The sequence below is a fragment of the Quercus robur genome, chromosome 7, assembly GCF_932294415.1.
Source record: "Quercus robur chromosome 7, dhQueRobu3.1, whole genome shotgun sequence".
Taxonomy (NCBI): domain Eukaryota; kingdom Viridiplantae; phylum Streptophyta; class Magnoliopsida; order Fagales; family Fagaceae; genus Quercus; species Quercus robur.
In genome coordinates, this window is record NC_065540.1 from 34,526,353 (window position 1) to 34,644,182 (window position 117,830).

General features: G+C 34.6%; 12 protein-coding genes across 28 annotated transcripts; 8 read left to right on the top strand and 4 right to left on the bottom strand.

Annotated features, from left to right (window-relative positions):
• Positions 1–6,045: 6,045 nt before the first annotated feature.
• Positions 6,046–7,482, bottom strand: LOC126691285 (serine/threonine-protein phosphatase 7 long form homolog). The gene is made up of 4 exons (XM_050386340.1): positions 6,959–7,482; positions 6,779–6,866; positions 6,305–6,688; positions 6,046–6,150 (listed from the first exon to the last, which is right to left on the bottom strand). The coding sequence occupies exons 1-4, from the start codon at positions 7,480–7,482 to the stop codon at positions 6,046–6,048; spliced, it is 1,101 nt and encodes a 366-aa protein (XP_050242297.1).
• A 12,443-nt stretch (positions 7,483–19,925) lies between these two features.
• Positions 19,926–23,775, top strand: LOC126693189 (protein ALP1-like). 7 transcript variants are annotated; one of them, XM_050389090.1, is made up of 5 exons: positions 19,926–20,000; positions 20,089–20,137; positions 20,801–22,822; positions 22,914–23,145; positions 23,229–23,775. In XM_050389090.1, exons 3-5 carry the CDS (start codon positions 22,115–22,117, stop codon positions 23,687–23,689), a joined length of 1,401 nt encoding a protein of 466 aa, XP_050245047.1. In that variant the 5' UTR covers positions 19,926–20,000; positions 20,089–20,137; positions 20,801–22,114; the 3' UTR covers positions 23,690–23,775. The 7 variants fall into 7 exon arrangements, with proteins under 7 accessions (XP_050245047.1, XP_050245049.1, XP_050245045.1 ...); XM_050389092.1 differs by having other exon boundaries at positions 22,104–22,822; XM_050389088.1 differs by lacking the exon at positions 19,926–20,000 and having other exon boundaries at positions 20,037–21,152; positions 21,243–22,822.
• Positions 20,805–21,497, top strand: LOC126691286 (L10-interacting MYB domain-containing protein-like). Its single transcript, XM_050386341.1, has 2 exons — positions 20,805–21,152; positions 21,243–21,497. Exons 1-2 carry the CDS (start codon positions 20,805–20,807, stop codon positions 21,495–21,497), a joined length of 603 nt encoding a protein of 200 aa, XP_050242298.1.
• A 5,002-nt stretch (positions 23,776–28,777) lies between the features above and the next one.
• Positions 28,778–42,163, top strand: LOC126693191 (protein ZINC INDUCED FACILITATOR 1-like). Of its 9 annotated transcripts, none has more exons than XR_007645233.1 (18): positions 28,778–29,269; positions 30,365–30,405; positions 32,301–32,361; positions 32,464–32,566; positions 32,670–32,772; positions 33,595–33,648; positions 33,723–33,785; positions 34,127–34,176; positions 34,292–34,367; positions 35,617–35,829; positions 35,962–36,049; positions 37,395–37,480; positions 37,557–37,680; positions 38,323–38,367; positions 38,468–38,556; positions 39,996–40,039; positions 40,274–40,389; positions 41,622–42,163. XR_007645233.1 is itself a non-coding variant. In XM_050389095.1 (18 exons), exons 1-18 carry the CDS (start codon positions 29,116–29,118, stop codon positions 41,623–41,625), a joined length of 1,455 nt encoding a protein of 484 aa, XP_050245052.1. In that variant the 5' UTR covers positions 28,781–29,115; the 3' UTR covers positions 41,626–42,163. The 9 variants fall into 9 exon arrangements, 5 of the variants coding, with proteins under 5 accessions (XP_050245052.1, XP_050245054.1, XP_050245053.1 ...); XM_050389095.1 differs by lacking the exon at positions 40,274–40,389 and adding an exon at positions 40,707–40,779 and having other exon boundaries at positions 28,781–29,269; positions 37,573–37,680; XR_007645231.1 differs by having other exon boundaries at positions 28,784–29,269; positions 37,573–37,680.
• A 5,539-nt stretch (positions 42,164–47,702) lies between these two features.
• Positions 47,703–50,551, top strand: LOC126693192 (uncharacterized). The gene is made up of 3 exons (XM_050389099.1): positions 47,703–48,223; positions 49,247–49,371; positions 50,137–50,551. The coding sequence occupies exons 1-3, from the start codon at positions 47,836–47,838 to the stop codon at positions 50,341–50,343; spliced, it is 720 nt and encodes a 239-aa protein (XP_050245056.1). The 5' UTR covers positions 47,703–47,835; the 3' UTR covers positions 50,344–50,551.
• A 3,808-nt stretch (positions 50,552–54,359) lies between these two features.
• On the bottom strand, positions 54,360–62,628 carry LOC126693195 (monothiol glutaredoxin-S15, mitochondrial). 2 transcript variants are annotated; one of them, XM_050389102.1, is made up of 7 exons: positions 58,799–58,976; positions 58,245–58,354; positions 57,078–57,212; positions 56,852–56,951; positions 55,953–56,019; positions 54,789–54,867; positions 54,360–54,701 (listed from the first exon to the last, which is right to left on the bottom strand). In XM_050389102.1, the coding sequence occupies exons 2-7, from the start codon at positions 58,314–58,316 to the stop codon at positions 54,642–54,644; spliced, it is 513 nt and encodes a 170-aa protein (XP_050245059.1). In that variant the 5' UTR covers positions 58,317–58,354; positions 58,799–58,976; the 3' UTR covers positions 54,360–54,641. The 2 variants fall into 2 exon arrangements, with proteins under 2 accessions (XP_050245059.1, XP_050245058.1); XM_050389101.1 differs by lacking the exons at positions 58,245–58,354; positions 58,799–58,976 and adding an exon at positions 62,499–62,628.
• A 693-nt stretch (positions 62,629–63,321) lies between these two features.
• LOC126693194 (metacaspase-9) lies at positions 63,322–64,965 on the top strand. Its single transcript, XM_050389100.1, has 2 exons — positions 63,322–63,913; positions 64,181–64,965. The coding sequence occupies exons 1-2, from the start codon at positions 63,559–63,561 to the stop codon at positions 64,774–64,776; spliced, it is 951 nt and encodes a 316-aa protein (XP_050245057.1). The 5' UTR covers positions 63,322–63,558; the 3' UTR covers positions 64,777–64,965.
• Positions 64,966–65,410: 445 nt separating this feature from the next.
• Positions 65,411–66,001, bottom strand: LOC126691287 (uncharacterized). Its single transcript, XM_050386342.1, has one exon. The coding sequence runs from the start codon at positions 65,999–66,001 to the stop codon at positions 65,411–65,413; it is 591 nt and encodes a 196-aa protein (XP_050242299.1).
• A 4,995-nt stretch (positions 66,002–70,996) lies between these two features.
• On the top strand, positions 70,997–76,359 carry LOC126693196 (uncharacterized). Its single transcript, XM_050389103.1, has 3 exons — positions 70,997–71,263; positions 71,890–72,417; positions 75,925–76,359. The coding sequence occupies exons 1-3, from the start codon at positions 71,116–71,118 to the stop codon at positions 76,263–76,265; spliced, it is 1,017 nt and encodes a 338-aa protein (XP_050245060.1). The 5' UTR covers positions 70,997–71,115; the 3' UTR covers positions 76,266–76,359.
• An 11,988-nt stretch (positions 76,360–88,347) lies between these two features.
• Positions 88,348–90,427, top strand: LOC126693202 (calmodulin-7-like). Its single transcript, XM_050389110.1, has 2 exons — positions 88,348–88,587; positions 89,732–90,427. The coding sequence occupies exons 1-2, from the start codon at positions 88,512–88,514 to the stop codon at positions 90,103–90,105; spliced, it is 450 nt and encodes a 149-aa protein (XP_050245067.1). The 5' UTR covers positions 88,348–88,511; the 3' UTR covers positions 90,106–90,427.
• A 4,640-nt stretch (positions 90,428–95,067) lies between these two features.
• On the bottom strand, positions 95,068–101,956 carry LOC126693199 (ubiquitin-conjugating enzyme E2 22). Of its 2 annotated transcripts, none has more exons than XM_050389107.1 (7): positions 101,786–101,956; positions 99,067–99,192; positions 98,401–98,545; positions 98,240–98,317; positions 96,604–96,720; positions 96,336–96,435; positions 95,068–95,616 (listed from the first exon to the last, which is right to left on the bottom strand). In XM_050389107.1, the coding sequence occupies exons 2-7, from the start codon at positions 99,067–99,069 to the stop codon at positions 95,244–95,246; spliced, it is 816 nt and encodes a 271-aa protein (XP_050245064.1). In that variant the 5' UTR covers positions 99,070–99,192; positions 101,786–101,956; the 3' UTR covers positions 95,068–95,243. The 2 variants fall into 2 exon arrangements, with proteins under 2 accessions (XP_050245064.1, XP_050245065.1); XM_050389108.1 differs by lacking the exon at positions 101,786–101,956 and adding an exon at positions 101,092–101,361.
• Positions 101,957–105,870: 3,914 nt separating this feature from the next.
• LOC126691288 (uncharacterized) lies at positions 105,871–106,923 on the top strand. Its single transcript, XM_050386343.1, has one exon. The coding sequence runs from the start codon at positions 105,871–105,873 to the stop codon at positions 106,921–106,923; it is 1,053 nt and encodes a 350-aa protein (XP_050242300.1).
• Positions 106,924–117,830: the final 10,907 nt, after the last annotated feature.

Below are 117,830 nucleotides of genomic sequence, written 5' to 3' on the forward strand. Positions count from 1 at the left end.
CAACCAATCACCTCAACTCCTCATCTCATTTGATTTTTATTCTCTGCAGAAAATATATTTTGCCACACCTAAATCTTTAACGTGATTCTTTTTTGTCTACTCCTCATCTCATCTCACCTCATCTCCATTCTTTTTTGTCTGCTCCTCGTCTCATCTCCAACATGATTCTTTTTTGTCTGCTCCTCATCTCATCTGACTTTTATTCTCTGCAGAAAATAAATTTTGCCATGCCTAAATCTTTCTTTTTTGTCTTTTTATTGTTCAATTGGTAATAAAAGAGAAGGGAAGTACATAGATCCTTATAGAAGGAAAAAATGACTGATGTGCACGCTGTAAACAAAAAAAAACAAAGAAAGTATACAGATTTTTGATGTGCACAATATATATTGATGTGCACACTATAAGGTGTTATTGAAACCCTAAACTATAATGCACAATATATATATAGACACACACAGACACAAAATAAATAAACGTACACCCCAATCTAACTTGCAGTGCTAGAAAACATCATAGCATATGGAATTAGTACCATGTTCTTTCAAATAATACAAACTAACAATATGGTCCAACTCCTAAAAACATAATTAAAAAAAAAAAAAAAAAACAACAGTCCAACCAATCCATTGAAGTAGATTGAATACTTATGTTGGGTCATTCAGTTTAGCCACTAGTGGAGCCAGCCACAGTTCGAGTGGGGCATGTTCTTCTATTATGGCCTTCTTGCCTACAGAGACTGCACAATGGCCTTGGTTGATGCTCTGCCCCTTCGTCCATTTCATTTCGAAGCCGAGTTGTTCTTGGTCGACCTTTTTCACGGCGCAACTTGACATTAGGATACAAGACAGGGAAATTAGGCTCATTCCAATGTACACTGTCCGGAACTATGCGAAATCTAGGTGCATAACAAGCAACTTGTTCTTCCAAATGGTAGCAACGGTCGATATATCGCATTGCAGAGATGCCTTGATATTTACACACGGCAATGACATGTGAGCACGGAATCTTATAAACCTGCCATTTTTGACAACTACAAGTGTTCTGCCTCAAATTTACCTCATGACGATGATTACCCCTATATGCAGAGTTAGGGTTTATTGGTGTTCTGACTTCAAACAGACCATCTTTATGACTGAACACAGTAACTGAATGCTTTGGTGCCTTTTTTTCCCATTTATTGAATTTATTCTTTGCATAGGCTGTAATGCGTTAACCGGCAGTAACCTCTGCACATGTCTTAGTATACCGATCGGCAAAGTAGGCGACACAACGATAGTATGTAAGTTCAACTAATGCAGTTATGGGCAGATTTCTAGCACTCTTTAGAATTCCATTGAAGCTTTCAGACAAGTTTGTGGTCATTGCCCCATAACGATGTCCACCATCGTATGCTAACGTCCACTTTTCCACCGGCATTTCCCTTAAATACTTCTCACCATCTGCACTTAATTGAGTAATTCTATCCCTGGTGATTTGATACTTTCGTAACTGATTCTCCATGCTTGCACACATTACCATAGCCTTCAAGTTTTTATTCCCAATTTGTTGATTGAAATTGCTAGCCACATGGCGAAGGCAAAAACGATGATACCAACGTGTTGATTGACATATAGTCCGTATCGCTGCCATTATACCAGGATGACGATCAGATATGACACATAACCCTTCTCGATTAGTGACATTAATCTGAATACAACGCAAAAACCAATACCAGCTATCATCAGTTTCCTTCTCCACAATGGCAAAGGCAAGTGGAAAAAGTCTGTTGTCACCATCCCAAGTTGATGCAATCAATAACGTACCTTTATACTTACCATATAGGAAAGTTCCATCTATACTAATCACTGGCCTACAATGTTGAAAACCTTCAATTGATGGACCAAAAGCCCAGAACACTCTCTCGAATATCGCACAGCCTGGCATAGTAACAGGTATTGTTCTCCAAATAACCCTGTTGTCCGGGTTTGAATCAGTCAAAGCTTTCAACCATTTTGGCAATAATTGGTAAGATTTGTCCCAATCACCAAACGCTCTACCAATTGCTTTCTCTTTTGCCTCCCACACCTTGAAATAAGAAGGCCTGTATTGGTACTTATTGTAAAGAGTCTGTTGAAGTGAAGCAATCTTTATGGTTGGATCATTTTTGACAACATCCCTCAACTCTTTCTCAATAACATGGGTGTCTAATTGCTCGTGATCTTGTGTGAGCGTAGACTCTGTACATGTGTGTGGACCATTGTACTTCCTAACCTCAAACAACCCATATGTAGCCCAGAAGCATGCTCGAAGACGCCAAGAACAATTTTTGCACCTTACAGACCAACATTCTGGATCTGACTCTCTTACACAAAATGTTTGGTTCCTCTTGATGTGATAGCGTTTAACAGCAGCTTGTAGTTCATCCTTATCGGCAAAAAGCAAGCCCACATAAAACTCTTGGGTAGGGTCCCAAATACTCTGAGTGGGCTTTTCAAATGGTGGGGTTGGATCAATTATATTATCCCACGTGTTCTGTGAAAAGCTTAGTGATGAAAGTTGATGGACTCCCATAGTTGGACTGCTTTCATGATTACCTTCATTTGGAGGCTCCTGTTCATCTCCAATATCATCAAGGACCTCATCGTCATCAAGTTGGTCATCACTATCCATAGTCCGCATCCTTTCTGATAATGTTTGGACCGCATTTTCAGTAGTAGCAGCTATGTGATGTGTATCATTAGGATCATTAGCAGCTCTCTGAGAGGCGGTTTGGTCATACTGAGCTTCAAACTCAAAACAAGTAGTCTCTTGTGTGACATGCTCAGTTGGATTATCATAGTCAGCATCACTGTTGGAAATTGGCCGAGAAGGAACATGTTGGTCCTCAGTTGCAACATGGGTATATGGAGAATGATAGTTAGCACCGCCAATGTTGATTGGAGAATGAGCCGCATCTTGAGAATAATGACCAATATGAGTGGCATATGGATCATGGAAGTGCCCGCCATGTGAATAACTAAACGATGCACTTGGTCCTTCGTTGGCATATCGAATGGGGAAAACATCTCGGTGGCTTCTTATAGGCTCTACACCCACGTATAACTCTGCACCTACAAATCCATATTGGCGGTCTAACATATCGAATATTGCATTGACACCATTATCATCTGCTACCAAAACTTGCTAGTAAGTCACAGGATGTGGATGACATTGAAATGGAAATCTATACCAAATAGTCAATTTTGAATCTTCTCTGTTTATATGAAGCGTGGATGCTACTCTATCACATAGATCTTCAAATGTAACACCCCGGCTTAATGGAAGCATAGAAGGAGGTGGCCCTTCGTAATAAACCCCATTTTCTCCATGTTTAATTATTCCACCGGAATGGATGAGAAAAATGAACAACTTTTCTGCCATCTACAGTAAAGCATAATAATAGTATTAATAAATTAACACAACACAACCATTACAATGCAATACAAGAAGGTAATCCATTAAAAATATTCACTGATAATAATAGTATTAAACATACGTGTATATTATAGGCTAACAAACTAAGTATTTCTTTAAGGAAATACACGTCAATTTTGAAATTTAGGCAAGAATTTATGGATAAATAATTTAAAACATATCATACAAATCAGTTCATGTTGCAAAACACATAATACAGAAACAATATTTGCATGAACAAATAATTTAACAAAAAAAAGATTTTCATGCTTAGCTATGCCCCTAAAACATATCAACATGAATATTATAAAAAGAAAAGTAACTACTTAAGAAATATAACTCACCTTCTAAGAGATAACGAACGGATAGATATTTGCAAGTGTTGTTACTTATAGTTGTTTGTAGAATATATGGCACGCATGATTTGAAAATGGTTGGTAAAATTATGAGGGGAACAAGAGTGGAGAAGAAGGTTGATGGAATTTATAGGGGAAAAAGAGTAGAAAATAAGAACGGTGGAAATTTTAGTGACATTAGTACTGTTTAAATAGGATGCAAGTTTCATATCAGTTAAATTCAGTGACATTATAGGGTACTTTTACCATAAAAGAACATGACAAACAAAACTCATTCGGTCAAAAAAGTACTGAAAGAATCTCTGCAATGTCACAAATACTGAAAGAATCTCTGCAATGCCACTGCAATGCCATTGTACTTGAATCTATTCTTATAGGGTACTTTTTTTTATATGTGTACTTTTTTATCAATCTCTCTCCACTATTTCGGCAACAAAAAAATACTAAAAGAATCTCTGCAATGCCACAAATACTGAAAAGAATCTTTGCAATGTCATTGTACTTGAATCTATCCTTATAGGGTACTTTTTTTCATATGCGTACTTTTTTTTTTTTTTTTTTTTTTTATATATATCTCTCTCCTCTATTTCGGCAATGTCATTGCCACAAACCAGATGAGATAAGGAGTTGAAGTGATTGGTTGATTAACTTTTTGTTTTATTTTTTTTACTTTCTTTGCTTTTTTTGTTCACAGCGTGCACGTAAGAATCTATGTACTTTCTTTACTTTTTTTTTTTTTTGTTAACAGCGTGTACATCAATCAATTTTTTTTTTCTATATTGTAAAAATCTATGTACTTTCTTTGCTTTTTTGGGTTTACAGTGTACACATCAATCATTTTTTTCTTCGGTATTGTAAGAATCTATATACTTTATTGTTGTTTACAGTATGCACATCAATCATTTTTTTATTCTATATTGTAAGAATCTATATACTTTCTTTGCTTTTTTGTTTTTTGGTTTATAGTGTGCATATCAATCATTTTTTCTTTTCTATTGTAAGAATCTGTATACTTTCTTTGTTTTTTTTTTTTTTTTTGTTTACAACGTGCACATCAGTCAATTTTTTTCTTCTATAAGAATCTATGTACTTTTTTTGTTTTTGTTTACAGCGTGCACTTTAGAATAAGAATCAATGTACGAGAGGCTGTGGAGAATAAGAATCTATGTACTTTTTTTTGTCTTTGACACTTTTACGAGAGTTTGGAAGAGAGGCTGTGGAGAATGAAAATAAAAATGTACACCACAGTAGCCATCATGCAAAGGAAAAAAGTTTTACCAAAGGAAAAATGTACACATTTCTTGTTTTCACAAAGGTCTTACGGTTAGTAGTATAATGTGCTATGTATACTATTTAGGCATAATATTTTTTGCTACAATGATGCATAAATAATGATAATACTTTAATATATTTTTAATAAACAGTCATTTTACATTGATTAGTGATTGCGACGATGAGGTACATTCAATTTTTGTTGCGTTCCACAACATGGAGGATGCCTATTTTCTCGTTCTGGGTACCTTCATGCTTGCACAGGACTTCTCCCCATGCGCCTCGGCTGTGTTCTAATATCAACCTCCGTTTGATAATTACCACAATCATCATCTTCATTATCTGAAGACACCTCCATCTCTTGGATATCTTCTGCATCTTCCCCACTATCCTCATTTGAGGCATCTTCCTCAGAGTCTGTTACAGAGGCCTCTTTTTCAGAGTTTGGAGCATATACCCATGTATTTTGTGGTGTGCAAAAATCACCAACATGAGGGGGTGGTTGGGAAGGTTGTGGTGTGCAGAAATCATAGTTGTACTGGCTATCTTGGCCATAATTGTATTGCCCAGCATAAGATGGAGGTGGCGATGGGTGATAGGAGGGAGGTGTTGAATTAGGTTGGGGATAATGGTCATAGCTAAACAAACCCTCAAATCCTTGTCTTATGGAAGTGGATGACCCAATTTGTTGATATAAATTCATGCAATACTCGTTGACATTAATTGGATTATACTCACTGAAGGTGGTTGGCTCATTACCAGCAAATGTTGATGGCCCAGCTTGGGTAGAGCTGTACATATTGTGTTGTGCGGAGGTGGATGGTCCGGCATCATCATTTCAGCATTGTCCACGTTGTGCAGAGGTAGATGAGTGGGTTTCAGTATAGGTTTGCGGCTGTCTTCCTTGGCGCCTTTGTCGTCGCCCGAAGTTTGTCACCCTTTCAGTAGGGACGGAGGAAATATTTGCTTCCATTGATAACTTCAGTCAAGTAAGGCCCTCTACTATTGGTGGAAGGACTTGCTGTGCTGTGAGATCATTCCTCTGTTGATTTGCAACAGCTAAATTTAACATTTTATTGACCTCAGTTTGCTGCCGCAGAAAAAGGAAAATAACATTTATTAGTGCAGTAATATTGAAAAAGTGAAAATAATAATTTCTTATCAATATTAGTGTAGTATTTGGATGTGTAAATAACTTGTTATCAATATTAGTGCAGTATTATCGAAAAAGCTAAAATAATAACCTGGTATATATGGGCAGCCGCCTCTGGTGTTGTGAATAGATGACCATTTTGCTGGTACCATGTTGCGTAGTCCACACTTGAATCAAAATGGTCATCTCCAACTAGAAGTTCAGCTCGCATATTCCAACGCTCGTAGTATTGGTCATGTTGCCTTCTCCAATTGACAGTGGACTTTCCAGTCAACTTTACACAATGCACAGATTTATCCAAATTGTCTGTAGGCCACCTTGGACATCTTTGTAACAACCCAAACTGTTGCATGACTCTTTCTGGGTGGTAATACTCTACAATTTGGAAGCACAGCAATGGCGCTGTTGTAGTCCATATATTTCTTTCTACAAGACACCATGGATGCATATAGTTATCGTATGGTGTCCAAACAACCTGCAATTCCAATTACAATAACTATGTTATAATCAATCAAGACAATAATATAACTAGTAAATTAACCATTGATGCATTGTGATATATTACCTGTTTATTATTATGTGTATCGTGATTAGAACGGTATGAACGCAAAACATGCGTTGGTGTATGAGTGAATGTTCTTTTGGTATCCCACCTATACACAATTAATGATTGTCATACAATATTTAGAGTTTGGAAGTATCAAGGATTACAAAATTGTATAGAAATAAAAAGTAAATATTATACCTGCAACCGTATGGGTCGTCGCCATTTAAATTTGTTGGATTTATTGGAATTGGGGTCAGATATGGAAGATGCTCCCACGCCCATAATTGTAATATGAAAACAGGACCTGCAATCTCCATGCTTTTTTTAATAGCAGCAGTACACAGCTCTTTATAAAGGTAAGCTAGTGTAGCACTACCCCAGCTATATTCCCCAGCTACACCAAAGTCGTCTAACAGCTTGAGAAAGCAGCAATGCAATCTACTTTGGCTCTTATTTCCAAATAGTAAAGCCAAAACCTGAAACATGTATGCCCTAGCATGCTGTTGGGTTGTTATAGCATTGGCACCCTCTGGTAGGTTTGAGAATGTATCCCTTACCCATGTTATTTTAAGGCCACCAAATTTCAATGCTGTTTCAGGTGGTGTCACCCCAAGTAAATTACGGCATTCTGTACTCCAAGTCAAATTTATTGGCCCGCACACTGCATTGCCATCAATAGGCAATCCTGTAAGGATTACTATATCCTGTAGAGTTATAGTCATTTCACAATTAGGTAGGTGAAATGTATGGGTACTACATTGCCATCGCTCTACCATAGAAGTGATAAGACTCCAATCAATATCTATATGTGGTAGGCGGGTAACACGGTATAATCTACATTGATGCAAATATGGGGCGATACGCTCGCCTAACTGCGGGAGGGGTGCAAACGATTGAGGTCGCACTCGTAAGGTGGAAACCTGAATTTTTTTTTTTTTTTTAAATATACAATGTTATATTGCTAATGTATAAATTATTTTCATGTAAATTGAATAATTGTATATATTATTAGGACATTAATAAATTTGGATCTTGCAACGTACATTGCCTTCCATTGCATCATTAGAGATGTGGTATTGTTGCTCCATTTCAAATATATCTACAACAAAATTGAAAGAAACTCAAATAAAGGATTTATGATGCAAAATTTTTAATAATAATAATATTAATAGTTTTAGCAAAAATAATCATACACACAATAATTAGTATTAACTATAATTGAGATGCTCCCAACAATTGTGATGCCAACTAAAAGAGTGAGAATTATAGAGTGATACTTGCAAAAAAAAAAAAAAACACACAATCAGATAGCCATAAAAAATAATTCATTAATCTAAAATTTGAATAACAAGAGCAACAACAACAACAACAACACCAACAATTATCATAATCATAGGCATACAAATAATATTAATTACAATTACAACAATACATAATATTTTACAATGTATTAGTTTCTAATATTTACAAAGCACATGTTTATATAATAATAATAAATTTGTTAATTTCTAGAGCTATAAGTTAATAAGCAAAGCAAAAAAACTTACATTAACAAAAAACTTACAATCTTTAGTTGTGGCACACTGAAACAAAGTAAAAGAATAACTTTGCAGCCTGAGGAATTGTGATGAGATGCAATTCTACTTCGCACTTCCCTTCTCTTTTATTACCAATTGAACAATAAAAAGACAAAAAAGAAAGATTTAGGCGTGGTAAAATTTATTTCTTGCAGAGAATATAAGTCAGATGAGACGAGGAGCAGACAAAAAAGAATGGAGATGAGGTGAGATGAGATGAGGAGTAGACAAAAAAGAATCACGTTAAAGATTCAGGTGTGGCAAAATATATTTTCTGCAGAGAATAAAAATCAAATGAGATGAGGAGTTGAGGTGATTGGTTGATTGAATCTTTGTCTTTTTTGGTTTACTTTCTTTGCTTTTTTTTGTTTACAACGTACATGTACATGTAAGAATCTATGTACTTTCTTTGTTTTTTTTTTTTAAAGCGTGCACATCAATCATTTTTTTTCCGTAGTGTAAGAATATATGTACTTTCTTTGCTTTTTTGGTTTACTGTGTACACATCAATAATTTTTTTCTTCTATATTGTAAGAATCTAGGTACTTTCTTTACTTTTTTTGGTTTATAGTGTGCACATCAATCATTTTTTCTTTTCTATGGTAAGAATCCGTACTTTCTTTGTTTTTTTTGTTTACAGCGTGCACATCAGTCATTTTTTCGTTCTATAAGAATCTATGTACTTTTTTTTTGTTTTTGTTCACAGCGTGCACTTTAGAAAAAGATTCAATGTACCAGTGTACTTGAATCTATCCTTATCTATTTCTAAAAGAACGTGACAAACCAAACTGGTTCAATCAAAAATATATTGAAAGAATAATATGCGTACTTTTTTTATATCTCTATCCTCTATTTCGGCAATACTATTGCCACAATTCTTTTTTTCTCACATTTTCGGCAATTAGATTGTCACAATTTTTTTTTTCCTATTTCGACAATACCATTGCCACAATTAATTTGTCACAAATTTTTTTCCCCCTATTTCGACAATACCATTACCACAATTTTTCTTCTTTTTTTTTTTTTCCCACAATTTCAGTAATGGCACTGCCGAAATTGGGAAATTATTTTTTCCCACATTTTCGGCAATCCAATTGCCGTTTTCTCTCCTTTTTATTTTTATTTTTAATCCTTTTGTACTTTTTTTTTCTCACATTTACAGCAACGCTATTGCCGTAATCCTTTTCTCCTTTCTTTCCCACAATTTCAGCAATGGCACTGCCGAAATTGAGGAAAAATTAAATAATTTTCCCCTATTTCGGCAATAGCGTTGCCGTAAATGTAAATAAAAAAAAAAAAAAAAAAAAGAGAAAACAGCAATGGGATTACCGAAATTGTGGGAAAAAAAAAATTTTTTTTCCTCCAAAATTTCGGCAATGGCATTATCGAAATTGTGGGGAAAATTTTTTTTTTTTTTCCTCCACAATTTCGGCAATGGCATTACCGAAATTGTGGGGGAAAAATAATATTTTTTTTCCTAAAAAAAATTTTTCCACCACAATTTTGGCAATGTCATTACCGAAATTGTGGGGGAAAAATTTTTTTTTTCCCACATTTTCGGCAATCCCATTGCTGTTTTATCTTTTATTTATTTATTTACATTTACGGCAACGCTATTGCCGAAATAGGGGGAAATTATTTAATTTTTCCTCAATTTCGGCAATCCCATTGCTGTTTTCTCTTTTTATTTATTTATTTACATTTACGGCAACACTATTGCCGAAATAGGGGAAATTATTTTTCCAAATTTTTCCCCAATTTCTTTTTATTTATTTATTTATTTATTTACATTTATTTACATTTACGGCAACGCTATTGCCGAAATAGATATTTCCTCCTATTACGGCAATGGGATTGCTGTAATCCTTTTCTCTCTTTTTTTTTTCTTTTTTTTTATTTTTTATTTTTTATTTACATTTACGGCAATGGTATTGCCGAAACAGGGGAAATTTTTTTTTTCCTATTTCGGCAATCCCGTTGCCGTAATCCTTTTCTCATTTTTTTCTTTTTTTTTTTCACATTTTCGGCAATGCTATTGCCGTAATCCAAATAGGGAAAAAAAATTTCCCCAATTCATTCTCTTTTTTTTCCCACATTTTCGTCAATGGAATTGCCGAAATTTGTTTTCCTATTTCGGAAATCCCATTGCCATAATCCTTCTCTCTTTTTTTTTTCTCACATTTTCGGCAATCCCATTGTTACAATTGCTAAAAAAAATTTTATTCCCTTATTTCGTCAATGGTATTTCCAATTTTTTTTCTTTCTATTTCGACAATGCAATTACCTCAAGTAGTTTGTCACTTTTATTTTTCTCCCTATTTCGACAATGGTATTACCACAAATTTTTTTTCCTATTTTGGCAATGTCATTGCCACAATTAGTTGTCACAAATTTTTTTAACTAATAATAACTAATTATATGTGATTTATTGTGAAAATATTGTGGACTAATTATATGTGATTTATTGTGAAAATATTATGGACATGAAACCTGTTTTTTACTTTTATAGAGATTTCGAAACCACTTTTTTTTTTCCATTTTCGACAATACCATTATCACAATTGCTAAAAAAAAATTTATTCCCCTATTTCGGCAATAACATTGCCATTATTGCTTTTTTTTTAAAATTTTAAGAGCATTCAATTGCCGAAATTCAACATTTTCTACCTCTGCTTTTTGGTTATTCTCTCTTCTCTTTCCTGCTTTTTGGTTATTCTCTCTCCTCTCTCCTACTTTTTTGTTATTCTCTCTCCTCTCTCCTGCTTTTTGGTTATTCTCTCTCCTCTCTCCTACTTTTTTGTTATTCTCTCTCCTCTCTCCTGCTTTCTGGTTGAATTTCGGTATCCTTATTCTCTCTCTTGCTTTTTTTTGCTGAATTTCGGCAACGCCATTGCCGAAATTCAGTCTCTCTCCTCAGTTTCCCAATTAACTTCGAACAGTAGCTATAACGCAAATTAACTTTAAATTTTGCAATTTTAACCCAAAAGACTCTATAATTAGTTCACAATATTTTCACAATAAATCACATATAATTAGTTATTATTAGTTAAAAAAATTTGTGACAACTAATTGTGGCAATAACATTGCCGAAATAGGAAAAAAAAATTTGTGGCAATACCATTGCCAAAAAAGGGAGAAAAATAGAAGTGACAAACTACTTGAGGCAATTGCATTGCCGAAAATAGGGAGAAAAAAAAATTGGAAATACCATTGCTGAAATAGGGGAATAAAAAAATTTTTAGCAATTGTGACAATAGGATTGTCGAAAATGTGAGAAAAAAAAAGAGAGAAGGATTATGGCAATGGGATTTCCGAAATAGGAAAACAAATTTCGGCAATTCCATTGACGAAAATGTGGAGAAAAGAAGAAGAAAGATTTGTGGGAATCAAAATTTTTCCCCTATTTCGGCAAAATGTAAAAAAAAAAAAGAAAAAAAAAAGATTACGGCAATGGTATTGCCGAAATAGGGGGGGAAATTTTTTTTACATTTACGGCAATGGTATTGCCGAAATAGGGGGGAAACAATTTCCCCCCTATTTCGGCAATCCCGTTGCCGTAATCCTTTTCTCCTTTTTTTTTTTTTTTTTTTTTTTTTTTTTTTTTTCACATTTTGCCAAAATAGGGAAAAATTTTGATTCCCACAAATCTTTTTTTTTTTCCACATTTTCGTCAATGGAATTGCCGAAATTTGTTTTCCTATTTCGGAAATCCCATTGCCATAATCCTTCTCTCTTTTTTTTTCTCACATTTTCGGCAATTCTATTGTCACAATTGCTAAAAAAATTTTTATTCCCCTATTTCGGCAATGGTATTTCCAATTTTTTTTCTCCCTATTTCGGCAATGCAATTGCCTCAAGTAGTTTGTCACTTTTATTTTTCTCCCTATTTCGGCAATGGTATTGCCACAAATTTTTTTTTCCTATTTCGGCAATGCCATTGCCACAATTAGTTGTCACAAATTTTTTTAACTAATAATAACTAATTATATGTGATTTATTATGAAAATATTGTGGACTAATTATATGTGATTTATTGTGAAAATATTGTGAACATGAAACCTATTTTTTACTCTTCTAGAGATTTCGAAACCACGTTTTTTTTTTCCATTTTCGGCAATGCCATTATCACAATTGCTAAAAAAAAAAAAAAATTTATTCTCCTCATCTCATCTGATTTTTTTATTTTAAGAGCACTCCACACTCAGACACACAGCACAGCATTCGGTAGGAAAACTGGGCAGTGGAATTTCGGCAATGGGATTGATGAAATTCAAGATTTTCTCTCTCCTCCTTTCCTTATTCTCTCCTATTTTTGGCTGAATTTCGGCAATCCCATTACCGAAATTCAGTCTCTCTCCCCAATTTGCCAATTAACTTCCAACAGTTCCTATAACGCAAATAAACTTTAAATTTTGCAATATTAACCCAAAAGACTCTTTTTTTTTGGTAGAGCATTTTTTTTTAAAGCAATATAAACAGACAAGAAGTTGCAGGACAAGCTGGCCTGTTAAATTACACTTTTAAAAAAAAAAAAAAAATAGAAAAAAGAAAGATGGCCTCTCCACCGCTCACAATTTGCTACATGAGCAAATTTTTGCACAAATTATGCAACAAGCTGTGTTACTAGCATGACTCATAAAAGACATCTAATACGAAGATGAGGGAGAACGAAAATGAATAAAACCATGAAGGGTTTTATAATAATTTCACACCAAATCTTAGTAAGTTTAATAAGTTTTTATCAGTTCTAATTTAACTCACTATTGAAATTACTTCTTTACTCACCCGTGACAATTAATAGCAATTTATCACTTAAAATTTGTGGTAAAAATATTAACATATCTTATTACTCATTTAGTTGGTTAGACTAATGCTTTCCTAACTAATAAAATCAATTAGGCAATTTTGAATATATACCACTGTATCTCTGTAAATTTCTTTAAAAAATTTTCTCTCAATTCTCATATGTGTTAAAAATACTTAGTATTCTTTAAAAACTAATAAAACCAATTATTTGAGGAGTACGGGAAGGAAGAGTACTTCTGCTGAGTTGTTAGGCTTTGAATCTTGGGTAGACCAAATAAACGGTTTTAGTAGTTGGGAAGTAATATAAAATAAGTTGTCCCCTCGTTTAAAAAAAAAAGGAATGTCTTCCTATTTCTTTGTTAGCAATCACGTCAATTGGTGTATAATAGAAAAAAAAAGTTATATATATATATATATATATTTGTCCAAAAACTAGGGTGTATAAATATGTATATTTACAATTTTACTATAGTAATAGTGTATTTAGCTACCCGAGAGAGAGAGAGAGAGAGAGAGAGAGAGAGAGAGAGAGAGAGAGAGAGAGAGAGAGAGAGAGAGAGAGAGAGAGAGCTCCGGCCACCCATCTCATCGTCTCTCTCTCTCTCTCTCTCTCTCTCCAAATTTGTCACACCCTCTCTCCCAATCGATCCAAAGAGATCAGACTATAGAGCTCCGGCCACCCATCTCATCGTCTCTCTCTCTCTCTCTCTCTCTCCAAATTTGTCACACCCTCTCTCCCAATCGATCCAACCTCTTTCCTTCTTTTATGAACTGATCAACACCAATCGGTGGTTGGCGATGGTGGTTGTGTCCAATTTGGGTTTTGGTTGGGGCTGATGGTGGCTAGGTTTTGGCTAGGTGGTTGGTTGGGTTTAGATTGGCATGGATGAGTGGTTGGCATAAGGCTTTTTGTTTTTTTTTTTTTTTTTTTTTTTTTTTTTGTTTTTGTTTTTTTTTTTTTTATGGTGGTCATTGGGTTTTGTGGGGTGGTTGCCGAATTATATAAATAATTCCAGCCAAAATTTTACATGCAAGCCAAACACTTGAAAATATTTTCACATTTCACCTGAAAATATTTTACACACTAAAAACATTTTATATCGAGCTAAACCCAGCCTTAGTCCATTTTTTTTTTCTTCTTAATCTTCATTTTCCTTTCCTCATTTCTTCATCTTACCATTCATTCCAAACCACCACCCCACCCCAACCACAAAACCACTGCCTAACCCAGCAAAAAAAAAAAAAAAAAAAAAACCCAAACAAATGGGTCATGTAGTCGATCAACCATAAGATCAATATACCAACAATTCAAAGGAACCTCTAACTCCTTAATCTTGCTTGGTGGGTTGTTAGTCTATGGGTATGAATTTTTATGTGGGTTGATGATAAGTGCGGTCGATTTTATTTGGTGATTTTGGGTGGTGATGATAATTGGTTGCTTGATGATGGGTGGGCTGATGGTGGCTAGTTGCTTGATGATGGGTGTGGGTTGATCTATACACTTAAAGTCATCACAAGACATATCAAATTTACTTTCCGCTATACTCTAGTTTCTTTGATGATTTCTTTGTGCCTCCATGATTTGCATGTAATTTGACCTAATTAATCAACTTGGGTAGTTGAATTAATTAATTGAGGTCAATCTATAACCCAACAAATACACACACACACATATCTCGATTAGGATAAGTTTTAATTCTTAAAATGAGTAATGCTATATGCACAAACTATTTTACAATGTTTTTACAAATCGTTGATGTGGCAAATTCTTAGTAGGTTTTTTTTTTTTTTTTTTTTTTTACAAGACAGAAATTTTACTTTAGTCTAATCTAAGTGTATATGTGTGTGAAACTCAATCTTGAGATTTGAACCCCAGCATAAGAACTATGTATTTGTGGTGTGACCATCACACTAAGGGTGTGTGATGGTTTAATAGTTCTCATATGGGTTCACTACTAACATCACATTTTTACTTACCAATAATCATTCACCACATTAGCAGTTTGTAAAAAAATTATAAAATAGTTTGTGGTTTTAGCATTTTCCATTAACTTATATAAATCCTTATACTATAAATATGCCATACTCACTTCTCATAAACTTGCACCATTACCTTTCTTCTTTTCTCTTCCTCTTTTATGTACTCTTTCTTAGTCTCTCTCTAAACTCATCATTACCAACACAACTTCTTTACTAATTCACTTTCCTTTCCCATCTTTTCATTGAAAATTTATTATGGCGACGTCCTCTTGAACCCCACTTGGCTCTAAAAACCTTCCTATCATCAACCTTTCAGCCCGTAAATCAAAAGTGACAAAGGGCATTGTTGGTGCATGTGATAAATTTGGATTCTTTAAGGTTATTAACCATGGTATCCCAATGACATTATTGAAAAAGTTAAACAAGTAGGTTTTAGTTATTTTGCTAAACCAATGTTTGCAAAACAACAAGCTGGCTCGGCTAATCCTCTTGGTTATGGCCACAAAAACATAGGTTCCTGTGGAGATATGGGAGAGCTTGAGTATCTTTTACTTGGGCTGTGTTTGGTTCGTGTAAAAGCATTTCCGGAAAATATTCCATTTTCCGGAAAGGAAAATGTTTTCATGTGTTTGGTTGCATTTCAAAAAATTTTTTGGAAAATATTTTTCTGGTGTTTGGAAAAGAAGAAGGAAAAGACAAACCCAGGAAAAAAATCATCAACGATTGCGATCAGAGATCGCGATCTCGCCGGCGCGATCTCGCCTTCGCGAGATCGCGCCGTCAATTGCGATCTCGATCCAGCACAATCTCGCGAAGGTGAGATCGCGATCAACGGCGTGATCTCGCGATGGCGCGATCTTGTGAAGGCGAGATCGAGATCGACGCTTCGCGAGATCGCACCGTCGATCGCGATCTCGATCTCGCGAGATCGCGATCGACGGCGTGATCTTGATCTTCGCAAGATCGCAATCGACGGCGCGATCTTGCGAAGCGTCGATCGCGATCTCGGATCGCAGTCGTCGGACTGGAGCTCGCGAGATCGGCGTGGACTGGAGCTCGGAGTTCGCCGGCGATCGTCGGACTGACTGGAGCTCGGTCTTCTCCTCTCGCGCGCGCGCTCTTTCTCTCTCTCTCTGGAAATACTTTGAAGTGAAAATGGAAGTGGAAAATGATTTCCGTGGTAAAAGGCTTTTTTTTTCGGTCAACGGATTTCAATTTCCGAAAAATAGAATTTTCCGGACCAACCAAACAGCCTCATTTTCGGAAAAGCATTTCCATAAGTGATTTTCACCCAAAACAAACACACCCTTAGTATTCACCCTTCATGCATTGCTGAGAAATCCATTACCATTTCTGATGACCATTCACAATTCAGGTGTTTAATATGTTTTTGTTTAGTGTGATGTGCATGGCAAGTTTGCAACGGCTGCATGTTGTAGAATAATTTTGTTGGCTATTATATTTGTTTTGTTGTATCTTCAATTTCTATTTTGTAAAAATTCATCTTCTATTTTTTGTTACATGCTAAATTAATAGTCAAAAAATTAATTAAAATATAGGTGAATAGAGAAATTTGGTTAAAATAATTTTATTTGCTATGGAGCAACCATGGTCACAAACTAAAATAATAGACATGGATGAATTTTTATAAATGAATGAAACAGTCCCATTAATAATAAGTATACAAAAAGGAGAGAAAATGGTCCTGAATGTGATTTTCCTCTTTCGTGTTGTTGCTAATGCATGTCCCAATTGGTGAGGGGGACAACCTCTCATTTACATAAAATTTAAGGTTTGGGTTAATTTGGTAAATAAAGTGACATGTAAGGTATTTGAATATTAACAACCGAGTAGTTTCCTTTCAATTAAAAATATTACATCTCAAATCAAGATATATATATATATATATATATTACGTCTACAAGTTAAAATTGTTGTAATAGTAACTTAAAAGTGTTAAATTATTGCATTAACAATAATAAGTTACAATAACTTATAATTTTCAGTTGTAATAGAAACTTTAATACATTAGCAATAATTATTACAATAACTTAAAATGAAAAAATCGTTGCAATAACTTGATAACAATTATTTTTGCAATTTATTACAACGAAAATTTTGAACTAATAACTTATTACAACAAAGTTTTTATTGCAATAATTTGATATAATTTTTTTTATAATCTATTGCAATGACAAATACGAAATTGTAGTAAAGATATTATTTGAATAATCTAATATCAATTATTTATAATCTATTGGCCTATTGCAATGATGAAATAAAGTAGTTATCTATTACAACAAAAATATCATTACAATAATTTGATCCAAATTATTTTTGTCAATTATTTACAATTTATTGCAATAAGATTCATGAAGTAATAACCTATTCGCTACAAGATATTCAAAGCATAATTTGTTTATTGCAACAATATATATATATATATATATATATAAAACCTATTCACTACAAGATATTCAAAGCATAAATATATATATATATATAAAACCTATTCACTACAAGATATTCAAAGCATAAATTGTTTATTGCAACAATATACATATCATTGCATCGAATTGGATTTGGAGAGCATTCTGACCCTTAGCTCTTCACTCTTCTTGCATCAAATGATGTGGATGGCCTCCAAATTTCTGTTCAAAAAGATGTGTGGATCTCTGTCCTAACTGACCCCAATGCCTTTTTAGTTAATGTGGGTGAAATGTTACAAGTTGGTACTCATATAAATTTTTTAATATTCTATTCTTCTAACCAAGAAAATTTTGCATCGATATTTGTTCCTGTAATTTCATTTGTGAAGGCTTTGACAAATGGAAGATTTTTGAGTGTCTGATACAGGGCATTAACAAATTCATCCGAGCCTAGAATATCAGTGATTTATTTTGGAGCTCCCTCATTGCTAGCATCAATTTCTGCACCTCCAGAAATGCTCAGGCCCATTGGGCACTCTCTACAAGACCTTTACTTAGGCCGAATTGAAGGATAGCCTTTACTTTCGTCACCTCATAGAAGGACGTCTTGATGATTTCAAGAATGAGTGAGTATTTGAGAGAAGATGGTCTTGGGATCATCACATATCATTTCAATTAACTATAATAAAAGTTGGACTTTGTTAACAAGTGTCGGGCAGCACTTGTTAATGAATTAATTGTGGTTCATTTATGATCTATCACAAATCTCACTACATAGAAAATTGGTAAAGTTTTACTTTTTACCTGTGATTTATTACAAAATAATTTGACTTTTTCCATCTAAATTGACACACATTTAATATATAGTCAGTTTTTTCCACATCCCTAAAAAAACATGAATAGTTTATTTTAAATTTTATCACATTAACGGGTGCTGTACAACACCTGTTAACAGCACCCATAAAAGTTTTATTTGAATTTTAGAGATACTATCCTAGTCTTTATATTTTGGGAAATGCTAACGGATGCCCTTGAGGCAATGATTAATAATCCATTTAAATAAAGTTTTTATGGGAAAAGAAAAAAAAAATATTTTGATTGCTTTTTCCATTTCCTATAAAAGTTGTGTCAAAACTTTCCTAAAATGGATTGTTAAACATTGCCCTAAGGGCTTATATTTTTATTTGAATAATTGAATATTCAAATATCTTGTTGTAATAGGTTATTACTTCACGAATCTTATTACAATAGATTGCAAATAATTGATAAAAATAATTCGGATTAAATTATTGTAATAATATATTCGTTGTAATAGATAACTACTTCATTTTGTCATTGCAATAGGCCAATAGATTATACATAATTGATATCAAATTATTGTAATGATATATTCATTGCAGTTTCGTGTTTGTCATTGCAACAGATTGTAAAAAAAATTTATATGAAATTGTTGTAATGATAACTTTATTGCAATAAGTTATTAGTTCGGAATTTTCGTTGCACTAGATTGCAAAAATAATTGATATCAATTTATTGTAACGATTTCTTCATTTTAAGTTATTGCAACAATTTTTCCCAATGAATTAAAGCTTCTGTTGCGATTGAAAATTATAAATTGATGCAACTTATTATTGTTGCAATAATTTAACACTTTTAAGTTACTATTACAACAATTTTAACTTGTATATGTAATATTTTGTCTAATAACACTATACATATTTTGTTGTATTAACACTTGATGTCATGACTTATTTGGTGTAATGCAGGGGCCACTTCGGAATGAAAAAAACACATTAAAAAAAAAAAACTTATTTTTAACTAAAAGTAAACCACTCAGTTGTTAGTATTCAAATAGCCTTACATGTTACTTTATTTACCTAATTAAGTGCCCATTTGTTTGCACTTTTCAAGTGCAAAAAGGGCTTTTTCAAACCCACTTTTTCATCCTGCCCATTTGGTAAGAGTCTGTCCTTTTGCTTTTTCTAAAACGTGACTTTTTGCTATGTGAAGAAACGGGCTTTTAATGCACACAGCTCTGCCGAGCTTTTGCAAAAGCCAAAGCACGTTTAGAAATGTTACCGTTAAGAAGCTGCCATCAATTACCAAATTGCCCAAGCATTTTATTGAAAACCCAAATTTGCCCTTTAATATATCAAGGTCTGTAGCTCACCTCCAATTCCTCTCATCTCATCTTCAGAACAAGCCCCTCCTCTGTGCAAAATCCTCTCCGTGTTGCAAGTAAGAGCTTTGTGCTGCTACACAAGCCGTTCTTCAACAAATTCTTCGTCTTCTTCTTCGTCTTCTTCTTCTTTCTTCTCCGTCTTCTTCTTCTTCTTCTCGTCTGTATATATATATATATATTTTTTTTTTTTTAAATTCTATTTATGTCTATATATCTGATCTGAGAAAATCACCAGGTACCACTGATCTGCTACCAAAAACCACCAGGTTCTTCTTCGTCTTCTTCTCGTCTATATATATATATATTTTTTAATTTTATTTATGTCTAATATATCTGATCTGAGAAAACCACCAGGTACCACTGATCTGCTAGCAAAAACTGATCTGCTACCAAAAACCACCAGGTACCACAAGAGATTCTGAAATATTATTTTCAGATCTGTGCATGCTTTATTTGTTCTTGCTAATGATTTATTTGTTCTGTTTTGGACCGAAAATATGTGGGTAGATGCTTTGTATTTTTTTTTTTCTTTTATGGATATGGGGTTGTGTTTGCTTTTATAAAGCTGAGCGTTGGTGATGTTGATTTTGATTTGCATAAAGGTGTGTATGGGTGAAATTTCTGTGCTCATTGTGGAATGTGGACTCAATGACTCTGTGCTCATTGTGGAATGTGAAATTTCTGTGCTTATTGTGAAATTTTGATTTGCGTTGGTGTATATTATTTATTACCATATAAGTTTTACTAGTTGATGAAAAGCAAAGTAGTTGAAGTTTCCAAGTTTATTTTGAATTAGTTTCCAAGACCACAATGAGTGCAAAACATACATTTTGGTCTTTTTGAATTTCGTAGCTGAAATTTCTGTGCTTCTTTTTATAATTTTGTCTTCTAGGGGATTGAGTTCTACAGGGATACTTTTCTAGATTTGTTCTTTTCAAAGCTGGTCTTTGGGAATCTGTTTCTAAAGGTTGCTGGGTATAGGAGCTTATTTCTAAAAAGATTCTCAGCAATAATTTTCAGTTGGTGTGTCAAAGTTGATCCATTTATTGTGTCTTATGGTTGCTAGATAGATGGGTAAAAACACCACTTCCAACTCCGAGGCAACAAAAGCTAGAGCATTATGGGAAGATCCTAGATGGACAACTACTTTTTGCAACCTTTGTGTGGAACAGATTGAAGCTGGGAGAAGATCAAAAGGTGCTTCCTTTAGCACCAAAGGTTGGAGCATTTTGGTGACCAAATTTTGTGATGAGACTGGTCTAGACTATGATAAGGACCAATTAAAAAGTAGGTGGGATGTATTAAAAACAGATTGGAAAGTGTGGGAAAAATTGAAGAGTCTTGACACAGGTTTAGGTTGGGATGCAAAGAAGGGAACGATTGATGCTAGTGATGATTGGTGGGACTTGAAGTTGAAGGTGAGTTAAGTATTTTATTAATATGTAGTTAGTTGGAGATAGTTTTTTATATTATTGTAATATGAGTGAAATGACAATTACATTTTGTAGGAAGTACCCAAAGCTAAAAAATTTCGACATAAAGGTCTACAAAATCTAGAACAACTTGATAGAATGTTTAGAGATGTTGCAGCAACTGGAGTAGCTGCATGGACCCCTTCTTCAAATACACTCCCTCCAACAATGCCACAAGAGGGTGCTGGTGATTTATCTGGTAGCTTTGAATTTAAGGATAATCAATGTGACATGAGTTTAGACATTAATAGTTTACAGCAAGGACATACCAGTCAATCACGTAGTTCATGACAAAAGCGAACTAGTGAATCAATACCCTTACAGAAAAAAAAGAAGAAGATAGGAGGAGCTGCAATGTTGGACGATTGTATTAGTCAATTAATAAATATATGTCAGAATAGGTCTGCAGGTACTTCTCGAGAGTCACCAAGTTCAATTGATAATGTCATGGAGATTGTGAGAGCACTTCTTGGGGTAAACAGTATGTTTGTGGTTTAAACTTCCTATGTCTTAATGAAAAAGTCACGTAGGGAGATGTTTCTAAATTTCAAGGAGCCAAAGTTACAGCTACAATGGCTACAAGGAATGATTTGGAACCAAAAGAAGTGACCAACCTTATGTGGTACTCTGTATTAGTTTAGGACTAATATTAACTTTATGTTGTATTAGCTTAGGACTAAGATTAGTTTTATGTTGTATTAGCTATGTTGTATTAACCTTAAACTAAGTTATGTGATATTTAGTATTAGCTTTGGACTAATATATGTGTAATGTAAACACATTTGACATTTTCATTAAAGTGTTATTGTTGCCTTTTTGTTACTTTGTTGATTATTATGTTGATTTGTATTAAAGTAGTATTAGCAATGGTTAATTATTTGTTACTTTGTTGTATAGGCTAAACTAATATGGATGATTATAATGTTACTCATGAGAGTGGCTATATGGAACTGTTAATAGATGGGGATTACAGAAATTATTGTGCTGATCATGATGGTGGTTACTTGAATGATGGCAATTATAACAATGCTAACAATAATAATGATGGTAATAACAATGATGATGATGATGATGATGAGAGTAGTGACAGTGATGATGACAGTGATAGTGATTCTGATGATGATGATAGTAATAACGATTCTGATGAGGAGTTTTACCAGCTTGTGGCAGTTACATGTGAAGCAGTTGTGACATATTTCAATAAGTACATTAATAAGACTCCTTATTATGATTCTGAACAAACAGGGTGGGATTGGGTGAGACGTTGTATGGAAGGTAATGAGAAATTGTGTTACAACATGTTTAGAATGAAAAAGGAGGTTTTTCATAATTTGTGTCAAGTTTTACAACATGATTATGGACTTCAACATTCAAGGAATATAAGGTTAGAAGAGTCAGTGGCAATCTGTTTACTGATACTTGGTCATGGAACATGTAACCGAATGGTTCAAGAAATATTTCAACATTCGGGTGAAACCATAAGTAGACATTTTGAGAAGATGATCACTCTGTTGGGTGCTCGCTTTGCAGCTGCATATGTAAAGCCTTCGGATCCAACTTTTAGTGAAGTTCCATCCCAATTACAAGACCATCCAATTTATTGGCCACATTTCCAAGTATGTGTACTATTGCAATTTTGAATAAGTGCTATTGTCTATAAGATAATACAATGCATGTGGAACTGAAAACTATTAAAATTTTTATTAGGATTGCATCGGTGCGATTGATGGCACACATGTGATGGCGATTGTACCTACTGATAAGTCCATTCCATACTTTGGAAGAAAGGGATATCCAACCCAAAATGTGATGGTTGCATGTGACTTTGATATGTTATTCACATTTGTTTTGCCTGGATGGGAAGGTTCAGCACATGACACCTCCATTTTTCTTGATACTATTCGTACACAGAGTAACAATTTTCCAAACCCACCACCAGGTTTGTAATTGGTTTATCAATTGGTCATTATAATGACATATTGTGTGTGTGTTAATATAATTGAGTTTTTTTTTTTTTTCTAGGGAAATATTATGTAGTTGATTCTGGATATCCAATGATGAAAGGCTATTTGGCACCATACAAGGGGATATCTTACCATCTTCAGGAATTTCGAAGGAGAGGTGGAAGCCCTAGAACTAGACATGAAAAATTTAATCATGCTCACTCATCTCTTCGATGTGTGATTGAGCGCACTTTTGGTGTATGGAAGAATAAATGGAGAATTATCAGAAACATGCCATCTTTTCCATTCCATATCCAAATCTTTATTGTATCTGCTACTATGGCTCTTCATAATTTTGTTAGACTAAATGATAGGGATGATAGGGGCTTCATACACGTCAATCGAGATTCAATTTCTAGAAGAGAACATAATAATGAAGCAAGTAGCAATTATGAGCAGAACTCAAGATCTTTAACAGACCCTGAGATGGTAGTTCTTCGTGATTCTATTGCAAATTCCATTTGGGGGGATAATAATTAGTAGTTGTCTTTTTTTTTTTTTTTTTTAATATCATGTAATACAATATAAACTTGGGTTATTGGTATGTATTTTATCATCTTTTTACATTTTTATGTAGTACAATTTTAAACTTGGATTATTGGTGTGTATTTTATCATCTTTTTGCATTTTCATTTTGTGCTTCATGATGATGAAAATTATTTAGATTTATATAATTTTGATAAGAAGTCATTAATGGTAATAACAAATAATTATGACACTAAAAAGAACTAAACACAAACATTATTAAAATAAGTATGAAATAGTTGATTTAAATATATGAAGTAATTGATTTAAGTATGAAATAAACTCTCTTATATATATAGGGCTGTCCACCAGAAACCGAAAATCGACCCACCCGTTCAAACCGTCCAGGCCGACCCGAAAACCGGCCTATCCGACACCGATGACGGTCGGCAGTGGGTCTTCGCCACGAAGAACCGATTCAGGCGGGTCGGATGGCAGGTTTTCTTCTCCAAAACCTGATGAACCCGATTCAACCGCCGAATCCCGTGAAAGAAGACTGGCGAAGATTTGGTAGTTTTTGGTTAGATCCGTCGATGAGATGGAAGTTTTCGCTCAAATCTGGGCTTGAGGTGTGTTTTTTGCTTCGATCCCGTGGTTGTCACACAAATCCGAAGAAAAATCAACAGATTCGGCGAAGATCCAGTGAAGATCGGCGAAGATCCGGCGATGAGATGGAAGTTTTCATTCAAATCTGGGCTTGAGGTGGTCTTTCTTGCTTCGATCCCGTGGTTGTCGCACAGATCCGACGAAAAATCAACAGATTCGGCGAAGATCCAGAGAAGATTCGGCGAGATCCGGCGAAGATTTGGCGATTTCGGGTGAAGATCTGGAGGTTAAAACTCACTCCGACTTTGACCGACTTGACCGTTGTCCACCGGAGCCCGATCTGACTCAACCCGAGGTTGCCGGCGGTCGGCGGCGGGTCGTTCAACGTCCCACCCGATGTGAGCGGGTCGGTTCCGAGTTGGGCACAAACTCGACCCGAACCGACCTGTGGACACCTCTATATATATACATTGTCCTTTTTGGTAATTTACCTCTAAAACTGTCACTTTTATAAAGTTCTAGCCAAACACTCAGCTTTTTTAAAAAGCATTTTTTAACAATTTTTACCAAACACTCAGTTTTTTCAAAAAACACTTTTTTAAATTGCACTTTTAGAAAATCCCACTTTTTCAAAAAGTCAAGTTTTTAAAAGTGCAACCAAACTCACCCTAGCCTAACCTTAACTTTTATGTAAATAAGAGTGTCCCACCTCGCTAGTTGGGACATGCATTAGCAGCAGCATGAAAGAGGAAAATCACATTTTGGATCATTCTTTCTCTTTTTTGTACAATTATTATTAATAGGATTGTTTCATTCATTTATAAAAATTTACCAATGCCTATTATTTTAGTTTGTGACCATGGTCGGTCCATGGCAAATAAAATGATTTTAACCAAATTTCTCTATTCACATATATTTTAATTAATCTTTTGACTATTAATTTAATGTGTAACGAAAAATAAAAGAGGAATTTTTACAAAATAGAAATTGAAGAGCCAATAAAACTATTCTACGACATGCAACCGTTGCAATCTTGCCATGCATATTAAACACCAGAGTCCTGAAGGGTCATTAGAAATGGTATTGTATTTCTCAGCAATGTATGAAAGGTGAGTACTAAGTAAAAGATTCTCAAGCTCTCCCATATCTCCATTGGAACCTATGTTTTTGTGGCCATAGCCAAGAGGATTAGCCAGGTCAGCTTGTTGTATTGCAAACATTGGTTTAGCAAAAAAACTAAAACCATCTTTTTTAACTTTTTCAATAATGTCATTTGGAATACCATGGTTAATAACCTTAAAGAACCCAAATTTATCACATGCATCAACAATGCCCTTTGACACTTTTAATCTACAAGCCGAAAGGTTGATGATAGGAAAGTTTTTTGAGCCAAGTTGTGTTCAAGAGGACGTTGCCATATTAAATTTTCAATGAAGTATAGAAAAGGAAAAGATGGGAAAGGAAAGTAAAATAGTAAAGAAGTTGTGTTGGTAATGACGAGTTTAGAAAGAGACTGAGAGAGAGAGTATATAAAAGAAGAAAGGTAATGGTGCAAGTTTATGAGAGGTGAGAGTGGCATATTTATAGTAGAGGGAGACTAAGGGTCCGTTTGGTTGGCTGGATTTTAGGGAGGATGGATAATAGAAGAAAAAAAATAGTCCTTATTATTATGGCCTTGAAGTTTTGCATGAATTGAATATAATACTTTTGATGTGATAGACAGATTGTTGTACAATTCATATAGCTCATGTCATTATTTATGCTCGATTGACATTGGGTTTTGCACTCCCCCACTCAATGTGGTTGGATCAAGTTCCAAGTTGAGTTTAAATTCGACTCAAGCTGTGGATACCTTTAACCTAAGAGCTCTTTATGGTCTGTTTGGTTGAGCAAGAAAGGTAGATGATAGAAAATGGAAGTCTACCATTGTTTGGTGTGGTGGAAATGTGTGAGAATGGAAAAGGGGCTAAGTGGTGTTTTCTACTCAACCCACCAAAAACCATTATCCCAATTTGAGAAGGAAAATGTGAAGAGAAAATGGTTTTTTTAAATGAAATTTACTATTTTGTCATTCTTAATTACAATCTTTTCTATCATCTCCTAAATCCTAATGTAATAAAAGTATAATAGTAAATTTGTTCAAATAAATTGTTTTATTATTTCACTTCTATATCTTCTTCACTAAATACACATAATGATTAACTAAAACATTTGATATCATTCATATATTTTCTGTTCTCCCACTTTCATCCTCTCAACTAAATGAATCTTTAATTTATTATTTAGAGATTTCCCAATTACTTTTAAGTTGGCAATTGGGATCGATAAATCATTGTTTCACACTCTGATTATGAAATGTTTCACATGATATTCACATTTTCACATTAAGGCTGTGTTTGGATGGGTGGAATATAGGGAGGATGGAAAATATAAGAGGGAAAATGGGGTGGAAAACTTAGTTTTCCACTGTTTGGGAATGAGAAGAAAATAGGGAGAGTGGAAAACTAGGGAGAAAATTTTCTCCCTGGGCCCACAAATTTTTTCCTCCCAAATTGGGAGGAAAAGCAAGGGGGGAAAACTGCCTTAGTGCAGTTTTACGGTAATGCCCTCCCTTCTTCCTTTTTTTTTTCTTTTCACGTGACCTGGAAACGTTCTTCTAATTCCTTCTTCTTCTTTTTTTTTTTTTTTTTGACCTGAAACGTTCTTCTTTTTTTTTTTTTGTTGACCTGAAACGTTCTCCTTTTTTTTTTTTTTATTTTTTTTTTTTTTTTTTTTTAACGTTACCTTAAAATTTTTTTTTCAATGTGACCTGAACGTTTTTTTTTTTTTTTTCAAATATGACCTGATCTAATTTTTACATTATAATAATAAAAATAATAATATAAATTTATATATGTGATGTGATAAATTTAATATTATGTAATAAGTATAAATAAATTTATTTCTTACATATTATACAACAAGGGTATAATAGTCAATTTATATAAATTACATTTTTCATCCTTTCCTTTTTCTCTCCAACCAAACAAAAGAGTTTTCCACTCTCCCACTTTTCCACCCCTCCAACCAAACATACAAGAGGGAAAACTAAATATTTTCCATCCTCCCACTTTTCTATCCTCCCACAATTTTCTATCCTCCCACTTTTCCACTTCTCCATCCAAACGGACCCTAAATGTCTACATTATATTGGGAAAGAGTATGAAAATGACATGAAAATAGATTTGGTAAGTTTACGTGTTTGGCGAACAAAGAATCGCCTTCGACCCCAAAATCTTGGTCCAAACAATGCCCAAAACTCGCATGACTTTCTTGATTGGGCCAACCCAACCGATGATTTCCAACAAGTCACGGTAGAATCCTCACCTCAAGTCCATAGTTTAGACAACATGCCATTCACAGTTGATAGATACTCTACGCTTCTCTTATTCATGCCATATTCCTCTTCTAACCAAGAATTCCATTATTGAACTACGGGTCCAATTCATTGCTATATGTGAAACAATGAAATGAAAGCCCATTCAGATAATACTATTAAATTAAATACAGCTACTTAAAAAATGAAATCAACTATATTCTTCTCTATTTAAATGAGAAAGGCTATATTTATAATATTTTCACAATAAATCATAAGTAGCAGGTTGTTATTAGTTGTCATGGGTGGATAAAAAAGTAATTTAAATTGTTGATTTAAATTATAATCAATAATAACTTACTACTATGATTTATTGTGAAATTATTATAAAAATATTGTGAACACAGTGCTTATTTATTTAAATGGAAAAATATTGAGAAGTTGCTAAAATCACCAACATATTGAAATGGGGCTTTTTAGGTTCGGCAGGGGCTGTTCTCGTTCTTCCGGATGAAAATTGGAGAAGCTAAAGAAGAAATGAATCTGAAAAAAAGGTACTGAAATAGAGATGGATGTTGGGAGGACAGGTAGACATCATTGACCCAGTTTGTTATTTTGACCTATAGATGAGATCGATAGGGCATATTGAATGATGACATTTTTAAAAACGCATGGAAACAAACAGTATTAAAATCACAATTACAAAGACCGGGGTGTTTGGTATTATTGTTTAAATAATAATTTTTAATATTTAAATATTAAAATATGTATTTTTAAAAGATGCTATTAATGGGTGCAGTACAATATTCATTATGGTGATAAAATTTAAAATAAACTATTCATATTTTTTAAGAAATATGAAAAAAACTAAATATGTATTAAATATGTATCAGTTTAAATAGAGAAAGTCAAATTAGTTTGTAATAAACCATAATTAAAAAGTAAAATTCTACCAATTTCTGAGTGGAATTTGTGATAGACGAAGTATAGCTCGTTCGTTTACAGATGCTGGACGGTACCTTTTAACAAAGTCCAATATAATCAGGTTTCTTTCATCAAAGACGTGAGTAGTTAAATACTTAAGACACAGCCGCTACTCTTGAACACAACGACCATAGGATATCATTCATTCCCCCGTCCCCATCAATAATAAAGTAGTTTTATGCTTTTGGGATATTTCTTTACAAGCCAACATTTATGTCTTTAAGTCTTAACTCATTGTGGGAATAAATGATGGTGCAGAATCTGCCAGCTACCAGTAAAGACGGTTGCACTGTTGCATGTGGCGCTCGCAAAGCCCATTCTAAAGAATCTTGTTTTCTAGTACTAATACTACTATCTTAGTTAGAATGGATTAGTTAGAATCAATAAATATGGGTGTTGGACTGGTAGAGTGGTAGTTGAGGGGGGTATGTGCATGCGTTCTTGTGAAGCAGAGAGTGAGAGAGTGAGAGAGTTCTGATAAGTTAATACTGTTACTATGGCTGAGATTAACGAAGTGTTGCTGAAGAAGAAGGACAAGGTTGAATACTATGAGAATTGCCCAGGTTGTAAGATTGACAAGCTTAAAGAAAGCTCCCATGGCCTTCCTTACAAGCATTTGTTCTTCCTCTTCATCGTGGTCCTTGCTGCAGGTACCCAAAACTCTGTTTCATTCTTTGTGTTTTGCAAGTTTGTTTTGTCTATTTAAGATTGTTGGTTATGGGAGACAGCAATGGTAGTTATTTGGGTTTTTGGATAATGAAACATTGGACTTAAAAATGTCTTCTTAAGTGGTTCTGTTTAAAAAGAAAAAAAAGGAAGGGGACAAAATATGTCTCTCATTACCTGTATGTGAGCCCAGTTTAGCATAGGCATATGTGGAGCTGAGCTGTTACTCATGCACTAAAGTCAAACTCTATGAGGTTGACCTTACCAGTACCACTTCAAAAAATGCATGACTTAATTCGTTAATTCTTAGGTTTGAAAAATGATATTGAAAACCATATACAGAACAAGCGGTCTTGTTCACTTATTATGCGGCATTCTGGTTAGTTGCAAATAAATCTAATAAAGGCAATCTTTGGTGCAGTTGTTGTTCATGTTGGACCATGCATAAGGGTCTATTGAACATTTAAATTTAATTGGGATGGAAATCAGGAAATGCCAACCTGAGGAAAATGTATTGTTCATAAAGAGTTTTGCTTTGTGTGGGCACCGATTAGCTCTAGCTCAAATAGCACTACCTCCCATTCTAAGAACAAAGTGGAGGGTGAGGTCGTGAGTCAAGACCCACTAGGTGCATGTGTAAATTACTAGTTTAAAAATTATCTACTTTGTGTGGACATGAATCAATACAAGATGTCTGAATGAGGTCAAATTTAAACAGATACATCTTATTTGGATAAGTCCAGTGTTTCAGACTTGTATGATTATGTTCTATTTGCTTTCTGAATGTTTGATGTCTTCATTTACCTCTAAGATAGAATAGGTGTTAATTCATTCTACACTTGTGTGAAGAATCAATGATTTCTGTGGAATACTGCTCTGTATATATTTAGTTGCAGGAACTTTACTGACATTAGACAGTAGTTTCCAGAGTACAATGAATTAGTGATAGTTCCTATCCTATGTTTCGTTCTTATATGTTCCATTTCATTTATGAAAACAATGATAGTTTCTTTATTACCCCTTTTTTTACCCAAAGAATTGCAACAATAACATACCTCTTTTGTGGTTTTAATCTGCAGCTTTGCCAATATCATCTCTGTTCCCTTTCCTATATTTCATGGTAAGTAGGTTACTTTGTGAAACTCCTATCTGGTTTTAGAAGGTGGAGCACAAGACTATAAAAACAAATCACTTCTGTTAGTGTTTATTTTGTCAATTATTAATCTGCACCCCATGAGATCAATAAACTTTTTGGATCTTATTAACAAAAGAGATATGACTTTGCACTAGTTAGCTCAGCACCAATCAAGAATCTCCAAGGAATGTGTGCATGTATAGTGAAAGAACTTATTTTTTGCCATATATATATGTGTGTGTGTGTGTGAGGTGGGCGTAGTCACGTGCATTAAGATGTGTGGCTTCTTTTTTCTTTTTTAAAAATTCATTTTACATATTACAACAGTTTTGAGAGTTGCAACACTCATGGACTCCCATATATATATATTGATATTTAAATAATTGGGGGAGGGAAATTTGGGGAATTTGAACCCTAGATATCTTTGTTAGAAACATCAAGAGATACCAGTTGAGCTACAAGGCTTTTAGAGACACCCAAATAATTAAGTGACCGTTTTTTACTAAATAACTTTCACATCAGAGAGAATTATTCAATACTTTGGGAGCAATTCTCCCTACTTTCACATGAATGGTGGACCCCAATAATTTAATTAGTAGGATTTACTATTATGTGAGAGGAGGGAGCATTGCTCCTAGAGTTTTGCATAATTACTCCCACATTAGAATGATTCTCAAATGATAAAACTGAGCATAATATTTGACCCTTTTTGTATGGCAAGTACTTCACTTTATCTTTTAACTTCACATGGACTGATAATTATATACAATTAATATCTATATCTATATCTATAAGGATACTCTAACTTCAAGCTGGTCTACAGTTCCTACCCTTTGCTGTTAGGCTCTAATGATAGATAGATTTCTACATGAACTTTCCAGCTAAAAGAAAATGCTTCAATTCCTCTATGCTTATAAAATTTCTTTAGAAGTTCATGAAACCAACATTTGCATTTGCATTTGCAGGTTTGTTAACATTCCCACAAAATTTACTCCTGTTTTCTTTAGAGGTTAATGTTAAATTTGAAAATTTTAGACCTAACTGAAAATGATTGCCAGAAGTGTAAACTACATCATTTGTTGAAGTCTTAATAGAATGCAATATATTAATTAAGTCTCAGTTGAATACTGTAAAAAAACAAGATCGACTTGTTTTGAATGTCAAGTAGAAGTAAAACACTGGTGAATAATTTCGTTTTGCATTTGATATGCAAACAGCCCCATGTTAATTCATTTTGGTTCTCCATTTGGGGTAAAATAATTATGAAAATTAGTACATTGGAATTTGGCATATATATATATTCTTTTCTTTTGCATTTATAGTGTTTCCAGCTTGACCATGTTTCTTTAATTTAAGGCAATCTTGCAATATTATCAAATTCAAATTAGTACATCTCTTCCTTGTACTTTCTGCTTGCTATTTATGTGTCATTTATTGAATTATAATTAATATACTCATTTTAAATGTTGTGACTATTGAACGTTGAGGAAGCTTATTGCTATTGTTCTTCTACTACTTTTTTCCTTTTTTGCATCATTGACCTGCAATTGCCACTCTTCATTCTTGAATTGTTTGCGGATCTGTGGTTCCTAATGAAATAGGTAGCAAAGAAACTTCTCAACCCACTGCCAATAAATCAACACCCCCAAGTCAAATTGGTGCACCGGGTCTTAATATTGGTGCAAATTTTTTAACCTGTCAAAAGTTTATCATTAAATGTTTTTACATGCTTAACAACTTGAGCTTTGTTGGTCATATTTCTGTTCCTATAAATCAAACAGCTTAGAGCCACATCCCAATGTGTGTGTGTGTGGGGTTGCGCCCCATTATGTTCCCCTCATTTTTTTTATTTGGTGCCCTTGCATTTTGACTTTTTGCAGATAAGAGACTTCCATATTGCAGAAAGGGAGGAAGATATTGGCTATTATGCTGGTTATGTGGGTGAGCATATTTTCTATGCATAACATCTATGTTATGGTCTATTTACTCTTTAAGAATATTGTGTGAGTCCCTTAGTGCTTATTATACCTCCCATTCTTGAAGGATCTGCCTTTATGTTTGGAAGAGCTTTGACTTCTGTGCTCTGGGGAATGATAGCTGATCGATATGGTAGAAAGCCTGTAATATTGTTTGGCTCAGTTACACTGTTAGTACAGCTCATTATGAGTTTCCCATGATACTATTTTTTGATAAAGTTCTGCAAGTTTTCCTCATTTTGTTACCTCTGCTTTTGGTAATGACCATTTCAGGGTTATTTTCAATACTCTTTTTGGCCTCAGTACAAACTTTTGGATGGCAGTTTCTACAAGGTTTCTTCTTGGAAGTTTGAGCGGTATACTTGGCCCAATGAGGGTATGTCTCTTGTGTTAGGAATAGATATTTGGGTTCTGTAACAAAGAAAAAATAATAATAGTTTGAAATTGTCCATATGTTCACCTTTAGGGTTTGTATTGTGCCATTCCCAGGTCTTCATGAGTTCATGTTTAAGAAGTCATGGAGCATTTTTTTGTTGTGCTTAGACATGGTTAGGGAGGCAGTGATGCACTGATGGCATTAAATGAGGAAATTTACAGACTTGTAAATCCCAGAAACTGTTTAGTATCCAAAAATGAATGTAGATAGACGTCAATGTGTTTGTTTTTCTGTCCATAGGCAACCATAAAATCGGGCCAACTTATGTTGTCATGAGACTCATTACATGACACGGTGGAAAGCAGTTGTGGATAATCACACCTTATGATCGCCCCTAGTTTGATATGGCAGACTCAGTTCTGCCTATGCAACCTCAAGCAGAATCCATTTGCAATTAAACCTCATCGATACATCACCATACCTAGGGCATGGGTTGGTCTTGATTTGACTAAGTTGTAATCATGGACTTCCAAGGTCCTTGCTTTTATCCTGAAGTGCTTTCTGCCTTTGCTTATGATTTTTGTGACCTGATGGGTTTTTTTGCTGCTAGCTCCCATATGTTATCCTTTGGAGGGTTCCTAGCTGTTGTTTTATATTTAAGAAACAAACATTTAGCCATTTGTCCTGCATTGGTTTTGCTACTATGTATTATCACAATCAACGTTCATGTTCTACAGAGGTTATGAGAAATAACTTTTTTTTTATTAGTGTTCATTGTTACTGGGTTACATGTAAATTTATCAAGCTTTTGACCGTAATCAGGCTTATGCTTCAGAAATTTGCCGTAAAGAATATCAAGCTTTGGGATTGTCAATTGTAAGGAAGTTTTTCCCTCTTGTTATGAATTTTTGAAGTATGATGCATAATAGTGAAGGGAGAAATTTTTTCAGATTAGCACATCATGGGGCATTGGATTAGTCATTGGTCCAGCTCTTGGAGGTTATCTTGCCCAGGTACTTTATTATTTATTTATCCAATGATTCATTTTTGCGATAGTTTCCTTATGTGAAGCATATTTAAAAAATAATTAGTGGTGCATTATGAGCTGAAAATTATATTTTTGGCCAACCATGAATCCTCTAAATAATTAGTAAAACATTGCTTCAACGTGATTTGTGGAAATCAAGATTTTAACTCAGATTGAGGCCTCCCTTCCACTCCCCACCTCACCCTCAACCCCCCACCACCACCCCCCCTGCGCGGGCAATTATGGACAAATTTTAGTTGTCTTCTTTGATTTAGTTTTTTGTATTGCAATTTGAACTTATTGATTTGTTGTCTATCAATCTATTAGCCAGCGGAGAAATATCCAAACATATTTTCTGAAGAATCTCTTTTCGGTAGGTAAGCAACAGACTTTCTACTATATTTTGTTAAGCATTACTTTTATGCATATCTCAAACAATAATTTTCATTCAGTGTTTTTGCTTAATTGGTAAAACATAAATGATATTTGTAGGTTTCCATACCTGTTACCATGCCTTCTCATATCAATCTTTGCATTGGGAGTTGCTGTTCTAAGCTGTTGGCTCCCAGTATGTTGCTACATCACAATTTACAGCCCTTTATCATTTTCTTACGTAGCTTCTGTTTTATTTTTTATTTTTTTCAGTCACCTGTGTCTTAATCTTTCTTAATATATGGTTCTTGTATAGTTTGATACATTTTTTCTTTGTGACAAAGTAAAATGAAAGTTAAGTACATATATTTCTCAAGAATATCAAATTATCAATTGAGAATGTGGACAGAATTTCCTATAGCTTCTCAAATCTGTCGGAAGTTGGTAGCACCATTTAAGTTCACAACTCTGAAGCCTGAAGGCTGGATACTCATCAGTTGAGGACAACATTCTTATCAATACTTGCATCTGTATACCAAGTTCTGCCAAAGTCTATCTTGCACTGAATGTGATACAGCCATGGAATAAGAGTCAAGTTGCTGTTGTGATTTCCAGTTTTGGCAGCTTAAGAGATTTTAATCTGTTGGGCCATTGTGCAACGTTGGGTTGAAGCTAGTTGGCCTAGAGCTTTGTGCTTCTAAAGCTTATATAAATATATCTTAAGGTTAAAAAAGTTTTTAAATTGAGTCATGAGTTAATGAGTTATGGGCATTCTTAATTCTTATGAATAGGAACAGATCTGAAATTACATAATATTCCTGCACATAATTTTATTTTTGGGGTTATTTTCTTAATTATGTGTCCTTCATTGTATTCAAAGAGTTCAGACTTTGAGTAAAGGAGTTACGACTTATGAGTGATCTGAGTTCTGAGGCAAGGGTTGCTAGAGTGTTTCACTTTTCCTTCTTCTTCCTCTTCTTTGGTGCAATGTTACTGTTCGTGCAACTCCTGAACAGCAACAAAATTCCCTCTTTATTTCTTCTCTCTTTGCAACCAAATCAAACTCTTTCCCATTCCCTACCAAGGTATAAAAGCCTACATTTTTCCTAATTATTAGCCATCAAATAAACCTTGAACATCCTTAAATTTTAATCTTGTTGCCATCCAAAATTTCTAATAGCAGATTCTTCAATTCCCAGCCTCTTCCAGCCACCAAAATTCAAGCTTTTTATACCTTTATTCAATCTACAAACCCTAAATCCTTTTCTGAACCATAACAAACTTCAAGATCATAACTTTCTCCATGCTAAGGTCCATTATTATTTTAATTATTTATGTTCAAATGTGAAGTATGAATTAGAACGTCCTATATGCTACTCTTAATGTGATCGGTTAATCTTCATAATTTTAGACTTTCAATTATTAAAAATCTCTGCATGGTGCAGGAAACACTACATATACATACTAAAAACAAAGTACTTGAGGACTCATATGATGCACTAGAGGCCACTGCCTATGGGCCCAGTGAGAAAGGAAATATGCAAAATTCTGAGGAGAGGCATCAATTTTCTTTACAGAGCCTTCTGAAAAATTGGCCCTTGATGTCATCTATCATTGTATACTGTGTTTTCCAACTTCATGATATGGCTTATTCAGAGGTAATATATATATGTGTGTGTATATATATATATATATATATATTTTTTTTTTTTTCTTTTACTATAATTCAACTGTGATTCTCTTTTGTACTTACTAGATTCTTTTTAGTATTTATTCATCTTGGTCTTCAGATTTTTTCATTATGGGCTGTTAGTCCCAGGAAATATGGGGGATTGAGCTATTCAACTGCAGATGTTGGTGAAGTTCTCGCTGTTTCAGGTATATGGCCAGATGGTATATTACCGTCAATGTGACATTCCACCAACCCCACCCCCCGGCGAATGCAACAACACTATATTTTAGAAAAAAGGGCTTGGTCTCATTTTTTTTCTTTCTTTCTCCTTAGCAGTTCGATAGTCTGTCCCCTAGCACTCTAAAATCATTGTTTCTTCATATCAACTTGAACTGATTTGATCTCATTGCTACTGCTGCAATTTATTTTATTTTATTCTTGGGGCTTGGTGAAATTACACTTTACCATCCTAAACTATAGTTTAGGGTGGTAAAGTGTAATTTCTCCTTTATTGTTTAAATGATTTAAGTAGGCAAACAAAAGTTAGGAAGAGTGATGCATATACTTTATCAAAGAAAATATCAGAAAAAATAAGAAAAGAATAAAATGGAGATACTATTCAACTTTAAATTGTTGATACAACGAACCTTTAAGGAGGGACTATATGAAGGTCACAGCAATCGTAATATGGGAAGATATATAAATTCAAATCCTAAGAATAATACCCCCAAAATGACACTCAACTTAGTAAAGTACTTCAAGTTTTGGTGAATTCCTATGGTGTTGATTTGGTTAAACCTCAGGTGCATTATTGCTCAGTTCTGTTTTCCAATACTTCTAGTCAATTGATGCCTCACCAAATTGCTATTCAAGAACTCTTTTCATGTCTTCACTGCTCTTTAACCAGTTGTGTAAATATCTCACAATGTAAGGAGCTCCCATGTATTATACTTGTCTTGGCTTCTCAATGTTTTCTTGGACAAACTAATTAGAAAATGTGGTCAAATAAAAGAAATGAACAGGTGGAAAATAACATGGATTATCCTCACTAGAAAAATCAGCTGTAATGGGCAGAAAATTCTTGAATGTTCACAGTTAAAAATCCTCTCCATCTTTCTCTACATTTGAACCCCAAAAGACAAGGTTTGTGCACACAGTTACAGTATATTACTGGCTTTAGGTGCAAAGGCTACAGCTTTGTTCCTGGTTTTCAAGACAAAATTTTCATTAATTGAGCTGCAAAAGAAAAAGCTTCTTCCTTTATTTATATTTTCCAGTCTATTATCATTTTATTTCAATAGAGAATATACTATTAAGCCAATCCAATGGCTCTTAAAAGTGAAAATGCTTTAGTTTTTAGAATCTTTTACAGCATCTCAACTGAAACAAATATATACCGCAAGGACTGCAACAAATCTTTTCATTTTTCATCATGGACTTTATCTAGTAATGTACGCGCTAAAATGCAGTTCATATCAGTCCTCTAAGTTTACAATTTGTGTAATCCTTATTAAATATTTAATGACTGCCTTTTCTTTTGTAAACTACTAGGTTTCGGTCTATTGCTCTTTCAGCTATTTTTATACCCATTGGTGGAGAGGTTTTTTGGGCCCATCAGGACATCTCGCATTGGGGCAGTATGTCTATAACAAATACTCTTATATATCATTGCCTTTTCCCTTTGCATATTATAAATTTTGTTCTTATTGTTAGTTGGTTTCCTATGAAGGCCTTAAGCATACCATTGCTGTCAAGTTACCCTTTTATAGCCACACTTTCTGGTCTCAGCCTCGCTCTATTGATTGGCTGTGCATCTTTATTGAAGAATGTGCTTGCTGTAAGTGCATGCTCAAACTGGAAAATGTACTTTTGTTTTCTATACATGCTTAATAGGAGCTCCATGCCCTATGTTATAATTTTGGAATACTGTAGTAAAAAGGTTAATATTGTAGTAATTGATTACACAAATTATTAAGATTATTATAGTACTTAGATTAGGTACCAAATCCATGTTTAAAGTACTTCGAATATATTGATGTTAGTATTAAAAGTTTAAAACTAGTGAAGTTAAGCCAATATCATAGCCATCTATAAGCAAGTATGAGCTCTTATGTAAACATTCATGTCTAAAATTGTACGTACACAAGTAAATGCTGAAAAATTTAAGATGAACACACACACACACACACATATCACAAAGGAGAAATACATAATATCTATCTTCCATTTCTGTAATGAGCATATTATTTTAATTGAAAATTGCTAACGTTCTAGTTGCTAATGGCCTTTTGGCCAGCTGTCATATCCACCCCTGGTAGTGGGGCAATTTAGGGGGGTCGAATCCCCTCAAAAACCTTTACTTAGCCAAAATAAATTGCTACCATTGTAGTTTCATGTTATATATTTTCTGTGACTCTTAACTTATTGAAAATAAATAAAATTTTGATGCGACTCTTACATGTTGTTCAAACATAATCAGGTATCAATCACTACAGGATTGTTCCTTCTTCAGAACAGAGCTGTGGTAATATTACTTATTTCTGATGTGCACATTTTCTTATTTTTCTGTGTCTTATTCACTTGAATTGGTTGTGGATTAAAAGCTTACCTGACATTAATGACAGTCCCAAGGGGAAAGAGGAGCGGCAAATGGCATATCATTGTCTGCTATGTCTTTATTTAAAGCACTTGGTCCAGCTGGTGGAGGTTCACTGTAAGTTTATCTTAGTGAACCAATTGTCCATTCACTAATTTCGCTATTTAATTGAGGTTCTCATTGGTGCTTTTTTTGAATTTATTTTGTTTCTTCAAGCTGTACCAGATAGGGTTTTTTTTTGGTGGGGGGGTCTAGTGTAGTTGAAGCAAGTCACATTGTGCTACTTAAATCCAAATTTTTACTTAAATGAACAACTAAGAGAAAATGAGTGTCAGAAAGTTGGGCCAAGTCTATGTTGTCTAATAGATATATCCTACAGTTCAAAAAAGCAATTTAGAAACTAAAATTGAGCCATTAATTCGGCACAAATTAGAGTTGGGAATGTTGAGAACAAGTGGGAAAGATAAAATCAATTTTCTGAGTAGGATCTGTTGAACGATGGAAAGATATATAAGAAAATATGTGTGAAAAATAAATATATTTGAACTGCTAATATCTGTAAACCCTTTAAGGACATAGAAAAACACTAAATAAGGTTCTTGCTATTTCCCATTTTCCTCTAAAGAAAATGAAAATTTCAATTTACTCGTTCCCTGAATTTTGAGAAACAGAAAAATATATTTTGACAAAGTTTTTTGTTATTTAGTCAGAACTTTAACTGCTATTGAAAGACTTTTTAAAAGAAACCAGAGCAATAGCAATATCTCTATTGGCTTTCAATAACTTGACCGCATCAAGTTAATTTTGCTAATAATTTTCGTATTTAGCGGGCCAGGTCATCTAAAATGAGATTTGTTTTGGCATTACACATTATGGTCTTCATACTTAGTAGCAGAAGGGTGCAATGGCAAGTGCCACCCTCACCCTCCACCCCCATGGTTCTAGATTTATTGAATCAATAAAATTTTAAGTAAAAGAAAAAAATGTTGGGTAGGAGAGATGTGCTTACTGGCCCTAGGAGGTTCTATGGTGCTGCTAGTCTTTGCTCACCAATGCCTTGGCAGCTTTGACATTGCTGGAACAACTAACAAAGTGTGGCATGACAGACTTGTCTGCCAGGGAAAAACCAACCAATTGTTGCCCACCGTCATCCACAAAGATCATAGATTTTAAGCTACCTTTGGCTTGTGGCTCATTTAGCTAACATGGATTACATAGTCATATATACCAAAACCATTGAGCTCATGAAAGCCCTCTCAGCCAATGACCCGCGTAATTTCACACAAGCAGTTAATGTGATACAGTGATGATGGAATGGATGAGTAAGACATACCAGCTTACTCCTGGTATCCCCATAAACTGAATATCATTTTTTCTATCCCCTCGATTACTGCCCCCATAAGTTTCCAGTCCTAGTGCCATTCCTTGGTATCTTAGAAATGCATTTCCCTCTTTTATTTATGCATGCATTCTATTGCAATGTTAAACATATCTCCAATTAAAAATAATATAAAAGTTTTTCTTTTCAATTGTTAATTAGTTACAACATTTTGCAGATTTTCCTGGGCACAGAAGCGTCAAAATGTGGCCTTTCTTCCAGGTACAGAGCTTTACTTAGTGTAATTCTTATTTTTTGTAACTAAGTTAAGAAGATCGCCATTATATCATATATATGTATGTATGTATGTATGTATGTATGTATGTATGTATGTACAAGTCATAGTTATTACAATAGATGGATTCTTATGTACGTATCCCACTTTGGTTTCAGTTCACTACGGAGTGTAGTTGTCAATCATTTCTTAGTAATCTGTACTTTGAATTTTGTTTGAAGGCATTTGATTGGAGACAGAATTTTCCTCCAAGCTGGTTAGGAAAAACGTTCCTCCACCCACTACTTGATCGTTCAAATGAAGACTTTGTCCTGTGTTCGGATAACTAAAATTTTTGGTCGGTTGCTTTTTGTCTTCAAAATTGTTCTTGTAGTTAAATACTCATATAATCCTACCCTTGGTGAGGAAGGGAGAGTACTTTAAAACTTGTCCATAAAAAATACAGACAATTTTAACTTCCTTGAATCATGTAGGACATTGGCATTCCTGATATGTACTCCAACACCTTCCAGTCCATAAAGTTAGACCTAATGAATGAAATATGAATCTTTTTATAATTTTCCCCTTTGATTCTTTTTTTGTTTGAAATGAACAATCATTCAAGGCTGACTTGAGCAAAGTTCTGGAACATTGATTTTCAATGTTTGCTTTCAGAGGTCAACAGAAGCAGTAAAAGTCCAGTAGAGGCTGTCAAACAGCATAAAGCAGCTAACGAAAACCTAGCATGGTAATATGAATGGACATCAATAAAAGCTCCATTGTTCACAAATACTCTTGTAGGAGTCTCTAATCCTGTCCAGCAGCTACTTTGACTTAACTTTAGCTGCCTTGGTCTATAAAATTGATTCTAAGTGCTTAAAAACAATTTTGATGAAGTCCTAAGTTTCTCTCTCGCCAAATATTGTGTGCAACATAAGTTGTCCTTGTAAACTGCTGATTTAGTTCACCATTTCTAGCTTCAATGTTTCTGTAGTAAGGATGGAGAACATATGATCCCTCCATTCCATGGCATTCCTGCATAAGATGCTAGCGGTATTGCCAGTAGAGCCTCAATTGACTCTCCCCTTTCATTCCTTACAATCTTTCGTAGCTAGCCATGCTATAGAGAAAGCTTTGATGTAGCTTTAGAATTTGAAATTTGATGATGTTGTTTCACTAAAAGCAACCCCCTGCTCCTCTTCCAAAGTGTTAGAAACACTAAACTAGATGTTGAGGGAATCCAATAATCAGAATCCTCTTGCCCTTGCACTGGTTGAATTGAGTTGCTGAACCATGAATTTCTACTAGCTCTTCTGATTTTTGGTGGCCATTAAATTGCTTTTGCTATCATTGCATCCAATGGAATTGCATAATCACAAATATAAACTACAGCAATAAGTGTTTTAAGAGGCCCCTGCTGATTCCAATTACATATCTTCTCGGTTTTAGATTTATTTTTATTTTTTAAATTTCTTTCTTCTTTCTTTTTTGTTATTTCACTCTAGGCAGGAACGTTTCAATAATTATTATTATATTATTATCTAACTTAGGTCTCAATCATCTGAGTCCAATTGTTTTGCTGAGCTGCAGGTGATCACATGGTTTTCTTCGTCCTAAACGTGATTGAGGCGATTGGACTGCTGATGACTTTTAAACCATTTCTAGCTGAACCAGCTGTGGACAAGTGACAACATTTCCTAGCTTAATTCTAGAGGTTGACTAACCCAAGATATTGGAATTTCAGCCTTCAAAGAATAATTTAAGAAATGCTGTAGATCTTTCCTACAGCAGGCCATTGATGTTAATGTTGACCAATCAAGAATTTTGGTGATAAAAGGCCTGCTCTCTCTCTTTTCAAATGACCATTCAATTAAACATAAAATACCACCCCTATTCAAATCTGCCAAAAAAAGAAAAAGAAAAAGAAAGTGATGTATATGTGTGCACTTTATTCTGTCCTGATTGACTGCTAGCATTTGTATTTGTCAGTATTCTCTTTTAGCAAGGTAATGATCAAGGCATCATCACAACCCACGTTGTTGGGCCATGTAGTGCTACTCTTTTAGATATTGGATATTGCCAGTAGAGATGTAAATAAAATAGGCTTATGGCCTAGGTCTGTCTTTGTGATATTTTTTCTAGTGTAACTAAACCCACGTTTGTTTTGTGTTATTGGAACCATAATTGCGTTTATAAAATAACAAAATGAAAGCATGGCATGCAATGGAAATGAATATGATTTTTTTTTTTTTTTTCAGCTCAAAAAAAAAAATATGATTTATTTTTTGTTGTGCATTGGAGAGTTTATAAACAAAAAAAAAAAAAAAGTAATGGAAATAATATATATATATATATATAGAGAGAGAGAGAGAGAGATACACATGGTTTAACTCTAAGAAAGTTACACCACCTAATAACTTTGTATTGGATTAATATTTCAAAAATCTCACTATATATATATATATAGAGAGAGAGAGAGAGAGAGAGAGTTACACCCATGTGTAACTCTAAGCAAAGTTACACCACCTAATAACTTTTTATTGGATTAATATTTCAAAAATCTCATTGTTGGATTACATGTTCTCTATGTTCTTAACACTCACACCAAGTTTCATGCCAATTGGATGTCATTTGTTATTCTATCTAGAAGCACATTTTTTACGCACAATTTTAAATGTAAAAACTTGAAATTTAAACACTTGATCAATGATGTCATTATTGATCTTAGTTCATTTTGAAATTTTGCAAGCATGTAGAGTATGAGAAGAGAATTTAATCCAACAGAGGATTTGTTAAAAATCTCATTTAATAAAGAAATATTAATGCAGTGTAACATTGCTTAAAGTTACAATAGATGTCATTTGAATCTAATACATACATATATATGTGTGTGTGTGTGTGTGTGTGTGTGTAAATTTAAACACAAACTATAAATTTTGGGCTAATTGTTAGTGCACACATGCTTGTGCCAACGTTGTATGTAATAGAGTAGTGTGTAATAAATACTACCCTAAATTTTGTATACAGGCATAATCAAAATTTGTCATAAGTTTTTGGAATTTAAAATATTTAATATTTTTAATGAACGGCAAATACGTTATTTTTTTTTAGAGAGTTTCAACCTACGGCGTCCACTTCTGATGATAGCTCTTTATCATAAAACCAAGACATCAATAAGTTTTTGGTGTAGATAGGGATTGAATCCTAAATCTCTTATTCAACCATCAGAGATTTTACTAGTTGAGCTAATTAGAACCCACATCTTTTTCCCTTCTAATCTTACAAAACAAGTGAAAGTGTCAATCCTCCCCCATGTAGGTTTTCCCACCAAAAGAAGGAACAAGGCGAAGTGTGTTTGTTAATTACAATTTGATTGGTGTTAGAAAAATTTGGACCCTAGTTAATTAATTTTAATCCAAAAGACCAACTTGATTAATTAAGCCATACATGCAATTGATTTAATTCAGTGTATAGCGAGCACAACCATATGGCAAATATTAAATGTAATGGAAAATAAATTTTGACACTATGATATGATTACGAAGGGAAACCCTTACTAGAAAAACCCTCCGAGGGTTTATTGCTCACCACCCAACAAAAGAATTCAATTACATCAATACAACAATAGCACCCATCCTAGTATTGTTACCTATTATAAGACTTACTCACATGATCATATGCAGCTCCAACCTAGTTAGACTCTTTTACCTGTGAATCTCTTATATACACGAATGCCCAATTCATGTCTAACTCTACAACAACAACTTGGTTGAAGTAGATCTTCATAGAAACTTCAATTGGAACACCTCTTGGTCTTTGTGGGGGCCTTTTCGTATTGTTGGGCCTTAACCTCTTCTTCTGTACGGCGGCCCATCAATCTAGAGTAAGAGAGTTGGGATTGGCCTTGCTAGGACTGCGCTTCAAGCCAGCTTGTGCACAAGTCAGGCTTACCTAATATAGATGCGACCTGGTATGAGTGTTGTGGGCTGGACATGAGATGTGGTCACAACAGGAGTGATTGTTACAGATGTTATGGCAGGAATAGACTACAACAGGATAACTATAATAATAAAACGTGCTAAATAAAGCTAACACCATGAACACAATTAACAAAGTTGTAGCAGAGTGACGCAACAAGCAAGAAATAACATTATAGCAGGAGAAAGCAGAGAGAAGAAATAACTCTACGATAGGAAAAAGCAAATAACTAGATAACTTTTAGTCAAATGGTGGGAAATCGTCCCAGTAAGTATGATGATGATAACTCGTCTTCTAGATTGTAGGTTAAGCTGTTTAGCAGAAATGAACCTAAGAAGGGAATCAATTTCCAACACGAGTAACCCCAACAAAGGATTTTGCCATAGAAGTTACTCGTTTTGGAGAAAGGACCTAAATGCTTTGAGCCTCGATTTACAATCTTCAGAGAGTGGGAATGTCAAGAGGGAGAGAAAAGGTGGTCTATTGATGCATGTCTCTATTCCTAGTGTATTACTTTCTCTCCGGTTTTCTTTTTACCACATAGTCTTTTTTTTTTTTTTTTCTTTTCTCTCCTACCCCAGAATAGACCCCTCCTTTCTTCCCATTGCTAAACCACACCCTTTAAATACCTTGACCCATGGGCCACCTCTCATGTATTGGTTGGGTACAAGTAAGTAGTGCCCTGGTCCTTTGTGCGAGTTCCACTCCGTCTGTGTTTGTCTCCTTTTGCTTTTCACACCATTTCTGCTGCTCTTACGTTGCCTGATTCTGCTGCATGTACTGGTTTGTGCTTATCCTTTATGGAGTGAAGGATGCGTGGGCTTTTGGGCTTGTGTTTTCTTCCTTTTATTCCTTCCTGGGCTGGGTATTGTCCAGGCAAGGGCCTTTGCCTCTATAGCTCACTAGGCCTGTGTTTTTGTCTTCCTTCTTCATGGCCGTGGGCCTTTTGGCCATTAATCCTGCCACATTGCTTCATTGTGTTTGCTTCCTCTCTATTTGGGCCTCCTTGGCTGTCTTGCCTTGCTTTTACTCCTTATTACCTTTGTGGGTTTGCTGGCTGGTGTTCTTGTCGTGTCGGCCCATTGACCTATTACCTTTTTCCTTTGGGCTTCCTTGGCTCATTTACTTTTTCTTTACCTCTTATTACTCCCATGGGTTTATTGCTTTATTCCTTGGGCTTCCACTTTATTCCTTGGGCTTCCTCTACCCATTTACTTCTTCTTTACCTCTCATTGTCCTCATGGGCTTACCACTTCATTCCTTGGGCTTTCTCGGCCCACTTACCTCTTTTTTACCTCTTGTTACTTTCATGGGCTTGCTGGCCATCATTCTTGCCATATCAGCCCACTGGGTTTGTTACCTCATTTTTTTTACCATTTTACTCTTCATCTTCCTCTCATTTCCCTCATTATTGGGCTTCTTCTGTTGTTGGGCCTTTTGTCAAAAATAGGCATCAACAGTCTTCAATATGATGTTGTAGACGATGCTTGGTGCAAGATCTTTGGTACACACATTTGCAGCAAGAACTCCTTCTCTTAATATACACAATGACCTAGGTAAGCCTTTTATATGATCTTAGTGGCCAAGGCACAAAATCCAAAGCTTAGGACTGCTTGTGTAAAATAGGACTCCTGATGCTCAACCGATTGACTAGAGTGGAGGGATGAATCGAGCTTTAATGAAGCTTATGTAGTTTCTTGTCTTTAATGCAAATCTTCAATTGCTTAACTAGATACTAAAAACTTGCACCTCAAGTTACAATTGGACATGTTTTGAAATGGTTTGCCAACATTAATTGACTTTTGACCTAAACAATTGGCATGCATTTTTTTTTTTTTTTTTGAAATTCGATAGTTATAATGAGGGAGGGGAATTTGAATCGTATATGTTTACATTGTAAACATTAAGAAATGCCACTTGAACTATAGACTCTTAGAGGACCATTGCACACCTTTGGTGCAATGGTCACTTCACAAGTATAAGTGTTTGTGGGGTGCGGGGGGCAAGAGCTGGGGTTCAAGTCTTCAGGAAAGAGCTTCACACACATATATACTTATATTAGGTTAGAGTAGAATTTCTATCTTGTATTAAAAAAAAAGAAAAAAAAGAGAGGCATGTATTAATTGAGGTGGTCAACTAACATTAGAATTGTGGCAAAATTGTGACATAAGAGTTTTATCCGTTTCTTACATTCTCTACTCTCATCTATTTTGGATCCTTTGACTTGTGGTTTTTTATACCAACTTCATCTTTCATTTTTTCATTTTTCCATCCTTCTAGTTCCAACCAAACACATATGAGAGAAAAAAATCTCTTCTATCCTTCTACTTTTCTACCCCTCCAACCAATCGAACCCTTAAATTTAAGGATTATCAAGTTAATCCCTTAGCTGTTAAAAGGATTGTAGCTCATTTAACTCACCCACCCTTAATTGTCAAATTATTAAAAAAAATGGCTAATTACAACTTACTCACCTGTGATTTGGCTGAAATTTAAATTGTCTACCCATAGTTTGAAATTTGGCGTTTTACCTACCTGAGGTTAGCTCAGTTAGGGTTTCGTTACTCACCTCTATTAAAAATGGGGCTAAATATGTATTTTTGCTATCTTTTATGTCTCTCACCTCTCAAAACATTAAAAAATATAAAAGAATAAGAAAAAACAAGATCAAAAAGTGAAGTTTTTAGTAAAATTTATGAACAAATATTACCACCACCATAGAAGCTATTACATTCATGGATTTCATAATAGTTTAAATGTTTACAACAAATTATGATTTGTATATATATTCTATATTTTTAGTCCACAAGTTCTTCTTTGGTGATTTATATTGGTTTGTTCTTTGTTGAGCAGATAACTGGGGAATAGTTAGGGAGGTCAGGTTAGTATCAGACATGCATCAAAGGAAAGCTGAGATGGCTTGCTATTCTGACTGTTTTATTAGTCTTCTAGGTCTCTCTTTCGTTTTCTCTCAAACTCTAAAATTGTGGACAATTGAATTACTGATTTTTATACATATGATTAGGTGGGTATCAGAGTATGGTTCGTATGGAACTTTGGAAGAGTTATTGGACGTTGTCACATGGTCCCAACTTGGAATCCACGACAAGCCTGTAAAGCAACTTCATGATTCAAACTAAAATTTGAAAGCTAGTTCGCATATACATTGGATGATCGAAACCTGATATGTAATGTTTGTTCATCATTTTTATATAAACCCTGACTTTTTGATCTTGTTTTTTCTTATTTTTTAATATATATATATATATATAATTATATATTTTTTTAATGTTTTGAGAGGAGAGAGACATAAAAGAGAGCAAAAATACATATTTAGTTCTATTTTTAATAGAGGTGGATAACAGAACCCTAATTGAGTTAGCCTTATGTAGGTAAAGTGTCAAATTTCAAACCATGAATAGACAACTTAAATTTCGACTAAACCACATATGGGTAAGTTGTAATTAGCCCAAAAAAAAAAAAATATACCCTCACTTCATAAAGATGACTCAATATGGTAACAAATCAAACCAAATCCAAATTGAATTTCTTGGCTTGATTTAATATTCTTATAAAACTCCAAAAAAAAAAAAATTATATATCCTTAGTACTTACACCATAAGTATAGGTGCTTATGTGTTGTTGGTGGTAAGAAAGAAGAAGAAGAAGAAGAAAGCACAAAGAGTTGTCTCAAAATAAAAGTAGGTGCAAAGGGGGAGTAAAAAGAAAAGACCCAAGCAGACAGAGACAGAGAGTGACAACGATACTGTAGCAAATGAGAATGTAAGAAGAGAGGAGAGGACAGAGTGGAGAGGTGAATGAGGTGATGATGGCAAACCCTAGAAGAAACTCATTAGCAAACACAAACAACAATCAGAGCACGATATTTGTGAACCAAACATCAACACCAACACATGCAAACTCAACCTCATCTCGCATCATTCACTTCCTCAAGAAGCCTCACGCTTTCCCTTTTCTTCTCTCAGTCTTCCTCTTCCTCACATGGCTTTCTCTCAAACTTCAGCACACCAATTCTCGCTTTTCGCCTCCAACTTTAGCTCGTGCCCAGCAGACTTCGAATCACCATGACCATGAGGACGATGCTAAGGCTGGTTTGGTCAGATTCCCATCTGGGTTTCCTTCCCCTCTTGCTAAAGACACCCGTGGTTGGATGCTCGACCCCATCTCTCTTGCCCTAACTCATCACCTTTCGGGTATGCCTGCCTACTGCATTTCCAAACGCAGCCTTGGATTTATCGCTTTTGTTTTTATTATTATTTGAATTTATGGCTTCTCAAGACTCTAATTGGTTTTAAGTGTAGGCTGGATTCGAACCCAGTTGCTTATTCTATGAGAAAAGACTTTACCAGTTGATTATGTACCCAACGCAGCCTTAAACCAATCGCATTTTTTGTTACGTTTTTCTTTGATTGATATTTGAACCTATAGCGTCCGTTTCATGTTGATTGCCTCTACCATTAGGCTATTACTCCAAATTATTTTGGGTGTAGGCGGGATTCGAACCCAGTTCCTTACTCCACAACAGGAGATTTTACGAGTTGATGTTTTTTGTGTTTGCTATTTGATATGTATGTCCTTTTGTTGGTTTTAAGATAAATCTTTGTGATTGTTTGTTAATTGGGACCTGGGTACCAGGAATTTTACTATGTTATGGATATTTCATAAGGCCTATGTCACATTTGTGTGGAACCTACATCCATAGATCCCACGTGAATGTGTTACACGACGTACATTTTTGTTGTGAGTTCTAGTTAGCTTAATTGGTGAAATGTCTTGTTGTCAAATAAGAGACGTTGGTTTGATTCCCACTTACACCAAAAACAATTGTTGTATTGGCTTGATGATAAAGAACATTCATTAAGGTGTGGATACCATAGGTTCAAATCTTATTGTATTTATAGAAAAAATGAGTAACATCTTCACTTGAGTACATGGGTTTCAGAATTGCCACTGAATTTTAAAACAGAAAAAAGAATTTGATTCAAATTCATGGTAACAAGATACTAATTAATTGAAAATGGGGTTCCATATATCAAATCCAATTTTGTTGAGCTATCTTCTTTGGTTGGCATCTTACCTTGAGTAACAATTGTGACTAACTATTGGTGCAGGGGAAAAAAAGAACATAGGATCATCATCATGATTCTTCTCTAGTTTCTTTGTTGATATTTAGTTTGATGTTGTAGAGTTTGACGGAGGAGTATGTTTGTTTACAGGTGGAGCTGTGACTTGTGCTTCACTTCATCTTGGGGAAATTCGACCTGGTGCTTTAAGGGGAAATCACAGACATCATACTTGTAATGAGACACTTGTCATTTGGGGTGCTAAAACAAAATATAGGGTAAGCTGGTGCTTTAAAAGAATTGAAAATATCATAGCAGCTTGATTCTGTGGATGTAGGCCATACTAATTGTTTGGATGTGTTATTTATCATGCCAAGAAATTTAATTCAATACTTAGTGCATTAATGGGGGAAAAAAAAAGAAAATAAAATTGGCAGAAAAAATTTGCAGGAGCAATGAATGGCACATAATGGAAGAGTGAGAAGTTAAGTATTTCTCATTCTATTTTTTAATCAAATATTACTGTTTGGCATATTAAGATGCTATCCTAGATTCTGTTTCTTGTGGATGGAAACTTGTCTAATGAGTTCTGAGTTATGTAATTACCAAAAATCAAAAAGTTCTAGTGGTGAGACAAAACATACTAGTTGACTCCAGTGGAAGTTGTATCTACCCTTTTTAAAAATTGTTGTCTCTTTTACCCGTTGTGTACGTGTATCATTATGCTATTACCAATTGGAATCGCTGTTGTATTATGCCTACTTCTCTAGGAAACATTTTATATTAAAAGTAACAGAGTGACAGATAAGTTATTTAAATCACTGTACTGGAATATGGGATCCATTCTGTGATATTTCACTAGTGATTGGCGAAAGACTGATTTGGTTTTTATGTATCACAGTGAGGGTGTTATACGTTATCTGAATGTAAATATTTCAGGTTTAATAACATAATTTGATGAGTCTGATACGATGTTTTCATATTCCTTCGATTTAAAAAAAAAAAAATTAATTATTTAATTTTCATTTGTGAACTATTTGCAGTTGGAGAACAGCCAAGTAGTTGGTAAAGGTTACGCTGAAGTGATAATTGATGCAGACGAGGTTGCTGTTGCAGCTAGCCCAAGCGGAACTGCCCATGCTTTAGTAAATGTGGATCCAATTCGAAGTTCATACTTTATAGGGTGCCAAGACAGTATTGTAAATTATAGCAACTCATCTACTGATTTTAATGTTTGGAAAGATCTTTAAGCTTTATTTTTTTGCAAGTTTTGCTTGGTTTCCCTTTTCTGTCTGACATGCTTCATTTTTTTTTTAATTGCCCAATAGGTGACTACTGTACTAGGGCATTCCAAGGTTAATATAAGTTTCAAGATAAGAAGTTGTTGTCTCTGTATATATGTTACTAAGTTGCCATTGAGTTTATTATTAGCAATCAGGGTTTGATTTCTTCGAGTTCCATCACCGATCATGATAGACTTAATCTGGATGGCTTTTTTATTTTAGATAAACAGAATTACAGTATTGCAACCATGTAAATTTTAGATTACATATTAATTATTGGCTATTTTTTTTTACTGTTTATTTTTGCTGTCTTGTTCAAAGCAAATAATCAATCAGGTGTTTGTAGGTTGAATTAAATTGAAATAAGAACTTTAATTTGGATTTCTGAAGTCTGACAGAACACCTGATTTGGATTTCTGAATTCTCCTGTTTGATGATGAAAATAAAACTGGTGTCTGGTGATGATAATAAAAACGGGTAGTGGGTTAACTGCCTTTTATTTATCAGTCTTTATTTATATGTATTCCTATTTATTTTTTTCTATAAGAATAGTTGAATGGGGCCTGTAATTTGGCTGCCATCTCATGGAATCTTTTACTAAGTGGCAATACTTATTAAGTTGTAAGCTTTGATATCCTTTAGCCAGAGAAGGCACAGAAAGGCGTCGCTGACTACTCCTTAAACTCATTATGGGATATTTCGAAGACCTATTAAGTTATCTAAACAAGTCATATGACTCTTAAATAAGTCATGTAATTAAAAGTACAAATGGAAAATCATTTGAATTGTCAAATAGTGGATTGGAAGTTTTCTCCCCAAAATTTTGGAGGAAAATTCTGTCCAGATTGCTTTGTAAAACTTTCTGGTTTGTGGGGGAATGGGAGTGAAGTTTGTGGACTATAGAGTTGAGATTAGCGAATTCTAGGTAAGTGATTGAATCTGTTCTAAATTTCTTAGTGATGGATTAGCCTTATACAAAGAGACTATTGACATCCTCTGTTATTGACTGGTGGATTGTTGACATGTATAAATTGGCAGGGAATATACTTGTGCTTGCATTTTTATTTAGCATGTGTGCATTTGCAATGTATATGTTAAATGCATGATTGATTCCTGTATAGTTGAGAATGCTGTACTCTTTTTTATTATATTTTTTACTTTCTCTGATGTGTAAATTTCTGTACATGATTGATTGAGATTGTCTTGTTTATTTTTAGAGTTTTCTTCTCATTTGTAGCTTTTAGGGGGAAGGTTGATGATAATAGATCTTTCAAGTGTCAGGAACATTATTGATAACTATGATAAGAACATAGCTGGAAATAGAGCAGAGCCTCGTTCTTCTGGAATAACTTGCATTGTTTATTTGGATGTATTGGTGCTTATTTGCTACTGGACAGTGGAGATGCTCAGTTAAAAACATGGGTGTCAGATTTTGCAACACAAACAGATAGGTTGAGTATTTTATGAAGTAGATATAGTGTATCACTTCACCTTTTCACAATGTTTACAATTGGGTCTTATGAAAGAAGTTAGAAAGCATGATTTTGTGTGTGTGTTACTTTTTAGTGTTTTATTGGACAACACTTGGTTGGTAATGAGCTGTGTTTTCTGTCATTCTGTGAATTGAGGTATGATGTTCGGAACAGAATCTTAAATTTGTTGCAAGTACCTGTGTTGGGATTATTCTTCAATAGGTTGATTATGAATAAATATGGGGAGAGAGAGAGAGAGAGAGATGACATTGGCATTGCGAAGAGTCCAGATCTCGGACACTATATCCACAAAGCTAAAAGTTTTTTTCATTCATCTTCAGAAAAAACCATCCGGCTTGTCATGGAATTATGCTGCAGCTTGTGAGAAGCTGGAAGATATCCATGAAGCATGCCGTGGAGGAGTTGTCCAGAGTCTTCATTGCAAAACCATCCATGTACCAAATTTTGCTGTTCAATACCAAAGAATTTGTGGCATCAGTTCGTGCTGTCTGTCTAATTTGTTTAAACCAATTTTGCTGATAGAACATTAGCCTCTGAGCAGATAGGCATTAGAATATGATAGTATCAAAGCCCAAACATTGTAGTTTTGCTGTATGTTCAAAAGGAAATTTTGATGGAATCAAAAGTTTGTGCATTTCTCTTTTAAAGTTTCTTTGTAGAGTTCAATAAATTGATAATTGTTTGCTCGGACGAACTTTACTATTGTTACTCTAAAACATGTGCAATATGTTTTGCAGAGCTATAGTGCCCCCCTCCCCCCCCCCCCCCCCCCCCAAAAAAAGAAAATAATAAATAAAAATAAATGACAGAGATCTTGTTCCAGTTTTGGCATTGATGATATGCTTGTTGCCAATGTGATTCTCAGCGGGTTTTATGATGGATTCTGTGGTGGCTTGGGTCTGGTTTACGGTTTGGGAGCATGGGTGGCCAAGACTAATGATAGTTTTTATGAAGGGTAAAATGGTGAGGTACTGATGTGGTTTTGGGTGTTGGCATGAGAGAGTGTTTTTTGTGCTGCGGCTTCGGTGATTTGCAAGAACCTGGCCAACGGAGGGAAGCGACGCCAATGCCATTGTGGATTTTTGTTGTCGTTAGCGATGGTTGCTAGGTGATTTGGCCGAATGTGACTTCAAGTGTGAGATTTAGTTTGATTTTGTTTCATGATCCATTTGTGCTTGGGCAGAGAAGGAATTTACTAGTGCATGAAGATTTTGAGTGGGTATTTGGTTAGTTGAGTTTTGAAAGTGTTAAAAAAATTAAAGCTGCGTTTGGTTGAATGTAAAATATTTTCCGAGTGTAAAATATTTTCAGGTGTAAAATATTTTCGAAAAAGGAAAATATTTTCAAGTGTTTGGCTGTATTATGAAAATTGTTCTAGAAAATGTTTTCATGTGTTTGGTTGCATTCTGAAAATGCTATTTTCTTACTAGTTTCTCATATTTTCTCAGTTACCAAACAAATTTTATAATAGAAAATTTCAATATATAAACTTAAAACAAACAAAACCAAACAAAAATCAGAACAAAACATTTCCACAATTCAAAAACTCGATCAAACGGAGAGGAGGAAGAGAGAGTGATCGACAAGTGAGGGAAAGGGAGAGGTAGATCGAGAAAGAGAGAGATCGGGCATGGGTGGGTCATGGGTGCGATCTTGCCGGTGCTGGGGGTGCGATCTCGGTGGTACTTTAGGCGTTGCGAGATCGGCTGGGTGTGGATTGGGCAAGGTGGGTGTGGGTTTGCCGAAATGGGGATTGGGTTATGTTTCTCTGGGTAACTTGGATGTGGATCAGAGCTCATGGTGGTGTGCGATCTCACCGGTGCTAGGGTGCAACGAGCCAGTCTGGTGTGCGATCTTGATGGCGCTTCAGGTGACGCAAGCTCACTAGTGCCAGTATGCGATCTCTCTTCCTTGTTGTTTCTCTCTCTCTTCTGTTTTCCTGGGGCGGAATTGATTTAAAGGTAAAATACAAACAAAAATGGTTTTACAGGATCAGAGGGCATATTTTACGATCAACGGAAATGATTTTCCGTTTGACCCAATTTTCCTTGCGCACCCAAACACCCTCAAGTGTGTAAAACGTTTTCCTGATTTCCTTTACCACCGAAACAAACGCAGCCTAAACTTCTACTTTGCCCATGTCAATTGTACTGAAGTACTGTGGAGGTTTTTTTTTTGGTTTGATGGGAGAGTACTGTGGTGTTAAACGCGAGTAGTTTTTGGGGGACCTTTTTACCCCAAAATAATAAAATTTAGCTGACATGGTAAATTGTTTTATTTAATTCCTCGTGTTTACTACCACATAAAAGGCCATGAGGAGGTAGAGTAAAGTCGGCCTTGTCACATTAGTCCGCAGAATAGTGGATTGGAGATCAACTGAGATCCAGCAACAGATCTAAGGAATCTGGTTCAAACCAAGAAATTTGAAGTGTTGGTTTATCTATGTTTTATTCATTATCTTCTAAATAATCCAAATCTAATACCTCACCATTTCAAACTCAATCTTCTGCTTATGATTTGCGAACCAAAATTATCCGAGCTAAAGAAATAAGGTTACTATACAACAATTGCAAGGATATATAGCAGTAGCAGATGAAAGCACAGCAAAACGCTACATTTATTGTTTTATAAATAATAACAAGCAATCATGGCTTATCATGTAATCCCGCAGAAAACCACATAGAACCTCATCTTGTCACCTCATAGCAATAACACACTATTGTCAAAGAAGTCCCAGTAACCCTTTTAACTCTCTCTAGATTCATTGAGTTGTTATTCAGACTTCTCCTGACTAGCAGTAACGTCTTTCAGCTTTTCCTTCAGTTCACCAGACTGCACGGGACAGGCCAAATTATTTGAGCAATGCAATGCACATTGTAAAGAAGTAAAAGTAAAATATGTTCTGAAATAAGAAGTAACCTGGTGTAAGTTGAGAATAATATCCGACCCTCCAATGAACTCTCCCTTGATGAATATCTGTGGAAATGTGGGCCAGTGGCTGCATATAAACAGCAAGGTAATTTAGAAAACTAGCACTCAATACAATCAAATTTGAAGATCCAAAGATTATCGAAAACAGCAGTCCCATCCTCAAACTAATGTGATACTACCCATTTTCATTTTTATAAGAAGAATTTTATAGAGAAAGAGACCAATGAGTGAAACCCATACTACTATCCATGATATGATATCAAATAAGGGAAAAATTATTACCAAGCTGAATTTTTTTTGCTTCCACCAATGGCTATGGAACCAACACCTAATTCCCTTGTAGATTTTTTTTTTTTTTACGATGAGTTCCCTTGTAGATATTTGTCTCTTGTTAATAATCAAAGACGTTAAGGGGAAATAAGCTTGATAGGCACCATGAAGAAATCAAGATTGCCATTAGACCGATAGGGCAAATCACTCCTGGTAGCTGAGCATGTTGGGTTTTGCGTATGATGATAGAACAACAGCAATTTATCCAGGAACTATTCCTAGGCTGTGTGTGGCTGTGTGTTTTGTAAAATGTTTTACCAATGTTTTTGTTGGTAGAACATTTTAAAAAATTTTACAGAGGATTTTACAGTCAACAGAAAACATTTTCAGTTTGACCAATGTTTTACAACAAAATATTGTTTCCGCATAACATTTTACACTGTAACAAACAGAGTGAAAAATTAACACAATACAAGTTATATTGGGCTTCATCCAGCTCCAACAGTCTCATATTTATCAACAACAACAAAACAACTTTGCAGAAATACATCAAATGTTAACACAACAGACATAGACAGTACTCAATAGACACATATAAGACATGTAGAATGAATTTTATGAGCATCAGCACACATGTAGAATGAAATTCTAATTGACTACAATGACAAATCTTCACTCAACCAGAATAGATTGTTATGTTAGTCAACACAGCTGGCTAAATTCATCTTGTATTACTAAGAATGTCCAGAAGCCAAGTGAGCACAACTTTGAAAAAACTAAGCAGAATAGTCATCAAGATTCCCAAAAAATATGTAAAACATCAAAATCTAACTTTTTCCCCTCTTTTTTTTAAGTAGAGAAAAACACCAAGTGCTGACTTACCTGAAGGTTTTTACAGCACCTTTAAGCTCAGGATCCTCCAAAATATTTCTAGACGCCAAAGGAACATCTGAAATAGTCACATATATGGTAAGAGTACAATAACCAGATAAATTTATTCATCATCGGAAGTTAACAAGTGCCAAGAAGAACACCCTTTAGATTAGCTAACAAAATAATAGATGCAGCTAATCCCTAATTATAAGGAGACAGTGTATGGACCCAACTCTTTTTCACTCCGTCCCATTGCACATAACTAAATACCAGTAGCTCATCAAAAGATAACTTTTCTTCGCATCCTCCTATTCTTTCATGTGATTTGCACTTGTACAAAAACAATTTTCATGCCATTAACTAAGAGCCCTCTCCAAAAAGACAAGAAAACAGTAAAATCAAAAACACAATCCAGATTACTATGGTTCAAGTTTAGCATTTTTAAAGGAAATAATAAGTCATGTATAACTAAGATATATACATACAAAGTTATGTTGTACAAGCATGTATACATGTGTCTGATGCCAATGAGCTCTAACTAGACTGGCACCTCCTCCCCTTATAAGTACTAGGAGGAGGGTGAGGTCATGGGTTCAAGATCCATTGGGTGTGTATATATTACCAATACAATAAAATAAATAGTATATGTGACTGGTATGTGTTTGTATGTCTGTCTGCACACAACTTTGTGTATACACAGTCATACATATTGATTGCTAAATTAAACCAATCAAGGAATGGAAAGATTTGCTCATTAAAATAAACATCTCCAATTTGTTCGATCATTGTAATTTGAGAGTTTGATTGTTCCTCACCCTCTGTACACCCTCAGTGTACTTGGTTTCTGTATTTTAATAATAAAAAATTTGTTACTTATCAAAAAATAAATAAACATCTCCAAAACTTACTATATTGTTTTAACACTCTAACTGCAAGTGAGCTGAATCCACACTGAGGAAACTCAGGCACGCCTTTCATGTAAATCATAACGGGATTTTCCTTGACATCCTACACCAAAAACAAACACAATCAATAAACATAGATCTTTCAAAATAAAAAATTTCATATTGCTAACAGCAGATGACAAAGAGTTCAGAACACAAATTGTAAATATGATATAAAAGATTCATTTACCTGCTCAACAACATCATTCAAGGAAAGGTCAGAACTCTCAAGCTTGTTAGTGGGTTTAAAATCTTCATGCGTGTCAGGATCATTGGGCGCAGTAGTTGAAAATCTCATCCCATTATGGGAAAAGGATCCAAATACCTACAAAAATTTAAACTGAAACATCAACTTATGTTACCGCTGCAATCATTTTTTTAATAAGTATTACTGCTGCAATCATTAACAACTTAAAGGATAAGAATTAAACCAGAAATGTGGAATCGACTAATATGATAATATACTAGTTAACATCAGATGTGAGTCAATAATTTAGCTAAGCAGCCACATATAATAAATAATAAATTTAATGCTAAGAGCTCGGAGCTCAACTGGCACCTCATGGTGTTTCCAACCAAGACGTCCAAGGTTCAAATCCCCTCTCTCCCATTGTAACTATTGAATTATCATGCAAATTTTTGTTCGGAGTAAACTAAACTCATGACCTTTTGATTGAAGAACTGAAGACTGCAATTTCAAGATAAAGGAACAGTTTTCAACATCATCAAACTTTCAAATACATAATATTCAATTCCCCAAAATCCAGGAGATTGAAGTATTGCCAATTCAGCCTCATAATAGGTAGGTTGAAAACATACATAATGTAACCTTGCATTCACTTTTTATATTAATTCAAATGGCCAAATGAGTAAAACTGAACAAGAGGCAGAAAGTTTATACTTGATTCCATGTATACAAGGGTATGAAAGTACAAAAGACCCAAAGAATTCAAAGCCTATTCTTTTTTTTATTTAAATTTTTTTGGGGGGGGGGGGGGGGGGGTGGGGGGGGTAAGGGTAACCTACAATCCTGCCCCTCGAACTTTACGGTGAGTTTCAGTACACACATATTGCGGGGACTCTCACATCGAAGAAGAAGACAATGCAATGACTTTCAGCAATGAGTCCAAGGACCTACAAAGCCATTTCTTCACACAAGAACCCGCACAAAACAGCTTCAAGGTAGACCCCAGTTATCCTAAGCAAAATCATGGTCCATATTCTAACATCTAAAATTTCATTCCATGTATAAACCCATATAAGGTATTGCATAACAAACAGATTCGATATCATATTCAATCATCCATAATTTTATTCCAAGTATCAAAATTCTTTAACAAATGGACTTGAATCTTACAATTCTACTAGGACGGGTGGCAGGGAGACCCGCAATGCCCTTCAGCAGCATGCTTGATAATGACCTTGCCATTATTTTTGATTCAGAGTCGTGTATATATTTTAATCAATCTGCAAAGAACAATAAGCACCTTCAACATAACCAATACAAGTTAAAGCAGAACACAAACATAACTATCTATCCATGTGTACATATTTACATTCATAAACTTATACATACATAGGGTTTAACACGGTTTCCTTTCTAGGAAAATTTTGAAATAAATTACCTGTAGAAAATAACTAAGTACAGACAGACAGACATACATATGGTTTAGCAAACAGTTCAATTAGAGCATCAGCATTACACCCTAAAATCCTACTTTTATCTATTTTACAATCTCATTTTACAACTCATTAAAATAATATAAAATATATCAACAAATAATATTAAAAATTTGGTCAAACTACCACCACTGTTCACTACCACCGTGGCCCATTGCAAACCCACATTCCAGAGCCGCCGGCCAGCCCTGAACAACCCACCACAAACCCATCAGAAAAATATACACATACCTATACCGGAAAATATTCTCAAATCTCAAACCCACGGCCTCCGACCCCACGCGCCGACCCCCACAAACCCCACTCCCTCCAAGCCGATCTGAGTGAGATGGACCGAGACAGAGAAAAAAAACTGAGTGGGGAGAGAGAGGAAGAGATGAGAAAAGAGAGAGAGCGAGAAAGAGAGAGAGAGAGAGAGAGAGAGGGGAGGCTGAGATAAGTGAGAGAAGAAAATCAGTGAGATGTGGGTCCGGGAGGAGTTAAAAAAATATTAAATAAGTTTGCAACCCGGTTGCAAATGTACCACTTCCAAATTGGATTTGGACAAAAAAAAAAAAAAAAAAGAATTTCGGATTATACAGAGGAAAATAAAAAGGAGATGCAAAATTTTTTAGGTATAACAACCCAGTAAAAACCCCCAATTGTAATGCTTACCATTTTGTTACCTAGCATTTACACTATGTCAAAATGATCCGTAATGTTTCAAAATGTGTTTTTGGTATTGTGTCAAAATAGTCTCTACTGATTGGACAATGCTAATATAGCTAACAGTCAAAGTTTAACATATTTGAAACCATTAGAAACTATTTTAACACATAGTGCAAATACATAAGAAGGTGTCAATTCAGCTACAAAGCCTTTGGCGACTAAAATGATAATTAAACCTTAATAAATAAATATAACTGTTTTTCTAAGACAGGTGCTTAACTATTTGATGATAATACCTTTTGGATTGGATTTTACACTTGGCTGATAGAGTGAGAGGGAGAGAATGGGAGATGAGATTTCTGAAATTTACTTACAACCAAAGTTTAGGGCTTTAGTTTCTCTTCTTTAATCTTATAACTTATAACTAAGATTAAAGTGCACATTATATCCCTAAATTTTGAGATTATTTTTTATTTTGCTCCATTGACTCTCAAAAAAAAAAAAAATTGCCCCCTAATGTTTAATTTATCTGCTCAGCAGCATTAGGGATTCATTTTGCTTGATAATCCCTTTGTTAATGGTTGATTTATGTGTTTGTTAAGTGACACCTATCTAAGCTTGCACACGTGCTAATTGATCTAATTAAATCATCAAACGTGTATTTTATTATTCTATACAATTAAATAAGTTTAAAAATAATAAATAATAAATTTAATGCTAAGAGCCTCGGAACTCAACTGGCACTTAATGATGTTTCCAACCAAGACGTCCAAGGTTCAAATCCCATCTCTCCTATTGCAACTATAAGATTGCAATTTCAAGATAAGGGAATAGTTTTCAACATCATCAAACTTTCAAATAAATAATATCCAATTCCCCAAAATCCAGGAGATTGAAGTATTGCCAATTCAGCCTGATAATAGGTAGGTTGAAAACATACATAATGTAACCTTGAATTCACTTTTTATATTAATTCAAACAGCCAAATGAGTAAAACTCAACAAGAGGCAGAAATTTTATACTTGATTCCATGTATACAAGGGTATGAAAGTACAAAAGACCCAAAGAATTCAAAGCCTATTCTTTTTTTTTTTTTCTTTTTTTTTAAATAGGGGGTGCGGGGGGAGGGGTAACCTACAATACTGCACCTCGAACGTTGGGGTGAGTTTCAATTTTGTTCCTAGACTTAATATTTTTATAATATTAAATCTAAACACTGCAAATTGTTTCAAGCTGTCCATTTGAACCTTCATTTAGGCCTCTTTAAAAATAATAATAATAATAATAATGTTTATAAGTATAGGCCCCTTTCAATTTTGGCTGGCATCACAAAAACATGGCCAGTTATGAGACTTATATTTCACCAAGTTTTTGCTCACGTGGTACATCAGGCCATGTAGGTCACACTTTCCTGGCATAAAATTATCTCAAAATTCTAGTGCAAATGATATTCTCTTATAATCAATTGATAGTATAATTTTTTTTTTTTTTTTTTTGGAATAAGTAAAAAAGTAATGTAATAGATGTCTCCCAAGATTATATAGATAAATTATTTAGCTTGACCAGTAAGCATGGTGTCTTCACAGGAATTTAATTATTGTTAAAGCCAATGTCATTGGCATTCACATCCCTCCCCAAGCTATGGCAGCAGAACATAGAATGATGTGGGTAAGACACAGACCTACTGCAGCATGTTTATTCCATCTATTTCCAGAAGTGACACATATACACACTTTTCCATTTGACATATAACCCTTCAGCTGTTCATCCATCATCCTCATCAGCATCGCCAACCTCCCACACAAGTCACAACCCCCAATTAATAAACCTAATTTCACAACCTAGATTAGGGATGGCCATACCCATTGGGTAATGGATATCTTACCCTACCCGATCCAAATGTTTTGGATAATACCCGGTTCTTTATGGGTAGAACCTAATTGGGTAGGGTATGGATATTACCCGAATAGTTCGGGTAGGGTATGGATATTATCTATACCCGACCCATATATTAAAAAAAAAAAAAAAAAAAAAAAAAAACTATCTCTCAGTTTCACTCACATGCCGTTTATCTCTCTGTTTCTCTCACGCAAGCCTCCATGGGCCAGTGCCTTGAACTCATCACTCGGATCACCAGAACCATCACTACGGTGGTCTTCTCCATTTTCGAACCAAATCTCTCAACCTCGAAATCTCTCTCTAATCCTTGGATCTGAACTTTTTCTCTGTACAAAACCTTGTTCTGTCTTTACTTCTAAAAACCATGACTTGTCAGAGTCAGAGAGACTGAGAGTCGATGGGGGTGTCGCTGTTGAACTAGTCGGACAGGTCGTCGGGTTTGGATTCGGGTCCGGGTCTAGGGGACATACCAGAGAGTTGCGTGGCCTGCGTGTTTCTCTACCTGGCTTCGCCGGAGATTTACAACCTCGCGAGGCTGAACCATGCGTTTTGGCGGCGCCGCGTCGTCGGACTCAGTGTGAGAGGAGAAGTTGCCGGCGAACTATCAAGATCTGCTCGATTTGTTGCCGCTGGGGAGGTACAAGAGCTTGTCGAAGAAGGATATCTTTGTTTTGATCTGTCCTTAAAAAATAAAAAAAATAAAAAATAAAAAATAAAAAAAAATAAAAAAAAAAGTATATACATCTAATTTCAAAGGTATTCATTAATTTTTTCTTTTTTAAGATAAAGTTATTGATTAGTTTTTAAGTTAAAATTTTTTTGGATTTTAAAAAGAAAAAATTAAATGGATATTGGGTAGGGTATGGATATCCATGGATAATAAATCTGGGTAAGAATTGGGTATGGATAATGATGGGTATTGGGATTTAGGTATCCATGGGCAAATATTTCGGGTAGGGTATGGGTATACCCGATCCATACCCTACCCATGGCCATCCCTAACCTAGATATACCCCTAAGGCCCTAATTGTTCTCCTCTTCTCATAGGCATTTCAACAAACACTTCTCAATTCAAGATTTATTTGCAGGACACACATATTGCGGGGACTCTCACATCGAAGAAAAAGACAATGCAATGACTTTCAGCAACGAGTACAAGGACCTACAAAGCCATTTCTTCACACAAGAGCCCGCACAAAACAGCTTCAAGGTAGACCCCAGTTATCCTAAGCAACATCATGGTCCATATTCTAACATCTACAATTTCATTCCATGTATAAACCCATCTAAGGTATTGTATAACAAACAGATTCAATTTCATATTCAATCATCTATAATTTTTTCGAAGTATCAAAATTCTTTAACAAATGGACTTGAATCTTACAATTCTACTAGGACGGGTGGCAGGGAGACCCGCAATGCCCTTCAGCAACATGCTTGATAATGACCTTGCCATTATTTTTGATTCAAAGTTGTATATATTGTAATCAATCTGCATAGAACAATAAGCACCTTCAACATAACCGATACAAGTTAAAGCAAAACACAAACATAACTATCTATCCATGTGTACATATTTACATTCATAAACTTATACATACATAAGGTTTAACACGGTTTCCTTTCTAGGAAAATTTTGAAATAAATTACCTGCAGAGAATAACTAAGTACAGACAAACAGACAAACAGGCATACATATAGTTTAGCAAACAGTTCAATTAAGGCTTATTGCAAAAAAAGATGAAAAACCAAATACAGTAAAATGGCAAACGTTCCTTCGTTTTTTTTTTTTTTTCTTTTTTTTTCTTCCCTATCATGGGATGACATTTTGAGCCGCAAAGATTAGTATTACAACCTAATTAAAGGCCAAATAATTTGTGTAAATTATACATTGAAGTGGTCTTTTTGGTAATCATGTGTTAGGACAGAAAGCTGTAAAGGCAAAAACTACCACACTTCGAAGAGGTGTTGAATTCAATCCCATGGAAGAATGGATATTTGATTAGAGAATTACAGTAATCTTTGGATGGATAAATTATTATAATCACTAACCAATAGAAGGACAAAATGAAAAAAAGGATATTCCATACTGTCCCACCATAGTGCTCTTGCGTGTGAAGTATGAAAGCAATGTATTATGACTGTAAAATATAAATAAATCAATAAACAAAAATGGTAGATGCGTACAACCCTTAAACTATTCCAATTTTATGGAAGTTGAAGCCTTGAAGCATATTTCTTTCTGCTCAAATGTATACTTCCCATCCTTGGAAGCCAATTAATAGGACGTCATAGGTTGCTTGAATCAAAAATCGCATGTGTATCATGACACATGAGGAATTATAAAGCTGAAACTTTGTGAGAGATCAAATGGAAGAACCAAAAACCATTTTGAAATTCAAAGACAAACATCTTATTGGTTTTCACTCAAATTGCCTGCAAAAATGGAGAATGGAAACAAGAGGCTAGCTGTTTTGGTTGGTTGCAATTACCCCAACACCCCACATGAGTTAAATGGATGCATAAACGATGTTTTGGCCATGAGAGACGTGCTTGTTAAATGGTTTGGGTTCGATCACAGCCATATTGAACTCTTGACTGATGCACCTGGTTCATTAGTCATGCCCACTGGTGCTAACATTAAGAAGGCACTTGATCAGATGCTCAAGAAGGCTGAACCTGGAGATGTCCTATTCTTTCAGTATAGTGGACATGGAACAAGGATTCCATCAGCCAAACCTGGGCATCCCTTTAGGCAAGATGAAGCAATTGTGCCTTGTGATTTCAATCTAATCACTGGTATGTACCATCATGATCCCTTGTCTTTCTTTTTGTATATTATCCCCAGTACTAAATTTCCAGGCTTGTTTGCTGATAAAGCTTTTGGCACTTTCAATTAGTACACTTGGACATGATGCAATTAAAGATTTTCTCATAAAACATTACTCAACATTTGTTAACAATGCTTTTGCAATTCTTTCAAACTTCTTATTATCACAAGAAAGTTTTCTCATTGTCAATTTGTCATACTGAACTAAATAAAAATTAATGCCACTAAATATGTAGATGTGGACTTCCGGCAATTAGTGAATTGCCTGCCAAAGGGAGCAAGCTTCACAATTCTCTCAGACTCATGCCACAGTGGAGGCCTAATTGACAAAGAGAAAGAGCAAATTGGACCCTCTTCTGTCACCAGCGATGGCACATTGCAGCAATCATGTAGCCCCAAGACCATTCCCTTTGAATCAATTCTACAACATCTAACATCACAGACAAACATAAACACATCTGATATTGGCACTCATTTGTTAGAATTATTTGGAGCCGATGCAAGCCATAAGTTTCATTTACATCCAAATGAGCTGGACTTGTCTGAGTCATTGAAGACAGACGAAGGAATTCTTCTTAGTGGGTGTCAAGCCAATGAGACTTCTGCAGACATGAACCCAATGATGACTGGAGGAAAGGCGTATGGAGCATTCAGTAATGCTGTCCAGATGGTATTGAAGGATCATTTAGGTTCACTCAGCAACAAAGAAGTTGTGCTGCTAGCTAGGAAGTCTTTAGAGGCAGGAGGCTTTGCTCAACACCCTTGCCTCTACTGCAGTGATGAAAATGCTGATGCTCCTTTCTTATGGCAGCCTCAGGGCTCAGATTTATGAGGCATTGAGTGGTTTGTGCATGCTTGGTTTGATATATGGTTACTAACATATTATTTCTATTGAAATTTAATAAAAAGGCAATAATTGAAGCGGTACCTAATAAGGGGCTTGGGAAAAAGAAATTATTTGTACAATCACTTTCTTTACATTAGAATTAACAGTACTCTTACCAAGAGTCTTGAACCTCAATTGGCACCTCTTGACGCATTCAATAGAGACATCCCCAAGTTTCGAATTCCCCACCCCAACTATGTAATATATATATATATATATATATACCAAAAAACAGTAACAAAAATTAATGTTACTCTTCAAGTTCAAGAACAATTAGAGTAAACAGGAATTTCTAGTAGTAGTCAATCACTTATTCCATCTCAATTCATACCAAAGCACAATTATAAAGCACCAGCCATCTTATATTACAGATTGTCCCTAAAGTATAAACTAAGAAATGTAGAATTTAATTATTTAATATGATCGTATAAAAACCTATCAACATAAAGGCCTTGTCTTGCCACTGGCCTCACTGTCCACTTCTATCATCTACAGAAAAGGGTAGGCCCTGACATGTGGGCACGTAAAATTGTCCTAGTTATTTGACTTCTTTTCATATATAACCAAAATCAGAACAACACTACAGTTCATTAGCATGTCTTGCTAGCACATAAGCTACCCTATTGCCACCCCTTTTAATACGACTAGTAGAAGCCCTCCTTAACCCACAGAGAAGAAATTGAATATCATCAATCACATTTCCAAGCATAGACATGTTTGGAGTTGATGAGGAAACTGCTCTCATGACATTAGCATTATCTCCTTCAACCACTAGCTTCGAAAAGCCCGCATCAACAGCAAATTCCAAGGTTTTCCTACAAGCCATTGTCTCAGCCTCCTCACTACAGGTTACCGTTGGCCCTATGGTAGACAATGCAGCCATCACTTCTCCTTGTTCGTTCTGGATAACAGCACTGAAGCCAGAGCTATTACTCTCCTTAAAGATGGTAGCATCGAAGTTTAGTTTGAAGAGTGATTGAGGAGGTGGACGCCACACATTCCCATTAGACTGCCACGGTGGGACAGATAGGTGCTCTTGTGCCTGCTTAAACTCCTCCAAATACTCCGCAGCATGTTTGGTCAGCCACCCTGGATCCTTGAGCTTCCCTCCATGTAGCAAGCTTCCTTTGATTCCAAATAATCCAAGCTTACAACAAGAACAATTCCACATCCTCTAGGTCCAGTCTATCCATTAGATATTCAAACAGCTGTAACATGTCTTGTTGGCCGAGAGAGCATTTCTGCAATTTAATCTGACTCCCAACCCACACATCCTGAGCTACAAGATAGTCCCATAAAGCATGTATCTTGGCCTCAAGAAATCGAGTACAGATCGGGCAAACATTATCACCCGTAATTTTTCTTTTTAATAAATTAACCCATGTTGGCAGAATTCCGTGGCATACTCTCCAACCGAAAACTTTAATCTTATTTGGAACTCTCATGATGGATATTCATATTTGGAAGATTGTTAAATAATGGATACTCATATTTTGTGATTAGTGTTCTCCTATCTTTTTCGTGGTGTCATAACATAAGTGTCCATTATTTTATTGTCAAACTATTCACAATTTGATTTTTCATTGCCTTTTAAATATAAAATCAAAATAAAATAGGAGTATGTGTAGGGTGCGTGTAGCAATGAAAGAATATCATAAAATGTGAGTTGACTTATAATATTTTCGTATCTTAATATTTGTATTTTTAAATTTTTATCAAACATGACACTCATGATGACACGGAGAGAATGGTAATTTGGGGGAGAGTTCAGGAAATAAACAAAGTGCTCAAGTACTTTCGGGGAAAAATTAAGAAGAAAAACTATGTAAATTATGAATAAATCAAACTCTGATCCTCGTTTGATTTGTTTGTCAAGATAGCCTGGGTTACTCATGTTCTTTTGGCATCTAGAGAGTCACTTGCACTTCAGAGCAATGAAACGGCAAAGTCAATAGTGCATATATATTACTGGCTTCCTCAAGAAAGGGATATATGGTATCAAATATATATGGGCTTTTGTTGGATTTTCTTTCCTCAATTTTAAAACTTTGATTTTTGTTCTTCAAATCTTAAAAGAAATGTAACAAACTAGTCACTAATTTCATCTATTGTCCGTCCATTTCTTGCTTATATTTTCATCCCTTAAAATATTGGATTGGTTCGATTTTAGTCCCTTAAAAGTGACGTAAATTGATTTTGAACCCTTAAAATATTGGGTATTTCAACATCTTATCTTTTTTTTTTTTTTTTTTTTTTTTAAGAAACAAACACAAATACACACAAGGAAAAGGGAAATGGATTTTATTAATCGTGTAAATTATTACAATTTAAATTGAAAAATAAACGAGAGGACTAAATTATTACAATTTAAAATTTTTCTTGGGTTAAAATAGCTTAACCTCGGTTAATTAATTCAATTACCCAAGTTAATTAATTAGGTCAAATTACATGCAAATCGTAAAAGCACTAACAAATCATTAAATGAAAATTAAATTGACACGGTGATTTGTTGACAAATGGAAAAAAACCTTTCATAAGGCAAAAACTCCACTGGGTGAATTTAAGGTCGCCACTCCCAAGAATCCACTAATCAATAATCAAGTAGTTACAAGCATAAGGAATCTTATCACTACCTTGGCCTATCCCAAAATACCAACCTACAGTTGAACCTTCACTTCAATATCCAATTGAACTTGATCTTGTAGTAGTTTTCTTTCATTTGATGCATAAATCTCCAATCTGTGACTAACTCCTTTACATAGATCCCAATACGTGACTAACTCCAGCAATTTGAATAATTGTGTTGGCTGCAAAGTTTTTGACTTCGTCAACAATAAAGATCAGGAAGCATTTGGTTACAAAATCCTATGGCATACAAACGCAGTAACTTCTCACGGAGAAATTTAAACTCTTGCTCCCTGTATCCGTGTGTGACGGCTCTTAAAATAAGCCTTATATATGTTTAGAATTGTGAGAAAAGAAACCCTAAACAAAGAATGCAGCATAGACCAAATTTCAAATATGGAAATTTTGAAATCATAATTCTTGATAAATCAAGCTTGTGTCGAGCTTCCCATGTAGTCTCGATAGCAGCTATCTGTTGAGTTTTAATGAAACAGTTTTTCTTCACTTGTTTCTTGGATCAATTTTCATGTCTTTAATACTAACACTTGATATATTTGAACAACATATTTTTTGATATATTAATCCCAACTTATATCTACCCAATTACAAGTAACGTGCGTTTTGTCAAAGAATTAACCAATTATATAAAAAAATATAACCCTAACAATTTTGAAGGAGCAAAATTAAACATTTTAAAATTGAGATACTAAAATCAAATAAATCTCATATTTGAGAGACAAAAAATGCAATTAACCCTAAATTTATATAATCAATTATAATAAAAACAAATATGTTTTTTAAGTTGTAAAACATTTTGTGGTTAAGTGCTTCAACTCCTCCCACTTATTGTAAAGAAAAATCATTTTTATTTTATATAAAAATCCAAGCAAAGTTTGATTTTTATAACTATAGCCTACAGTGTACGCCACTATTTGTATTTTTAGCAAGTTGCCAAATGCAAATAAAGAGAAATGTCCGTTGTTTCTTGGATCAATTTTCATGTCTTTAATACTAACACTTGATATATTTGAACAACATATTTTTTGATATATTAATCCCAACTTATATCTACCCAATTACAAGTAACGTGCGTTTTGTCAAAGAATTAACCAATTATATAAAAAAATATAACCCTAACAATTTTGAAGGAGCAAAATTAAACCTTTTAAAATTGAGATACTAAAATCAAATAAATCTCATATTTGAGAGACAAAAAATGCAATTAACCCTAAATTTATATAATCAATTATAATAAAAACAAATATGTTTTTTAAGTTGTAAAACATTTTGTGGTTAAGTGCTTCAACTCCTCCCACTTATTGTAAAGAAAAATCATTTTTATTTTATATAAAAATCCAAGCAAAGTTTGATTTTTATAACTATAGCCTACAGTGTACGCCACTATTTGTATTTTTAGCAAGTTGCCAAATGCAAATAAAGAGAAATGTCCGTTGTTTCTTGGATCAATTTTCATGTCTTTAATACTAACACTTGATATATTTGAACAACATATTTTTTGATATATTAATCCCAACTTATATCTACCCAATTACAAGTAACGTGCGTTTTGTCAAAGAATTAACCAATTATATAAAAAAATATAACCCTAACAATTTTGAAGGAGCAAAATTAAACATTTTAAAATTGAGATACTAAAATCAAATAAATCTCATATTTGAGAGACAAAAAATGCAATTAACCCTAAATTTATATAATCAATTATAATAAAAACAAATATGTTTTTTAAGTTGTAAAACATTTTGTGGTTAAGTGCTTCAACTCCTCCCACTTATTGTAAAGAAAAATCATTTTTATTTTATATAAAAATCCAAGCAAAGTTTGATTTTTATAACTATAGCCTACAGTGTACGCCACTATTTGTATTTTTAGCAAGTTGCCAAATGCAAATAAAGAGAAATGTCCGTTGTTTCTTGGATCAATTTTCATGTCTTTAATACTAACACTTGATATATTTGAACAACATATTTTTTGATATATTAATCCCAACTTAGATCTACCCAATTACAAGTAACGTGCGTTTTGTCAAAGAATTAACCAATTATATAAAAAAATATAACCCTAACAATTTTGAAGGAGCAAAATTAAACATTTTAAAATTGAGATACTAAAATCAAATAAATCTCATATTTGAGAGACAAAAAATGCAATTAACCCTAAATTTATATAATCAATTATAATAAAAACAAATATGTTTTTTAAGTTGTAAAACATTTTGTGGTTAAGTGCTTCAACTCCTCCCACTTATTGTAAAGAAAAATCATTTTTATTTTATATAAAAATCCAAGCAAAGTTTGATTTTTATAACTATAGCCTACAGTGTACGCCACTATTTGTATTTTTAGCAAGTTGCCAAATGCAAATAAAGAGAAATGTCCGTTCTTCCGAATCAGTAGTGTCATAGGTTGCAGCCGCTTGGACTAGAGCCATTTAATTTAAGTCACTGGTACCCTTTGTTTTCTTGTGTCCTTTTCCCTTTTCTTGGTGGAACCAGTCACATAGATCTTGTGCCATCAACCCCACCCCCCCAGATTTTATGCATATATAATCTTTCTTTACTAATTGTGTAAATTAGATTTATTATTTAATACAAGACAAAGTTTAGCTACAAAATTGGTTGTAACATAAAACTGTAACCTTAATATCTGTTTAGTAGAGGTGAATTTTGACAAATTTATCACTGAATTATATCTTCTTTCTCTTATATCTTTCATGTTAGCAAAATTTCTAGAAATTTAAATATCAATAGCTATGTTATAAATAAATTGTTTAAATTGTAAGTTTTTGTAGTTTAAAATTATGCATAAAATATAAACTTATAGATCATATAGTAAACAATATCCGATTTATACAAAATTTAACATGTGTATTAAGAGTATAAAGAACATTCAATTCAATGTTAAAATTTTAAAATATATAGTAATGTTTATTTTATTGAGTAAGATTATAGCCTAAGGTTAGAACCAATTTTGTAGCTAAACTTTGTCCTTAATTTATATCATTATGTAGTGCATTTCTAAAATAATGTAAAACTAAAATTATGAATAATTTATGGACTAAATTTTTTTAAAGGGATAGTTACAATAATACCAGTTGATTTAACCTTAGATGCCAGTTTGAAATATTAAAAAAAAAAATACCAATCTAGTTACAATAATTCCAGTTGAGTTACAAAGTTGTTAATACCAAGAGTCAGGGACAGAGAAAACTTGTAATCCATGGTTAAATTGGAGGAGATACTCACCGAGGACAAAAAGTATGATCGGATCGATGGTGTAACATATGCATAAAAGAACTGAAGAAATTAATTGAAAAAGGAAGCATAAAAATGTAGGTGTACTCCAAGAACGAAAGCTTTTTCAAAAGAACTCCACGTGCTTTGCTTTTACGTTCAGAAATCAGACAAACATAACAGTGACTACTACTTTCTTTCTTTCTTTCTTTCCTCTAAGTATCCAATTAAATTTATTATAAAAAAATAAAAATAAAAACCAATTAATAAATTTACTACCGTTATCTATAGCTAATTGCTTTGCTACACCTCATAGTCATAGATAGACTTCTCTAGCTCTCTTCCACATCTCCCCAAAACAATTCTTACTCATAAAAACTGAGAGAGAGAGAGAGAGAGGTTGGGGATCTATGAAGAGACAAGATGCTTTGGTGTCATCATCTTCATACAGGGAAAATGTAGCAGCGGAAACCCTCCATGCTAAGAGCATCGGATGCATGTCCGGCATTATCCAACTTGTCTCCAAATACCAAAATCGTCGCAAATCCCTTACTTTCGGTTTGTTTCTTCGTCTTCTTCTTCTTCTCTGTCAAGCCTAGCTTCTTGTAGCTACCAATTTTAATTACACAAATTCTTTTTGCTGATACTCATTCAAAGAAAGAGAAAAATGTTTATTCAAACTTTGGAAAACGCCCTTCTTGTTTGTAGACAAAAATATGGGAAATGACAAGAGTCAAGGATTGGCTCAGTTTTCTTAAAACGGTTTTTAAATGTTGTTTTTTAGACAATAAAAAAAAATTTTTGAAACATGTTTTCAATATATAGTTCTTTTTATCAGGCTCATTGAGATGATTTTTTTTTTTTTTTTTTTGTTCACTCCCAACAGATGAGATTCCAATCTAAATTGTTCTTGGAACAATGTCACTTAATCACAAATCTCTTAATCATTTTGTAAATTTTTAAGTTGCATATATACTAATATAATATGTGAATTTTTAACCCTCCATCTCATCTCTTCCAACTATTTTTGTTGTGAGTATTTGAGCTCTAAATATATATTAGCAAAAATGAATATTTTAAAGAATCATTATGTATTATTTTTGCTTTTTATTTCCAAATTTGAAAAAAAAAAAAAAAAAATTGTTATCAATCACTCACTGATTAATAAATTTCAAAATGTTCAGGGAAGAAGCAAGAAAAGAATGTGGTTTCTTCTCCAACAAAACAAAAACCCTCAGTCCCAACCCAAGAAGCTTCCCCATCATCAATGCAACCACAAAACCAAAAGCAAAAAGACATCAAACCCACCAATGATCTCAGAAGACTCTCTTGCGACGTGCCCAGAAGCCCCACACTTCCGGCGGAGATACGGCGGTCAAACTCTGTAAACTCGCCTCAAAACTTCCGAACTCCGCCGGCGCTGGTGGCGCGCCTGATGGGTTTGGAAGCTATGCCCCCAACGATGATGATGGTGCCGGAATCAGCTGCAGAGAAGAGAAGGAAGTTGCTCATGGCATTGGAGAAATGCAATGAAGACTTGAACGCGCTTAAGAAGATCATTGATACCGTACAATTTTCGGAGCAGTTGAGCTCGACGGCTGAGATTAAAAGGAGTTGGGAGGAGCAGCCGAGTCCTGTGTCTGTGTTGGATGAGTTCATGACTCGTTCGCCATTGATGAACGCTCAGTGCAACTCCAGGAGACACACTAACGGTTAGTTTTTATTTTTATTTTTATTTTTAATTTGGTTGGTTTAAATTAATTATATTTGTCTTTTCTTTTGTACATATATGCATGCATGCCTTTTCCCGAAATTAATGTTGGTATCAAACAAATTACATATATGTAAAAGCCACTAGTACTTTTTTTTTAGCCAAAAAAAATAAAAGCCACAAGATATATGAAAAAAGAAGATGGCCAATTATCTTCTTTGGTTGCAATTGTATTAATTGTTCTTGTTTTTCTTTTTCCTATTCTCTTTTTTCATCTCAAAATTCTGACCTTATACAATGTTGGTGTTCCTTTAATTTAGAAAGTTGTACTGTCATTTCTGAAAAAAATAATTGAAACCCATAAAAAAAAAGAAAAAAAATAATTGAAAAGCATTAATTTCATCTTGTTAAAGAAATTGCATACTGGACAAGTGAAGTGGGTGACAAATTAAAAAGGTAGATATATATATATATATATATATAAATATATAGTTTGGAATTAATCTAATGATAGATGGATTGAAGGACAAAAATTGATATCTTTAAAAATTTTCAAGGATGAAATTAATTGTTTTTAAAGGAAATATACATTTGAGATATTCACCCCCTAAGTTTTTGTTTAGTTTATTAATAGCTAATATAGATAATCCTTACCAGTGTTTTTAGATACTCTTCATTTTCCATATGAATGCCTGAAAATAGAGAAAACTACATTAAATTTTCATTGATTTGAATACCCTATTTGCTTGAAGAGGAAAAAAGAAAAGGAAAGATAACCTTAATTTCTATTCAAGTTATTAAACAATAACAACAAACTTTAGTTTTAAAATTTTGAAGTCTTTTATGAATTTTTAATAAACTAATTAAAGTCAATCATATGTATTCTTTTTTATCATTTTATTTTATTCGAAATTATATTCTCTATTACTTCACTAATTAACATGTTCTATTTCACTCCTCCTATCAATGTTATTTTTGGTCTTTCTATATATATATATATATATATATTTTTTTTTTCTCAACTTTAGTTAACTTGCTCTATCTCATTAATGCATCAATAGCTATATTTAAACATGTGAAACTACACTAAAAAATAGTAATAATCTTTTGCATAGAAATTATACATAAACTAAATTTATACAAATAATTTTGTATAAGAAAAATAAATCCCACAATTAAACATGAGATGAATACATTTTTTTTTTTTTTTTATAATACATGAGATGAATACAATGTATTGAATTTGTGCACAACCTTTATGCAGCTCCATGTACACATAAATTAATCCTCACGTAAACACTATGTTAAACATGCTGGAGGCATTCCGACACACTGACTAAACAACAAAAAATGTCGTGTCCCCAACCAGTTCAGTGGTGAACACACACTAAAAAAGATATCGCTTATATATGTATTTAAAAATAAGCCATCATCTTCTATTTATTTTAATAATCAGTAGTAGTACTCTTTACTCTCTAGAAGATACAAAAAATTTGAAAATTCCAAGAATTAGATAGTTTGCAATGTACTTTTTGTAATGCAACTTACACCGATACATCTGGCAAACATATCTGTGCATAACTCTTTACCTAAAATCCAAAATTGAATAATATAAACTAATCCCCCACTTAAAATGTTATAATAAAAAAATTATATAAACTAATCTAACTTAGACGTTCATAAGCTCATAGATGATTTCCAAATTAAAATCTTAAATTGTTGAGAACAAATAAATAAGAAATTATAAGGAATGTTGGATCCTTCTGAACCCAAACCCCATTTACATAGGCCATGGCTTTCCGAAGTGTATAAAAAAAGTCGATTCATTCCTTGAATTTGAGCATAACGTTAGAGAAAAGCACACAAAATTAGGAAGCTTCCCAAATATTCTTATACGTACTTTTACATGAACTCAAAGATTTGTTTGCATTTTTACCATATCTTTGGCCCTAGACACACCTATAATTAAGCTTTTGTTTCTTTCCTGAAATTGCAAAATGATTCAGATTTACATTAGAAATTTTAATTTTATATGCGTTCAAGATTATCATATGATAACGTGCAAGGCTTCCAAATTGCTTTGTTAGCAAGCATAAATCTTCTCTAAGTCAAAGTTATCCTTCTTCTTCATGCTCTGAAAATCTTCAATGAATTGTCCTTTAGTTAAATAGTCGGCAAATCTCAAAATCATTACCATATATAGGACCTTTAAAGAGGAGACATGCATCATGTTCTTTAAAGGAAAGTGAATGTCCCACATATGCCAAAGGATTTTAGGATTCCAAGTAAACGATCATACCATCCAGTACTGTGTGTTTAGACTTTTTTCATGGTTCCCGTTATAGTGGGAAACATATTCATTTGTTAAGGGTACTTGCAATTATAGTAAAGCAAACCCTTTATATCGCTAAACACGATGACTCACAGCTGTTATGGTATTAAAAATTATGTAAAAACAAAAACAACAAATATAAAAGCCGTTATATCTTTGTAACACGAGCAATATATAAAACGTTGTACAAGTTGTACTAGCTAATTAAGCTGTACTTCTTTTTCTTTTTGATTTTTTTTTTGTGCGTTTGTGTGGGTGTTTGTCTATCTGTATGTGTTTTTGGGTGAGGGAGAGAGGGACCACTTGTAGTTCTTTGAATGATGCAGTCAAAGATGGATGAAAGAGAAAAGAGTAAAGAGAGACAAACAGAAAAGAAAAAGAAAATTACCTAGCTACTTTCATGGCTTTTACTTGGCAGAAACCCTTTATTCAGGGTTTGGGTTCCACTTGACTTATCACTGTCTCGAAAGCTACGTAGCTATAACAATGGAGGCAACCTTGTCGATACCATCATGAAATATGGGGTTGAGGCAGTACCCCATGCGCGTGCCACACCAATTGAGTAGGTCCAATTCCAAACACACTTGAGCACTGTCAAAACTAATTTATCTAGGGTTTCTTTTATTTTTACTCATGCAATAATACATGCACTGAAGCACAGTGAGTCTAGTAAATCTATTATACAATATAAAAAGTTTTAACTTTTATCACAATTATCCTACGTGATTAATGATAAATGGTTGTTTGTTACTTTTACACATACTCATCACTTATTGTCTGTCACATAGATAATTATGACAAAAATTTTGGTTTTTTTTTTATATGGAATTAGAATTTTTTCTAAAAGAAACTCATTTGTCCAAAGTCATGATTAAAAGTTTTCCTGGTTACAAAAAGCAATTTTTCATTCATAATTATATATAGCATTTTATACTGAATGAGATTGTGATTGGGCTGGCTTTGAAATGATTTTGAGATTATGATTGTGATTGGTTTAACTTATTCTATTAAAAAAATGAAAATGATCAAAACGAAAAAGAAAATAAGAAACATGACGACTAGGAATCTTCCTAATGTGTTTAATGGTAATGGTTCAAATCCTCATACCAACTACGAAATAATTATGAAAAAAAGAATGTGGTAAGAGTACGTAACAGGGGCATATATGCGATACAGGACGAGTGCAACATCAACCAAAGCAACTAAAGAAGAAGCCAGGAGAAGAGGAAGTCATCAACATATATGTGTACGATAGAATGACAACCGATTCAGTTGAAACGAAAGGTGAGAAGAATGATGCATCATCGCCTATATGGAGCAGCAAAGCCTTGAAAGATAGCATAGACGAAGTGTGTAGGGATATTGCTTGGGGAGAGAAGAGGGAAATTGGAAGAATTGGGGTCACTTTACAAGAATACATTTGCAAGGACTTGATTGAAGAGATTGTAACTGAAATGGGATGTTGTGGCATGTATGCACTACCCTTTGAAGCATGTAAGAGAAGACTGTGTTTCTAATTTGTGTACGTGTGGTTGTGAGTGTTTTTTTTTTTTAATAGGCATCAATTATAAGATATACATACTTTGCCATAAACGAGGGCTTTTTCATGCATTTGTACTTTTTTTATTATTCATTATCGTTTTCATGATGGATAAGAGATTTTGAGATAGCAATTTGAGACTAATGGAGATGATTCTAGTTGGATGTTAAAACAAAAACAAAAATGGTGGCTATACTCAAGATTGTATGGGCCTCCACTTTGTCAAAAAGTAAACTAGTTTTTGTTTGTTAGTATGAGTTAAATGTATATCAATCAATCTCTTCTTTTTTCTTTTTTTTTGGTAAAAGACAATACAATAAACAAACTAAACGGAACTACAAGGAACAGGACACAGCCTATCGAAGAACACCCCATTGAGATCATCCTCATACATAGCAATCATGTCCACAGGCGGACTATCAAATAAAGAGAAATCAAAACTCAGACTGAAACTCATTCTAGCAAGACTGTCAGCACAACGGTTAGCTTGGCGGAAGCAATGTTTAATCTGAATCTGAGGTATGTGAGAAACAAGCAGTCTGCAGTCATCCAATATAGGGGAGATAAAGTTATTTGCAAAGGAAGGGTTTTTTAGAGCAAGCACAACAGATTCAGCATCAAGCTCAATCTCAAGGTAAGGAAGATTGAGATCTCTACACAACAAAAGCCCCTCCCTCAAGCCCCAAAGTTCAGCAGCAAAAATGGTAGTGATACCAATCCTTCTGCTAAAACCTCTAACCCACTGCCCATTAGCATCTCTAATAACCCCTCCACAACAAGCCAAACCACTTCCACCCTCCACCGAGCCATCTGTATTCAGCTTTAGCCAACCTTCAGGCGGCTTCTCCCAACAAATCCTTCTCAACACCTTCTGCACAAAGGCTCTTGGCGTTGCCCCACAATGAACGAACTCCCAAACTTGATTCAAAATATCACCAGCCAGCTTCGGATTTCTTCTTAATCTGCTAAAAACAAACCTATTCCTACTCTTCCAAATATTCCACACAGCAAAAGGGAAGATATACCTCTAAGGGGGATTGGAAGCAAGCAGCCTACAATTATTCTGCTAGGAAGATGAGAACACTGCATAACGTAGGAAGGAATGGTAGCTAAAGAAGCTTGGATCAAGACTACTCGGCCAGCCAAGGAAAGCAAATTTGCCTTCCACCCCGATAGTTTTTGTTTCACCCTATCAAGGATGAAGTTAAAATCTTGGGAAGAGGAGCCCGGATGCCGAAAAGGAAACCCAAGGTATTTACCAAGGAATGGAGTAGAGGAGAAGCCAAGAATATCACACAACGACTCCCTAGTATCCCTATCCACATTCGGAGAGAAATAAACTCTAGATTTTGCCTCACTAACTGTCTGCCCAGAAAGTAAGCCAAACTCATCTAGCACATCTCTAATGGCTGAGCAATTAGTACCATCAGCTCTAGTAAAGAGGAGGACATCATCTGCAAACATAAGATGAGAGAAGGCAGGGCCACCTTGGGAGGCCTTAACTGGATACCACAATTTGGCACTACATTTTTCTTCAATAAGTTGACCCAAAAATTCCATGCAGAGAATAAAAAGGTAAGGGGAAAGTGGGTCCCCTTGCCTTATCCCTCTCGAAGGAAGAATAGGATCAGTAGCTTCACCATTGAGCAAGATAGAAGTTGAGACTGAGGAAACACAACTCATGATAATATCAATGAGATCAGTTGGAAGGTTTGCTCTAAGGAGAGCTTCTCTAATGAAATTCCACTCTAACTTGTCATAAGCCTTCTCCAAATCAATTTTCAAAGCCATATAACCCAATCTCCCTCTTTTTCTCCCAAGAGAATGAATGATCTCCTGCACAATGATAGCATTGTCTACTCCCTTCCGACCAGGCACAAAGGCCGCTTGAAGGGGAGAAACGAGCTTATCTAGATAAGGTCTCAACCTAGCCATAATAATCTTTGTCACCACCTTATACACAGAATTGCATAAGCTTATGGGTCTATAATTACCTAAGGTCTCCGGACCTTGAATCTTAGGAATTAAAGCAATATGGGTTCTATTCAAATACTCAGGAATCCTTTTATCAGTAAAAATCTTTTGCACCTCCCTAACAACTGATCTCCCCACGATAGGCCAAAACCTTTGGAAGAACCCCGCATGGATACCATCCGGACCCGGGGCTTTAAAAGGTTTTAAGGACCACAAGGCACTTTTAATCTCTTCTTCAGTTGCACCCCCACTAATAGCCTCCTTTTCCTCCTCTGTGAGTCTGGGCTGCCATTGAGAAATAGGAGGATCGGCTCTAGGAGCCGAAAGCAGAGACGTTGAAAAAATCCCTTCAAAACCACTTGTAATGACATTCTTGATCTCATCCTCCTCATAAATCTAATCCCCCATGGCATTTTTAATAGCCAAAATCTGGTTCCTTTTCCTTCTGACTAAAGTCGAAACATGATAAAAAGTCATATTACGATCACCCTGAATCATCCAATTAACTCTTGACTTTAAGGCCCAGAGTTCCTCTTCCTGGTTCAGCACTAAATCCAACTCCTTTAAAAGATCTTTCTCCAAATTAAGCAAGAAATTAGAAGGGTTATTGGCAACAGCCCGCTAAATGCCATTTATCCGAGCCATCAAATTCTTCTTCCTAGTAAAAATATTGCCAAAGTGAAATTTGTTCCAAACAGCAGCTTTCCTTGAAAACAAATCTAAGGCATCAGCTAACCCACTCCCACCTTCCCAAGCTTGAGAGACAATGCTTGGAAAAGTAGCATCTAGCAGCCAACAAGTCTGAAACCTAAAAGGTCGCTTTTTAGCCCCATTAGCCCTAGGCAACATCTCCAACATCACAGTGCAATGATCAGAATGGCTTCTAGTAAGGTGAGTGACTCTTGCCTCTGGGTACAACAAGCACCAGCTAAGATTAACAAAGAATCTATCAATTCTTTCTTGGATAAGAGCTTGAACTTCCCTTTTGTTTGTCCAGGTGAACCGAGGCCCGGAGAAACCAATATCTAGCATATTGCACTTATCTAGACACTCCTTAAATAATAATGACCTATTAACACTAACTGCTCTACCACCAAACTTATCATCATCTAACAGAGGTTCATTAAAATCCCCTGCTATGACCCACGGCAAATTATGAAGACCAGCCACTTCCATAAGGTTATTCCACAACACTTGCCTCTCAGCATTCCTAGGACTAGCATACACAGCAGAAAAAAGCCAGGAAGCATTAGAAAATCGTACCTTAACCATAAAATGTATTTCTTGCTCAGTGTTGGCGAGAGAAGACACCTCCACCCTATCAGAATTCCACAGCACCCATAATCCACCAGCATATCCCATGGAGTCCGTGTGAATTTCTCTATCAAACGGAAGCCTGTCAATCAGCTCCTTAGCTCTTTCTCCCCCAACCCGAGTCTCCATCACAACTAAAATGGCCGGATTGTGATTTTGAACCAACTCTCTAACCCGATTTTTAAATGAGGGCTTAAGAGCACCCCTACAATTCCAGATAATAACATTCATGAGGAAAACAAAGGAAAAGAAAGGAACGGACCAATCAACAACAACCGGCACCAACTTCACCTTCCCCTTCAAGATCCATCTGATCCACTTTTGCAACTCCCTGATCACCACAAAAAGGTTGAGAATCATCATTGACTTGGAGACTTGAACCAACTTGCACCTCCCTAGTATCTTCCTCTCCAACCGAACCTCCAAGGAATTCGCACAGCACAGTACCGGACTCTGATGCTTTCGAAGAATGCTTGCCCACACTAACTTCTCCGGCAAAAACACCTCCACCAAAAGCCTCCACCACGGAATGATTGCTGCTTCCCAAGCCGATATTAGAAGGCGCCATCTCTGACCAGCCCGCAGCCTTAAACTGAAACTGACTATCAGCACCATGACTTGCTTCTCCATCATTACACCTTGCAAAATCCGCCCTTTCATCGGCGTTTTTCTTCAACTGCACACCACGATCTTCCTCAATTAAACCGCTACCCACAGCATTAAGAGATGAAGATTGGGGAACCCTCAACCGGGCTAGAGCCTTTTTACCCTTAACGGAATGATGTTGCAGAGAAGTATGGGATGAAACAACACAGGTAGATGTTTTACTCACCGTATTGGGCTCATGATTACGGGCTAGGTTAGTTTCGGCCTTGTGCAAAACATCCTTTCCAATTTTTTTAATAGAGCTCTCAAACTGGGCCCTATCCAAAGCCCGCAGAGGGGACAATTTCCTTTTATTCTTTGTCGCTGGCCCAGTCACAATACCGGCCCTATCCCTTTCTAATCTCCCAGCCGCTTCCATCACAAGCTTACCGTTAAAACTTCCCATCCTTACATTCCTTTGGTCAGGTGGGGACCCTCCACTCCTCTGCAAATTTGTCCCATTCTTTCTGCGCGCCACAACGACCCACGGCCCGTATGTACCTGCATGCCCAGCCTTCTGATCAGCACCATGCTCTTGTACATTGGGTCCCATTTCAGACTTTGGACTATTATCCTCACAATGTTTTCGTGACCCTTCTCCCTCATCCACGCACACTTCCCTCTGCACCTCCATGGCCGGTGGCTCTTGTTGAATGATGTAAGGACAACACTCCTTCTTGTGTCCCAATCTGCCACACCCAAAACATAGCTTTTGGATACCTTCATAACTCACCGGTTGCTCCATCCTCCCTATCAAGACAGCAGTGACCAGCGGCTTCTCCGCATCAATTTGCACACATAATCTTGCAAACCTCCCTCTTGACTCTGTCGCAGTGAAAGTATCAACCCTTAAGACATTGCCAATAGCTCGTCTAATGTGTTGTAATGCCTCTGCATTATAGTATTCAATGGGCAAATTATTTAGCCTAATCCATACTGCAATGGAAGACACATTAGCTAACTCTGGCCTGAAATTTGGTTCCCACGGCCTAAGAGATAGAAAATGGTCGCCGATAAACCACGGTCCCTTCTTTAACACATATTCAAAATCCTCCTTCAGTGATAATCTCGTGAGGAAGAAACCATCGCTAAGATCCACATAATCCAATCTTCCTGCTGGTTTCCATAGAGCAAGAAGCTTAGCTTGAAGGAAGTTGAGTCCCACGGTCCCGCCATAAACCTTAACAATGAGAGTTCTAGCCCATGGCTTTCTAATACTCTGCTTTAACTCCTTAGAAAATTTTACAGCAACCAGGCCTTGTCGGAGTGACTCCACTTCTTCATCAGAATCAACATCATCTTCCATACTTTCCCCAAAGTTAAAAGCTTGCGTATAAGCCCCTGGGATTTCACCAAGGAGCTTCGCTTTAAAGGACATTCCTTGGTTCCCAGAGGCTGGCCCATGGCTTGGCGATGAAAGGCTAGAGCTAGGTTCCTCGCTAAACCCAGCGTGATTAACATCTTTAACCTTAACCTTCTTCTTACTGCGCGCAAGTTCATCCTTTTCTTCTCGGGAGAGAGAGCTCATATTGCGACTTGTATATCAATCAATCTCGTGCATCCCATAAAGGCTTGTTTTTATGTTCACTGGATTTGGAATCAGTTCATTCTATTTCAATCTAAAAGTCAAGCTACGTTATGACTAAGCTCCTGGCCAGCTACTTAAGGGTCTGTTTGAATACCATTTATTGCAAAAATCTGAAAATTTATTGTTGAAAATATTGTAGCAAATATAATTTTCAAATATGTGAGTAGTACCGTGAGACCCAATTTTAAAGAAAAATTTGCTGAATTCTGTACTTGCGAATCCCGTAAACAATGTACGGGACCCAGCCAAAAAAACGCAAACACGCAAAATGCCACTCCTGCTGCTATCCAAACTCATAGTAACTAATAGAATTATTAATTAATTAAGTGACTAGTTTAGTTTCTCGATCGGTTTTTTTTTTTTTCCTTTTTTTGTGGGGTGAGGGGACAATGTTTTTGGTCCAACGAGGGAATTTTATTAAGATGTAATATATTCATAAAGGACTTCTATACAGAAGTGGCCTCAAGCCTAAGTTTTTCACAACCCAAATGATTCCTCAAGCCTAGGTTTTTCACAACCCAAATGATTCCAAACAAAAAGATTGAAAAACAAACCACCCAAACCCATTCTAAAAGGAAATTCTTTTTGACTCTTGTTTTGTTAAAACCTTATGTAAAAATAGTTTTCTGTATTTTCTGATGTTTGATAGCATTAAATATATATATCAAAGGAAAACTATTTTTACTCATGGAAAACCTATTAAAAATATGACTTATTTTTAAAATGTTTTCTACAAATTTTTATTTTAGAAAACAACTCTATCCCATGCATCAAAAAAACATTTTTCACATTATTTATAAGATTGCTACCAAATATAGGAAAATGATATAGTTTTCTAGAAAATAATTTTTGAAAAATAACTCATTTTTCAAAAAACTCTAACGTCAAAACAATGACAAACTAAGCTAAGGTTTTTTTTTTTTTTTTTTTGGATAGAAAACTAAGCTAATTAAGTCAAACATTTATAAAATCATCTTCCAATTTCCTTCTTAACAATATAAGATAAAATGTGAAAGTTTTCTTTAACTAAAATATATATTGAGGAAGAATAGAAATAAACTTTAACTAAATTTATTGAGGAAGAATAGAAATACATGAAAAAGCCTTGTAAGCATAAATCTCAAGCCCAACCCATCCCTACTCAACTTGTGAGCAAAAAATCTTTAAGACATGTATTAATAAAGAGTTATTTCAAACGGATATAAAAAACTCTAATCTCACCAAAAACTACCCTTGCCCCTTAATTTTATAATGTTTGATTCAACCTCCACATAAGTGCAATGCTATACACTAAAGGTGTGCACAGGTCGGATTGGGCAAGTAAAGACCAATATTTCTATGTAATCCACCACTAGGGGGTTGGGAAAATTCTAATCTGCCATCAACCCACCAAAGTCCAAATCCAGCGGATTGGTTACAAATTTTGGCAGTTTCAACCTAGCGAGTTAGGCAAGTTTAGCGGGTTGGCATTAACAATGTTCTTTAAAAAAATTATCACAAACTACAATTTGTTACTAAATAATCTCAAAATATAACTAATGCGCAAAAAAAAAAAATTAAAGGTAGTTTTCATTGAATAATCTCAATTCCAATACAAACATAGGGTCAATGAAAAAGAGAAATATCATTTCTAACGGACCTTGTCTCCAAAAAAAAAAAGTAGGTCGCTGCCTTACAACCGAGGGAAATTAAATCAACAAACTCAAAGTCTTAACATTCCCAAAGTCACATCAATGATTCAAAGTAATAACATACGTACCAACATAACAAATAAACTTCAAAATGGTATGCATGTTCTTAAAAACAATTATCATAAACTACAATTAGTTACTAAATACAGAGTATATATATACTTTTGATAAACTATAGAGTATATATAACCAACATTGGTGCCTAAACTAATCGTATTACAAACTATAAGAACCACTAAGAGTATTACACATGCACAACAGTATAACTAACTCTATTATTAGAAACTAAATGACCTCCAGCTTTTCAAAAAGGTTAAGGAAGAAAAGAAAAAACAACAAGAAAGAGGGAGGAAGAGGAAGCGAAAGAAGGTGAAGGCTAGCTAAAAACAGAGTGTAGTATATGGCTAAAGTAAGCTTAGGGTTTCAATGTTGACTTTTTATATTTTCTTTAAGGAATTGATTACTGATTAGCTGTAAAGATTGATTAGGTGAATTGATTAACTTTAAATACAGAATATATGATTAAACAATTTGAATTAATATATATATATATATATATATATATAGGTTGGGTTCAAGTTACACACAATGTAACTCTAAGTAATGTTACACCACCCAATAACTTATTGTAGAATTCATATTTTGAAAATCTCACCATTGAATTATATGTTCTTAACATTCATGCCAATTTTCAAGTCAATTGGATGTTATTTACCATTTGATTCATAAACTCATATTTTATGCATGATTTTAAACTATAAAAACTTGAATTTAAACAATTAATTGATGACATAGCTATTAATCTTTGGTTACCTTGAAATTTGGCAAACACAAAGAATATACAAAGGTAATGTAATCTAACGATGGATTTTTCAGAATTTGCATTTAATTAAAATATATTAAGTGGTGTAACACTGCTTAAAGTTACACTAGGGGCAACTTGAACCCAACTCATATATTATTTATATATAATTAAGCAGGCGAGTTAGGTTGTAGTAGGCTGGCAATTTTTCAATCCGTTACCCAACACAATCCGCTATTTTGGGGTCTAACCCGCCCAACCCAAACTGCCTAACTTGATGATCCGCATAGGGCGACAAGTCGACTGCAGGTTGGGTGGGTTGGCAGGTTAAGCGGATATTTTGCACACCCATACTATACACCAATGACAAAAAGAAAAATTCCACATAGCACAAGAAAATACAAAGATATATATATTGTGAAGAGTTTCAACCTATGTCATCTGCTTCTAATGATAACTCTTTATCATTAAACTAAGACAGCAATTGGTTTTTGGTGTAGATAGGATTAGATCTCAAATCTCTTATTCAACTATCAAAGACTTTAAAAGAAAAAATTTATTAATGACAAATTAAGGGTTTTAATGCTACGTACCCAATCCGTCTTTCCTATTTCAAGATATTTTTAGAAATATGTTTCGTTAGCATAGAAATTCTTTTTTATTTTTTTGTTATTTTCTATAAAAATTATAATAGGTGATTCATTTCTACAATTGGGTGAAAAAAATATGGCCAACTACTATTATGGTTCCTTAACTATCCATGACTTATTTTTGCCTCCAAAGTCCAAACTCCAAACTATCGACTGCGTCAATTTAAAATTTAATTACAGTTCAATAAAAGAAAAATTAAAGCTTATCCTTTGTACAATTTAGCTAGTTATCGTATTCCCATAAAAAGAAAAAAAAAATGTAGTGTTCGTTTGTTGCAGGTGTGTACATATATATATATATATATATGAGTGCATTTGGGCAGCCCAAAAAAAGCCATTTTTGGACTTTTTAAGCTTATTTGGGCAGTTCCACACACAAATTCACGAAACACTTTCTCCCCTTTTTTCAATAGTACTTTTAGAAAATAAACAATTAACAAAGTGCATACAGACGCAGTTTTTAAAAGTTTTATGTTTTTTTTTAGGCACAACTTAGTTAAACCCAAGTTATTTTAACCTAAGCAAAGTAAGTTAGACTAAACAAACACTTAAATACCAAAAGTCTTGTAACTCAATGACATTTTCTACTCTCCTTTATGAGGAGAATCATAGTTCAAATCCCCCCCTCCCTCCCCCCTCCCTTATTATTGTAACAGTCAAATTATCAACAATTAAAAATATAAAAAAATGCTTAACCCACAAACTTTCAATTATTATATTTGATATTTTGAAGTTTAGATTAAATGAGATTATTAGTACTCCATCAAAAACTGAATGTTGGATTAAATTAACCCTAATAATTTCATAATAACCCTAACAATACACAAACATATTGAAATCCGTGAACTAAAATGTGATTAGGCTAATTTCTTAACCATAAAATAAGTGTGGAGTACGTGGGCTCAAGTTGACTTACAAAACAGGTGTATATACGATCCTATCACATTATTCTGGAGACCATACTAATATATAATATTATTTATATATATATATATTTTTGTCAAAAAAATATATTTATATAGAGTTGAGAATAGATTGTGTAAGTTTATAACTAACTTCATATAATATCAGCTATCAAAAAAAAAAAAAAAATCATATAATATCAAATTTTTAATTATGGTTTATTGGTAATATAAACCATAATTATGAATTTGATAACTTTTTTGACCTTTTTCTAATAACTTTCTTGTCCTTTTTGTAGTTTTATGTCATTTTTTCAATTTTATAAGTATTTTTATATCTTTTTCTTTTATATATCTCTTTTTTTTATTACGTAAGACCCACATTGGGGAAACCTTAATAAACACTACACAATGCTTGTTAATATTTCCTTAAATTTTAATCATGGTTGACTATATATAAAAAGAATAAATTAATTAAATAATTTGTTCAAAAAAAAACCAACTTTTTTCTTTTCTTCCTTAAAAAAAAAAAACCAAATTTGAATATATAATCTTATTTAATAATAAATTCGATTTCAGCAAATATTCAAAATAAAAGTAAATGAATAAGGAAAAACTCTTTATATTGGGTCGATTCTTTTAAAGCCTTTATACTAATTAATGATGAAATGAATTATGGATCGTACAAAACCAACCGATTGGGCCAACCCGCACAGTCGAGACATGAGGGACCGCGTTCAAACCGCGTAACCGCGTAGCCAACGTTATTGGTGGACATGGTTGAAGAGAGAGAGAGAGAGAGAGAGAGAGAGTCACAGTCAGTCACGGAAAGAAAATATATAGAAACTTACTAGAAAGACATAGGGCTGTGCCAATATTCCAGTATCCACACTACCATTGGTAATAAAATAAACCCACAACGTGTCTACGCGTTCAGTAAAATTCATAATATATTTTAAAATGCTCTATGGTTCTACATTCTGATTCTCTACACTAAAGGTGCACGACTAACCCCTGGTCCCTGGATCCGATATTTTTTGGATCACCAGATTGAATTCTAGTACTTTGCTACGTGGCGGGATGTGATATATCAGCTTAACAATACTTGGGTCTAGCTGTATTAGTTACAAATATCTCTGTCTCTTTGTTTTTTTATCTCTATGTGGGTTTCTTTCTGTTTTACTATTATGCCCCTTTGTGATTTGGAGTCTGAGATATTCATATTTTTATGCAAAATTGTGGAATTTCTACTTCTTGCAAAATTTTTTTTTGAATAATCTGAAATGCCCTTTGGGTTACTCCAGAAATGGGTTTTTGTGTTTCATTCAAATATTGTAACTATTTCACAACTTTACAAGTGAACAAGTTTTGATAAATTTTTAAAGAATCTTAATCCTCAAATGGAATAATTTCAAATCAAGTAACCAAAACTAGCTAAATGCCTATTTTCTTAAAATCTTTACAACATCGAAACCCAAGCAAGTTACAACTATGTGCATCTCAACTAAGAAGTATAATAATAAAATAATAGTTAAGGAACTTGTCTTTAATTTATAGATAAATTTCAACAAATTGACGTAATAATATGTCCAAAAATTTGTTAAAAGTTAATTCTACCTTAGCATTTTGCAATGGCACACAGCTCATCACTAATGAAATCTTGCTCATAATGCATACATCTATAAAAGAATTAACATGAACACAGCACCGAAAATCAAGGTAATGAATTTTTTTTAGGATAGCATGAGAGGCACCGAAATATTTGCAAAAAAGAATAATAGAGGCAAAGCTGCAAAAGGTAAAACTTTTGTACAATTTCTTAGTACAGGACATTAAGTTCTTTAATTAAATTCAAAACTAAAGTACACTTGAAGCCCCAAGTGTGGGGATCGTTTCCATTTTAGCCCTTTGCATTTTAAAATTTTTATTTCGACAATTCATGTTTGATTCTATTTTCATATTAATCACGAAATCCATTAATAATATGATCATTTATAATATGTTTTTCTGTTTACAACAATGAAAGTTTTGCTTTTTGCAGCATTTTAGAACAAATATTTCATGACCTAGTTAAACTTGAAACACACCATCAAATTACTAATGGAAATGGATAGTAAAGATAATATTGAAACAAAATTAGACATAAATGGCCAAAAAAAAAAAACCCCAAATTTAATTTGTGTTTAAGTTTTAATTTAATTAAGACTATTCGTGTTCGTTTCACATTTAATTATAAAACTAATTTTTTTACTTATTTTATGTATTGTTTATGAGTTCCATACTACTTTTTGTATGAGTTTTATTTCAAATAATTTAAGTATTATTTTTTAGAAATAAGTTAACTTCGAGCTTTTTTTTGAAACAGAGTAAGAAGTAGATATGATGAAAGACAAGGGCAAAATGGTAAAAAGTCAAAAAAGTGGATTTAAGAAAAGGAATGGGTCCGGGTTCAGGTCATATGATAAGAGTAGCGAGACTCGTATAAAACGGCACCTCGTATTGGTCCTAAAAATTACTCCACACATATCCCCCTCTCTCTGTGTTCTGCTCGTGCAAGAACATCTTCATTTTTTAGAAAGAAAAAGGAGAAACAAGCGAATTTTAAATTTTTTTCTGAAATCCTAAGGATTAATCACACGCGAACAAGAAAAATAGCAATGGCAGACCAACTCACCGACGACCAGATCTCTGAGTTCAAGGAGGCCTTCAGTTTGTTCGACAAGGATGGCGACGGTCAGATTCTCTCTCCTCTCTACGATGTGTCTTTTTATTATTATCAGATCTACTTCTTTGTTGGTCCAACGTTTTCGCTGTCTTTCGTATGCTTTTTCCTTGTTCGGGAAATGTTTTGCGTTTTGATTTTTTGTCCTAAAAATGAAAATAATTCTGTTTCATTGATGGTCATTTCTAGGTTACCAGAATTTCTATTTATATTTATTTGTTCATCGTTTGCTTGCTAAGAAAGCTTTGGAAAAATAAATAAATAAAGAGATTGACGAATTATGGGATTGAATCTCAGATTTGGAATTTCCGAGAAAATAAAAATTCTTAAAACAACTCGAGTGCTCAATATTTTGTGCATATGTGTTTTTAACTGATTTATTTATTTATTTATTTTTTAACTGAGCCTGTGAGGCTTTTTAAATTTGCTATTTTTACTGTTCTGTGTTTTTATGGAAACTATAATTTATTTTATGCTTTTTTTTTTTACCTAAAATTACCAAAAATAATAAATTACAATAATTAAATAGTAAATTGTGTCCTACATCAGTCTATATTGTGAAAACCATGTGACTATAAGATCTGTCATTGTAGAGATCATGAGTTGTTCCTATGTATGGAAATATTGTTTTTTTGGTAGATGAATAAATTTAGCAACGTGTTGATGATGTTGCTGCCTACGTTTCATTTTCATGGAATTTAATCTTTACTTATTTTGCTTGGTAATAACTAATAATTTTATATCCAACATGTGCTTGCACACGTTGACAATTGAGCTTCATGATCTTCTTTGATTGTTTAGGTGTATCTGCTTGGCAAATTATTCATATTCCCTTTTTATATTGCACAATTTTTATTCAAATGTGTTTTGGTTGCAAACATTGTCTTTGTGAGTTGTTGGGGTTAGCAACCAGGTGGTCCAAAGTTGGTAATCTAAGTTTACCATCTTTGTTCCTTGAGATAAATAATATGTCAAAGGTCCAAGAATTTTTAATATGTTTGCTTATTAAATTTCTGTTTGGAAAATGGTTTTTATGTTTATGACATAGTCTGCGTGTAATTGATTGGCAAGGATGAACCTATGTAAGATTTGGTTTATGTTTTTCGAACCGGAATCAATGGGAATTTAGGTTTATTGAAATTATTTGAAATGCAGGTTGCATCACTACCAAGGAGCTTGGGACTGTGATGAGGTCACTGGGCCAGAACCCAACTGAGGCAGAGCTCCAGGACATGATTAATGAAGTTGATGCCGATGGTAATGGAACCATTGACTTCCCTGAGTTCCTTAACCTTATGGCGAGGAAGATGAAGGACACTGATTCGGAGGAGGAACTTAAAGAAGCATTCAGAGTTTTTGACAAGGATCAGAATGGGTTCATCTCTGCTGCCGAGCTGCGCCATGTGATGACCAACCTCGGGGAGAAGCTCACCGATGATGAAGTTGATGAGATGATCAGGGAGGCTGATGTTGATGGTGATGGCCAGATAAATTATGAGGAGTTTGTCAAGGTGATGATGGCCAAGTGATGAATCTGCCTCCACCAAAACCCTAATGAAAATTATCTTTATTTTTATTTAAGAAAAAAAAAAAAGGACAGGGTTGACTATTATTGGACTACTAGTTTTCTTCTCTTAATTTTCATTTGATTGTTTTCAAATCAAGCTTTACAAGTAGTATGTTCAGCTGTTGGAAGAATGTTCAATGTTCATCCTTAGTGTCTTGTGACAAAGTGTCTTTGGCAGTTTTATTTTTCTTTTTTCTTTTTTTCCTTTTTCTGGTCTCTTGAGAACATGTACTACCGGGAGGCTTCAGTGTTCTATGTTAATTGGATGACTCATTTTATCGGCACCCTATTTCTTATTTGTCTTCACTGTGTCCAAATGTGAAATGACAAGTCTGCATATAAGACAATGTTATGTGACAGGAGATTGTTAATCATACCCCACTATAATGCTTCCATTTTAAGCTTCCAGGGGAACCCAATAAATCCTAGCCTTAGCTGATGTCTGTAAGGAAGATTACAACCATTGTTCCCTTCTTTGATTTCAGTAGATTGAAGTTTATCAACAACAAAAAATAGCTAAAGAGATGTGGATCTTTCTCTTTTTTTGATGAACTAAGAGAGGTGGATATTGGGTCATCATTCTGCATCTTTATAATTCCAAGATACTGATGTAAAATAGATTGACCAAATCAAATTACACATACTTTGCCTTCAAGAGGAGAAATGGATAAATCATAAAAGTAAAACTACTTTAGAAAATTTTTCCTCTTTGTATGGTTGTTATGATAATTTAATAGTTATAACAATGGGGTGAGTAGAGATTTAACCTCTAGTTCTCCTAATAAAGAGAATTATGCCATTAAGTTATAAAATTCTTGGCTATGATTGTTTTAACATGGTGATAGCTTAGAGCACGGTGAGAGCTAGAACAATCCCAAAAGAAAAACTATAGAACTCATTAAATTCTAGCCGAGCTCCTAAACACGCACTCCCGTTGCATCAGACATTCATTCCATCTTCTGACATGTATCATTTCAAGCCTACCCTATAAAAAATTTTCAAGCCTTCTGGAGGACTCAATTATTGTATATTTGGATAACTTGATGAGTTTTGGAGGCAATGGCTGTATATACCCCAAGCATCCGAAACTTAATGACACAAAACACAAAAAAGAGGAAGGGGAGTGCGAATACAAAACAAAACTATCATTATTAAGAGATACTTCATTTGCCAAAAGCTATGCGCGTTGATTCCCTTCGTGGAAGATGCGGTGAATGTGGGTTTTCCTCAAAAAGCTAGAGGGGGATTTGCAATCAAAGATTAAAGCATTTACAAGGGTGAGATGAATCAGATAAAGCATCATATGATGTAAGAATTGTAACTACAACTTTCGCATCAAGTTCAATGTATAGTTCTTCGATATTCAGATTCTTTGCTAGGACAAGGCCATCATGAAGACCCTAAAGCTCAACTACTAAACATTAAACGTTGACTATGTTCCTTTAATTTTGTCTCCAAATAGTAGTAGTAGGCTACATATTAAACCAACCTATATTTGTTAAAAATAGGAATACATAGTTTTCTAATTAAATGGAATAGTTCTGGGATTTTAGCCATTATCCATCCACATCACCATATACTTGGCAAAAATGTAATTTACACCTTCTAAATTTGCTTAAAAATCATTTTAGTAATTTAAGTTTGAAGTTAGTCTTTTTAGTCTAGTAACTTTACCCAAAAATAATTTGTCATTTAAGTTTGAAGTTGGCCATTTAATTCTCTCTCTCTCTCTCTCTCTCTCTCTCTCTCTCTCTCTCTCTCTCTCTCTCTAAACATATATATGAGTAAAAATGTACTTAAAAAAAACATTTGCATGTGAATAGTAACCGTGTATATTTACACGGTTACTATAACAATAATCTAAATTTATACAAGTTTACAAACATTGATGTATGTGATTTTTTGAATTGGGTGTGCAAAATTTACTCTTTATATTATTACATTGACTTATGTAAGTACTCTAAACCTTGCTATTATTAATTGAATATACCCTCTCTACCTGTAATAAAATAAAATTTCTAAGGGCATCTATGAGATCTCTCTAATTTATGATTTTCTGGAATACAATCTTATATCATGTGATGACTGACCTCACTTGTTATTGGTGTGCAATAACATGGCAATACTTAAAGTGATATTATTATAATTCATTGTGTATGTGCCAAATAAATAATCCATACAAGTGTTTGAAAGTTTGAATTCATCGTATACACGTTTTCGCTTACCAAATACGCAGAAGTACAAGTACTAGTGCACTACTGCATGAGCCCGTCATTTTAACGTGAGGGAGAAAGTAATGTTGTAATTTTTTTTTTTTTTTTTTTTTTTGTTTGAAAGTAATGTTATACTTATATTGTATTCTATTACATACTCTTTTGGCCCCAAATTATTTCTTTATCTTACAAAATCTAACCTCTTGAAAGTTTGGGAAAATAACAATCACCTACCCCCTTATTTTGCTTTAGAGTTTAGACATAAACCTTCATTAAATTATATATATATTCCCAAATCATTTCTCTATCTTACAAAATCTAACCTCTTAAGAAAACATTATCTAATATACTACCTTTCAAATTAAAATTTAACATAATTATTAAAAATATTAAAGTTTGGGAAAATGACAATCACTTATCCCCTTATTTACTTTATTAAGATTTAAGACACATAACCTTCACTTAAATAAAATTATATTACATCTGTCACCCCTGAGCACTAAATTTTTTTTTCAAATTTTTATATTCTTTTTCTGGTATCTTTTGAACATGAACTACCTGGTAGACTTCAATGTTCTATGTTGACTGGATGACTCCATTTATTGGTAGCCTATTTTTTTTAATGCTCTTCACGATGACCAATTGGCAAGCTAGCATAAGAAAATGCATTCATTTTTAAGCTTATAGGGGAACCTAAGTAATAATCCTAGTTACGTGATTGGACCATGGATCTGTGATGCATGAGCCTAAAGAGACACATACTTTGCAGGCGCTTATAGAGCACTAGTCTGAAACTGTGACTAAAATGATAAAAACAAGCAGAAAGACAAAGAAGACTTGAACTTTATAGAGCATTAAACAAAGACTTTATCTTCATTACACGAATGGGCATACAATTACAAAGATATAGATAGAAGGTTGGAGTTGGACTCTACGCTGAGTTATGCTGTTATGCCAAGCTTCTTCCTCAATTGAGTTTATAGATAACGGAGTTACAAAGTTCTATTTTACAAACAGTAAACTTAATTATTCATAGTACCACATAATTAATACACTCTTTGCTAAATTAGATCTTGTGGGTGATTCACAGGGTTTAGCCTCATCTATCTCTCTTCCTTTATACTAATAATCTTCATCATTGATATATGGTCTCCTGAACTGTAATTGAGATAAGGCATACTCTGATAAGGGTTTGGAGACACCTCGACCTGGCAATCCTTAAACAACCCCCAAACAAGTTTTCAGTAACTATTTTTGAGTTTGGTTTTTTAAAACAACCCCCAAACAAAGAATTTTTATAGGCCCCTCATAAATGCATTTTTATACCTCTCAATTCTTCCTTTCAGGCTAGCTATATTTATAGGATCTCCACTCTGCCCTCAACATTCCAGCCACTTCTAAGATTAGGGTCATGACTCTCATGATATGGAAACATGTATCATTAGCTTAGATTTAGGTCAACCTTTTTTGCTTTCACTTAAAAGATGATGCTCCCTGATTTATGGGTCTGTTTTGCTTTGGGTCATCTGTTTTGTTGAGAGAGTTTTTTTTGGGTAAACAAAAGCAATTCATTAACTAAGAAACAAAGACAAAGGAGCACTTGCACTCATACAAGGTTCCCACAACATCAAGGCTAGCCAAAAGAGCAACATCAGCTAGGGAAGTAAAAAATAACAAAATCTTGAGAAAGTACAGCGCCTCTTCTAGTAAGAGCATCAACACACTTATTTGCTTCCCTATAGCAGCTGTGCTAGATTCGGACTCATGAGATCTTTTGTAGCCCATCTTTGCAATCAGCAATAATTACATCATTACCATTAGACTTTCCCTCATCTTTCATTAGCAAATCAATCACGAGCTTCACATCCAGTTCAACCAACACATTAGCCAAATTCAACGCAATGCACAGGTTGATCCCATCCCGCAGTGCCCACAGTTCTGCCGCCACATTGGTGGTGTGTCCAATTGCCCTAGCATAGCCACTCACCCAATTCCCACTAGAATTTCGAATGATTCCACCTCCACCAGCTCTACCTAAGTTGCCAAAGGAGGAACTATCAAAATTCAACTTGATCCAGTTTGCAGGAGGGGAGTACCATCGTACCTGAATGGAACTTACAGGGCGTCTCAACCTTTCATTTAGGCCAAGGTACGCAAATTCAAAAGCTTTGGCTAATGTTTCTACAATAAAAGGTCTATGGGTGGTGTGGTCCCTAAAAATCACCCTGTTCTGCCGGAGCCATGAACTCCACACTCCAAATGAGAAAATAATACCCCAAATGATGTCAGAAATAGAGATGCCTTGTGTGAGGTACAATTAATTCGAAGTCAGTCCGAGAAATTTGCACCGTAGAATAAGGTGGGGTGGATAGGAGGGGTAAAGGAATCCCAAATGGCCCGAGCTTGGGGACAGTCCCTCAGAGTGTGGATTTGATTCCGTTGTAGCATTACAAACCAGGCAGAAGGGAGGAATGCTTAAGCCTCTAGCAACAAGGATTTCTCACACATGGAACCTACAATTTACCTCTTCAAATTTTAGGTATAAAATTTATGAAAACATTCGAAATTCGTACAAACATTGAAAGTTGAAATGCAAGTACCCAATTTTCAGAACATGCAGATTGCAGAGTTCCCTTTTTTCTTTTTTTTTCTTCTTTTTTCTTTTTTTTTTTGTTTTTTTTGAGTGAGATAAATCATACCCAAAATGAAAATGTTAGAACGCCAATCACATTGTCCATTGTAAGCAAGCATTCATTACAGCATACAATACCCCTCTCCCCTCCCCTCCCCTCCCGACTCTCACTCTCATGCCCCTCCCCATGAATGGAGGACTGAAGATGCTACAAATCCCATAAAAGCAGTTCGAATATCTTGTCTCCATGCAACCTTATAATCTCTTCAAACTTTTCTTTCTAGCATCCATTTTCTTTTTGTCTGCATGAGCTTTTGCCAACCCACCTTCCTTCTTTTGAGTAGCGGGTGCTGCGGCTGCAGCTGCAACTGTAGACCCACTAACTCCTGTATCTGTTGCTGGTGCAATGGCAGCTTGCTGCTCTTTCCCATTTCCTCTTGTGGAGGTTGTAGAAGGAGCCAATGGGGATGGGCATGGCAATGGCAATGCCGCACCTGGCGTTGTACTCTTCTGGTCAGCATTAAGAACCGAGGTGTTAGTCTGGTCAACATTCAGAGCAGTAGTGGACTCAGAAATAGCTCCTGATTTGAACTTGGGTTTTGGTTTAGCATGGATCCCAGTGTAAAGCCTGCATAAGAGTTAGAGAACATCTTCAGGTCAAATTTACTCAACAAGAAAAATCTTATTCAAAGGTTCTATATGTAAAATTATACCATTTTTTACCAGATGAGAGCAAAATGCCAACCTACATGTTGGAACTCTTGTACAGTCCAGAAACCTTTCGTGTAAATTATATGTTTTATCAAGGTATTTATTTTCACAGAAGAAATATGGAATTTATAACAGTGAGGCTGGCAGGATCTATTGACCTATAATAAAGTAAGAAAGTAAATTCAGGTCCTTGTAAGACAATTCGTCTCCAGGTTTTCCAACACGTTACAGATCCAAAGGGTATCACATTGATTTACAGGTGAGACATTTTTAAGGTTGATGATTTCCATTTTTTCACATAAACAGCCATTATTTCAAGATGCTAAATCCATTTTAAGCATGTATAACCAGAATTGGCCCAATACTGGAAAAGATTGAAGAAAGTATAACCATAAGCCGGAAAAGGTATTACACATGGCTCAATAATAACATAAGTGATAGAAGAACCAACCAGAAAACCACGATTTTTCCCTACCACCTCTTAAAAGCTAGACAATCAGGTGTCACTAAAGGAACAGATTAGTGATCCAACAAATGGCATTCCATGGCCATATCCACTCTGAGACTAAGTCTGTCTGAATAAACTATAAAATTTTGACACAGAAATGTGTTCACATATACCACAACATGACTGACCTGGCATGTCTAGCATACTCCTCATAATTCTCAAGCAGCATCTTGCCAGCTTGTTCATTCAACGCTGATTCTGGAAATGGTTCAATCAATAAACACCTAACTACCTGTTGTCATAACTTAAGAGTCAAACAAACCAAACCTCAACAGAAAAACCTAAAGATCTCAACCTGAATGCAGCTAGTTAAATTTTTGAAACAGTTCTCCACAAACATATAGGCAAAAGAAGAGAGACTAAAATTATTTTTACACTAAACTGCCAATATGGAACCTACAATGAGAACATGTCGTAGACCAAGACTTGGATTCCAATCTTTTTTCAGTGTGTTGACACAAATCTCACCATTGGTTGCAATGTTCGGGTGAAAAATCTTTGTCAGGAAGTAACCTACAAAATCAACAGCCAAAAATCTAAAATGTCAAGATGAAGAAATATACAAGCAGTTAAATCAAAGAATTCAGATAACTGTAAGGATTAAGGTATGTCAGTTAAATCTTCAACCTAAAAGTGAATTATATGAGCAGTTAATCAAAGAATGCATTCCATAAAAAAAATAATAAAATTAAAAAATAAAATAAAATAAAAAATTCCTTGCCTCCATCAAAGGTTCACCCTTGAAATTAAGTTAATTACATCGGTCTTACTCATAACTAGGGGTGGCAATTTTTATCCATATCCATGATCCCGTCCATTACTCACCTTATTTGGATAAGTCTAAACCAAACCCCATTTGAGTATTTGGGTTAAATGGATAAAGACCCATTTGGTAATTTAATTAGATGGATATAAATGAATATATCCACTAATACCCACTAAATCCATCTAAAATTTAAAAGTAAATAAACCCACTAATACCCTTCTAAAATCTAAAACTTAAATAAACCGTATAACCTCTAGATTTCTAAGCCCAAGCCCTCAGTCTCACTCTCCCTTAGATTTTCTCAGTAACCAAACAAAAGGAAATTCTAGAGAGAAAACGGGGATGGAATCAGAGTTCACTAGAGGTAGTGTATCGGCTTCTACCCAATATGTTTTTATATTTATTCCCATCCAATTTTCTCAACCGGAATTCTTGTAGTATTCTCTTTAACGTTTCTCTCTAACTCTTTGCTTTCTCCAAGTACTCTCTCTCTCTCTCTCTCTCTTAGGGTTTGATTCGATTACAAATCTCTATCTTTTAAAAATTAATTGTTGTTTGAAATTCACTTAACTTCTGTTTGGTTCGCGAGAAAATAATAAGGGTTAAGAGAAGAAAAGAAAAGAAAATAATAAGAATTGGATTGTAAATATGATTGTTGGTTGTTTATAATTCTTGAGAATATAATGCGATCCCCTTTACTCAATTCTTTGTTGCTGTGCTACTGAATTGGCTTTAGTTGAGCTGAATTCCATGTTTCTAGCAAATCCATTCTGAGATGATAATTTTCAAAATTTTACTTTTTTAAAAAAAATTTCTGTTTCTATGTTTTTCTGGGCAGCCAAACAGATTTCTTCTGTGTTCGACATTAAAGATTTTGGGTGTTGATATATTGCTTTGTTGACTATATAAAAGTTGGTTAAAAGATTTTTTTTTTTTTTTTTTTTAAAGGGTTTTTAAGTGAACGAATTGTTTTGCATTTGATAGAAGTGCGGAGAATGTTGGATTTGAGTTTCTAAATGATTTATTTTGAGATGGGTTTCTGGGGAAAGTTTCTAAAGTTATTTATTTATTTGGGTCATATTGGGTTAAATGGGCGGGTTATTAATTAAATGGGTTGGACAGATAATGGATAATTAATTTATATATAAACGGGTCATAAATAGATAAATGGATAATTACACACCCAACCCATTTATGACCCAACCCGCCCATTTGCCACCCCTACTCATAACCATAATAGTACCACAATAACAAGTGCCAACAAACCTTTGGGAGGAGAGTGTGGAAAGTCATGAGACAATACTAACTTCATGCGGAAAACACCATTTTCATACGGAGTCCCAGCTGCAAGGTCAAGAATGCTTATTAAGTTTGAAGCCTTTAACACTGGCTCAAAATTCTAAACTTTCAAAAATAAAACTACATACCTGGGCCTTCAATGTCTGCATATATGGTCGAAAAATCATCATCATTAACACCTACTTTGATTCCCTCAGGGGGGGATTCATCAAGATTCTTCAATTCCTTTGCAAGTTGCTTTATAACATTTGGTGGAAGATTTTCATTAGTTGCCTGAAAATATGACATAATCAAAATGTTTGTCAAAGGAATTCAACAATGCAAAAGTGAAGAAAAGTATATGACATGTTTCCAGCATCACAAGCTCAGAGAATTTTTCCTAAAAGAAAAAAAGAAAATGGATGAATGATAAAAGTAAATTGATAACCCTTTTCACTTAAGAATAGGAAACTGTGCTCCATAAACAGTGAACAGTTAAGTTTCTCATGTACCATACAAACCATATATTGATTGTTAGACAACAATCATACATCGATGCAACCCTCTGATTTGTGCAAACTACCAAGACGACCATGAGCCTATTGTACAAAACCAACAAAATAATACAGTGGACAACCAACAACAAGCTCATTTTAAGTTTGTTCCATGTTTAAAGTATGTATATCAGTGTCATGGAGCTTATCTATGCACTTTTCAAGTAAACAGGTAAGCAGTGCATTCCTTTATAAAGTATATAAATCAGACTATCAGAAGTACAAAACTTATAAATTTCTAACAAAGAAATTAAGAAATACCATTGTCTCAAATAGAAAGGGAATGCTTATCAAACTTTTGTTGCTGACAAGAAATCAATGCCTTGGCAAATTATGTGTCAACTTTTGAAGTTTCTGTTCAAAATAAGCAGTCACAGTCAAAGGGACCTGCAAACAAATAATATCACACATTAAAAATAATAATAATAATATAATAAAATGATATCACACTTTATATAATAAACAATGAAGAAAACAGCCAACAGGAAATTAATCAAAAGTTGTTAGCACTCGAAGGTAATGTTGAACACGGACACACCCAGCACAAGCCATAACCAGTGTCCGAAACAACTAAAACCGCAGAAAGCAATCCACTTAAAGGTGTCAATGTGGCTAGTGCTGCCTCCCCAAACAACAATTAGCAGGATCATAACCCAAACATCGAGACTTCTAGTTTCAACGAGTACACGGTATACAAGGTGACAAAATGCCCCACCCTAAACTAAATTATTTGGTGCCCCCTCAAGGAAAACCTTACATTTGGTAGAGAGCAAAATTTAAGTGGGATATGCAAGATCCATTCGTAAGCAACTAGGTCAAAAGTATGAGCAAACTTGCATCAAGAGTTTGATATTAAAATCTAGAATAATTACAATCTCATCAAATAGAATCCTACAATGTCACCAGTGGTTATACTAAACAATTCAATCAACCACAACTTTCCTCAGTGATCACGCATTTTATGTCGTGATTGACCAGTGATCTTGCATGTTATATATGATGTTGGTACACCAACTGAACAGTTTTCATTTTTAGAGGGCCCTATATCACAAAGCTTTAGTATGAAAAATTATATGAACACAAGAATAAAAAATTTGTACAACTTCATATTTCCTAGAATGCACTAGTGAGTATTTCGAATGAATATAATGAAATCTGATATGTGAGCCCCTCTGATAATTTTGGGTCTGGAAATAAATGAGCTCCCCTGGAGAAGAATCAATTCCCAAAATAAAAATCATACTAAATACTTAAAATTCTGCAGTCAAACAGAAGCCAAAAAAACATGAAATTTTCTTAAAGAAAAGGTTTGTCTACTTCAAATTATCAAGAAAACAGAATGAACCATCCTTCAGTTTGTATATATATATATATATATATATATATATTTATTTATAAGTAAATAAGAACTTCATTATAAAATAAAGGTCACCTTCAGTACACAGGAAGCATACAGCATACTGGCTGGACGTGCAGAAAAGTTACAAATTACAAGAGTCTAAAAATTCTAAAAAAAACTAGAACCAAAACAGGCCAACCAAACCACCTCTAAGTGTCCTGGGCTAACAGACATAAACTGCCTTAAGTAATTTATAGATTTAAAATCGCTCTGCTGTTATTCTTTTACTTATTACTATAACTTTGTCATTAATGGAACCATCACAATTATGGAAAGATAACCTGCAAAAGCTCATGTAAGATAAAATCCTATGACCTATCATTCAATGTATCATCAGAAAAAACAAACTTGTTTACCGAGACATGAAATTCAAACAAAGATGAGCTGGTTAAATATCAGAATGGAAAAACCACTACTTAAGAAAAACTTATCTATCAATGTCAATGTTATGAATTTCCTCGTTTCTTTAATAAAAAAATGATATTTTACCAATAAATACATATATATATATATATATATATTTTTAAACTAGGATTTGAACAAACGGAAAACACCATATTCAAGGTAGATATGGTACTTGCAGCTAGAAGTTCTTGCTTGCATCACCAAAATCAAGGAATCATATCATAGTTTTTGTTTTTGATTTTCCATGTTCTAGCTCTTTTTGAAAACTAGCATGCACACATTTATTCCCTCTTACCTATTTCCTCTCAATTATAAGCTATTAAATGTTAACAAAATAATTAAGCAAAAATTTATATCAATTAAAGCAAAAAGAAAAAAGAAAGTGCATAGGAAGATCCACATATCCCATTTTTCAGGTAAGAGATAACTAGAGCCAAATAACCCAGACATCAAGTGCAAGTAAAAAGAAAAGATAGACGCACCCAAGCACTCAACACAAAAGTCTGTTAAAACAGAAGTCTTGTAGTTTCAACGAAGCCCAATTATAGCATATTCTTCTGACATAGTATCAAAACCCTAAAAGACAAGTCCCAGAATAAGCACATCCTCAGTGCGCACACACACATACACTAAACCGATTAACAAGAACCAAATTACACACTTTTACACTCCATCTGATTAAAAGTACACAAGAACCAAATAACCCATTATTCCTGAGAGAGAGAGAGAGTTTGGAACTTTGAAACTAAAACCCACCTCAGATAAACAACCTAGTTGTCTATGAAGCAAGAAAAGAACCATAAAGAAATATACACAAATGTGAGATCAAAGCCCTAATAATGCTCAAAGGACAATCCAAGGATCCCACATTACACATCTCACCAAGAAAGAAAAACCAAACACGCAAGACATCAATTGAAAAAGAAAAAGCATATTCATTGAGTGAAGAATCAATCAAATCAAACTCCACACAACATTTTCACTCAACACAAAACCCACTTTGATTATGCCAAAAAAAATAAAAGAAAAGCAATCACATTCACAGTTCCAAACACACCCATTTGTCCAGAAAAAAGAAAAAAAGAATTATCAAAGAAAAGTACAACAACTAAACAAAACCCAGATGAGAAAATTAAAGGAAGTACATATCTTCAAAAACCCCAGATGAGAATTCACCTTATCTAATTCTATTCTTCTCTCTCACAGAGCCAAACCCCAGCCAAGGAGAGAGAGAGAGAGAGAGAGAGAGAGTTTTGTGAAACAAAGAGAGCAGTGAGAAAGCGATCTCTTCTTGGAATGATTGATCGGTTCGATTTTGAGGAAGAGAGAAATATTATATATTTATATTTTTTTAGACAAATTTTTTTTTTTTTTGAAACAATTTTTTAGACAAATTTCAAATTTGTATCATAATTTTTTTTTTTTAATGGAAACTAAGAAATAGATATAATGTCTTTTTAAAATGATTAAAATAAAAATATATTTGATGAAGCTTTTAAATAAAATAAAATAAATTTGATTTGAAATGACGTGTCGGGTAGCAAAATCTTTCTGTATTTATAGACGTTAGATTCTTTATGTTTTTTTCAATGAGAATCCACGCGTTTATGCTGCGCGTGTTTACACTGCTTATTCAAATTTTGCAGACCTTTTGGATGTTTTCACTCTTTCTTTCTTTTTTTTTTTTTAGTTCAAAAGAGAAAGAATATTTTGATGATAAAAGAATTAAAAAATAAATCAAATTTTGATGATATCATAAATATTTTAATTTATAAGTTTAAAAATAAATAAAAATAATATATAATAAGTTTATAACTAATAATATTTATAGACATATCACTCATATAATATTATTAATTAATTGTTTAAATTCAAGTTCATTTAGAGATGTTTACCCCATATTGTTATTAATTATTAATTAATGTTCGCTATTTATAACTTCAGTCTACAACTAAAAAGGTTAGGTTATTTTATAGTTATACTCTAATTATGTAATGTATTATTAACCCGATTTAAAATACTAGTATTACTATTTTCGTGTGTATTCTAATAAATATTACTGTTTACTCAGAAAAAATTGTAATTTAAAAGAATACATAAAAGATGAGTTTATGGATAAAATAACTAATAATATTTATTAATCAATTATTTAAATTCAAGTTTTTATTTATTAAAAAAAAACATAAAAAATAAGTTTATAAATCGAATGGTAAATAACATCTGATTGATATAAAAATTGGCAAGCATGGTAAGAACATATAAAATATGTAATTTAATGGTGAAATTTTCAAAATATGGATTTAATAATAAGTTATTGAATGATATAATATTGTTTTGAATTACACTTGATGTAATTTGAACTTATATTTTATTAAAAAATATCTAATTTTTTAAAATAATGTTAATGTGAGTTTTCATATCTTATATTAAAAAAAATAAAACAAGTCTAGAGATTTTTTTTTTTTTTTAATTTTCTTTTGCATATTGAATCATTTTAATTTCTGATCATGTTATATGAAGACATAATTTGCTCTTATTTAGAAATAAGTCAATAACACATACTAAGCTTTCACTTAATAATCAGAATGGTGAATCAACTAAGCCCATTAATCCATCAGATCACCCAAACACTTTTTTTTTTTATCCAACATGAAACTTTCCTAATTATCAATTTTTTTTTTGGGCTGAATACTTTCCTAATTATCACTTGTTTCTTTATTCCATCATAAATTCATAATCCAAACAAACTTTCAATTTTCCTCTCTCTCTCTCTCTCTCTCTCTCTCTCTCTCTCTCTCTCTCTCTCTCTCTCTCTCCTAGTTTTCTTCTTGTACGTGTAATTGAAGTTTGTTGAAGCATGGCCAAGTTCTTCCTTTAATCCATTAACATTGCTTCTCGCTTCTAGGCTTCCAGCACTGTAGTTTCCCCAATCTCATTTCACCTATAAGATTTTTCCTAAATCTCATTTCCCCAAATATTTGAATTTGAGATTTTCCAAAATGGATAAATTCTGCACTCTTCTTACCGTCTTTGAGAAATCAAACCCACTTCTACTTCAATAATGAAGAAAAGTTCTTGGAGTTATTCAAACAACATTGTTTCCTTTGTTGGAACAACATAGTTCGCTTGTTCTAATTGATATAAACAGGGCGACTTGATGCATTTGGAGGTTTAAAGCGAAAATTGAAATTGAGGTCTTTTATATATTCAAATATTACTTTAAAAAAATTAAATATTATTTAAACTCTATTAAAAATTATTACTAATTAACATGAATCATGCAAATTTTTTTTTTAGAAAGTCCATAGACAAAAAATTTGACAAAACTTTTCACACTTGTTGATGTGGTAGAATGATAGTGGTAAGTAAAAATGTGATGTTGATGGTAGACCTAGGTGATGTTTGCCAACTCAACTATTGTGAAAAATGTGTTTTTTTTTTTTTTTTTTTTTTGTATTGCACTTTCTTTCTTTTTTAAATTGTTACATTCACAATATTTTTCACAACAAATCTTAAGTGTTAAGTTGTTATAGGTTCTAATTCTTTCTCAAAAAAAAAAAAAAAAAAAAACTCTAATTTGAACTTATTACTAAAATTATTTTTTTGCCATCAATAACAACCTGCTAATTAAAATTTGTTGTGAAAGTATTGTAAAAAATGTTGTGAACATTGCAGTTCTATCTCCTTTTTTTTCTTGTTTTTCATTTGATAAAAAAATTATTTTATTTATTGGCTAATATTTGAGCTTAATTAAATTAAAATTTGAAACTTTTTTTATACTTGGGGCCTTAATTAGGCAACTACATCAATGGCTTATACTGTTAAGCCAGCAATAGATATAAAACATCATTTTGTATGCTCAAAATGTCATAGTTTCAACTCAATTAATTGAACTAAAAATGATTTAATTGGCATGATTCACGATTTTATTGATTAAATTGCCCATTACCATTTTTTCACGATTTATGTTAAAATCTCAATCTTTTGGCCAATTTACATTCAAATTGATTGAACCAATCGGTCCAATTCAATTTTTGTAACTCCTTTTGGTTTTGCAATTTGTTTAAAGTAGAAAAGTGTGGTCTCCGACTTTTTTTTTTTTTTTTTTCACATAAATAGACAATGGAAAAGGGAAGTAGAGTTTGAATCACAGATACGGGCACCAAAATTAATACCATTATTACTAATTTATCGTCTAAACCCTTCTAAAGCTTTCCTGAATAAGGATGGCAATTTAAACAAGCCCTACCTCAAATGAGGTGGGTTTACCCCACCTCACAACATAGCAAATGGGATGAAGACAGGCGTATCTATCATGTACCTGCACCATTGATATTTCAAAAATTAAAAAATATATAAATAATCTCAAGAGGTTTTTCCATAAGGCATAATAGATATTTACTTTAGCTTTCAAACTTTAAATTTATAATTTGTTTTGGTGGTGTTTTTAAGATATAAATTGTTTTTTTACTTTTATGTTTTATAAGTGTTAATTTAATGTACGATATATGTAAAATTAAATTTTAATAAATTATATAAACAAAATTTGAGTGGCCAGATGGGGTGGATACCGCAAGTATTTTTAGGAAGGGACAGTAAAAATAAAAATAAGAAACCCCATCTCAAAGTGAGAGAGAAATAAGGCAGAGATAGGAAAAAGGAAACCCGATCTATTGTCATGCGTGCCTCCTTACACGCGTGGGGATACATTTTTCGTTTCTCAATCTTTAATCAACACTAAGCATACCTAATAGCATTCCAATGGTGTAGCTAAATGTATAAAAATCTCTATAATAGAAAATGACCCCATAAAAATAGTCTTTAATGGACTCTCTAATAGTCTTTAAGAAACCCCATCTCAAAGCGAGAGAGAAATAAGGCAGAGATAGGAAAAAGGAAACCCAATCCATTGTCATGCGTGCCTCCTTACACGCGTGGGGATACATTTTTCGTTTCTCATTCTTTAATCAACACTAAGCAGACCTAAGAGCATTCCAATGGTGTAGCTAAATGCATAAAAATCTCTATAATAGAAAATGACACCATAAAAATAGTCTTTAATGGACTCTATATACCCGGAATTTTTTTTTGCTCATGAATAGTAGCGCATCAAGTTTGATGGGCTATTGTTCATTCTTCAAATGTTTTTTTTTTTTTCCTATTATAATAATCAAGAATTGAATAAAAAAAGGTTGGAAGATGTGTAGTTGTTAAGGTACGCCCCTAAATTTGGCTCACCACCATCCTACAGGGACAAACTCATGGGTGAGATACCGGGTGCTTTTGCCCAGGTGTTTAATCTTAGCACCAGTAATGAAGGGTTTTTGGCTGAACCTTTGGATTTGGGAGATGTTGCGAAGGGTATGATAGCTGTGACACTTAATCTAGATACGAGGAAGGCCATTCGGGCAAGGTGGACACACGCCATTATTGTTAAAGTCTTTGGATGGACGGTGGGTTTCCACTTCCTCCATGCTAAGGTTAGGAACCTTTGGAAACCGGTGGGTAGATTGGACTGTGTTGATTTAGGCAAAGATTACTTTCTCATCAGGTTTGGCCTCGTTGAAGATTACGATAACGTTATCAAAGGGGGGCCGTGGTTTGTGGGTGGGCATTTCCTCACCATCAAAGCGTGGGAACCAAATTTCAGGCCTTCCAATGCCACATGCAATCTTGTCGCAGTATGGTTGAGATTACCGGAGCTCCCATTTGAGTTCTACGACCCGGGGTTTCTCAAAGAAATCGGTAGTGCCATTGGTCCTGTGCTTCAGGTTGACTCGCAAATGGCGACAGAGGCCAGAGGGAGGTATGCACGAATCTGTGTGCAAGTGGACTTGAATAAACCTCTCATTAGGAGCATCCTGCTTGAAGGTATGATTCAGGAAATTCAATATGAAGGCATTAACACATTGTGTTTCTCTTGTGGTCACGTAGGACACCAGAAAGAGGGGTGTCCCTATTCTGTTAAGACAAACGCTCCTACCCCCACGCCAGAGCAGGAGAGCACGCTTGGGGAAGAGGAAGTTGACGTGATGGCAAGTAACAACTTCCAAGAGGTGGGAACTAGTAATGTGAATTTGAAGGATGAGTATGGCCCTTGGGTTCTTGTCAGAAGGAAGAAAGTAGGACCAAAAGGTTGTACTTCATGTAATCCTAGTAAAAAAGCTGATGTGGGCACTATGCATGGGTTTGTCCACCAGTCTAAAGGTATTGGTTCTCATGTGACTTCTTTTAGTCCAAAAAGTAATGCTAGAGGAGCCCGTGGACCTGTGGATGGTTTAAGGAGTAAGGGCAATTTTGGCAACACAAAATAAACCTTGAATAGCGGGGTTAAGATAAGTCTCATCACGTCTGAAACTGCCTTACCCCAGGCACCTGTGCTTACCCTACTATAGAAGCAAACCCCTCCCTCAAATTTTTTGTTTAGTTCAAAAAGCTTAGATCAGGCCTTAACTGCTCTTGACCAACCTAAGGGGACAAAGACTGAAGGACCATCTTCACAAAACCACCAAACGCGCACTGCTCCTGCAACTAAGGCCCAAGTAAGAGCTAATGGAAATAAAGCCAAGGCAGGAATGGGCAATCCTCCGAAAAGGGAAAATCATGGCTCTTTCTCCATCTCTAATGGCACAAGTAAAAGCAAGCCCAACCATGATTTGGGGATGGTTCGACTTGGAAGAAATGAAGGCGTGGCATCTCATCTTTCCCTTAACACCGGAAAGCAGAAGGCTGGGGTACTTACCACTGTCGGACCCGGCTTGGTTGGAGTGGGAAAACCCCTGGTGGATATTCCCCTCAGACAGAACGTCGGTAGCAGAAGCGAAAGTATTCAATTGGAGAGCCCTATCGCCGCTGTCGCTGGCCTAAAGCTTGAGCGAATTAGGTCTGAAGGAAGAAGGCGTGGGAAGGAGAATATGGATATCCAGAACGATGGCAGTGAGGTGCTGGGGAAACGAAGTATCAAAGGCTTTGGTCCTGATAGACCCATCAATGTCAAGGTTCAGTCTGATGCTATGCTCAAGGGAGAAGAGTCTGGGGATTTTAGAGCATGTAGCGACCTTAATGAAAGGGGTAGATTGGCCCAGGAAGTTGTTGAGGGAAGTAGGATGGAGTTTGTTGAGCACTGCGGAGGCTCAGACCCAGCCTGATGTCAATAACCTTTTTCCATTAATTAGTCCAATGAAGATCGTTCTCTGGAATTGTAGAAGGGCTTTAAACCCTCGTTTTCATACGGTGTTGACGGAGCTAATTAATGCTCGCTCTCCCTCCATTGTGATTGTCACTGAGACTAGAGTAGAAGGGGAAAGAGCAAAAGAGATTACTAATAGGCTTCCTTTTGATGGAGCTTTGCACGCAGATACAGTTGGCTACTCTGGTGGCATTTGGGTTTTATGGAACTCGGACGAAGTGGAGGTTACTCAGCTTGCAAAAACTGAGCAAGAAATCCAGGTTGAAGTTAAGGTACGCCCCTCCAACCTTTCCTGGGTTCTTTCTTCTATTTATGCTAGCCCTAGATTAGAGGAAAGGAAATTGCTGTGGAAAAATTTATCTTCTGTTGCCCTCCTTCATCGTCTTCCCTGGCTGATGATGGGGGATTTCAATGAGTTACTTTCTTGTAATGATAAACTTGGTGGTAACCCTCTCAACCCTAGACGTGTTCAGATGTTTAAAGACTGTTTTGATTCATGTGGGATGGTGGATCTGGGCTTTCATGGACCTAAATTTACCTGGGTAAATAAGAGGGAGGTGGGTCATTTCATCCAAGAAAGGCTTGATAGAGGGTTTGCCAATATTGATTGGATGGATTTGTATCCTGAAGCTGCTGTGCATCATCTGGCCCGTACTCATTTGGATCATTGCCCTGTTCTTCTCAACCTTGATACTTCTCCCCCTTCATACCTCTTTCGACCTTTCCGCTTTCAACTTGTTTGGATGTCTCACCCTTTGTTTTCCAAAGGTTGTCAGTGATTCTTGGGAGGAAGACAGGGCTTTGAAGGGTAACATTGAGAGTTTTACTAAGGAAGTGATTGTATGGAATAAAGATGTTTTTGGCAACATTTTCCATAGGAAGAATCGGATGGAGGCAAGACTTAGAGGTATCCAAGCAAGCCTTGCTGATGGACCTAGTAATCATCTTTTGACTCTTGAGGAAGTGCTAAGAAAGGAGTATTTGGGGATTTTTTAGCAAGAGGAGGAGTTTTGGTCAGTTAAATCCAGACTCAATTGGCTCATTCAAGGTGATAGAAACACCAAGTTCTTTCACTTATCTGCTCGGATCAGAAGAAAGAGGAACAGAATCGCTTGTTTAATGGATAATCAGGGCAACTGGATTCATGATGAAAGGGAGGTGGATGAAAGGGAGGTGGCTAGCTTGATTAGGAAAGGGTTTTATGATCTTTTCTCTACAAGTGCTGTGAGCGTGCAAAGAATCATCTGGAATATCCCTTCTTAGCCTTGTTTTTTAAATGAGGAGGAGGCTAATGGGCTAACCTTGGGGGTGTCTATGCCATAAGTTAAGGATGGCCTTTGGTGTCTCAAACCCCTCAAATCCCCGGGGCCCAATGGCATCCATGCAGGGTTTTTCCAATCCTTCTGGAGCACAGTGGGTATTTCTGTCTTTGATGAAGTGAGGAAAGCCTTTAGGGACTCTACCATCCCGCCACACCTTAATGAAACCTTAATCACCCTCATCCCAAAATGCCCGGGGGCAGATTGCTTGAACTCTTTTAGGCCAATTAGTCTCTGCAATACGATTTACAAAGTAGTTACAAAGATTATAGTTAAAAGACTAAGACCATTGCTGCCTAAGCTTATTTCTCCCCTCCAAACAGCCTTTGTTCCGGGAAGAATGGGATTGGATAAAATGATCATAACCCAGGAGATTATTCACACTATGAGTCTCAAGAAGGGAAGGGCAGGCTTTATGGCCATAAAAATTGATCTGGAAAATGCTTACGACAGGTTGGAGTGGCACTTCTTAAGGGATGTTCTTAATCTTTATCGACTGCCTTCCTGCCTTATTGATCTCATTATGAGCTGTGTCTCTAGCTCATCTATTTCTATCCTCTTCAATGGTGGCAAATTGGACCACTTCCAGCCTTCGAGGGGTATTAGGTAAGGCGACCCTTTATCCTCATACTTATTCATTATGTGTATGAAGGTCTTGGGTTTCCTTATAAATGGGAAATATGAGGAAAAGTTGTGGGACCCGGTGAAAGCCTCAAGGAACGGACCAGCCTTCTCGCATCTTTTCTTTGCTGATGATCTTATGCTTTTTGCAAAGGCTGATTTGAAAAATTGCACAAATATTAGAGAAACCTTAGATTCCTTCTGTGATCTCTCAGGCTTAAAGGTCAACCTAAGAAAATCTAAGGTGCTTTTCTCCGCTAATGTTGATATAGATCAGCGTAGCGAGCTCAGTGATGTGCTTGGTTTCAGCTCCACCCCTAACCTAGGGAAATATTTGGGGTTTCCCCTCAAACACTCGGGTGCAACCTCCCAAGATTTCAACTTTGTCATTGAACAGGTTCAAAACAAACTCCAAGGTTGGAAATCTAAGCTTTTGTCTATGGCTAGGCGGGTTGTTTTATCTCAAGCAGTCATTTCTACCGCCCCAGCTTATGTTATGCAAGGATGTACTCTTCCTCAAAGAGTTCTTAGTAGCATTGACAAGATTAATCGGAATTTTGTGTGGGGGTCTACTGATGAGGTTAAGAAGATGCATATGGTGAGTTGGAAAAAAATCACAAAACCAAAAGCAAGGGGTGGCCTTGGAGTCCATAATGCTAAAGGTAGAAATGTGTCCCTAGCTGCCAAGCTCTGTTAGAGGATGGATCAGTCCACCAATGCAAAGTGGGCAGAAGTTTTGCGAAAAAAATACCAAGTCAGACCTGATTGGAAAAGCAAGGCACATTCTAGAGTGTGGACAGCCGTGTTAAAGGGCAAAGAAGTATGTAACAAAGGTTCCAAGTGGACTATTGGCAGTAATAGCTCCTTAAGCTTCTGGTTTGACAAGTGGATGGGTGCTGGAATGATGAAAGAGCTCGTGGAAGGTCCTTTGAACCGAGAGGAGGAGTTTTTAACCATCAAGGATGTGACTGAGGATGGGAAGTGGAATTTGGGCACCCTTTCTTTTTATTTCCCCTCCTCCTTACTAAGGAACATTTTATCCACTCCCTTACGCAGATTTGCAGCGAGGGAGGATCAAAGAAGTTGGATTTCTAACCCAAGTGGAGGTTTTGATCCAAAAAATGCTTATTTGATTGCGGTTGGAGAATATTTTTTGGAGCCTGATTTTAATGGAAAATGGCTTTGGAAACTCAAAACCCTCCCAAAAATCCATATTTTCTTGTGGAAATGCCTTCACCATAGCCTGCCCGTGAAGAGCATCCTCACCCAGAAAGGTATTGAAGGTCTGGGTGGATGTGATTTCTGCCCTGCTACTGAGGAGACCATAATTCATGTCCTAAGGGACTGTCCGATTGCTATAAGGTTTTGGAGGATGTCCAGGTTCCCTCTCTCTCTTGAGCCTTCGTTTAGTGAGGACTTGGATACCTGGATACGTTTGAACACCAAATCCAAGCTCATGACAGTAGGGAAAGATTACCCTTGGAGCTCTTTCTTTCTTTTTGGAATTTGGCAACTGTGGCTTCAACGAAATAACAAAGCCTTCGAACAGCAAGATGCAAATCCAAACCTCTTTAAAATTGTTGAGATGCAGGTCAAAGAATTAATCTATTGTGTAGTTGATCCAGGCAAAGAGAGGGGTACAATTGAGAAGGAGGTTCGTTGGAGTAAACCACCAATTGGATGGCACAAATTGAACACTGATGGTTCATTGGTGGGAGCTAACGGTCTGGCTGGCTATGGTGGAGTAATTAGAGATAGTAATGGGTGTTGGATTAATGGCTTTGCAATGTCCATAAACATTACCTCAAGTATCGCGGTTGAACTTTGGGCTTTAAGAAAGGGCCTTCATCTTTGTGTTAATGCGCATATTCAAGCTGTAGAAATTGAGCTTGATGCATCTGCAGCAATTTCCTTACTGGCTAGCAATATCAGTTCTAATGGGGACCTTTTTGGTCTTATTGATGATTGCAGGGAACTGTTGCTGCAGTTGCCTCAAGCGAAGCTGTCTCATGTGTTTAGAGAAGCTAATTTTTGCGTTGATGCTCTTGCTCGTATGGGATCTGCAGTTACAGATTTTAATTCCCATTTTGCTTCCCCCCCTCACTGTGTTATCCCCCTTTTGTTGGCTGATTCAATGGGAATGTATCGGCTTAGATTATGTAATGCTACTCCTAATGTATTTGGTTCTTAGTTTTTAATATAATTCGTTGTTTACCAAAAAAAAAAAAAAATTGTTTTTTTACTTTTATGTTTTATATGTATTAATTTAATGTACGATATATGTAAAATTAAATTTTAATAAATTATATAAAAAAAATTGAGTGGCCAGATGGGGTGGATACCGCAAGTATTTTAGGAAGGGACAGTAAAAATAAAAATGAGAAACCCCATCTCAAAGCGAGAGAGAAATAATGCAGAGATAGGAAAAAGGAAACCCGATCTATTGTCATGCGTGCCTCCTTACACGCGTGGGGATACATTTTTCGTTTCTCAATCTTTAATCAACACTAAGCATACTTAATAACATTCCAATGGTGTAGCTAAATATATACAAATCTCTCTAATAGAAAATGACCCCATAAAAATAGTCTTTAATGGACTCTCTAATAGTCTTTAAGAAACCCCATCTCAAAGCGAGAGAGAAATAAGGCAGAGATAGGAAAAAGGAAACCCAATCCATTGTCATGCATGCCTCCTTACACGCGTGGGGATACATTTTTTGTTTCTCATTCTTTAGTCAACACTAAGCAGACCTAAGAGCATTCCAATGGTGTAGCTAAATGCATAAAAATCTCTATAATAGAAAATGACACCATAAAAATAGTCTTTAATGGACTCTCTATACTTGGAATTTTTTTTTTCTCATGAATAGTAGCACATCAAGTTTGATGGGCTATTGTTCATTCTTCAAATGTTTTTTTTTTTTTTTTCTATTATAATAATCAGGAATTGAATAAAAAAATGTTGGAAGATGTGTAGTTGTTAAAAAAATAATAATAATGAATGAAGAAATAATATTTAAATGAGATAGAAAATAAGATAGAGAATCTGTTGAAAAGTGTATTTGAAAAAGTGGATAAATAAAAGATAAAAATCACTATTCATTTTCCAAATATCAAAACAGTACAAAAATTTGCTTAATTTACTGCGCAACTCTTTCTAATTTATTAATTATTTATTTAAATCAATCATTTGAGGACTTAAAATGACGAATCTAACCTGTACTTTCAACCAATTACAAGAGTGGCACTTTAAGGTTTTAACATTTCGGCCCTATAAAATGAAAGTGGCTTAATAAACGATCCTGTTGTGTAGGGTTTTTTTTTTTTTTTTTAAATAATTATTTTCAGTTTATTTGATTGATGTATTAATTTTTGGTAGATGTAATTATTTTTTAAAACAATAAAAGAAATAAACTATATTAAACTAGGAATTTTTCATTTTATTAAACACTGATATGAGACTTATGAGTGTTTTGGAATTTTGGGCCTCACCATACTGCAGCACAATTCGTGAAGTTTACTGGTGAGCTGATTTTCTAGAAAAGCGAGGTTGTCAACAATATTTTGAGCCTCCTCGAGTTATTTTGTTTTTGTTGAATTTAAATGTTTTTGAATGGTATAAATTAGACTCGTTAGAGCATCTACATCAGTGGGTGCATGGTCTTCTAAAATACAAAAATCTCTTCATTTTACACATTTTGGCCAAAAAAACACCAACATTAGTGGGTGTAAAATTGTATATTTATACACAATTGCAACAGTAACCGTGCATATATGCACGGTTATTTTAGCTCGTATATTTGATATTTTATTATTTTTTCTCTCTCCTACATCTGACTCTCATCTCAACTCTCTCTTTCTCTCATCTCAACTCTACTCAGCTCTCTCTTTCTCTCATCTCAACTCTGCACTGCAAAGCCGATCAGCCTCTTCGATCCAACAATCCGATTAGCCTCTCCAATCATCTCAACTTGCTGTTGAACTCATCGGAGGCATAGCACACACATGAAAACGACCGGCTTACTCGGCGAACCATGATTTGGCAATCCAAGGCCTTGACGGTTCCGAATCCGGCAAGTTCTAACCGGAGCTCCGTTACCTTCTTGCCATTCGGATCTATGGCTTTTGGGTTTTGATCCATTTTTTATTATTTGTTTGATTAGTGTGTTTTGGGATTTCATATGGCTGGGTTGAATGGGTTGATGATGGTGGTTGCTTGATGATGGTGGCTGTGTGGTTGTTCTATTTGATCGTTGATGGTGGCTGGTGGCTGGGTGTGGGTGATTTTAGGTTTATGTTGGGTCTGTGAGAGGGTCCCAGAGAGGAGAGGGAAGGAAATAATAAAAAATGTAAAAAGAATGAATATTTTATTAAATAAATATGTAAAATAGATAAAATGATGTGCGTGTTTTGTAAAAGTGGATGTGTAAAATAGAAAAAGTATGTTTTTTCTTACAAAATAGACAGAAAATTTGCACGAACTAATGTGATTGCTCTTACTGATGTGAATTCTTAAGTGTTTTATGTCATTAAGAAAAAAATCAACCCATTATTGCATGATATAAAGGGTTTTTCAAAATATCAATTTAACGTTTTTGACCATGAAATAGAAATGAAATAATTGGACATTAGAAAAAATATACATGTTTCCCATGGGCCATGGATAAGCTTAAAGAATATCAATTCAACAAGAGTTATTTGAGTAAACTTTCCTATTTGAGTTTTAAAAAAAATAATAATAAAATATGCAATGTTTCCTCTTGAAAACTATTTCTAAAATTCAGCTATCTTCTTTGTAATTGCAATCAAAAGGGACTTTTGTCTATGTTTTCAACTAGATATATTATCATTTCTTTTTTTGGTTGATTAATCAATACTTTTCTCATTCAGTGAGTGTTATTTTGACTTTAATGCAAACTTGATGAAAGTATTGTGTCATTTCTTATTATTAGGTTACAACCTAAGTTGGTTTCTCAAAAAAAGGTTACAACCTAAGTTTATCCACAAAAATATTCAACCGTGGTGATTATGAGGTTGTCATTTCAATTTACCTGCTGAGTATTATAAATGTGTAGCTTTGGCACTAGAATTAAGAAAAAAGAATTGGATACATGATGTAATGTGAGACAATAATTAAAAATTAATTTAGATTCTAATTATGATTGGATAATGATGGGATTAAATCTTATATACAATTAATGCATTATTTTCTCCTTTTAATATCCCAAAACAATTGAGCCAAGAAGAAACAATACTACCATATGCCTCAGGAGTTGGGTCTAAGTATAACTAAATGAAAAAGTTATCAAGGTATCATAAGGGTATTGATTTAAGAAATATTTAAAAAAAATTATGAAAAAAGAAAAAAGTAACTAACTTTTTATATTTTCTACAAAAATGATATTAAAATTTTCCTAAATTTTTTTATTAACAAATGTTCTAAAAACATTCATTAAACGGGTCTATAATTAAAAGTCCAAAATTTAACACTAGATGACATGCTTTACTAATAGTTCACCCAACTAAAAGCCATGGAGTGGACGGAGCCCAATTGGGGTTGCTAACTTAAATAGCCCCAAATCCGTGACATTATTTTCATCTTATTCCTATGTGCTGTGTTAGTTTGGTAAAATTATTCTGATCTATACCTTTTAGCCTTTTGTCTTACATTTTACCAAAAGGAAAATTATCATTTGATCTCTATTTCAAATCTTGTCTATTTTATGGTTCATATTAAATTTAACAAATTTAAGGTATACAAACAGTCACATTATTTAAAATTGTAAATAATGTGACAGTCTATACCGTTACGTTATTTAAAATAAAATTTGGACAACAAAATGAAGGAAATAGACAAAATTTGAAATGAAGAAGATCTTGTTCCTTACCGAATATGCAACAAATTAACTTTTTTGAAAATAAGCTACTTTTTATCTTATGGTTTCACTTAGGGCAATCCAAACTCAACCAAAGACTTGACCCACCCGAAGAAACCGATTGAATCTAATCCGATGCCAGCTGACCCAACTACTCCAGCGGTTGGTGGCAGGTCTTTACTTCTAGAAATTGACTTCGACAGGTCGGTTTCGATTTTCTCCCCCAAAATAGGAAAAACTCGAACCGACTGATGTACTAAGATTTTCCGACAAAAATTTCCAGATTTGGCAAAAATTTCTAGATTCTAGTGAGATATCTAGTAAATCAGTTGAGATTTCAACTGGATTTGGCAAAATCTCATTGAATCTGGTGAGATTTCCGCCAGATTTGGCTAAATCGCATCGAATCCGATGAGATTTTCGTTGAATCTGGCGTTTTCTCTTCTATTTCAAATCTTGTCTATTTTATGGTTCATATTAAATTTAACAAATTTAAGGTATACAAACAGTCACATTATTTAAAATTGTAAATAATGTGACAGTCTATACCGTTACGTTATTTAAAATAAAATCTGGACCACAAAATGAAGGAAATAGACAAAATTTGAAATGAAGAAGATCTTGTTCCTTACCGAATATGCAACAAACTAACTTTTTTGAAAATAAGCTACTTTTTATCTTATGGTTTCACTTAGGGCAATCCAAACCCAACCGAAGACCTGACCCACCCGAAGAAACCAATTGAATCCAATTCGATGCCGGCTGACCCAACTACTCCAGCGGTTGGTGGTGGGTCTTTACCTCTAGAAATTGACTCCGACAAGTCGATTTCGATTTTCTCCCCCAAAACAGGAAAAACTCGAACCGACTGACGTACTAAGATTTTCCTACAAAAATTTCCAAATCTGGCAAAAATTTCTAGATTCCAGTAAGATATCTAGTAAATCGGTTGAGATTTCAACTAGATTTGGCAAAATCTCATTGAATCTGGTGAGATTTTCGTCGGATTTGGCTAAATCGCATCGAATCCGATGAGATTTTCGCTGAATCTGGAGTTTTCTCTTCATTTTTTCAGAATTCTGACTCCGATAAACCTACCCGCCAACTATTGGAGGTTTGATTCGCTAGATCTAACCAGTTTCTCGGTGGGCAGTGGGTTAATGGCTCCACTCGAGCAAGTCAAGTCGGATGCATGTTGAGCCCAAACCCAATTCAACCCAACCTATGGACAACCCTAGCTTCACTTTTAGCAAATAAACTACTGAAAACAACAAGAAGTCAATGTTTTAGAAGTTGTGGTTTGGAGTCTTTGGACTTTGGAGGGTATGAGAGTTTTTTTTTTTTTTTGGTTGGCTCCATGGGTAATTTTGCAAATGGGCTTAAGAGCATTATTACAAGACCCACAACGAGAAGGTTTCTCATTTATCGGATATATACATCCTCCTCGCAACATATGGGTCCTACATAACTATGGGCCACATATTATGGGAGAAAGAATGCATAAGATAATTATTTTATGAGTAGTGCACTGTGCAAAAATCAAACACACATGAAACTTCTTTGTATTTGTTAGACTGGACGTATGCTCGCCTTTGATAACCTTAAATCCATTTTAATTACATTTTAATTACTGCTAGCTCGATTACCATTGACTATGATTGACATGATCCCATAAATATAGAAGCTTTAAAAGACATAAATTTCTTTATAGCAACAAACCAAATAGAACTAAAGTCAATTAAATTGCATTGATAAGAGCATTCACATCCAATATCTACAAAAAATCTCATTTTACCATCTCAAAAGCTACTTTATCTATTATACCATACCATTTTACAACTCACCCAACATTCCAAATTCTATTTTTTTTTGTCACTTTATTTAAATATTCTTTTTTATCCCTTTTTATCCTTTTTTTTTTTTTTTTACTATTTCTCTTTCTCCCTCTTCCTCTTAAGCAACCAACAACCACCACATCACAGTACCACCGCTAGACCAACATCCACCATGTCACAATGCCACTGCTAGACCACCAAGCAAACCCACCAAACCCACAGATAAACCCACACACACAACAGCGAAACCCATAAACCCACCATTGCCATTCAACCACCACGGCAACAACCCACCCCACCAACACGACAACATCCTACCACCACCGCCATGAATCTACAGAGGCACAAAAACCCACAAAAAACATCAAAGCAAAATTCA

Bases quoted from the DNA above. Each gene is read 5' to 3' on its own strand.
- LOC126691285 (XM_050386340.1), bottom strand. From the start codon at position 7,482: ATGACTATAACTCTACAGGATATAGTAATCCTTACAGGATTGCCTATT. The intron at 6,867-6,958 runs GTATAATATTTA...AATTGTGTATAG, and splicing joins GACGACCCATACGGTTGCAG to GTGGGATACCAAAAGAACAT. The intron at 6,689-6,778 runs GTAATATATCAC...TTGGAATTGCAG, and splicing joins ATACACATAATAATAAACAG to GTTGTTTGGACACCATACGA.
- LOC126691286 (XM_050386341.1), top strand. From the start codon at position 20,805: ATGGGTAAAAACACCACTTCCAACTCCGAGGCAACAAAAGCTAGAGCA. The intron at 21,153-21,242 runs GTGAGTTAAGTA...TACATTTTGTAG, and splicing joins GGTGGGACTTGAAGTTGAAG to GAAGTACCCAAAGCTAAAAA.
- LOC126693189 (XM_050389090.1), top strand. From the start codon at position 22,115: ATGGATGATTATAATGTTACTCATGAGAGTGGCTATATGGAACTGTTA. The intron at 22,823-22,913 runs GTATGTGTACTA...AATTTTTATTAG, and splicing joins TTTATTGGCCACATTTCCAA to GATTGCATCGGTGCGATTGA. The intron at 23,146-23,228 runs GTTTGTAATTGG...TTTTTTTTCTAG, and splicing joins TTTTCCAAACCCACCACCAG to GGAAATATTATGTAGTTGAT.
- LOC126693191 (XM_050389094.1), top strand. From the start codon at position 29,116: ATGGCTGAGATTAACGAAGTGTTGCTGAAGAAGAAGGACAAGGTTGAA. The intron at 32,773-33,594 runs GTATGTCTCTTG...GACCGTAATCAG, and splicing joins GTATACTTGGCCCAATGAGG to GCTTATGCTTCAGAAATTTG. The intron at 33,786-34,126 runs GTACTTTATTAT...TCAATCTATTAG, and splicing joins TTGGAGGTTATCTTGCCCAG to CCAGCGGAGAAATATCCAAA.
- LOC126693192 (XM_050389099.1), top strand. From the start codon at position 47,836: ATGATGGCAAACCCTAGAAGAAACTCATTAGCAAACACAAACAACAAT. The intron at 48,224-49,246 runs GTATGCCTGCCT...GTTTGTTTACAG, and splicing joins CCTAACTCATCACCTTTCGG to GTGGAGCTGTGACTTGTGCT. The intron at 49,372-50,136 runs GTAAGCTGGTGC...AACTATTTGCAG, and splicing joins GTGCTAAAACAAAATATAGG to TTGGAGAACAGCCAAGTAGT.
- LOC126693195 (XM_050389101.1), bottom strand. From the start codon at position 62,612: ATGCAGATTGATTACAATATATACAACTTTGAATCAAAAATAATGGCA. The intron at 56,952-57,077 runs GTAAATGAATCT...TTTTTGGTGTAG, and splicing joins TGAATGATGTTGTTGAGCAG to GATGTCAAGGAAAATCCCGT. The intron at 56,020-56,851 runs GTAAGTTTTGGA...TGACTATTTCAG, and splicing joins TAGAGTGTTAAAACAATATA to ATGTTCCTTTGGCGTCTAGA.
- LOC126693194 (XM_050389100.1), top strand. From the start codon at position 63,559: ATGGAGAATGGAAACAAGAGGCTAGCTGTTTTGGTTGGTTGCAATTAC. The intron at 63,914-64,180 runs GTATGTACCATC...CTAAATATGTAG, and splicing joins TGATTTCAATCTAATCACTG to ATGTGGACTTCCGGCAATTA.
- LOC126691287 (XM_050386342.1), bottom strand. From the start codon at position 66,001: ATGTGGAATTGTTCTTGTTGTAAGCTTGGATTATTTGGAATCAAAGGA.
- LOC126693196 (XM_050389103.1), top strand. From the start codon at position 71,116: ATGAAGAGACAAGATGCTTTGGTGTCATCATCTTCATACAGGGAAAAT. The intron at 71,264-71,889 runs GTTTGTTTCTTC...CAAAATGTTCAG, and splicing joins TCGCAAATCCCTTACTTTCG to GGAAGAAGCAAGAAAAGAAT. The intron at 72,418-75,924 runs GTTAGTTTTTAT...TATGCGATACAG, and splicing joins CTCCAGGAGACACACTAACG to GACGAGTGCAACATCAACCA.
- LOC126693202 (XM_050389110.1), top strand. From the start codon at position 88,512: ATGGCAGACCAACTCACCGACGACCAGATCTCTGAGTTCAAGGAGGCC. The intron at 88,588-89,731 runs GTCAGATTCTCT...TTTGAAATGCAG, and splicing joins GTTCGACAAGGATGGCGACG to GTTGCATCACTACCAAGGAG.
- LOC126693199 (XM_050389107.1), bottom strand. The intron at 96,721-98,239 runs GTTTGTTGGCAC...TTGATTTTGTAG, and splicing joins TCCACACTCTCCTCCCAAAG to GTTACTTCCTGACAAAGATT. The intron at 95,617-96,335 runs GTCAGTCATGTT...ACTCTTATGCAG, and splicing joins GAGTATGCTAGACATGCCAG to GCTTTACACTGGGATCCATG.
- LOC126691288 (XM_050386343.1), top strand. From the start codon at position 105,871: ATGGGTGAGATACCGGGTGCTTTTGCCCAGGTGTTTAATCTTAGCACC.